General features: G+C 54.2%; 4 protein-coding genes across 6 annotated transcripts; 1 reads left to right on the top strand and 3 right to left on the bottom strand.

Annotated features, from left to right (window-relative positions):
* Positions 1–4,059: 4,059 nt before the first annotated feature.
* BTBD2 (BTB domain containing 2) lies at positions 4,060–27,892 on the top strand. The gene is made up of 9 exons (XM_050910434.1): positions 4,060–4,673; positions 10,929–11,048; positions 14,416–14,572; positions 18,385–18,490; positions 19,292–19,489; positions 22,411–22,603; positions 24,332–24,419; positions 25,468–25,614; positions 26,197–27,892. Exons 1-9 carry the CDS (start codon positions 4,060–4,062, stop codon positions 26,356–26,358), a joined length of 1,785 nt encoding a protein of 594 aa, XP_050766391.1. The 3' UTR covers positions 26,359–27,892.
* A 4,939-nt stretch (positions 27,893–32,831) lies between these two features.
* Positions 32,832–78,888, bottom strand: CSNK1G2 (casein kinase 1 gamma 2). Of its 2 annotated transcripts, XM_050910542.1 has the most exons (13): positions 78,753–78,888; positions 48,917–49,413; positions 40,913–40,953; positions 40,280–40,349; positions 39,712–39,860; positions 38,966–39,200; positions 38,653–38,738; positions 38,160–38,244; positions 37,905–38,053; positions 37,329–37,412; positions 35,439–35,543; positions 33,570–33,676; positions 32,832–32,987 (listed from the first exon to the last, which is right to left on the bottom strand). In XM_050910542.1, the coding sequence occupies exons 2-13, from the start codon at positions 49,101–49,103 to the stop codon at positions 32,933–32,935; spliced, it is 1,353 nt and encodes a 450-aa protein (XP_050766499.1). In that variant the 5' UTR covers positions 49,104–49,413; positions 78,753–78,888; the 3' UTR covers positions 32,832–32,932. The 2 variants fall into 2 exon arrangements, with proteins under 2 accessions (XP_050766499.1, XP_050766500.1); XM_050910543.1 differs by lacking the exon at positions 35,439–35,543.
* A 3,315-nt stretch (positions 78,889–82,203) lies between these two features.
* On the bottom strand, positions 82,204–104,023 carry SCAMP4 (secretory carrier membrane protein 4). 2 transcript variants are annotated; one of them, XM_050910658.1, is made up of 9 exons: positions 103,155–103,389; positions 102,932–103,012; positions 97,236–97,306; positions 96,740–96,795; positions 93,824–93,952; positions 90,543–90,699; positions 87,269–87,370; positions 86,136–86,253; positions 82,204–85,404 (listed from the first exon to the last, which is right to left on the bottom strand). In XM_050910658.1, the coding sequence occupies exons 4-9, from the start codon at positions 96,744–96,746 to the stop codon at positions 85,228–85,230; spliced, it is 690 nt and encodes a 229-aa protein (XP_050766615.1). In that variant the 5' UTR covers positions 96,747–96,795; positions 97,236–97,306; positions 102,932–103,012; positions 103,155–103,389; the 3' UTR covers positions 82,204–85,227. The 2 variants fall into 2 exon arrangements, with proteins under 2 accessions (XP_050766615.1, XP_050766616.1); XM_050910659.1 differs by lacking the exons at positions 102,932–103,012; positions 103,155–103,389 and adding an exon at positions 104,005–104,023.
* Positions 104,024–110,899: 6,876 nt separating this feature from the next.
* On the bottom strand, positions 110,900–115,816 carry LOC127025520 (nuclear receptor ROR-beta-like; the record flags this gene model as incomplete). The annotated part of the gene is made up of 9 exons (XM_050910555.1): positions 110,900–111,061; positions 111,467–111,579; positions 111,949–112,059; positions 112,453–112,560; positions 113,656–113,788; positions 114,123–114,244; positions 114,686–115,099; positions 115,467–115,608; positions 115,709–115,816. Coding segments are annotated over 9 exons (1,413 nt in total), but the record flags the coding sequence as incomplete, so codon positions are not given.
* Positions 115,817–124,914: the final 9,098 nt, after the last annotated feature.

Here is a 124,914-nt window from a genome sequence, read left to right on the forward strand (position 1 = left end):
AGGAACATGCATTCCCTCAGCCCCAGACTGGTCGCCTAAACAGTGAGCCCCAAAACCATGCTGGGCATGCGGAGAAGGCGGCGTGAAGGGCTGTTTTGGATCAAAAAACGGTTTCATTTCCTTTGTGCTTTTAAAATGTTTTATGGGACGGGGCAGGGAAGGAAAGAACCACTGTGCATTTTGCAATGAATCACCACTCCTGTCCAGGCAACCAAAACAAACCAATTTGTTTTTTGGTTTGATTTTTTTTTTTGGTAGAATGTGCCATTTTGGTGTCATTTTGTGGCTGGTGTGTAGGTGTGCAGTTTCTCCCTCTATAGCCGTCTCAGGGAGCGACGTGCACCCTGGCAGACCCCAGCGCGTGGGTCCGGCCCTGCCTGCGCTGCCTGCGGTCAGCTGCTGCACCTGAACGCCCTGCGGCAGGCTGGTCCCTCTGCACCACGACGAGCCTTGGTGGCACGAGCACAGCACAGCACGGCCGTCTCCTCCGCCGGCTGGAAAAAGCATTGGTCAGTCTTGTGTTTGTGGGCTCAGACGGTGAAGTGTGGCTTTTGGAGAGCCACGGGATGCAGGTTCGGCTTTCCCACAGGATTTCAGCTCTGGGTGGAATTGCACAGGCCTTGGGAGCTGCGGTCGGTCAGTGGGAGCAGAGCAGCGTCAGGTTTTCCCAAAGCCCAGGAGAGCATCTCCAGCTGTGCCCGTCGGAGACTCCGCTGCTGCCCATGGCTGGAGCGGGTCATGGGTCTTGTGAGTCATCTTCTCACCTGGTTGCAGGTTTAAATAAAGGCTTGTTGCTAAAGCACGGGGTTTGGCAAGTCCCACTTTAGCCCTCCTCTGGCTAACACCCAAGATGTCTCTGTCTTTGCCACGCAGTCCTCCTCGGAGCTTCGTTTCGTCTTAACGTAACTCCTTTGAGACGAGCTGCTCAGCCAGGTAAGAGCTACCTCTGCATTCCTAGCTTTTGCTTGGAATACATATTCCAAATGTATTTTGTTGCCTCTACAAGGTAAAGAAAGGCCAGGTGTCCTCTGCCATCGAACTCCGAGCACTCCGGTCCCACTGGTTTCATTCCAGCTGCTCGTAGTTTGCCCTTGTGCCACCGAGACCCTTTATTTCCAGACCTATATTTGGTCAGCCTTCATCTAACACCAACTGAATCACACCGACTCCCCCACCCAGAGTTATTGCTGCGGTTAGGCTTTTTATCATCTTGTGATTACCCCATCTAAAATAGTGCTGCCTTTTGCTGAGTGCCTCATTTGTGAAGAAATCTGTTGGCTATCAGATCCAGAAATAACAGCGCCGTGCCGTTTTTAGGAGCGTTTGTTCTCAGATTTATTTTTGGGATGTTAAAGTTTCCCATATGGCACTATTCTTTAACTGTATTTCTTTTGTCTAATACACTGCTGATCGCTGCTGTGTTGGTCCGGGGATGCTGTAGCAAACACCTTGCCCCATCCCACAGAGCCAAAGCAACAGTGTCCCACGCCGATTTCTGTGCTATCCGTATTATCCCTTCTTATTTCTGTAGGTGTGTTTCTTTACATTGGTTCTGAGTTGAGCCTCTGGCTACTGCCACAATACAAATCATCCTTGTTTATTCCATCACGTGCCGAATAAATAGGATCTGTCAAATGAGCCACAGCAGGGCCGGCACGGTAAGGCACAGAGAAGGGTGGTGGTGCTGGGGAGATCGGCGTCGAACATGGAGGGATTGCCAGCGCTGTACCACTCTGGTGGGCATCGAATCCCCTCCCCGCGTGATGGAGCACACATCCTCCCTGGCAGGCACACCAACCCCTCGGAGACACCGCTGTTTCTTGAGGATGGCCCAGGCGTGGATTTGCTGGGATTTGGGAGCAAAGAACGCTACGGTGGAAAGGCTTCAGCCTCCACCACCTCCATCCACCACCAGCATGGGCTGGGCTGGATGTTCCTGCACCTCCCGGGCAGGGCAGGGGCCTCTTGGTGACCCTCCCGGTAGCGCTCCTGGAGCTGAAGGGCTGCGGGACCAACCAGCCGGTGCCCACCTGCCCTGGGACGAGGCTCCAGGCCACCCCTGCCAGAAATCAGAAGTGTCCAGCCACCCAGTTGGGCACACGCAGCAGTCTTTAGCTCCCTCTAATGTTTATGGCCCAAATGAAGCATCCGAAAGCCGAACGGGACTGAGCAGGGACCGGGGAAGGCATCCAGATATCACGTTTGTGAGTAAAAAGTGTGACGCTGAAATGCATGGAAGCAGCTCGGCCAGCAAGGGAGTGTGTGTGATGTGCTAAGTAAGTGGCGTGAAAGACAAAAGGATGCAGTGTTTTTAAAAGAGAATACGTCTGTATTTAATGCTTGGTTATTATTAATACAAGAAAGATTTCACAGGAAAAAGAACTGTTCCTCTAAAGGCTCCTACTCATTCCTGCATGCACAGACTGCATGCCATAAGGGACTATTAAGATGGCCAGCTCTGAACCCCAGCATAGCTGTGGCTACAGGAGTTTCCCAAACTCATCCACGTGAAGTACAACACAGCTTTAAAAAATGCAGCAGAAACCTGCTGGCACGCAAGGCAGCAGAAATAGGTATTTGATAACATGATACAAAGCCAGGTCGGAAGCTCTAAATTAAAATTAGTGGTGTAACAATACTGCTGTGATGTGCCACAGCAGCATCTGGCCATAGTGGTTAATCAGTGAGATCCCTGAGCTATACAAGGGTCTGGAAGCTTTGAATCAATACAAATAGCACGTCTTCATGTATTACAGAAACTGTAATGCAAAGGCACAGAAAACAGAAGCGGCAGGCAGGACATCTCCTTGCTGAACATGTTGAATCAAGGACCACACATCTGCTCCCGAATGCATGTGCGTGCACCTCCAAGAGCTGAACACAGATCAGGGGACGGATAACAGAGAAAGGGGGAATGTAATTACCCCGTGAAGAATAAATCACTTTAACGGTTCAGTTACTGAGATCACAGCAAGGCAGTGGCACAGCCTCTTAATTAATCTTCTGCTTTTCAGATTGCTCCTGCCCGCCCCCCACGCCATTTTCCACCTCACGCTGGCTGGCAAGGAGATGGCCATCGGCGGGGACCCGCTGGCCAGCACGCCTTTCTGCCGAGCAGATCTCACAGGATCTCGGTGGCAGCAGGGCATGACCAGGTGAGGGATCAGGCCGCTGCGGATCAGGCTGTCCCCGAGGAGAGCTGCGGCTCCCTGGTATGTGCTGGGTAATACCCGCGGTGCTCCGGGTAAACGTGGTGCTCCAGGCCCAGTGTCAGCAGTGGTGGCCCATTAACTCCGAGCTAATTATTCTGAGGAATTGCCGAGCACAAAGGGGGTGTCTTGGGGACGGCGGAGGCTTGGGTCTCTGCTTTAGAGGAAAGGCTGGTTTATGAGAGTGGGAAGGGAGCGACCATTGCTCCCTCCACATCCCCCCTCCCCCTGCCTCCCCACCCAGGGCTGCCCCCCTTTGCCTCAACCCCCCACCGACTGCCCCTCTCCATGGCCCAAACCTCCCTCGCTCCTCACCCCACAGCACCGACCCCCTTCAGCCCCATAACTCCCAACCTCCGCTCCATTAACTGCCCCCACATTCCTCAGCCCTCCACAAATTGCTCTCTGGGCCCCCCCCCCCCCCCATGCTCCCCACAATGACCTCCCTCATGGGATGGCCCCCTCATCCCCCAAAACTGCCCCTCAGGGACTGCTCCCCTCAACCCTGACATTGCTCCGCAGGGGATTGCCCCCTTATCCCCCAAAACTGCCCCTCAGGGATCACCCCTCATCCTCAGGGATTGCCCCCTTAGGGATCAGCCCCTCACTCCCCCTCAGGGATCATCCCCTCATCCCCCAAACTGCCCCTCAGGGATCGCCCCCTCATGCTCCTCAGAGATGGCCCCTCTCGCCCCTCAGGGATCGCCCCGCTCCCCTCACGGCCCCGCACCACGGGCCTGCCCGGCCCGGCGCGGCCCCGCCCGCCGCCCCACGCCCTCTCCCCGCCCCGCCGCTGCCGCCGCCGCCGCTCCCCCCTGGCCCGGCCGGCGGCGGCGCCGCGCCGTGCCCCATGCGCCGCTGCTGCCCGGCTCTCTGCATCAGCACCAGCACCACCAGCAGCCGCCGCGGCGCCGCCGCCGCCCGCCCTGCCGCCGCCGCCGCTGCCATCGCCATCGCCGCCCCCCTCCCGCCCGCCGCCGTGTCCCGCCCGCCGCTCCTGGTGCTGGTGCTGCTGCAGCGCCGCCCCGCGCCGCCCGCTCCTGCGCCTCCGCCGCACAAGATGGCGGCCGGTGGGAGCGGCGGGGGCCCCGGGGGCCTCTCCTCCTCCTGCCCGCAGCCGCCACCGCCGCCGCCGGGCAACGGTGCCGCCGCCGCCGCCTGCACCAACGGCGCCCCCCCGTCGCCTCCCGGCCTCACCTACAACCAGTGCGGCGCTGCCAACCCGGCGGCGAGCGGCGGCGGCGCGGGGGGCCCGGCGGCGGCGGCGGCTGCGGGGGCGGCGGGGGCCGCCGGGGGGGCGGGCGGCCCCGGCGGGGCGCTGCAGCGGGAGCCGGTCTATAACTGGCAGGCGACGAAGCCGACGGTGCAGGAGCGCTTCGCCTTCCTCTTCAACAACGAGGTGCTCAGCGACGTGCACTTCCTGGTGGGGAAGGGCCGCGGCTCCCAGCGCATCCCGGCGCACAGGTGGGCCCCGCGGGGGGGGGGGGGGACGAGCGAGCGTGGGGTGCCCCCACGCGCGGGGACCCGGGCGTCCGAGGTGGGCTGCGGGGGACAGGCGGGCCGTGGGGGTGCCCCGGGCCCCGTGGCGGCCTGGACAGGCCGTGGGGGGTGGCCCGTAGGCCCTGCTGGGGGCCCTGCGAGGTGGTCGGGGGTCCCGGGCCTTGGGACAGGCCGTGGGCTGGGTGCGGGGTCTGCCGTGGGGTGTCTGGGGGTCCCCTGCAGCCTCTGGGGGGTGATGCGCCACCGGGGGGGTGGGTGCAGGGTTTGGGCTTCAGTGCCTCCCTCATGAAAGGAGAAAGGGGGGTCGGGTAACTTCACCCGCCGTCGGGAGCTGGTGAGCTCGGGGGGGACGCGCCAGCCTCAGGGAGGCCCAGCTCCGCTCCGGCCTCGGATGCCCCGGTGGGACAGAGGGAGCCGGGCAGCACCGGAGTCGAGCGTGGGTCCCCCCGGTTTGGTCTTCAGCGTGTTGGGAGGTGACTCTGCCCCTCGGCGTGGTCAGTCGCTGTCGCCTCAAATCTCTCCCAGCCCTCCGATCAATGTTGTGTTTCTTCTTATGGTTGGCAGCCCAGGTGACGGGGTCCAGCTTTCGGCTGAGAGTGTTTTCCCTGGAGGGTAGGTGCGACTGGGGCAGGCGCAGGGGGAAAAACCCCCAAATCGCTGGATCTCATTTGGAAGCAATCGTCATTTTTGTGGGTGGTGGGGGAGAGGAGGAATAGTCTCCAAGAGTGCCTGATCTCTGCCGACAGATAGAGGGATCGGTGAGAGCGTTGGGGATAGAAAGAGCAATGATTTGAGAAACCAAATTTCTGCCACAGCATTTTCTTTTAAAAATAACCTTTATTGAATCTTTTCTGAAGCCCTGTATTTTGGGGGGGTAATCCACCACTATAAAACAAACCCCACGATTCTGGAAGAGCTGTATTGAGAATGACCTGGGGGCATGAGGTTACCAGTCAAGGTTAACGTTTAAGGCTCAGCTGCCATTTAAGAGTGTGCAGCTCTGAGCTGCTGGCTTGCTGAGAAGCTGGGAATTGCCTCCACCTGGATAATGCAAAACCAGCGTGGCTGATTGATATTCGGCTGCTTGTTGGGGCAGCTCCGGTGAATCGATGCGTGCCACTCGCACCCCACCGCTCCGGGACGTGCCTCCTGGGCTGCTCAGCTGTACCGACAGCAAACGCAAGAGCCTTTTGCTCGAAGACGGGACCTGCTTTAATTGGGGGTGGGGGAAGGCTTATTGGTGTACTTCGAAGTGGTGCTTGGCACAGGGAGCCTTGTTCCAAACTAGTTCAAACTATCACTTTTGTCCTAAGTGCTCATGCTCCTGGAAGTTTCCCCCTTCAGATTTCCCATTTTGTCTCGCTTTCTGAACAAAACACACTTGTTCTAGGCTGGTTTGAGCATTTAGGGTGTCAGTTCTGCTCTTTTATAATTTGAAGCTTAATTAGTATTTGAGTAAGCTTGTGCCTGTCCTGAGAACTAGGCTTGCTGGGTGGGGAGGGGCAATGTTCAGCCCAGAAATAAATGGAAAATAAATGAAGCTTTAAAAAAAAAATAGCCCCAAAGTGAAATGCTGCTTAATTGCTCTGAAATCCATCTGGTGCTCTGGGTGGTAAAGATAGAATAGAGCGTGTCATGCCGTGACATCCCACTTACAGATTATATAGATTTTAGTAAAACTTGCCTGTATGATATTACAGTTGGGATATCCTGATGATTCATGAAGTACCATGGTTATTTCAGAAACAGAGAACTTAAAATAAAACCACCCAGACCCCTTCTGTGCTCAGTTCTCCCACAGCAGCCTGACAGTAGAAGATATTTTGCATAGGAATTGAGTCGCAAAGCAACCATGAATTTAATTTGAGAGGCACTGTATTGCTTCAGTGACCAAGGGCAGATGTTTGTGTCTGAAATAGTGCACAGTTAACAGGTAAGTACTTCTACAATCTGGTTTTATTGTGTTAATTTTCAGACCGGCCCAGGTATAAAGTGTGGCTGCAGTAGGAGCATATCCTAAATAGAGTTCTTGGACGGCAGCTAGTCGTGCCTTGAGGAGCGGTCTGCAATATCTTACTTGTCATCTTTGATATGGCTGCGTGGTGTGTCAGAAGTTGCCAGCTTTGGCAGCAAACTGGTTAGCACAAATAATCCGAGAGTCAGAGTCCTGCAGGAGCTGGAGGTGATAGTGGCACTGCTCCCTGGTCAGGCTCCTCCAGGAAGGAGCAGAGCAGAGGTGGCGTATTTGTAGGCTGAGGTGGTTAAATGGCATATGTGCCGAGCGATCGCAGGTGGTGATGTCCACACGTGGTGGTGGTGGTGCAGGGAGGAGGTTTCTGAGTGTGACATAGCTGTAGGTTCAGGTGCGTTTCTAAGAGAATCTGGCAAGTTCAGCAGTTCGTATAAAGCCGTAGAAGCAGACAATAGATATCTCACATAGCAACTAAGAGCACACATTCATTTTGTGTGTGAAAGCCCTGTTTGTAGATAAATGGCGTAAGTGGCTGTGCTGGGTTTGACTGAAGGTTCATCTGTCCAAGCATCTGTGCTGTGAAGCATCTGCAGCCCTGAGAAGATCAGACGTTTTCCACCTTCAGGAGGCTCCAGACCCTGCAGAAGTTGCTTGCCTACCCTGGAGCAAGCTCAATCTCTGCGCCGTGGGCTTGTTCCCTCTTGCTGCTGAATCAGCCATGAAGAAGATGGAACGGCCTTAAGGTTTTTTTTTTTTTATGTCAAGGCTGGACCGAGCAGGCTGCCTCGAAGCTTCACAATGCTAACATAGCCAAAGTCAAGGTGTTGATGAGGCCCAGCAGTAAGAGGGAAGGGTTTTTTTGTCTTTTTCCAGATCTGCTTCATCAAGCACAACATCAATGAGATTAGAAGCATCTAAAGCTCATCAGCCAGGAGCTGCATGGGTGTGATAATTAAGCTTGTTAATTGGCCAGAAAACATGGCCCAAAAGGGAACAGGGCAAGCATGTGGTGATGCACCCCTGTCTGTACTCCAGCCTGGGAGGTTTGCAGCTTGGGGACAGTCTGAGTAGGTTTTTGGCTGCTGTTTCCAGGTGTCTTTCTTCTGCGCTCATCGTGTCTTTTCTTGGATGCGTATTAACTGGCGGTACCTGCAGTGTCGGGTGCTGAGGTGTCCCACTGCTCAGCTCCTGGGGTTGCGTGTGAAGGGCTTCTCCTGGGGGTTTTTGAACCTGCCTCCTGCTTGTCTCACCTGGTGTCTCTAGTCCTTGTGCTAGAAGGATGCAGCCAGCAAACGATCATCGTTCATTAGCTTCTTGTCACCTATGGTTTCACCGAGCTCCAGCACATCACATGTTGTTCTGTTCCTGTGCCAGCTCTTCTGGAACAGATATTTTAAGGTTTCTCTGCAGTGGACCGGATGGAGGAGGGAGGTGGTATGCAGCGGTGGGGTAGTCGTGGTTCTCGAGTGGTTTATTTTATTATTGGTATTACCGTAGTGCCTTGAAGGGAGCAGGACTGTTGAGTATACAAATTAAACTGGGTGACAGGTGGAGATGCCAAGGTGAACAACGAAGCAGTGAAAATTGGTGGGTACGAAGCCATAAGTAGCAGAAAGAAAGACATTTTCTTGCAGGCCTTTGGAGTCAACTTTGGATCCTCGTGAAGACAAACCAAATTACTAACCTCGTGGAAGTTCCTGTGACTCTTATTGCTGAAAGTTTACTTCGATTCTTACACGTGCAGAGGGAATGACGAGAAATCAAGCGTTGCTTTCTTAGTTCTTTTGCTCTGCTTCTGATCATTTCTCTGCATCCTTTCAGTAGTCTACTTTGTTTTGGCCACCATGCCGTTGTTTAAAAATAACCCTCTCTTTGAATTCTTCCTCTGACAAAGGTGGATTGCTACACTGAGCTTAGGGTTCCTGCTTTTCCCTTTTGAGAGTTGCACGTTTGCATCGGGCAGTGCTCCTTGGGGTTAGGAGAGAGGCTTGCTGTGCGCTGGTCGCTACAGTGCTTTGGAAAATAGGAGGGGAAAACGAAGGTAAGCCCTATTGCTCTGCCAGTTTGGCTTAATAGTTGTGTTTCTCCCATCTGAAACAAACCCCGTCTCTTCCTTCTGCAGACCTGCGCGGTTGGGGAAAACTGTTGGACTGCGTAGGAGAAACGGTGCACATCCCTGCTTTTCCTGGAGTGTCTTTAGAATAGCTTTAAGTGTTCATTTTAGCAAGAGTAAGAAGACACCATAAAGAGAGGGGGATTTTCTTATGTTAATTGTGTTCCCTTAATGATTTAAGGGAACTTAAAATTTGGAGTCCTGTGTATCTCTCTGGCACCTACTGGCATCCCTCTAGGGCTCAGCAGTTTAAGAAAGTCAGACGGACTTGTCCCTGAGTGAAATGGAAGCAAAATTTTGAGGGTGTTTTTTTAAATGAATGCCCTTTTCAAATAGCTTCTGAAAGCTGTCCGCTCATTGAGGATGTATACTGTGCTGGCTGTGAGAATGAGAATTTTAGAGTGCAATTAATATATGTTAATTTTTAGTAGCAAATAATGCCTGCAGTTGTCTCGCCACCATCACTGCTTTTGTAGGAACGAGGATTTTTGTTTCATCTGGCAATTCTAGTATTGTGAACAAGGTTTTTTTATTTGTTCTTGACATTTTTCTTCAGAATTGTTTGATAGAAATATGCATGTGTGTGCTTTTTTTGTAACCACTGTGGTTTGTCCCTACCTCTCTTAACCAATCAGAAACAATACAACCCGGCTTGTCAGCCAAACAGTCCGTCACGGCAAACAAGCCTGGCACGTCCACGGCGCTTCACTCTATTGTGTCCGTGGAAGGCCTCCTCTGGATGGGAGGGGAGTGAAAAGCGAGAAAATGAAAAAAATTGTTTAAAAGGAAAAGAAAAAGGCTTCTGTGTCACTTCCTACTGCAGCAAAATCTAACTGAAATTCCCCTTTAGTGATGGCCTTTCCTTGGGGTCCAAGTACTGGAGGTTTCTGTCTTGTGCCTGCTTGTCCTGTACGGTTTTCTGCCTGCAGTTCTTGATGCTTCTCTGTCGAAGCGTGCATCAGACTCTGCAGCGAGAGCCCCTGAATTTTCCAGCTTCTGCAGCCGGGTCTCCTCTGCTTCCCCACGCTGCTGAGCTGTGACCTTTGTGGCCTGTGCTGTATTTAACTTCAGGGAGCTGCTTGATTGCAGACACCAGGAACAAGACTGCTTTCCTGGGAAAAACTTGGCTCTGCATTTTCAAACAATGAAAGTTCTCAAAATGGCTTTTCTAAGGCATAAGGCAGGTAGAGCAGCTTACATATACACAGGCCTCTCGGCAGCCCAGGTCTGTGCCTCCTCCTAAAATAGGAGTTGGTGTTTATCAGTGAGGGAAATCATCTTGTTTACATGGGAGTGCTGGAATATTATTTTTGGTCTCAAACCTGGTTTGTGGGAATTCTTGCTTCCTATTTCTTTAGGGCCGATTACATGCCTCTCGCTGTTAATTACCATGTAAACTCACAGCAGTGCAAAAAGGGTTTGTGTGTACCTAACGGTGCTAGTTTGCTTCGAGTGAGGTTTTCTCTGCCTTCTAGGCTAAGCCCGAAGCAGGTTTTGCATGGAAGGAGACAGCAGCCTGCCTGGGGAAGGCAGCTCCCGTGCTGGGTGCTGCAGGAGGTGCTGGTGTCCGCAGCTCCCGGTGATGCTGCCGGTGCAATTTGCATGTTTTGAGAGCTTGCTCTGCTGTCACCAAGGATGTCTTCCTGGCATCTGGGGAGAAGGGAGGAGGATGGGTAGTGTGTAGTGACAAGTTTTCCGTAAGTGTTTTCAGTATGTGACTGTGGGGAATTGCACCAAGGCTTGGGCTCTGTTTACTGGAAGAACTTGAATTCCTTAACTTCATTCTTAGCTTCTCAACCTCGTGAATGGTCCGTAGGCTCCTGCAAGGACTTTGCAAAGCAGCCGCGTGTATTCCGTTCCATGATGCACAAAACCTTGTCTTTGGGGAACCATTACTATGTTTTATACTGGGACAGGGCTGAAAATGAAGTTGCTTGCAACTTCGGTGTTTTTGCAGTAAACGAACAGAAAGCCTGACACTCCCTTCTGTTGCAAAACATTTTTGCTTTAATGCTAGGAACGATTTGCTTTCCCTGGGGGTGGCCTTGGGGAATAGCAACTAGCCTGGGATTTTTTTGGAGAGTGAATATGATTTAACATAAGGGTTTTTTTCTTGTTTGTTTTTTAATGTTAGGTTTGTGCTGGCTGTGGGCAGCGCAGTCTTCGATGCAATGTTTAATGGTGGAATGGCCACAACTTCTACAGAGATTGAGCTGCCTGATGTGGAGCCTGCTGCCTTCCTAGCTCTGCTGAAGTAAGCTTCTTCTAATGTACAGTATAACTGGAATGAACAGATTTATTTAGAGAAGGATATTTTTAATGAAAGCAGTGAACCATTTTGTAGAGTGGAGATCGTTAAGTTTCTAAATAAAATGCCTCTTTGTTGATCTGTTCAAGGGCATTTAAATGCTGGTGTTAAATCCCTCTTTTCCTGGGTAAAAGTCTAGTGTAGCTACTGCACAAAAATAACTGACTTGCTCTGTGCTTTGCTTTAGCAATAGTTAAATGAATATGCCCTCCTGCTGCTGATCTTCAGTATGGGCAAAACTAAACTGGATAGTTTATAATTTTGTAAATATGTAGTTACATATAGTTACAGCACTCAAATGCAGCAGTAGGGAGGTGTTCTGGTTAGCAGTTGGAATAAGTGCACGTGCTGGCCCTTGTAGTGAAGTTGATACTCACCTGTTCAGACATTGTCTCAAATTCTCATTCATGAATTGGTTTGATTTGATCCAAATGCTATTTGAGAGAAGTGGGGAAAAGTAATCCTCTTAAAGCTCTGTACGTTACAAATACTTGGACCTCATTTAGGTTATGGGCAAATGAGCAAGTTACAACAGGTAAGCAAGGGTGTGAAATCAGTGTCAGCTGTTCTGTATGGTATCTCCCCTTGTGTGTGTTTTATTCCTGTTTTGGAGAGCTGGTTTTGAATTTACGTTTACAGCATGCGTTGTAAGTCTGCATATGCTGGGAGAAGGAGGAGGAAGGGGCTGCAACATCCTATTCACCGATTTCTTTAAGCTTGGCTGGTGCTGTATAACATCCAGCAGCAATCCTGAATGTATGCTGAAAAGTCATTGTCCTGTTTCTATAGGATTTCTGTAACCTACTTCCAGGGGTTTCCAGTCCTGTGCTCTTGACATGTTCCCCGCTTGCTTCCTATTGGGAACAATGACTATATATAGCTTTGGCACACTTTTTGCTTTACCTTCAGAAAGTGCTTCGGTCACGACTGTGCTGTCTTAGAAGATTTTAAAATTGATCTTCGCTAGAATGAAAGGCCAGAAATAATAGGGAGCCGCTAGCCCCCTCCCCTTTGGCTCATTTTAAACCAGACACCAGCACATGGGGAATGCCTCTAAACGGCGTATGACTCTGTATCAGCCAGGTAGATCTCTCTGGAGTGCAGAGTTAGCATCTATCTTTAAAACTTCATGAGGCTAAAATATTGAGTGAGTTAGAGGCAAAGTCATGTTGTTTCCCTGCCAGTGCTGAGATTTCAGCACTTGTATAAACAATACGATCTTGGAAGAGAATCATCATCTGAAAAGACTGATGTGATGAGTTTAGGTGTTTATATTTTGCATAGGAGAAACTGTGTGGATTATTACAGTGCCTCTAAAGCTTGTGGTTATGCTACAGTAGCTGTGCACATGGTCCAGTGATATCTTAGATGCTTAAATCTAGAATCAAACTGTCACTTTTAAAATGCGCAGAGCTTAAATGTGCCAAAGGAAGTTTGGGTGCTGCTTTCCAGTAGGAAGCTTTCCAAGTACATGGTATGAACCTTCCTAGAGTAAAACCAGTCCCTCCAAACACGGGTCTGAAATGGCAGCTGATCCTTACATATGTCTCTGGACTTGGTCCAAGCCATGACCTAATGCTGTAGGATCAGGAGCTTATCAAGGGACAAAGCGCCCATCCTGAATGTTCAGCAGAAGGTCCCTTCTGGACACTAGATTGTGATTGTGGGCTAGTGGCCTTTAATAGGTCTGCTGTAATTGCGTAAGAGGTCCTTTTTTGTTATTATTATTATTTTCATGGTGACCCAAAGAACATTTTTGATTGTCTGGGGTAGTAATCTAAATCTTCTTTTAAATTGATACTATACTTTTTCACAGTTTGAGAGTCTCCTGTTATCCCTCTTAGCGCACACTGTTTGGACTATCGTAAAAATAAATGCTAACATAGTCGTTGCAGTAAATAGAACTAGTTGTTTTTACAGCAACTGTGTCCTTTTAATCTTGTAATAAAAAGGATTACTTAGTGAAAGTAGGACTGGTGAAGAGATGTGTGCAAAATACATTCATGAGCCTGTGGCTTGATGCTGTTATTAACAGATGCTGTAGAGCAGCACAAAAGCCTGCTTTCAACAGCAATGAGAGCACTTCCCATCCTCCGAATCCCCCTGTTTATGCTTCCCTGAATTGCATCCTGGCCCTCTCTAGCTAGAGGACCAGGAGCTCTGCTGCAGCTCTGCAGCAAGTCCCTCCAGACGGGGACACTGCCTGGCATCCCCCTAGAAGAGCCATGCTGCTACATGAAGCCTCCAGGAATAGCGGCCACGCGACGTGTTGCTGTGCCCCCTTCAGAGAAATGCAGGAGAAGAAATTGCTGGAGTTTCCAAAATATCCTGTGGAATAGGAATGCCAAGCACAGTTAACGCACTTAATGTTACGCCTCTGTGCTTCGTGCCTTTCAGATCCTGATTGGCAAATGCTCGACTGGTTAAAGGAAAAACAGTAAACAAAAACTCTGCATGGGATTAGGACTAACATCAAGTGTGTAACTGGTTTTACTGAACTCAGCCTGTCAGTTCCTGTTGTCTCTAATCAGCATGCTTGGGTATGAGGAGCCTCGGTCAGGCTTCCTATGAAGACCTTTGTTTTTCCATGCAGTATGAATGTACTTCCTTGTTTTGGCCTAACAGCGAAGACTGATGCTTTGCTAGCAGCGTGGCAGTCCTTGTTTTTCATTGCAATTAACTCTTGCTTTATGCTGAAGTTGTATTGTGTGCTGTACTTTAACATCTGTAGAATGAAATGAAACAGTTCAGTATATAAAGCGAAGAGATGAGGGGAGAGTGAGGTATGGATAAAACACCTCATCTGCAGTGGATGTATATGTTTGAGTGCTTCTGATCACTTGTGAATTAGTATGTAAAATGGAGCTTCTCTTCTGAAGTAGGCAGGCAGGATTGAGTTTTTGTCCTTGCTTAGTCTAACTGAACAGCCAAAACCATTAATTTTAAGGGGTACACTTGGCCAGAGACTGTTCTAGCCTAGCATAAGTGGCAGGCTAAACAGCTCACTGGTTGTAGGATGCTAGGCAGTTTGAGGTGCTTCAGCAGATATGCCAGCTATTTCATTCATTAAAAGTTATACTGTAGAGAGTGTGGGTTTTTTTTTTAAAAAAAAAAAAAAAAAAAAAGAAAAGAGCTTCTCCTTGGTAAACCAGAGTCATTGGAAAGGATGTGAAAACCCTTCCATCTCTCAAGTATAGGAAATGGGGCCAGGATGATTGGCAGAAGCACAAACATGTTTTTTATGAATTGCAAGGGTTTTTACCCTGTTATCTTATTGGCTTCACCAGAGCAATGTTTGTTTGCATGTTTTCAGATTTCTTTATTCAGACGAAGTTCAGATTGGACCAGAGACTGTTATGACAACACTTTACACAGCTAAAAAATATGCAGTTCCAGCCCTTGAAGCTCATTGTGTGGAGTTTCTTAAAAAAAACCTCCGAGCAGACAATGCATTCATGCTGTTAACACAGGTGAGTTTGCAATCGTTTGCATTAAGTCCCTTGAGCAAGGTCCATCACAATAGGAAAACAGAAGTTTTCCGAGTGTTACGGAGTTAATCATCCAAAATGGAGCAGTTCTGTGTCATTTTGAATTCTTCCTTACAGGAGTCTAGTGCTGATGAGCAGGTTCTTACAAAGAACAATAAAATACAGCAAATGTTGCTGCCTTTTCAGATCTGCTTTCTGTTTCGCTGTGGCAGGTGATTCATTCCAGAGTGTGAGCTGGGGAAGAAATTAACAGGGTGGAAGAATTTCATCTGCCAAGGAGAAAAGTGAAATGAGAGGATTTTCGTGTGTTCAGATTCAGGACTGGCGTAATAAACTTTCTCTGTGCAAAGCTTGCTGCATCTAACTGGCCAGACATTCTTCGAAGGGCTTTTTTGCAATAGTTTCCCTGAAATGGGGGTGAAAGACAGAAAATACAACTTTTTCATGAGTGCTTCGGTTTATTTTCCTAGGAGACGAACGAAGTGATCTCTTCCTCAGCCTGCTCCAGCTCCCCCTCCTGCTGTACTGAAGGCATGCAAAGCTGGAGTTTCAGTGCAGCTGTGTTTCTGGACTCTTTGTGAGGCCGGTTGCGCATCCTTGTGCCCCTCTGTCTGATCCGATCTGTGAGGGCTTGACTCCTCCGTCTTCCATATGACTCTTCTAAGCAGCAAACTAGAAGACAGTGTTTACAACTTCTGCTTATTTTGGAGAAGATCAGACTTTGCCTGCAGGTTGATTAAATTAGCATCACTATCCTTCCCATTTCGTAGCCCCATCTTTTGTTTCTGGTCCCTGCCACCCTCTCTGCTGACAGCTGATGACAGATCAGTGACTTCCACGGTGCTGTCACCTGTGTGTTGCAGTGTCTGCAGCATTGCCAGGAACACCCTGTTCTGGGTGGTGTAGGAACAAGAAACAAATAGGCATTGTGCGTGCGAGTTTCTTTCCTTTAGGGAATGGGCATACTTTTGACTAGCTCTGGAGGACTATTTCTGATCGGCCAGCTCAGGAAAGCTGCTGTGATTTCTGATGTTAAACAAACCTTGCAGAGGAGTTTTCACAGCTGCCCTGATTGGGAACGAGCGTGCTAAGGTGGTTTGGCTCTGAGGGGTTGTCCTGTCTGGCCCAGCCTATCTGTCTGCTGGCTTTTTTCCTCCTTGTCAGGAGTACAAGCGTCTTTCAGGCTCTGACTGTAGTTACTGCATCAGGGGCAGAGTCTGCACCAGCAGTTTTCACAGAGATTGAAGCAGTGTTGGGCTGAAGCAGTCGCTGCTGAGCTCTTTGCTTGTTTGCTGCGATTAGGCTGGGATTTTATTTGAGTTTAAATATTTGGATTAAGTTCTCCAAGTAGTTCCACGTTACATTGCTGTTGTAGACACTCTTCACTGCTAGGATTCAGCTACTGCTGCAAAATACGGTGTCCCTCTTTACACATCCTCTTTTTAACTTGGCCCTTTTCCACATGCCATAAACGGGCGAGGCAGCCTCTGAGACACGGGGGGAACCACGCTGCACTTCCCTGGGGAAGATTTGGGACTTAAAGATTCTTGCTGGGGTGATGGTAGCCAAATCTGTGCTCCCATCTGATGCGTGGTAGGACAATTGTAACTCTGGCTGCAGCTCTCCCGTTCTTTGAGTTCAGCAGCCTGCAATCTGAAAGATCAGGAGCTGTTATCTAAGAGCTGAGAAGAGATCTTTCCTGTAGGCTGCAAGTTTTGAAGAGGCATCTTACGCTAGCCATCACCTCATGAGGATTAGCGGTGTCAGCTTTTTGGTGGTGTTCTTTATGCAGAGATTTTTGTGGCATGCTAAGTCTCTGCAACCTGACTTCGCAGCTTTGGCAAGGTAACGTTTAGGTTCATGGTGACTTCCTTACGAGTCACAAAGGTCCTTCTTTGGCAAAAGAGGAAGGTGTCCTAGTTTTCCAGATACCAAAACCAAGATACTGCCTGGCACTCTGTCAGCTGCACTGAGGCAGCTGAAATGCCAGATGGAGACAGGCTTTCCTGGTTCCTTTTGTTTGTGTCTTATCCATTATGATTAAATATCAGTGGTGATTCGTATCTAGTTTGTGTTCACTATTGCAGTATATTAAGTCTCTAAAATGTTTGAGGCTGGTGTTCTTTGAGAAATGTATCTGTATCTCAATGACTGGCTACACGAGGCACCTCACTTAATGGATCTGTTCTCAAAATGCTCTCTGTTCTGGTCCTTCAGTGTGAAAATCGGCCCTGTTTTCTGCTTTTGCTGCAACAAATTGACAATTTGTACAATCAGTTACAGACCTGAGATGCATCTTGTACAAAACATTTCCCAAGAGGCTTAAGATTGTGGACCTAAGATCGTAGAGCCCCAAACCTCCTTTGCGTGTATCACTGCTGAATCCTGCTGGTCCGGCAACTGTGTCATTGACGACGTTTCAAGCAACTGCTAATCTCTGGCAGAAATACCAGTGGCAAATAGCTCTCCTAATTGATTGTGCCTCGTAGTGAACCGTGATCCTCTTTCATGCCAGACGTACATGCAAATGTCACTTTGATCAACAAGGAAATAATAGCTTGCCTAAAGCCACTGTGGGGGAGAACTCTGCAAATGTAATGTAAGTCCTTCATGTGTCAAAAGAGAGCCACTACAGTAGTAAAGTCTGAGTCAGTCACAGCTCTTGGATGCCAAGAGTGTAAGGCACTGGCAATCCTCCAGCCCCAGGAGCAGATGACGACTGCTGAAGCTTCCCTGGTCCCTGAGAAAACGGAGAGTTGTTTCAGCTCTCTGCACTTGAGGTCTCAGTGTCGAAAGTTGGCCTTGCTGAGCTCTACGGCCCATGAGCAAGGGTGAAGCAGAAGATGCTCGACAGTGCTAGCCTCAGCGAGTGACTGAATTCCCAGCCCAAAACACAATTTTTGAACCTTACCTGTGGCAGTGAGTTCAAGTCCCGGCGTACTCTTGCGCTGATGTCAAGTGTGATGTTAAGGCAGTTCCTTCCTAAATAGCAAAACCAAAGCATTGGAAATAAGAGGTTGTCTTAGTGGCTTTTGTGTGTTCCCACCTCATTTCTGCTTATGCTAGGCACAGGGTTGGTAACGTGTCTTGGCGGTCCAGGGGGATCTGAAGTGGTAGTGAAATTGTTACGAGACTGCACTTAAGTTGGGCAGAGAGATTCTGAGCAACTCTCCAAGCTGTGTGCAGGCTTTATTTGGAATAGTAACCTATTTTGGCAGGAATTCTTTAAGGTAACTGAATTAGAGTAGCTGTTTCTGTGCAAAACATGCAAATGCACTAAGCAGGCTGTGTACCCCGCAGGGTTTTGCACATCTCCCTGGGACGCAAGCAGTGTGCCTGCTAAGGCATTTTTGCTAATACATGAGATCAGTGTGACTATGTTCTTACAGAATAAGCTGTCTCCGCATATTCCTAGAGCGAGCAGGCCTGGAGTCATTGGGCAAAGCTTTCTTCTAAATATAAAAATGATGTAGTAAAAATTACCCATGCTCAGCTGACATGGTCAGTATGGCGCAGGAAAGCACTATAGCCGCGTTAACTGATGTGATGTTAAAACAAAGACGTGCCTGAAGACATGCACAGCTAAAACAGAACTGATGCCAAACGCAGATTTTTCTAGTGTTTGCCTTGTCATGCTTAACTGCTTGTGAAAGACTGCTGCAGCCCAGTGAATTCATGATGCAGTCAGGCATAGTATTGCTAACGAAGATGGGCTCTGGGAGAAAAGGGGGGGTCCTTACTTAGTGTAAACTTTAAAATACCTTCTGTGTTAACGACTGCTTCTTCATTACTAGGCAAGACTTTTTGATGAGCCTCAGCTGGCCAGCCTTTGCCTAGAGAACATAGACAAGAACACATCAGATGCCATCAATGCGGAGGGGTTTACAGACATTGATCTGGGTAAGCTTTTTTTCCCTCCTTACTCTACATGCTTTCATAACAAGCTAGCCTCTAAAGTTATTACAGGTTAATAGTTGGCCCTTCTCTTTTGTGGCTTTGCTGTTATGGAGCAATCTGTTGAACGAACAGTCTCTGGCACTAAGTGGCTAGAGACAAGGCATTTGCAAAAGAGCATGCTTGCTTGCAGAAGTATCCTGGAATCTGGTTACTTTGGTGCAACTTGAGTTTTCTGGGCACGATACAAAGCCCGTTTCCTCTGTTGATGTTGGCAGGTTTTGGGTGGGTGTAACTTGCCTTCTTTTGTAGAGTTGGCATCGTTCCCTGAGTCTTTGTCAGGTTTTGGAGTTAAAAAGGTGTTGCGTTTTTGGAAGCAAGGACTGGCTATTTTAATTATCGTATGCAGTTTCCAAACTTGCTGGGCACAGTTAAAAAACATTAAAATTCAGACTTTAACCTTATTCTAATGAGATGGACTATGGAGGTAAGGCACGGGTAACCTTCTGGCTTTCATGCTGCTTGCTTCATCCAAATCTGACATCAAGTAAGTTGCAATTCATTCTACTGCACTTCCATTAACAAGCCAATTAAATGGGCACTGTTTGCTGCTCCAGTGAGTTACTTGCTTATGGAATACGCAGATACATCTTCCTCAGAGGCTGCAGGCAGCACTTTTGGGAGATGCTGTTTTTTCAGTTGCTTCTCTTTTACTTACCTTGGCTTTACATAGGGTACTTCTGGCTAGCTAAAATCGGGTGATTTGGGTTAGTGCCTAAAGTTGTCACTATCTGTCCTGCCTTGCAGACACCCTGGTTGCGGTGCTGGAGAGGGATACCCTGGGGATCCGGGAGGTTCGTTTGTTTAATGCAGTGGTTCGCTGGTCGGAGGCTGAGTGTCAACGGCAGCAACTTCAGGTGATTCCAGAGAACAAGCGGAAAGTACTGGGCAAAGCGCTTTCTCTTATCCGCTTCCCATTGATGACTATTGAGGAGTTTGCAGCAGGTAACTGAACAAAGGCGTTTCTGGCAACCCTGGTCTTTGCTTTCTCTGAACTACAGAGGATCAAGTACATGAAAATGGATGTAGTAATTTAAATTTGAGATTATCTCCCATTCCGACTGGTCTACAAAATCTACTGTGTAAATGCTGTTTTCATCCGTGGTCATTCACTCTCGTTTTAAAGACTACGGTGCTCCCTCGGGTAGGAGCAAGTCGGATCATAGCTGACTGTTTGTACTCATAGTATGTTTAGATGGTTACTTTCTCATTCGGCTGAGAGCAAAGATCCAAACAGGGGTTCACATGCTTTCCTTTCTAACCATTCCAAGCGTTTAAACTACACAAAGCAGAGTAGTACACAAGTACGAGTAAAGTACACAAAGCACTATTTGGAATGGAGTTGCAAATAATTGGTGTTGGTTGTAGCCTGCTCCCAAAGAGAAATGAGGATGTTTCTCCCTGTCATCTGTTTGCTGCCGCCTGTAATTCAGTGGTGGTGGTGGCCATGTCTTGCTGATGCCATTCAGAGCAGAGCCCCATAACAGAAAAAACTTTAAAAATGTTCTTTGAGCTGAAGGGTTGGCGTTGTTTAGTCTGTATCTCAAAGCATTTTTCAAGTTTACATTAAGATCTTGATCTACAAAGATGTCTAAATCATTTCACAGTTTTGACTAAAGATTTTTTTGTTTTGTTTTCATTGCCTGTTGTCTTTGACTTCATACTCTGGTGATTCTCCAGGGATTGAAAACTGGCAATCGGCTTAAATAGTTTTCATGCTAAAAGACACCGTGGAGCCATTTTCAAAACTGAAACTTGTTTTGGCTGCAGTTATGTGTACAAAGAAGCAAAAAGGGTCACTGACACCACTTCCTTTGCAAATCACTTCTCAAGGCAGAGATCGCGTCAGCTTATTGACAGTTAATGTACATATTTCAAGATGAAGAAGGATATTAGTAAGAAGTAAATCTGTGCTTAAAACTTGGTACCCACTTTCTGTTTTGCCTGTGACAGCTGCGATGTGGTCTTAGGGATATGAATCTCTTCAGAAACAGCTTGGTCAGGGAGGCAGAGATTCGTTCATCCGAACTGGGTAACTTTCCTTTGTGTTGGCACCGGGTGAAAACACGGCACGCTCTGTTCCTCGGTGCGCATCGTGCCAAACAGCAGCTTTGCAGCAGATCACAGCTTGATGGGAGAGAGCATCTGCCTTCTGGATAGCGTTACAGCCGTCAGAGTAGTTCGTGTATACCAAGCTTTGCATTTTTCTGTAGATCCTGTTTCTTTCACCCCTTCCTTCAGATCTTGTATCCTTCTACCTCACTGGGAGGAATGTGTTAATTTTGGCGTATTTGGGTTGAAGCCTTTGAGCTGGGAATGTCAGTGCCCCTCCCCATGCTGTCTGTCACAACTGCCTGTTGTGAACTGGATCTTTGGTTAGTCTTCTCACTTTGAGAGAAACTCTTAAGTTTTCTCCATCCACTTTAACCTAAAAGATGAACAAAAGAAACCCCAAACCTGAGAGGCTGTGCTGGTCAGCTGTTCCTTAAACAAGGGACTACCTTGGAATTGCTTCAGCTTTGTCCTCTTTCTGAGTTTCTGAGTGACTCTGATTTCTTTGGTGATCACAGCAGAGGTAGGAGAGGGAAACCACTCCCCTCCGCCCCCTTCTCCCAAAAGCAAAAAAAAAAAAAAAAAAGGAATTTTTATAGGCAGTGGTTTCGCCAGTTTATTGTATAATCTGGTATCGAACATGGAGTTTTGCATGAAGATGTTTTAACTGGCAAATGTGTCACTCCCTTCCCTTAGAGCAAGTAATTTGAAACATTTGAGAATTGAATTGCAGCAACACAGGATAAGTTTAGACACGATCAATGACGGCTAATTTTTGCTGAGCAAAGTATCCATAAGCTCATTTATCTGTTAACAGTCGACTTCCTTAAATTCTTTCATCTCTACCTATTGGAGCCTTGCACCACGAAACATCAAACATCGGGCTGAGTTTAACCAACTACAAGTCGTTGTGGACCAACAAGTAGCTAGGCATTTGCTTCCCACATGAAAGAGCGCTTAATGCTATTGTTTCTCCAGTATGCAGTAGTCTTGTTTCTGCTAAAAGCCTCTTGCAAATAGAGGGGCAGAGCAGCTTTTGACTCTTATGCTAAAAGACTAACTTTTACCCGGTTCCACTTTTGAAAGTATTCGAAGTAGTTTCCAAAGCTTGAGATTACCATCACTTTGGAAAAAAGTTCTAGTTACTGGAGAAAAAATGAGAACGTGTTTCAACTCTCGCTAAAATCGCTAGTGTTTTTCCCTAGGTTCTACAATAAAGGTATTAAAAAAAACCTCAAACAAACCCAAAGCAGGGATTAAATGCCCAAGGGAAGGAGGGAGTCAAAGCAGGGCATGAGCTGAACCACCTTTGTCTTGACTGAAAAATACTCCTATACTTTCTGAGTTGATGGTAACCAGGTGACATTCCCTCCCACTACCCCTCATGGGCTTTCATGATGTCTTAACCGTAACGTTATAAAATACCAGTGTAGATGTATGAAAATCCCTGTCTCTTACCAGTATTATCATCTCTTGAGGGAGTAGGGGAAGGATTAGCTGCACGTTTTAGGTTTTTGAACCAGTCCTGTTAGCCAAATGCATTTCGGCTCCGCAGAGCTGTGCGCTTAATCGCCGTTTCACGTACGTGCTCCTTACGGAGGCTCTGCAGTCCGTGACTGGCGTGCAAATAAAAGGCAGGCAGCACGTTGCTGTCTGGGGTTTAACTTCCTGACACACCAGCGAGATCCCACGTGTGATGTGGGTTTGGCCCGCTCTTAGCTGCGAGTCAAGTTTGCCTCCCCACGTAAATCCCCAAAGAATCCCTTCTGATTTCTGAAGGCTGACGGCATCGTTGCTTTCGTGCTCCTCTGCAGGGCCTGCCCAGTCGGGAATCCTCACGGACCGGGAAGTGGTGAGCCTGTTCCTCCACTTCACGGTGAACCCCAAGCCGCGGGTGGAATTCATCGACAGACCGCGCTGCTGCCTGCGGGGGAAGGAGTGCAGCATCAGCCGTTTCCAGCAGGTGGAGAGCCGCTGGGGGTACAGTGGGACTAGTGACAGGATAAGGTCAGCTTCTCTGCTAATTCTGCTGCCGATAGATTCGTGTTTACTGAGCTTTGAGCCTGCTCTAGACCTAAACCCGCAAGGTTACGTGCTAGGCCCTCACTTCCACCGTATAAACCCGAGCGCGAACCCTGAAGGGAAAGTGTTTTGCTGGGCAAAAGCATCGCCTCGTGCATTAACCTGCGTGTGCAGCTGCAGGCTGCCACTTTGCTTCTGTATTGGCAAAGGTTTCCAGCAAATGTGGGCCTCCAGCACCGGCCTCTTGGGGGGTTATTTCTCTCCTTTTCAAGTGGCTTCCTGCAGCTGTACGGGCACGTAGCGGTTGGAGTCACCAGGCAGCTCGTGGCTTCCTCCTGTGCCTGGGTATGTCGGCTAACCAGTGCTCCAGCAGGTTGGTTCCCTGCTCTATTGTAAGTGTAAATGTGGCTTGTTGAAGCCCCTTAATCTTGCCTATCTGAGGGAGGGATTAGGATAAAATGCTTGCTGCTCCTGCTTTTCTGCTATTATCTAGTTTGTTTAGACCTAAGCTTGTAGAGAAACAGCAAAGCCCAGTCATGGTGACAGAGACGTGGAGGTGTGGTGTGGCAAATGGTCGTTTGCCAGCCTTGTGTGGCCAAGCAATTAGAGCAAGACAGGATGTAATCAGAAAGCCTTGATTATTTCCCGATTCGTCTTTGTCTTGGGTGGAAGGGGGACTCACGTTAATATAGTTCTTTAAAATTTTTAAGTGTTTTCATTGATGGTTCTCTTGCATATCGATAGAGCTGTCAGTTGGATCTTCTGGTCCATTCATCCCTTACAGGAGATTGTAATTGGAAGAGCTGCTAGCTCCAAACACTTACTGCTCTCAGATCTAATGTTCAGAGACCCTTTGGAGCTTGTGTTTGACTTTAAGTTCAACTGCTGGCAGCATCAGGGTCAGTCTTCAGCAGGGCTTGTGTGCGATTTCAACCCTGAATGTTTTATGCTGGTTGCAGAGCAGTGGCTTTTAGCCTGCCGCAGGTGTTTGTTCTTGAAACAGGCAGGGCTGAAAGAGTTGGTGGATGGGTGAAGAAATTATGTTGGCAGTTTGGCAGGCACCGAGGCTTTCTGCTGCCTGAGAAGATGGAGCTGTAGTGGGGCAGTGGGGTGAATATCCTTCCCCTTGCTGCCTTAGGCAGCAGGGATTCCTGCATTCGGGAACTATTGAATCTTATTTTCTGCTCTTGGGTAAATCTTGAGTGCAGCTATATCCAGCAAACGCTCAGAAGCGCATTAACAATTCTCCTCCAGCGCTCAGCAGTGAAATATGTAGTGACACTTTAAGTGGTCTTTGCTGTTACCTTGCTGGAAAGACTGCTGGTGCCGTGAGGGTGGGCACTATTCCACGCTCTGCAGGCTACCCTGCCTTTGCCTGGCTGGCGTTTTTGGATGCTGACATTGTACCGCAACCTCGAAACGCTTTCTGAGCCTGGACTCTGAAGTTCGGTGATGGGATTATGCAGCTTTGTATTTTACATGAGCAAACAAAATTATTGCCAGCCCATTAGGACAGTCAAAGGTATAAGCTTACAAATTATGGTTTCTGTAAAGGATTTCGGTTGTTAGTAAGAGTTGCACTTAAAACCGTAGTATGTTTGATTAAATCATAGGTATAAAATTAAAGTGAGTGAAGATATTTGTGTATCACCCTTGTACTAAAACAATATAGGAGTGGCAAGTTGTTCTGACTTTCCTGATCTGTTCCTGCAGGTTCTCAGTAAACAAAAGGATATTTGTAGTTGGGTTTGGATTATACGGATCCATACATGGGCCAACGGATTACCAAGTAAATATACAGGTAATTCTCTCCACTACGTTAAAAATATTTGCTGCTGTAGGGACTGACTTAAACATTTTAGTGAATATGCAACAGAATCTTAAGTTCGAAGGGACTGTGTTTGTATTCTAGGTAGGGTGGCTGGCAGATGTAGCGAGGGCCAGATGGGGCACTGGGGATAAGAGGGATTATTGCTCTCGATTTGATGCAACCTCCCGTTGCACGCGTCACTGCAGTATCTCACCAAGTCTGCTCGCAGCCTTTGAAAATACGTCTTGGAGAGTTGTCACGCAGTTTGAGAAGACGCTGTGCGTGTTTTCCCACACCGAGCAGGCCAGGCCACTTCTGCCCTGCGGGTGCTGCAGCAACAGTTGGGTGCTGCAGTAGTACTTGGACTGTCTTTTTCTCCGAGCTGTACAAATGCAGTGGAGCAGCAGCCACGATTCAACAAGGGAAGAGAAGAAAGCAATTGCTGTGTCTGTGCTGGGCCTGTGCAGTGCCGACGTGCGGCCTCACGTCGTCAGTGTCCCGTTTGAGATGACGAGTAGGACTGAGGGACGCTCGGTTGTCTGAAGTCCATCGTGATCTTGTTCAAAGACTGGGACGGCTTACGGAAATCTTGTGTGCCTTGTTGTGGATGCGCGTACGTAACCCCGGTCTGGATCACTTGAGAAGAACCGTCCCCAGGAAAGTTACCCCAACACAGCACGGCTGATGTGACGAGCGCAGTCCCTCGGCACTTCTTCCATAATTGTCGGGGTCTCCCTCTGGTGCCCCTGAGCTCTTGGAGGAGAAAGGCAAGTGAAGATCTAAGCGCAGAACATCGGCCTGCAGTCCTCTGCCAGGCTTCAGGGTAAGGAGGGGTTCTCTTGGGCTGTCTGAGACCCAAGCCCACAGTTGTTAGGTGGGATCGCAGCACTGAAGACGGACATAAGTGATGGGATAGTGCAGTCGTAACGGGGCTGTTCAGTCCTTCAGATTCAGTCCAGTTCAGGGGGGACAGGCCTGCACTGGTGCAGGGCAGCGTTCAACTAACTGTACAGATTAAAAGTTAACACGTGTCTTGCAGATCATCCACACAGACAGTAACACGGTCCTGGGGCAGAACGACACGGGGTTCAGCTGCGACGGATCATCAAACACTTTCCGGGTCATGTTCAAGGAGCCTGTCGAGATTTTACCCAATGTCAACTATACAGCCTGTGCTACTCTAAAGGTACCGTACTGGGGCGGCATGGGTAGAAGAGACAAGACAAAAATAGGTGAAAGCAGGCTTCTTTAGTCTCTTCAGTGCAACATGGTTCTTGCTCTGCGTTTTTCAAGGCTTATAGTATAATCTCGAAGGTCTGCTCTGTAGCCCTTCACCTGGTGCTGCAAGGAGCACGTTCACCACCAGCATTCAGAGTTGGTTTTTAACTTGTCTTGCAAGTGTGCAGTAATTAACAGGCTGCATTAATGATGAAGTGATGGGTTTGGGGTTTTTTTTTGGTGTATGCAGATAAGCTGTCAGTTCTGCAGGCGTGTAATCCAGAGCCTGCCTGCAGTGGCTTAAAAAAGTTGATATTTAACTGTTGAGATCTGGTTAAATGTAGTGTTAAGTTCTGCTAGAGACGAGGACTTTGCTCAAAATACCTGAGGTGCAAGAACCAGAAAGAAAAGGGAGGTGCTGAGATCTCCGAAGCTCATTGCTTTGGGCCAGGCTGTGAGGCCAAACCTCCCAGGGTGTGCCTGGGCAGCAGGGTCCGGCGGGGCTGCCGTCCCTGTCTTGATCTGTTCTTGTCTTCTGTGACCGTCGCAGGGTCCAGATTCCCACTATGGAACCAAAGGACTGCGCAAAGTGATCCATGAATCACCGACAACGGGAGCCAAAACCTGCTTTACGTTCTGTTACGCGGCTGGGAATAACAACGGCACTTCCGTGGAGGATGGACAAATCCCAGAGATCATCTTCTACACATAGTGCAGCTGCGGAGCTGGCTCTGGACTCCTCTGTTCTCTTCCCCGTGACCTTCCAAACTAAATTTCTGGCTGAGTTTGACCACACCAATTGGAGCCACACTAGCCAAAGGTCTCAGTAAAATCATTTCAAAGCTCATGTTTTGCCTTGTGCTAGTGATTCTGCTGCTATCACGTACCAGACTAACTGGTATACCAGTATCATTTGTAGGTTGTCTGTGGCTAGTCATTTTTCACTTTACTGATTAATCCTATCTAACAACATGCGTTTTTTTGACTGTAATGAATGTAGATGCTTTTCCACCAGTCAGAAGCATGGAAACGAGTGGCTCTGGTTGTGGTTAGACTTGCTGTGAGGAGATAATCCTGCAAAAAGACACAGTCAAGGGCTGCGTGGCCCATCCTCTTCTGCTCTAGCTCAGCAGTCGAGGCGAGACGGTTTGCCGCGCCTGCCCGGCAGCACCACTGCAACGGCGGGGCTTGGCCAGCCCGTGCCTGGCGCCTTCCCTCCCGCCAGCCACGGCACGTTGCGGCCGCCTTCAAAAAGTTACGGAACGTGGCCTTTTCCCTGAGGCTTCGCTGTTTCAGCACTACATGGTCTTGAGGGAGACCTCAAAACTAGAGCGCCTCTGGAGAGACTGTGGCGTTTTCATGCCGTTCTCACTAATTTGTGACAATCCTTTACCTTGGGCACTTGGCGACAGCGAACTGACCTCCCCTGCGGACGGCCCGTGGCCCTGCGGCGTCAGGAAGGGGCAGCGGCTCGGGCAGGGCAGGCTCTTTCCTCCCCTGTGTGCAGGTTGCCGCGCTGGGGCCTGGTGGTGCTTCTTTCAAACTCCGTAGCGCGTTTCAAACGATGGGTGATGATCCTCGGATAACCCCCGCGCAGCGTTCAGCAGCAGGGTACCCGTCCTGGCCGTTACTGCGCTCATCAATCCTTTGCAGATAGTGCCGGGGTTTGTCGGTTGAAGCGAGCAAGGGAACTTGCCTCACCTGGCCCCCCCGTTCCTGTGTATTGCTGCTGTTTTCATGCACGTTTCAATGCATTTTCTCTTTGTTTCGGTGCATTGCTAACCCAGCCCCGGGCCGCTTCAGAGCCTGCTGCGAAAAAGGAAGAGAGGCTTGATGTGCAACTGCCTGTTACCTAATCACGCAGCAGATGGATGAGGATTTATGAAACAGTTTAGGAAAACATTAAAAGATTCTCTGTTTGCCTCTCTGCGTTTGCACAGCCTGCCTGTTTGGACAGGCGCAGGAGGAAGATGCGGTATTTACAAATACCACCTGTCTTTGGGCCCTTGAGCTCAGCGATCTTGAAGACGCCCCCTTCTTACCTGTTCAGGGCCGGTTGCTTTTCCCCGTAAGCAGGTACGACTCTAGGTGAGCAGCGAAGGCGCTGTCCTGCCGGGGAGGAGGTGGGTGGCTTGGACTTGTGGCTGCCTGACCAGCCTCACGGTCGCTGCCCGCTGGTGAAGACTACGAGATTATTTCCTCCCCCTGCTCTGCAGAGGAAGCTGTAATTAAAGCGCTGCTTGGCAGCGCGGCCGGAGCCTTCCGAAGGCTGCGTGGGACTTGCTGGCAGGGCTGGTGCTGCCTCAGGGCTGAGGTTCCCCTTCGCAAACCTCCCCCCTCCGCTCCAGGCGCACGAAGCCGTTGTTGTAACTCGCCGGGCAGCAGTTGCCACCGTATTTAGCTGCTCGAAGTTGAAACCTGGTCCTCGTTCGCTGGTGCGGGTGGCTCAGTGCCTGCTCACTCACTGGGGAAATGACATCTCCTCCTCTTGCTCCCTCCGGTCGGGCTCTGCCCTCGGTCCGTGGCTGGCCGGGTATCTCCTCATCAGCCGTGCAGCAGTAATACTGTCAGGAACACCCTGCACCTCCTAACCAGTAGCTATTAGAGATGTCAATAGTGTGTTACGTTCTCTAGGAAGACGTTGTAAGATGTGTATATTGTAAGCCTGCTTCAAGGTAGGATGTTTTTAATATGGCCAGTACTAAAAAAAAGAAAAAAAAAAAAGAAAAAAGAAAAAAAAAGATGGGTCCATGACTTAGTTATTGAACCTGACTCTGTGCAATGCAAACAGTGTTGTGAGATGGATGAACAGACCGGGCACGCTCCTTCCCGCCAGGGAGGCGGCCGGTCGGGATGTACATAGCTGCGCCCGCTCTCGCCTCCCGCCTCTGCCCCTCTCCTCAAAGGTTGTGGGAACTTCGCTACTGGCACCCAAGAGCCGCGTCGGGGCCTGCGCCCTCCCCGGGGTAGGCTGTCCGCTGTGGATGCGGCACCTCGGGGCGTTTCTGTAGATAGGTGGCAATAGTGGAAAGAATTGGAATTTGAAAGAAGCAAAGCTGCGCGCTTGGCCATGGGAAGAGCGGGGCTCGGCGGCGGGCACTGCTCAGCCGCGGCAGGCGCCTCCTTCCTGGCTTTTCCCTGGAAGCATCTGGTTTTAGTACGATTTTGTTCCGCAGAGTCTCTTCCCAACTCCACCCTTCCTGCCGTCACCCCGCAAGGTAGGTCCGGTAGCTTGTCCTGCCGGGGAGGGAGAGGAGTCAAACTCCGAACTACACCTGAGCAACTTCTGTTCTTGCGGCTTTTATGCAGTTTGATGCAATTCGGGCTTTTGTAGATAGATGAATGTAATTCATTGTTGGACATGCCTGTTCCCAAAAGTATGAGACCTTCTGTTGTACCACGTCACCTTCCGAGCAGAGCTGGGACTGTCTCGACTCCAGTGCTATGTTGATGAATGTATCCGATGCTCTCGTTCAGTGTTCACACTCTGCTTTTGGCCAGCTTTGTGATTTGTAAATAGGAAATCAATAAAGACATTCAGGTTGTCTTTACGAAAGTTTCTTCATGATTTGAAGAGAGCTGACGGCCGCCGGTGTCAAAGGGAGGGCGGGGGGGGGGGGAACCTGTGCAGAGCCGGGTCCTGGCCCTTCTCCCCTGGCTGAGGGCGCGAGGTCCGCGGCTTCCCCCTCTGCAGTGCGCGGGACGCCCTGGGCTCCCCGGAGTCCTGAGAGGAAGGCAGGTCGCTGCTTGGGAAGCCCAGACCCTCTGGGAACGAGTCTGCTGTTTCTCAGGGGGAGGCGAGCAGGAGGATGCCGAGTGGGTGTGAGCCCCTCTGCCTGTGTGGCAGATTCGGCCTGTCATTTTATGACTGAATTTCTTTAACCTTGATTGAAGGTTTTTGACAATTAAACACACACTAAAAGCTGCCCCGGCCTTTGCAGGGGTCAGTCAGGGTCTTCGAAAGCAGGGACCTTGCGGTGAGCGAGGTGTGAAGGGCTGTTCCCCTGCCCTGTCTGCGCAGGCAGGGCTGGAAGGCTGTGCTGGGCACGGAGAGGCTGCAAGTGGCGGGTGGTGGAGCAGGGCGAGGGATGGGCTCTGCGGGCCCTTCTGCCCTGAGAGCAGCAGCTGCGCCCCAACACAGCACCTTTCAGCAGCTCCGGGGTGCGTTGCTCAACACCTTGGTGATGAGTCGGGGCTCTGCTCTTAGTGGCTGCCTGGAGGGAGCCCCCGGGCCGTGTCAGAGCGGCCTGGTGAGCATGATTCCCCTGGGCCAGGGGCTGCTGAGGAGGCTGCCCTGCGCCGGGCTGCCGGGAGCTTCCAGCCCTCGGCCAGCCTGTGCTGGAGCACTTTATTGGGGGCAGCGGGGACCTCAGCCTTGCCCCTCTGCTCTCACCCGCCACGTACACATCGGCGCTGTGCTCGAGGCGGCACAAGGTCCTGTGGCCGCGACTGGATCTTGCCTGGCTCAAGCACGATGCCCGTCCTGTCCTTCCTCCTCCTCAGCAGTGAGGCCGAGGGCTCCCCCAGCTCCCGCGCCACCAACTGCCCTCCCGCGCCACCAACTGCCCTCCCGCGCCACCAACTTCCCCACTCATGCCTTTTTACAGGAACATCCACTGGGAGCCCTGGGGAGAGTCCGGCTGGGCAGGGAGATGCCCGGAGCCATTAACCTCCCTGCTGCCTCCCTGACCTCCCCCAGCCTTTCCTCCTCCTGCTGCTTCACATGAAAAAGCGACGAGGGGACGGGTTTTTAGCTCCGTACCGTTCAGCAGCAGGAAAGGCCCGCGCGCAGCCTGCGGCTGGGGAGCCGGCCCTCTGCTAGGGGCGGCCACGGAGGGGCTGAGGCAGCTCCCACCTGGGGACAGGGAACCCGCTGCCGGTCGGACCTCAGATGAAAAGGGGGTGCTGGGCAGTGTCCCCACCCTCAGGGCCATGCAATCACGCGCAGAAGAATGCGTAGGGTTTTAAAGATTTTTTTTTATTTTATTTTTTAATTGTTTTTATTAAAAAAAAAAAAAAGCCCCTAAATTCTATGGCTTCCAGGAAGCATCAGAGAAATTTAAATGCCATTTCTGTACACTTTTGTTTTAAAGCAGTAACTAAACTCGCAATGGAACAAACACCCTCACGTACAATCTCACTATTTGGACTCCTCGCTGGAAGGACAGTAAGTCCGGGGGCCGGGCCGCCGTCCTCGGCTGCCCCCGCAGCCCCGCTCGCAGCTGCCGGCGGCAGAGGGTGCGCAGACGGAGCTGGGCAAATGCCCGCGGCCGCGTCCCTTCCCCTCCACGGCTCCTCTTCGGCCTCCGCTTGGGTTGGTCTGAGGCGATGCTCTCAGAAGGGTCTGCTTCCAGTGAAAATTTAAGGCGATTTTTAAAATTTTTTTTTGTTTGTTTGTTTGCCTCGTTGGGGAAACAAGGTCAAACGTTGCACATCACCCCTCGCCGCGGCCGGGGGACGCAGCAGCAGCCGGGGCTGCCCCGGCTGCCACGGCCTCTCCTGCCCCGCTGCAGCCCAGGAGAAGCCAAAGCCGGGGTCAATCCCGAGCTTCGGAAGAAGAGGGGCCATGGCGCAGTGCCCTCCCCAGGGGCCCCCATGTGCAGCCATGGGTGCCCAGGCAGGGCAGGGTGACCCCCCCACCCACCCTGGGCCGGCGCAGCCCCTCCCGTGATTCGGGGCCTCCAGCCTCCCCCCCCCGGAGACGGTCAGTTTGGACAAATGTTTTTTGGAGCAGTCACAGATGGTCCCATTCCCCCCCCCCCGCCCCCCCCCCCCAAAGCCTCAGCACAGCCTCAACCCCCCTCCTGGGGCAGAACAACAGGGTTTTGGTAAAGATAAGTGTGCCCCCCCCCAAACGTGTCATGCTCAATACACACAACAGCGCACAGGTTCAGTCACGTGGGAAAGCTGCAGTGCCCTGGGGGGTGAGGAACAGGGGGGTGTCTCTGGGTGCGGGGGTGTGGTGTGGGTGTCTCTCTCTGTGTCCGTGTGTTTGTGTGTAAGTTGCAAAAAGTCCAGTTTCCCCTGGCCCCAGGCTCAGGCCTGGCCCCAGGGCAGGCGGGAGGATGCCACGCCAGCAGCTCCGGCAACACCGGTCCACCCCGACGCCCTTCGCTGCCCGGCCGTGCTCACCGCGTGCCTCTGTGCCTGCTCGCAGTGCTGCCCGCCCAGGCCACGGCCCACCCTGCGCCCGCTGCCACCCCAGGGAGCAGCCCCGGGGCCCTCGGGGGCTCTGACACGTGGCAAACGGTCTGTAAAACCAAAGAGGCCGAAAAAACCACTGCCCCGTGGCGCTGCCCCTGCGCCGCTGCAAATACCTAAAGCTGTCGTGGAAACCCAGCCAGCCCTAAGACATCCCAGCGCCAGAGATGAGCCTGCTTTGCTTTTCCTCCGTGCTCTGCCACCTCCCTTCCCCGGTCCCTTTGGTCTCGGCCAGGCAGCCCTGGCAGTGGCCGGGGCAGTCCGGTGCCCGGCTCTCCCTGTCCCCACGTCCCCCCAGCCCCCCGGGAGTCACCGACCTGTTCCTGGCAGGCCCAAACATCGCCTGTATTGCTAGCAAAAGTGCATCGTAAAATGAACTGTAAACGCATTTCCTTCCCCCCCCCCCGGCCCCCGCATGCACCCCAGCACTTCTCACCGTACCGGAGATCGCACCGCTCGTCACCAAAGGCGTTAACGAAGTGGGGGGGGAACCCAACGGGGGACGTGGGGTGGGGGGCCTAAAGGAAGAGCAGAATTCAGTAACACTGAAGGTGACGGTCAAAGACTGACGACTCAGCACTCTGCACCGAGACTCACTTTAAATTAACTTAAGAGACAAAGAAGCAACAGAAAAAAAAAAAAAAAAAATTCCTCCTTAGCCCACTGCTCTCGAAATTGTCTTCTGCTTCTTCTGACAGCGACGGTTCAGAGTCTGTAGAGTTGATCCCCATTTTCAAACTAGTTAGAGACTCAAAAGCAAGTGACGCTGTGGATTTGTTTCGGTTTGTTTCTTTTTTCTTTTTTTTTTTTTTCTCTTTTTGACGGACGCAGGAACTTCAGCGAAGTCGGGCTTGGTTCGAGTAAACGGCCACGCGCTGGGCGAGTGGCGGAGGAAAGGACAAGCAGTTTGGGGAGGCCCCGCTCCCCGCCTGCGCGTGGGGCGCTGGGGGAGGCCGTCCGGCTCGGCCCCCCCCCGTCCCCGTCCAAACCGAGGGGCCGCCGCCGCCGGCTCCGCAGGTCAAGATCCAGCCACGGCCAGAGGGAGAGGAGCCATCGCACACGCCGCTCCACCCGGCCCCGCCAGCTCACTTGCGACGCTTGGTGGTTTTCCTCTTCCTTCTCTTGAAGAAACAGCAGCACCTGGGGACAGAGGGGACCCCGTCAGCGCCCGGGCCTGGACACGGACGGACTCAGCAGCCCCGTGGTCAGGGCAGAGCCGGTGGCGGGGATAGAAACCCCTTGGGATCTTGGTGCGCAGAGCTGTTCCGGGAAGTGTCCCCGGTACATGGCAGGGGCTGGAGCGGGAGCACCGCGATGGCCACGTCAAATGATACCTGCCACAGCAAGTGACACCGACCAGGGCAAGTGACGCTGGCCACGGCATGCAATGCCAGCCACGGCAAACGCCAGTGGCCAGAGCCGGGGCCAGGCAGGGTTTCCCAGAGAAGGAATGGCCCTGGACCCGTGCATGCCCCTCTGCGCTGGCTTTGGGGAGGACTCGTGAGCCTCGGGGCCGGGCAGGGTGAGGTGGGAAGGGGCCAGGGGTGGCGGTGACCCTGCAGGGACACCCCTCGTGGGGTGCCAGGGAAGAGCGGTAGTTACTCGCTCTAGAGCTGGGCTGTTCCTCCCCGGAGGGACTGGACAAGGCATCGCAGGGCAGCTGCCAAAACCCGCGTCCATCCCGGCCCCGGCGAGAGGGAGGCAGCGGGGCTGTGTCCTTACTTTGTATCGTCTGTCACCTCCACCTCGGTGGGGGCTGTGATGGGGGCGTTCGAATGTCCTGCCGTCGGGTCGTCCGTGTTCAGCTCTCCGTTGGTGGAGCTCATCACCTGGGGAGAGGCGAGCGTCAGCGCGGGGCAGCCCGCGGGGCACGGGCCGGTCCTGAGCCTCGTCCCCTGCCCCGCGGCAGCTGCATTCCGGAGAGGTGCGGCCCCAGGAGGCGGCACAGCCCCCCCGGCCCTGCGCAAGCCGGGAGCACCGGGGTCCCCACGCAGGGCAGCAGGACGGTGCCCTCGCCCAGACAGCGGTGCTCGGCCTCGGTGCTGAGCACTCCCAAGCAGCCCCATCGCACAGAGGGGTTTGATCCCCTCGGTGTCTCTGGGAGGATCCCGGCTCCTGGGAACCCCTGCACACCCCGCCGGGAGAGGGGCTTGCTGGCAGCCAGCTCCAACGTGCCCGGGAAACATGGCCCCACGAAGCTGTTTTAGCTCCAAGGAGACCCTGCCATGGCCGAGCAACTGGACACAGCTCTTGCTTCCCAGCCCCAACACCACTGGGCCCTGCGGGACTCAGCCCAGCACCCACCCTGTGGGCTCCCGCCGGCCTCGAGGTGCCCCTGAGCTCCCGCCCGCTCGCCGGGGCAGCGGGGCCGTGCGCGGTGCCAGGGCCGGGAGGAGATCCAAGTCACCAAAGCAAGGACGGGGTTGGCATAGGCAACTGGGACTTGCCTGAAACCCCCTCCTGCGCCCGCTGCCCCCAGGCAAAGCCAGGAGCTCCCTGGGGATGCACAGGCCAAAGGATTGCCAAGCTGCTCGTCCCCGGCGAGGAGTCTCGGCCTTACCCAGACTCGTGGAGGAGCTGCCATCCGACAGCCACAGTGCCCAGCTGGCAGGGCTACGTCAGGCTACAGCCCCCCGAAACAAGCCCGGAGACCCTTGTGCATCACCAACACCCCCCTGCAGTGCCGGGCGCAGGCAGAGGACGCGGGGAGAGGTTTGCAGAGCGAGAGCAGGGAGCAGCCGCCGTGGCAGGGAGAGGACGTGTACGGGAGGAGTGGGGCAGAGCGCAAGCTGGCCCCACGGTCTGCCATGGCCCTGCGACGGCAGCGGCGGGAGCCAGGCCCAAGCCTGGAGATTCACCGCGGAGCAGCAGGAATGAGCAGCAGCGGCGGGGAAAGAAGCAGAGACGGAGGAAGCAGCGCAGATCCAGCCGGGGGGGACACCCATCATGGATGCCCCACCATCCGCGCGGGCTGGACCCCACCAGCCCAAGAGGGGCCGAGCGGCAGAGGGCAGAAGGCTGCGAGGGCAGCGAGCACGGGGCCGACGGCGCAAGTGCAGGACCGAGGCGGGGAGACGAGGCCGAGGACTGCCGAGGGAAAGGGAGGAGAAGCAGGTCTCGAAGCCGTTGCTCCAGTCAAGGAGGCGCAGGGAAGTCCCCACATAGGATAAGGTCACGTTGTCCGGCACTGCTGGGACGAGCAGCACTGGGGGCAGAGCCCGATGCCCACCCGGTTGCTCGTGCCACTGCATGGCACAGAGCCAGCGCTTCATCCATCTCTAACCACCCTCCGAGTCCCACGGGCAGCACCAAGGGAGCCCGGCAGCCCCCGGGAAGCAGCGCCAGCCTCGTCTGCGAGCCGTGAGCATCACGCACCACAGGGACAGGGCAGCACGTGTTGCAGCCTAGGCAAGACCCTGGGCATGCGTGGCCCCGATGCCACCCCAGGGCGGGGGAGCGGGGCTGATCCCCTGGCAGGGCCGGCAGACACACGTCGGCCTGTGCCCGGCTGTGTGGGCAGGTCACGTTGGCGCAGGTTGGCTCTGCTCCCTCCCGCGCCCGCCCCTGCCCTCGGCGCGTGGTTGCATGTACCTGGACGGACCCCCCGAGCCTGCCGGCTGCCAGGTGAGCTCCCAAAGGCTCCTCGGCAGGCTGCCCACCGGCCTGAGGATCCCACAACTCCGTCCCCTCGGGCGGCTGCTCGCGACAGGCAGGAGGAACAGAATGAAAAGAAACAAAAGAAAAGAAAAGAGGAAGAATGGGGAAGAGAAGGGAGAGGTGGAGGGAAGGGGCAGGGAGAAGAGTGGCAAAGGGAGTCGAGAAAATAAGACATGCAAAAGCAAAAACATGACCGGAGCAGCTCGAGTTTGTGATTGCGGAGGGCACTCGCGCAGCACCGTCCTGGCGGCTCCCCACAGCGGTCCCTGCGGTGACACCGTGGGTCTGCATCCTCCCTGCCACGTACACGCACGCACGCACCCCCCAGCAATGGAGCTGGGCTCTGGGCATGTCCTCTCCGGGCAGCTGAGGGCACGCTGCCCTGTGGAGCACGGCCAGCCCCACGCAGGGCCAGCCGCTGCATTTCGGAGCGGGCTGGGACAGCAGTGCCGCTCACTGCATGGGGAGAGGCAGCCGGGCCAAGGCGACGCTGCCGGCCACTCTCCTGCGAGCGCAACGTTCCGAGGCCGACACAGATCTTTGCGGGGCGACTGCGAGGAAGCGAGCTGTGATACTCCTCGAGGGCACGGGCTCTTCAGCTATCCCACAGCGGGGGGAGCACCCCGCTGCCAAACCCTCACCACCGTAAGCATGGCACAGCCCCACAGCTGCATCCCCCGATTGGAAACTGCTCCCACGCTGTGAGAGTTTTGTGCTTTGCTTTTCCCACTGCTCTCGAGAAGGGATGTCAAACACGGTATTTCTCAGATGCTGGAGACAGAGAGCAGACCTTACTGGGAGCAAGTTCCCAGGAACAAGACAGAGGCGCTTTGAAGACATCGCCCTCTCCCTAAGGAAGCACTGCCCAGCCACCAGCCAGTGAGAGCCAGGGCTGTCCCTGGCTCGCCGTGCTCGGCCAGGAGCAGCAAGGGACACTGCTGGGCTGATACGTGGGTGAGGGAGGACAAGGTGCTGCACCCTCGGCTCCAGCCTTTTTGCAGGTGCTCTGCTCCCTGTCGAGGTTTAAGGCAAGAGGACGAGGGTCTGTACAGGACTGCTGAGGAAATGCGTGAGGTTCGCTCTTGATGGCAGCAGTCCCAAAGCCGTGTTTCCTGCACCAGGGTAGGGCAGACCACGGCACTGGAGAAGGGCCGGGCAGCCCAGCCCTTTCCCACAGCGACCCAGGCAGGGAGCTGCCTGCACAGCTCTGCCTGTTTCCCTGCCCCGGGCTGCTCCCAGCTCAGCTCCATGTGCCCTGCCGGTTCCCAGGGCGAAGCCAGCCCCTCTCTCCAGCACAGGGCCACAACACGCTGCCAAGCTGCCCCACGAATCCCCCGCCAAGGCCCAGGCAGTCCCCTCCCTTGTCCCGTGTCCCTGTCCCCCTGATGAAAGTGGCACCATGAACAGAGCAACAAGTTACCCCCGTGGGGACGCGGCACCGGGGACATCATCCTTAGCGCAAGGTGGCTCAGCCTGTACCGTACCCACACCCACCAGCCAGCACCAAACCCTGCAGCTTGCCGGCTGAAGCCCAGGCCTGGCGCTCGCCCGCCATGCTACAGCCTGCCACGGCTGCTTCCTCCCGCTTCTGCCAGGCTGCCTGGCCCCAGGGACACTGCCCTGGTCCCCTCGCTAGCCACAGACCCAGATCTGCAGGGAGGAAGCCCTCCCACAGACGGCACTGGGGGGGAAAAAAAGATGCTCCAGTCCCTGCCTCCATCCAGAGGCCCCGCTGGGCTCTGTGAGTCTGTGGAGCAGAAGCCTGAGCTGCGCACGACCACGACCGCAGTCCCGTGCCCCAGCCGGGGCAGCGCCGCCGCTCACCTGGTGTTTGGTGTGTGGCTGTGCTTTGTCTCTGTTCGGGGGCTGCACCTGCACCTCGCTGTGCATCGTGCCGATGGGGGTGGGCTAGGGACACGACAAGGACAACATCAGCCGCAGCACAGCAGCCCTCCCGCCGCCCCCACGCTCCCTGATCCAACCTCTGGCCAAACACGCAAAACACCCCAGCATCGGGGCCTGATCCCAGCCCGCACCCCCGCCCCAGCAGCACCACGCTTGGTGTGTGCCTGCAGCGAGCCCTGGAGGGTGCCCGTAGCAGAAAGCGAGGTGCCAACTCGACTGCTGGGTTCCTCTTAGCTCCAGGAGCCTCAAATTTCTGTGTCACAGCTTTAACTCATCAGCACGACAGCTCCAGCTTGGAGCTGGCTGCTGGTGTCTGGTGAGGACTGGTGGAGCTGATCTCTCGGGCACGGATGTGCGTGGCAGGGACAACTGCCAGCCTGCATCCTCCCTGGCTGCTGCCGCAGACCACGCTGACTCCCCACCACGCTGCCCACCGCCCCCCGGGCGCCCTGGGGCCCAGCACTCTCTGCCCGACCCCGCTCCCTCGCCACTCACCAGCGGTTTCCCTGCCCAGTCATATTCATAGTCGAACACGTAACCATTCCTCTCGAACAAGTCTGTGAAAAGCTTCCGCAGGTAGTCGTAGTCAGGCTTCTCAAAGAAATCCAGCCGCCGCACGTAGCGCAAGTATGTGGCCATCTCCTCTGCGGGGACAGAGTGGGCTCAGTTGGGGCAGGGGGACAAGATGCCAGGCCAGCGGGCTCTGGGGCCAGGCTGGGGCCAGGGACAGGCCATGCAGAGTGCCCTCACCTGGGAAGTTCTCACAGAGCACCTCCACTGGAGTGGCTCTTTTGGTGTCACCGATCTTCTGATACCTCTCCTTTAGCGTGTCAGCCTGGCAGAGACAAGGAGCAGGTCAGCATGAGGGTCAGGCACGTCCCCGGAGAGGGGAAGGCACTGGGTGCCGTCAGACCACGAACGGTTCCAGGTAACAGCAACAGCTCATTCCCAGGGAATCCCCTCACCCAGGGCAGGTCTGGAGGACGAACACCAGGGACTGCGGTTCCAGGACAGCCACTGTGAGAGCAGCTGGGATACCCACAAAGCAGGGAGACACAAAGAGGGGGACACCTACAGCTGCTCAGCACAGCAAGGGCCTGGCACAGAGCTCAGAGCAGGGTGCCAACCCTCCAGCATCCCGGGGGCCAAAGCTTCCCCCCTGCCTCCCTGATGCTGCCCATGCCAGGGCAGAGCCAGACCCACAGGGCAGCTGTGCCCAGGGACAGCGGGAGCAGGCAGTTACCTTGAGGCCTTGCCAAGGAAGGCTCCCACGGAGGAAGTACATAAACATGTGCCCTAATGCTTCCAGGTCGTCCCTGCGGCTTTGTTCTGCATGGAGAAGAAAAGACATGGGCACGTTCCCACTACAGCCACCGTCCCTGTCCCCGCCAGACCCTGCAGCACCCCAAGTCCCCTGCCAAATATCCCAGGCTGAAGAGCAGGAGAGGCAGTTTGTCCCCAGCCCCACCTCTGGTAGCGGGAAGCTCGCACCCTGCAGTCCACTTCCCTCTCCCTTTCAGCCAAGAGGAAGGGCCGGCCGCACGGTGCGCACACACCTTTCCCGAGGTGGGTGTTGATGCTCATGTAGCGTGCTGTCCCTGTCAGGCTCTTGTGCTCTCGGTAGGGGATGTGTTTTTTGGTCTCGGGGTCAATATACTCTTTGGCCAGGCCAAAATCGATGATGTGGATGGTGTGCTGCCGCTTGCTGCCCGGCCGCCCCACCAGAAAGTTCTCTGGCTTGACGTCTCTGTAGATCAGGCTTTTGGTGTGGACATACTCCATCCGTGTGATCTGGGGGCAGAAGGAGGTGTCAGCACCACGGCAGAGATGCATCGTGCGTCCCGCACGCCTCCCCGCACCCTCCTCCCCTGGGCCTGACTCTGTTCTGATTGCCTCGTCCCCAGCCAGCAACCCTGCTCCCCTCAGCCTGTACATCGCCCTGGGTCAAAAGGACGAGCACAACAGGTCCTCCAGCCCTGGGAGACAACCTCAGTCCGGCCGCATCTCGGACACACAGGGAGAGACGCTGGTTTGTGCTGCGTGGGCATGAGGGAGAGCCCTCCTACATCAGGGAGAGGGTGAGGTATGGAGGGAGGCGGTCTGGGATGTGCCAGCAGGCAGTGTCTCCTGCGGCCTGCCGGGCGCTTGCTCACCCCTCCTTCCCCTCTCCTTCCCTGCAGGGTCCCCACGCAGCCTGACTACCGTGCCCACGCATCACCCTGCTCCCCCGGGGCGGTCTGCGGCCAGGCGGGCCGGGGCGAGCCATGCGGAGCCGCAGGCGAGGCGGAGGTGCTGTGCTCACCAGCTGGATCGCGATCATCAGGACGGTTTTGAGCGTGAAGGTCCGATCACACAGATCAAAGAGATCTTCTAGGCTAGGTCCTAGCAGCTCCAACACCATGGCATTGTACTTCCCGCAGGGGCCAAAGTAGTAAACCTGAGGAATTCCTTCTGCAAGAGAGGGAGCAGGGGCTGTCAGGGGTTGCAACAGGGCTGAGCAGCACACGGCCATGCTGTCACGGCCGTGCCATTGCTGGAGTTGGGACAGGGGGCTGCAGATGGGGGGATGTCTCTGCATTGCCCTCCCTCTGCGCTGCAGACAGCCCGGCTCTGCTCTTGGCAGGAGGGCGAAGGAGGCAGCTCCATCTGCATCCCTGACTCTGCTGCGGGGGAGGTGGGGGGAAAGAACTAAATAAAAAGGGATCAAAGATTGGACGTGGCTCTGTGTAAAATCGGCCTCTCCCACCCGAGCAGATGGGGAGGAGTTGCTCAGGCCGGGGAGCGAAGTTGCAGAGTCACATTTATAGGAAGCCTCCCTTTCCTAGCAGTGTCGCCCGGGCAGCCCGCGACAGCTCAGCCTGGCCCCATACCTGCATTGCCGAGCTGTTTGTAGAACCGATACTCCAGGTGCAGCTGGGGGGCCCGGGATTTTATGGGTTCCTTGGAGGAGAGAAGGAGAACAGTTAAGGCTGTTGTAGGGAGCAGGATGTTAGGGAGGTCTGAGTGTCAGACACCTCCTTCACATGCTGGCAGCAGCTGGACTGAGAGCATTTGGGGTTGAGAAAAACTGGTATAAAATGGAGATGAAGCCTCAGGGGACGATGAGAGAAAACCAGCCCATATGGGAGCCAGATCCACCCCCTCCAGAGAGATCCGGGTGCTGGGTTAGACATTAACGGGAGCAGGTATCAGTGGGGACCACCCTCCCCCGCAGGTCTCTCTGCCACTGCCACCAGCTGAGCGCAGTACAGGCCACAGGGAGGTCCTGGAGAAGCAAAGACCCAGCTCTTCTCTCCCCGGGCCCAGATCACCCCACCTGCAATGACGCGCGTTGCTTTGCCTGCCCTCAATTCCTAGCAGTGAGCACAGCTCCCCTGCGCACCCACCCATCCATCACCTATCGCAACCCACTCGGCTTGACCCGCTCTAACAACCTGGGGAGGGTGAACAATCTCCTTCCCAGGTGGCCTGAACATCACCCCCCTGCCCACGGAGGGACTCACCAATTTGATAGCTACGTATTCGTTTGTGTAGAGGTTCTTTCCTGCAGGGAGAAACACAAAAAAGGCAATTGAAAGCAAGTAAGCCTTTGCATTAACCCTACATCACACCCGCCCGCAGTCCCTGAGGGCTCCTGGGCTGCAGAATGTCCAGAACAGGTTCGGCAGCTCCCACAACACATAAACAGGCCTCAAGGCGTGAGCGGGAGCAGGAACCCACAGTGGGAAGTTGCAACACGCCTGTTAATTACCCCCAGATGGGGTAAGTGGATTCCTCTGGGATGGGCAGGCTGCTGAGGGGCCGGAGCCAAGTCTGCTGGGAGGGGGCAGCGTCCCAGTCCAGGCCTGCAGAGATGTGACTGGCCAAGGCAGGAACAAGGCTGGGACTTGCTGTTTCTCCCAGCCACAGCCCTGCATGGAGAGGGGCCGCCCTGCTCTGGGAGGGCTGTCCAGAGTCGGGGGATGCTGCTTTGTGGGCAGCAGGACCACGCAGAGGGTGGCAGGGAGGAAGGACCCCCAAGAGCACTGGGGCAGCTTGAGGCACTGCAGCTGGCAGTGGTTTGAAGACACCGCAGGTAGGTGGAAATCCCTTCCTCAGGGCTGGGGTCACTCCTGGGGACGGCACGTGTGTGTGTATGTGTGTGCATGCACACACGTGCGGCTCAACCTCATCCTTTGGGATGCTCTCACCCACCCGAGGGTGCAGCGGAATCCAGGAGCAGACCCATGGCACAGCCCACGCTGTACGAGGAGCGGAAGGCACCGATGTGCTGCGAGAGGGCCAGACGACTGCCTCCAAGTGCCCAGGAGAGCTGAAAGGGCAGCCATGCCACCCCAAAACCCTGTAAATGACTTCCTAGAGAGCTCAGCACCTTCACGGGAGTTTTCACACCTGTAACTACAGAAAGGTTGAACTAACGGTGTCTGCACATCACCTTGCTCACCCCAGAGAGCCAGGAGGGCATGAGGAAGGTGTTAGGCCTGGGAAGCGTCAGTACAACCTCTGCCAAAGTCCATAAAGGCAAAGATTAAAGAAGTTTGCAGAAATATCTGGGTGCCCCTTCTGCCAGAGCCCCTCAGGACACTGGGGAGATGGGAGTTAACCGCAGCAGGTTCCCTTCCACAGCACGCAGAGCCAGTAGACACGCGATCCCACTGCCTGGCATGTGTGTATCTGATGGAGCTGCATCTGTCTCCTCGGATTTTCTCCAAGCAATTTGCTCAGGGAACAAGCTCCTCCTGGCATAAGATTTCATCTGCTTCGACTGCTGCTCTCCACCTGAAGCAGCAATAAATCCTCGCTGAGTGACATCAGAGCCAGCTGCTGAGCGCCAGAGTCAGCGGCAGGATTACGGGAAGAGGGATGAATGGGAGATATTAATGGAGCGGCTCCTCCCAGGGACGAGCTCTGCAGCCAAGGAGGGGCTCAGTCCTGCTGCCTCACTGACCCTCTCCCATCCCAGGGGACCTCTGCCAAGCCACTTTGTCTCCTGCCTCTGCAAAACCAAATCCCTTCACAGCGATTAGGAAGTAGGTGATTTGGGAGGGAGGAACGTCTGGCTAACAAGCCTATGCCAGACCCAGGGTTTTTGGCCACTCATGGACTGACATTTCCTGAGGAGGAGGTGGGACATCCCCCAGACCCCGTGCATGGCTCCAGAGAGCTCAAGGAAACCCTCAGTTCATTGGGAACTTGACTGAGGCAGGGAAGAACTGAAATCTCAATGGAACCCAGTGCAGCTCCCTCGCCCCCGCCATGAGCAGTTACCTCCCAATGACTTAACGGGGAGAGAAGGCAGCAAGCCGGCAGGGAGGAGAAGCGTGTGCAGGCAGCTTATCTTCCATGCACCAGGACCTCTGTGTTTTGCAAACAATTGCAAGGGAGAGCAAAACAGCCCCACGTGTCGGCTGGGATGCAGGGCAGGCAGAGCCCAGCCAGGCAGGCATGGCCCTGCCAGCGACAACAGCACAGGGTCCCCACGTGCTCCCTGGCGAAGGTGGACTCCGGCCTCAGGGCCGTACAGTTTAGTCCAAAAAAATCACTGCTGCCTTCAAGGCAGTAACATGCAATCAGAAAACTCACAGCTGGATTTACCCTGAGGTTAGGCTGGGTCTGAAGAGGGAAAAAAAAACCCACGGCAGGATACCTGCCACCCTGCCAGAGGGGCACTGCAAAACCGGCCCAGCACAGCAGGGAGGAAGAAAGGAAGGAGGCAGGAGCATCCCCAGCAGGACTGTGCTTGGAGAAGTCCACCCTGTCCCTGTTACGTGGCATCTGTCCTGTCCCCAGCACGCTGGCCCTCCCGTGGCTCGCTGGCACAGAAAGCTACCCGCAAAAATGCTCTGGGAGCTGGCAGCCCTCTCCCAGCCCAAGAAACGAGTCCAAATCATTTGATATCCCCATGGTTCATCCCTTCCTGTAATGCTTGGAGGGCTTGGACAAAGCTGATAGAAAAGATGGGGGAGCAGAGAAAGCACAGACCATTGCTGCTATCTAACCATCACCATCCTCTTCCCCTTCCCTGATAAAAAAAAGTGTGAAGAGCAGGCCTATCATAAGGGGAAAAAAAAGCAACAGGAAAGAAAAAGCGAAAGAGCAAGGAGGGCTGTGGGGTCCTTCCCCCAGCAGGGCCCAGCCCATGCCGGGGAACTCCCCGCTCCAGCTCCTGGAGCAGCTTGCACGGCAGCCCCCACGCTGCCCGCTCTGCCGAGTGCTCACTAACGATGATAACTTTAACACTTAAAACGTGCTGGAGTCCATGGACCGCCCCGGGGAGGACTCAAGCAGGCAGTGCTGCAGAATTCATAGAAGAAAAGGTGCTTTTGAAAGAAAAAAAAAAAAAAAGAGAAAAGCGGCAAGATGGGCAGCAGAAAGCAAATATTTGCGTTCGCAGAGAGGCCTTTGCCCTGCTCAGTGCTGGCGGCGCCTCTGAATCCAGCTGCCAGCACCTGCAAGATGCGGCATGTCCGATCAGAGCCGAGCCAATGCCACCCATCGGAGGCGGCGGCCAGACCCGGGGTCCGTATCATATTTAAAAGCCGGACACAGCTTTCTCCTAACCCTGTGCTAACACCCAAATCGTCCCCCTCCCGAAGGCAGGTTTGGCAGCAGCAGGGTCCGGCACCTGCTCCGGCACATCACGGCGGCCCGAGGAGGAGCCGGGCTCTGCGCCGGGCTCCCAACCGGGTCCCCATCCAAGTGGCTTCCCCCAGCGCTGCCCCTCGGTCATGGCACAGCACGGGCACAGCACTGCACTGACCACGCTGGGAGCCTCTGCGCTATGGCCCTGCCTGCAGCAGGAGCACGGAGTTGCGCCTGGGCGCTGGGACCGGCAATTTGGCTTCTCTGGTCCCCAGGCGATGCAGTCGAGGAGTGCAGGAGAAGGCAGTTCTGTGCGAAGGCAGCCGGGCACCGGCCCAGCACTGCAAGCACCGCAGCCCCAACAACACAAGCTGCATCAGTCCAAGCAATGACAGTTCCTTGGAGCACTGGGTTTTAATACCATCGGGGGGGAAAGAAAAAGTTATTTTAGAGTTTGACCTTCCTCTAGAGGAGGTTCTGAAAGACCAACAGGAAAAACAAGCAAGAGCCATTAGCAAGGGAGGCAAGAGGCACAGTTAGCAGGCAAGTGCGTGGGCTCTTCTCTCCCACAGCCTACTCCAAGGATGCCCGTGAGCTGCCTCCAGCGCGTGGTGGGTCTGCAGCTCCAACCAGCGAGCCGCCTTTTAGAGGTGGCTGAGCCCTTTGCCATACGTGCACATGTACGGAGGTCTCTGCAGAGCCAAAGACAGGAGGGTGTCACGTGCAGTGTGCTGACCCCAGCCCGCATTTTCTGAAGGTACCTGAGAAGTAACCCCCGCGAGTACCCGGGAGGCTGCAGGCCAGGGGTGAGAGCCACAGCTCAAGAGAGCTTGGGAATGTCCCCAGCACTCACACGTGACCATTCAGCTGGGACACGGCCCCAGCCCAGCAGTAGTAGTGACCCGCTGCTGGCTCATGCACTGCACAAGGACCCACCCGCCCGTTTTCTTCCCTCCAAAATGCTGGTTTTACTTTTTAAAAATAAGTTAATTTCCAGCCGCTGTGTTTCCAAGCTACCATTAGAAATGAATGCACCAGGTTGGGGCAGAGGGGTGAGCACAGGAAAGCTGCAAAAAGCACATTTGCAGAAGTTCATTGCAGGAAGAACAGAAGCAGCAGCCTCCGCCGGGTCCCAGTCGCTCCCTGCACCCCGCTCCCAGGCTGAGGCTGCCCCAGGGCAGCTCTGCGGCACAGCCTTACCAGAGCACTGGCCTTGGGCCAGGCTCAGGAGGGGGCCGTCAGGGAGCCCCCTGCCCGGGCAGCATGGCAGGACAAACAGCAGCTCCCAGCTCCAAAGCACGGCTCCGAAGCAGCCCAGCACCAGGCAGAGCTCACAGAAGGGGGCTTGCAAACTACCCAGGTGCTTTGGGCTCATTTTTGACCTTTCTGGTTAATGTTTGGGTTTTCCTCCTCTCCCCCTATCCCAGCCCACCCCAAAGCACCACCAAGGAGCTGCTAAGAGGGGCCTGCTCCAACAAACCCTCACTGCGAGCAGTATGTGCTGGCCTCGCTCCCGGGGCGCAGGGAGCTGGCAGAGGCAGTGGGCTGCAGGCTCCCGCCGCTCGGCCATAGCCTGGTGCCAGGGCACACGAGCCACCAGCCACGCTCCGGTCAGCCCTGCTGCCACCAGCTTCCTCCTGGCCTTGTGTTTCAGAGGGCAGCATCCAGCCCTGGCACAGAGGCAGGCTGGCTGCAGGCAGCAGATGGGCAGGGGAGCTGCCCAGCCAGGGCAGGGGGGAGCTCGGGGAGCTGCAGGCAGCGGGTACTGCCCAGGGCTGCCTTTGGAAAGCCCCAGGAGGAGCTGGGCTGGCGCTCGTCCACAGCTGCAGGCTGGCAGGAGGAAGAAGAAGCACTTTGGATGTGCTGGCCGGGGCAGGGTGCCCTGCCCAAGCCCAGGGTGAAGCACCAGGACAGGGTGACCAGGAGGTAACAGGACCCACCACCTGCACAACCTAAACCTGCCCCTCACTAACCCCCACTCAGCTCCCCCCAGACCCCATGCACCAGAGGGCTGGAACAGCCACCCCGCTCCAGCTCCCAGCCCAGCCTTCCAGTCATGCTTGTACAGCGAGGAACCGGCCAGCAGCACTGCCTGACTGGGACGGGGACTGGCACTACGTTGGTGTATCACCCAGGATGCCAAGGCCAGCATGAACACAGAGGGGCAGGATCCAAGCATGGCTCTGGCAGCCAGGAACTCCTGCCCAAGTCATTCCCCTTCTGGCTTCCCACAAATGCCTTATGCCAATTTTTTTAAAATTTTATTTTTAAACAAATCACTTTTGATTTTGGACACCTCCATACCTGGGAGGACACTTGTCTCGATCTGGGGCAGCTGAGCTGAGGCACCTGGAAGGACAGATCGTCACCTGCCTCTCGGCACAGTGGTGAAATTGGGCAAAGTGTTACCTGTTTCAGGAAGACAACTTCATCTTCCTCCATCCCCCACCTCTGGGAGCTGGAGGAGTCACCTCCTAGCATGTTTTTGCAAGATCTTCTGGCTTTTTTTATGAAAGGAAAAAGTCCAAAGAAGATTTGGGAGCTTTTAAACACTGAGCTACACTTTGGCCTCTGCAACCAGCCTGCCCTTGAGGATTGAATACTCCACTCCCAGGGGAAAACTGAGTGTCCAGCAACAGCTGGGGACCATCCCTGCTCATGCCACCGCTTCACAGTGGGATCCCTCTGGTCCCTTGCCATTCATCTGCAGTTGGAGGAATCCCTACTTTTTGTGAAGTCCTGAAAGCATTCCTGAGCCCTGACGCAGCTCAGAGGCACACCTAAGGAAGAGAGATGCGATTTTAGGAGAAAAGCCACATAGCTATGGCTTCCACTGCTGTGATGAGATCTTGTGCTCAGGCCTTTGTTATGGCTGGGCGCTACAGGGTGTGACAGGGCAGGAAAATCACGTGAAGGGACTAGAGGCTTCTCTTGCTGGTGGCAAGGACAAACTCTCGCAGTGAGAATCGACTGCTGTGGAGCCCCAGAGCAAGAGCTCACTGCTTGTCCCTTCAGCCACGAGCAAACTGAGCCCAACTGCTGCTCCCAGGTCCCTGCAGTGGCTCCCCTCTGAGCAACCTGGGCTGCCAGTTTCACAGACACTCCTCAGATCCGCACGAGACTCGTGTCCACCTCGGTGCTGTCCCCAAAAAGTGAGGGGGAGGCCAAGGCAGGGGGTCACACCGACCCTCAGCACTGAGCACGCCAGACAGAGCAACAGCCACAGCCCCAGTTGTTTCAGACTCCTGCCTAGAGCAGGATCTTGGAAGATAGCTCACCCAGAAACACGTTCCCACTGTGGGACGTTCACTGGCAAGCAGGGAAAAGAAGGTGGAAGGACACAGGTAGACCCTGCACAGCTCAGAGGCCTCCGTCCGCCCTCTCCCAGCCAGGGGTGCAGAGTCCCCAGGGGGTGTCCAGATCCACCTGGGTAGTGAAAGGAGCAGCTGGTGCGGCAAAATCCCTAAATACCTCTCCTTCCACAATACCTGGGTCTGGGAGGAAGGATCACAGCTCTTCATGACACCGGGAGAGACAGACCCTCCGCTGCTGAATGCGGGAACCACTTGGCTGGATTTTAAACAGAGCATTTTCCCAAGCTGTGCAATTAAGCGGCGATCCCATCGGGGAGTTCAGGAACAGGACGGTTTAGCCTGGCACCAGCCAGTCTGTCATGCTGGGAAGAGCTAACATTAACTCCCCACAGACAGAGGCGGCACGGCGAGGTGGGTAAACTCACCCCACCCTCCGTGCGGGTGCCGGAGCCGGGGCTGCCGGCGGCGCCTCCCGACAGCCTCCCACCTCCTGCTCCTTTTGCACGCAAACAGCCTGCCGAGACGACCACATTTACTGCAGGTTTAGCTCAAAGCTTGGTTTGAAAAGGCGCTGCTTAAAATATCACAGAGCAACAAGGCCTACGGCTGTCACAGGCTCCCAGCCTGCTCCGGGGACCAGCTTTCTTCCCTCTTCCTAGGGCACAAGCCCTTTCCCAAAGCACTCGCAGCCAAGGCCAATGCTCCACCTGGCAGAGACTCCATCAACACGTCCAACGCGCATTCCTGGAGACAGCCCGACTGCGCTGCTGGCACAGCGGTGCCTGGCACTGCCGGGCCTCTCCCAGCTGCCTGATGCCAACCGAAGAGTTAACAGCTTGCTGAAAGCCTTCTGGGGCATGTCGAGTCCTTGGGAGAGGAGCAACTGCCCACCCTCTAAACAGGAGTTTGCTTGAACTGTTTCCTGATAAACTTGGTTCAAAATGGAAAGTGACCATGGAAGGTGCTTGGGTTTTATTCAGCCCTTTCTCTCTCCCCTGCATAAAATTTTAGGAGAGTCTCTGAAACAACCAGTTTCAACAACCGGAGAATTTACCCAGGATAAAATACCGACTCTCTTCCCCAGATGTTTGCCCCAGCAAAGCTAACACCCCACAGGCCCCCACTCTCCTGAGGCATGTGGCGCAGCGGGAGGGCAGCACCCTGTGCACAAGTGGGGCGAGATCTGGTGAGCACACAGCAGCATCTTGTGAAACGTTACCCGCTAAGTGTTCCTGGACTGGGGGCGACACCCAGGCCTGCATCGGCCACCACCACTTCCAACAGACAGGACTGAACTATAACGCTCTCCCTGACAAACCCAAAGACCAATAAGTACGGGGAGGAGATGGGAAACACCTCTGCAATCAGTCCTTCGGGCTGTGATGGGCTTTGAAAGATCAAGCACCATGTGAAGGGGCTGAGGAAAAGGAAACTCTGCAAAGGAAGCAAGGGCTACCTGCAACATGCAATGCTTCAACACTGTACGGCCAGTCAACACCCTTGGTGCTGACAGTCACAGGCACGTGCCAGCTCCTCCTGCTGCAGGAGGTGGATGCCAGGGCAATCCCTGCACAAGCAGTTATAGTGAGGACAGAAGACGACCCTTCTCACCTAGACGGAGCTCCCCGAAATTGCCGCATCCAATCTTCTTGCCGACCCGGAAGTTGGGACCCACCATTAAGACTCCCGAGTTGGTTCCAGCACTCCGGCTTCCATGACTGCTCCTTCCTCCACCTGTCTTGGACATCCTTTTACCTTCCTCCAGCTCCCCTTTCCCTCCTCTCTTATCAAAATCCATAAGTTTGTGATACCCCGGCCTCTCCACGGTTACGCTGCTGCCATACAAATCCCAGAGCTGCCGAAAGTTGAGGGGTGAGGAGAAAAGAAGCAGGGCTCTTCTTGGTTAATACACCATCACGGTGAGCGATGGGAGGGCGGGGCGTGGAGAAGGAGGGATAAGCGGCCACCCACGGGTGCTGGGCTACTGAAATGTTAGTACTTTCCAAGTTCCCGCCGCGATTGTCATCGTCGCCTGTTACAGGGAGTTCTTTGGTGGAGAGAACATCGTGCGGAGAGGGTCCTCCCAGCGTGGCTCCTCGGACTCCCAGCTGCGGAAAGGAGAGGGAGAAAATTAGCATGAGGAAACGAGGAGAAAGAGGACAACAGGGGGTTGTGGGCTCCAGGCTCCTGACCCCAGCTCCGCAGAGCCGCTCCAACACCTTCCCTGTGTTACAGATAACTCCCACAACGACAGAGGGTGCTGCAACTGAGGGGTGGAGAAGCTGGGGTATCGGGACCATCACAGGGTGCTCCATGTCTAAGATGCTGGCATAAATAAATAAATAAAAGCCTGACCACAGCAGGAGGTGAAATGCTTGATGAGCATCTCCAGGTCGGAGCCAGCGGAGAGTCACGCGAGGAGAACAATGTCCCCAGAGGGAAGGGTGCTGGCAGCAGGGAGACCTTCGGAGGCACCAGCCAAGGCACTCGGGCCAGGCTGCCGCTGGTCAGACCTAAGAGTCCCCAGAGCGGAGGACACACGTAAACCACGCCAGGCGTGCAATTTCCTATGAAGTGAAAAGAGGATATTGTCCTCAGGCGGCTGGGAGGGTCCCTGCGGGTCCAGAGGCTGTGGCCAGCTGAGTCAGAGTGCTTGCCCCCAGCACCAACCTCCATTGCGGCTGGGCCGGGACCTTTGTGCCAGCGATCCTGCGCCAGGATGCATGGGAGAGGACACAGTTTCTAAGTGGCTGTGCGTGTGTGGGGAATGACCATGCTCAGGGCTGCCATGACAGCCCGCCCAGGCCTGCCAGGCTGGGGTAAAACAGACACTGGCAAACAGGAACCCACGACTTACTAACACCCTGCTCGCCTCCCCGGTGAGCTCCTGATTGCTGCCTCTTCCTCCGCTCTCACAAACAAAGCTTGATTTTAACTGCAAAGCTTGGAGCGAGGCATGGTGACCAATAGGGCTGCTGGCTGCAGCCCGGGCAAAAGCCACTGTGACACTCACTGAAGAGTAACTGATGGCCGTGGATGCTTGTTCGCTCAGTGGTCGTGCAGCACCTTGCCTATCTCACATGCGCAGCTCCCAGCACTTCCCAGTGAGGCTGCAGGAAGCCCTGTGCTGGTGGTGGGGTAACTGGGGTTCCCCTCGGCCCCTGCAAACAGGCAGGACTCAGCTCAGCCCCTCGAACCAGGGAGCTCCTTCCCATGTGCACACCTCTGCTCATTGCAGGGGGGTTGGACTAGACGACCTTTAAAGGTCCCTTCCAACCCAAACTATTCTATAATTCTATGACATTGACTCCGCACAAGCCCTCTCCATGCAGCTGACCATGTTCACACAGGTACAGCCCAACATCGAGGCCAAATCAGCCCCTCGCTCCCTTCCACAGGGGTGGGATGACAAGTACCATCAACCAGCTCTGTTCTCAGGGAACCAGGTTCCCAAGAGGGAGCCATGCTCTTCCTCCACCCAGGACTCCCACCGGAGCTGCCTGGAGGGAGGTCAGGCTCAGTCCCCTCCTTGCAGGGATGCCTGTGCGGGAGGCAGGCAGAGCGTGCCAGGAGCAGGACAACCAGGAAGCTAAATAGGGGCTGGAAAGTGCAAAGGGTCAAGCAGGAGCCGGGTGCACACTGGGAGGCCACATGAGAGACAGACAGACCGACACAGGCACACACGCCCTGCTTTCCCCCCCAGCATTCATCATCTCTGCTTTTGCTCCCAGCTCAGCCCTTGCTGCGTTTCGAGTGAGCCGAGCTGGGAGGCAGCCCCCCCCCACCCCCGCCTGCCCCCCCCCCCCGGCCCCACTCCCCCTCTCACCACCTTCCTCCGCTCCTTTCCGGGCTCCCGTGATGCCCACCAAGAGCCCTTGCTGCCGCGGCCTCATTACCTGCGGGTTAAACAAGCAAACCCACGCCCCTCCAGCGCTCAGACTCCAGGAAATGAGCACACTGCAAGTCCTGACGCTTGGCCAAACCCCGTAAAACTTTTTATTGGCTCTCAATGGCTATTAATAACAAAAAAAAAAGGCTTCTTGTGCTAAAGGGTCCATGGGGGGAAATGGGGGAGGGTCTAAGAGCAACAGAGGGAAAAAGACACCCAAGCCAGAGCTCAGCATGGGGGAAGGACCGGCCATGTAAGGGTCCGTGGGCAGGGGAGCTGCTCCCTGGGGCTGCCCCGCTCCCAGTCCTTGCCTGACACCGAATCCTCGCCAGGGCCCACCACACTCTGTCCACAGCATCCTGGCAAAATGCCGCTGCTCTCCACAAGGGACTGGAGCTGCAGGCACTGAAGGTGCAGGGTGCTGGCCCAGCTCTTCGGGGCTGTTGTGGGTGCACAACACCCATCTGTGGGACATGCCTGTTCAAGTCCTGGGGAACAAGGCTTTCATGTGGGATGAAAGCCCCCTCCTTCCCCCGCAGGCTCCATCCTCCAGGCCAACACCTCTGGAGCATCCCCAGGACACAGCAGCCCCAGCACAGAGCAGCCTGGCCCTCCAAGGCCACCCCCAGCAGGCCAACACCTGGGGACCATCCTGCTGCACCCAGCACACTTTGGCCAAGGGAAACTGAGGCACGCCGAGCCTTCCAGCTTCCCCAAAGGCGGGCAGCCACAGGCCGGCTCCTGCCCTGACGCTCCCTTCCCCCGGCAGCCAGCGGTCTCCATCCCGTGCCAGCAGGAAGCGGGGTGGGAGCGGCAGTGGAGCAGGGCTTCCCTGCGCTTTGTTCTCCCCCAGCCCCGAGCGCACACGGCCGACACGTGATATCCTGCTCATTCTTTGCTCCCCCAATAATTTCCGCTCCAGGTTCGGCGCATGGTGGTGCCCTCCCGCCCGTCTCACGCTTCTCCCATCTCCGCTGGCCTCGCGCAAGGACGCCAGGGAGCCATTTCCCCTGTGACCTCCTAGAGCAGGCGGCGCGGCACAGCTCTCCCCAGGCATTTCAGGAGCCACCTTCCCCAGACGTGGCTCCAGCCACACACTGGGGAAGGGGAGACAGCCAGCGATACACGGGCCATGCTGCTTCATACCCCGTTTTCGTTTTGAATCAGACCTTTATGTTCAGTCCCAGGGGATTTCAGTCCCAGACTGTTTGCACAGAGTCAGGCGGCCAACAACCAGAGCCGAGGGAGCTCCAGCCCCCACGCTTGGTTTTTATTTTTTTTTAAAGAGTTATGGGCCAGTCTTTGCAAGGGAATTTCAGACAATGGAGCGAGACAGAGCCCTAACAGAAGGGAAAAAATAAATCGTTTCCTGTGAGCACTGGGAGACTCTGCCGTCTTCCCCCAGCCCAGACAAACGCAGGCAGCAGTGTAGCACGACTCTCCAGCCCTGCCTGTGCAGCCAGCCCCAGCCTTGGGAGCAGCCCCCCTGGAAGAGCCCGGCTCCAAACCCCGATTTCAGGCAGCTGGGCCAGGGCAACGACCAGCGAGGCCATGGCACCAACCCCTGCGCCAGGGCTGCGTGCCAGCCGGCTGCCGCGCTGCAATTCCCCCTTTTCCAAAGCTGGGCGGTCAGAGCAGCAGGAAGTCACTGAACCGCGTTCGCGTGAGTCAGGCCAGGGCAAGTGATGCTCCTCCAAACTCTGCCCACCAGCCTCCCCCGTGGATGAGCCACGGGGAGCCGAGGGCTGGGAGGAATCTATTTTCGCATCCGAAGAGCGTCAAGGAGAGGCAACGGCTCGCTGTACCTCGGTACAAAAGCAGGACCCACCTCTCTGTGCGGTGTCAGTGACTGGTCAGGTTTTCCACCCTGTGCCATAAAGAGATCTCTGGCCTTTAAAATTGAGAACAACCTAATTAGAAACAGAAACCTTTGGTAAAATCCCAGGACTCCCACTGCTCTGGAGCGAACAGCCCTGCAAAACCTGCGTTTGTTAAAACACAGCAGCCTCTGGATGGGCAACAGGGACCCAGACCTGCCCCTTCCTCCCACCCCAGGGTAGCAGCACCATGGGGAAGATGCCCCTGATAGAACTGACACCACATTGTTGCATTTTGAACAGCAATCCTCACCCAGAAGGTAACATCAGGCAAGCAGCCTCAGAAAAGCACCTTCTAGGCTGGGTTTGTTGGCCTGGTATCAAATCTGATGCAAGATGAGACTAAGAAAACTTCTTTCTCTCTTTGGGGGGAAGGGGAGGGAGGGGGATGAATAAGAAAAAAAATAAATTGGCCTGAAGTTTGGTAGAAGAAATTCCAAAGCAAGCTGTGGTCTTAAAACAAATAAGCACTGCTCTGCAGTGTTTGCAATGCAAGTGCTCCAAGCCAGGGAACCTGAAAGTGAAATAAACTGCAGACAAGTGCAAGTGACTTCAGCACCTCCCCAAAACACAACCACAAAAACACTGAAAGTACCATAAAGGGGGCAAAAACACACTCAAGCAATCATCTGAAACCCAAAGAAGGGGTTCACGTTGTTTTTGTTGAAATACTGGGTTCTTTTTATTTGCCATCTGGTTTTGAGCATGCCAGGTCTGCTCCAGTCACATTTACAAGCCTTTCCCTGCAGTCATGAGGGTGAGAAAAAGGGATTGGGGGTGGGGGGGTCAGTGGTTGTTTTTTTAAAAAAAAAAAAAAGAAAAAGCTGCGATTCTAGTGCTCGCCCTTGTCTCCGAGACCTGTGACTTGGACTGAAATATCAAGGCTCGGGAAGTTCCTGGCCACATCTGCAAGTATAAAATGCTGAAAAGTTGTATTTTTAAAAATTTCTTTCCTGTATAGTGAAACCTCGTGGCTGCTGAGAAAGGACTTGTACAATACCATCTGGGGCACATTGTTCTAGGCCCTTTATACACACACAGTGTTCCTGCCCGAAAGAGGTTACAATTACACGGGGCAAGACAAAAGAGGGGAAGAAGAGGAAAAAATAGCGGCCCAGAGCAGGGAAGTGATTGGTGAAGGTCAGGGAGCAGGTCCATGGCAGTTCTCGGAACAGAGTCCAGGTGTCCTGGACCAGCCGGCACCCCCGGGCGGGTGTGATGCTGCTACCAGCCACGGAGGCTTGACTGGACTGAGCCCTGATCTCCGCAAGCCGTTGGGATGGTTACTTGAAGCCGGTTTCCCCATGTACTCTGTGCTTTGTGAGCGAAAGAGAAACACAGCTGCATCCAGATGAAAGAGAAAGGAAAGCTTCTTGAGAGCACAAAAAAGAAAAGCCCTTGACACTATGCAGCTCCAAGTACCGATCACTGCCAATTAAAAGCTAAAAATAATCACAAATACCCTATGTCCCAAAGGACAACGCATCAGCTGGCTCCCAATACAGAAATCCAGACCAAAAAGCAACTGGTGGCCGTACACAGCTGAAACCAAAACCCAACAAATTTTAAAAGTTTAAAAGGCAGATGAAGTCTTTGCTTACAAGGAGATCAAAAGTCTTAAAACAAAGCAAGATCCAACATCTTTAAAGCAAGCTGCAGACGGTCCCAGATGATGTCTACAAAGGTTTGTAGCTAAAAATGTATTCCAGTCCTCAGTGCCGGCAGCCAACCCCGCTCATGACGAAATGGGAAAAAGCTGTGCCATGACACAGAGGTTTCCCAAAATGCAGGGTCATGGAAAGCCTCACCAGGCTTCCCACAGGAGACCCCTGTAATGGGCACGGTCAAGCCGGAGGTGGGACAGGAGGTGCTGGAGGGACACGGGGCAGCTCCCTCCTCCTGCAGGAGGGCAGGAGAACCAGGGCATCCCGACGCAGGCACCCTCCAAGAGTTCAGCAAATGGAAAGGCAATGGGCTGCCAGAAGCCTCCAGCTTTTGAGCAGCCTGCAGACGCGTGAGCGCTACCTGAGTGCATGGAGACCAGCCTCCAGGCACCATTGCAGCACTGCTGGGGCCCTCTCCACCCACCCCACACCCTACATGAGGCCTCCAGAGACCCAAGACGAGCAGGACAACTCTTGGTACTCAGGCATGGCTCTGACTAGGGGCCTTCCAGGCTGAGCAGGCTCAGGAGGGGAACAACTCATCTGGGGTGTGAGCAGCTACAGAATGAGAAACAGATGCTGAAGGGGGGCAAAAAAAAAAAAAAAACAAACTCATTCCAACCTAATGCTGTGAACTGTAGTGGTACAACAGGTCCTCCTGGGATGGAGGTTTGGGCCCACGCCTGCATCCTCCACGGGGCCACTGTTCCCACGCACGCCTGTGGCAGAGGGGAGCAAAGGCCAACGCAGGCTCGAGGCATAAGACGGCAGCTTACGGACAAAGGCTGTTCCAGCTGCTCCAAAGGACAGGAACCGGCCATGAAGTCACCTTCTCCCACCAACTTTGCTCTGGACCAAGAGGAAAGGAAAAGCCTTCTGGAATGTTCCAGTGCAGCAGAAACCCGTCCCGCTGGGTCTGCAAAGTCCCGTGCTCTGCAGAGCTGGCTGAGGTCCTCCCTCTGGGCTGAAGCTCCTCACTTCTTGCTCTTTCAACAGCTGAAGGCTTCGAGGAAAAACCTGTCCACACAGCTACCACAAAAGGGAAATCCAGTGGATTTTCCAAGATGTAAAAATAATGCAGCTACTTCTCATATTCTGGAAATTTCGTGTTCAAACCACATTTGTACAAGCCCAATGCTAGCATCTCTTGCGGGACAGCCAACGTGACCAGTACAACCAGACAACCTGTACTGGAGCAACAGCAAGCACATACAGATGCGTAAAGATCCAGCTTGACCCAGTGTTATTTACTGAATGTTTAAGAACAAATACAAGCAAACTGGAACTAGGCCACCTTTACACTGACGTGGGAGCATTCACACACCTTTGGCATCAATTTAACTTCATGGGCTCAAAACCCCTCTCTTCCACAACCAACACAGAGCTGTAAAGCTGGGGGGTGACTCACTCCCAGCCCCACAGTAGTACCAGGAACCCGCTCCCCAGGCCGCTTTCCTTCCCTTTTCTCTCTGTGCACACACACACCAGTGCCGCAGGAGAAAGCCCGGTTTGAGACGGCCACGTCAGACACGGCAATAAGCCTGCTCCTGCCTCTACCTTGGAGAAGTGGCATTGTGCTCCAGAGCGTGCTGCCAAGCTCCCTGCGACTTAAGTCTTAACGTTTATGAGAAAAATCCATGCTGGGTGGATTTTTGAGGAAACAAGACAATTGGCAGGAGGGTTTTTTTTGTTGGTTTTTTTAAATGAAGAATCCTTCCAAGACTTGAACAGTTTACAGCGGCCTTTTGCTTGGGCAACAGGCAAGTCGTAAGCTGGAAGCGTAAGCTCCTCTCTCTGCCTTGTGCTGCTGGGCCCTGGCAATGCAACGGGCTCCAGAGGGATCTCCCGTGCTTCCTCTGCTCCCAGACACGCACCTCTCCCCTGAGCCGGACACAGCAGCTTGCCATCAACTCCTTCCCACAGCAGACATGCCAAAGAAGCTCAGACACAGGTCTGCGGGGTGAGCTGTCCCCAGCTGCATCAGCTGTTTCCCCAGGAGAACAAGGGAAACCTTGCTGTTTGGAGAAGACCTGTCCTGACCCCCACCCAGGGAAGTTTCCTCCGTGGGCTGGAGAGGCAGCGGGGTTGTGCAGCACTCAGAGCTCGCTCCATCTTACACCTCCGGTTACGGGAGACCCAAGCAAACCTACCAGGGCAGCAGAATATTCCTTATGGCAAAGGCAGATTGGCTTGTTCTGGCCCAATTTCCTCCCAATCCCTCAAGAAAAGAGGAGATTGAGTGCTTTGATTGAGGATCTCAAGGCACCCGGCAGAGAAGGGAGTTCTGGATGTGAACATCTCGCCTGCAACGGCACAGGAGAGTTGTGCCAACCCCGTCAGGACGGAGGACTGGCTGCGTCTCGCAGGGGACAGCCCCTGCGGAGGAGTTGGAGCAGCAGGGCAGGGGTGAAGGGGCCTTTATCTGTCCTGGGGAATCCCTTAAAAATCAGGAAGTCCTGAAAGCAGCCGCTTTCCCAGCAACGCATGATGCCTGCGCAGTTTCTGCTGATCGCAGCCACAAGAACATCATTCCGTGACCCCAGCAGGGTCAGGTCAAGCAGAGATGGCGTCCAGGCCTCCTTGCAATCTCCAACGCTTTTCCCAGCTTACAGCGAGGCGGGAGCCAGTACAGCTCTGTTTACTCCGTTTCCTCCTTTGTACGTTCATGTTGGTGTCAGCACAACAGGAAGCTCTTGTTAAATAGTTTGTTACTTAACTGCTGATGCAGAGCCACGGGGGAACCCAGGCATAACGTGCAGCACATTTCGAGAGGTGGGGGAGCCTCATAGCTCAAGTTCAGGGCTGGGATTTGAGAGGTCTCAGCTCTGCCACCGCCTCCCTGGTGATGTGGGCATGTATGAACTTCCTGGCCTTTCACATCCTGGCCATTACACTGGGATAACAACTCCCCTGCGTCTGCCTTGTCCATTTGAGGTCCCCAGGGAGATACTTGGCTCTTTCTCAGCTTTTGAAGAGTGCTGAGAGCTCAGCAACCTTCCCCCACCTCCTCCAAGGCATCCTTCAGGGAAAAGACAAGAGCCCAGTAACGGACTGAAGAAACTCCCCCACCGAACAGCAACACCATCCCGTGAAATCCACCTACCGTACCTGCACTCCTGCTGCCCACGCGCGAGGTCATCAGCCCACCGGTGGGGAATATCCAACAGTCACAAATCTACTTTTTGGATCCTCATGTCAAGCCCGCCAGCCTGCTCATCCCAAAGAACAGCCCTTGTCTGAAGCCCTACAGCCCATCTCCCCAGCTGCTTCCTTACAAGCCGTTGCATCCCTCATTGCACAAACACGGACACCGGTTCACGTCTGTATGGTGCTATCAGACTGAGTCATCGATTACACGGCAGACGCAGTCCTATCACCATGGTCACTGTACCAGAAGCGTTTGAAGCACAGTTTCCCCTTCAACACGGGAACAGTTGCGGCTGGTCTCCCCCTCCAGCGAACAGACACCACAGCATGGTTTTACTTTTGGCCCCACAATATTTACAATAAGGAAATTTGCAAGGGCAGGTTGTCCAAAACATGTTTTTTTTCCATCCAGGTTGTTTCTTGAAAAGAAAAACCAAAAGAATAAAGCCAAGGCTAATGTTTCTACCCGAATTTCTTCTAGTGTTCAGGGGGAAAAAAAAAACCCCAAAACCAACCCACAAAAACCCTAAACTGTGGCAGCAAAGCTTTTAATCCAACATGATCCGAGCATCCTTGTTCCAAACCTCCTCTCCCTTCCTGGCTTCCCAGCTCTTTACTGAGAACATGGTGTGTCCATGAGGAGAGAGGACTCCACCCGCACGCTTCACCCCAGCTCAGCCCCTGGAGCAGCAGGCACAGGGCGCTCCTGGCACCTTCAGCCTCGCCAGTGCCCTCCTGCCTCTGCCGCTCGCTGCGCCCCATGGCCGGGCTCTCGCCCTCCCTGTGCAGCGGAGGGGTCAGACACAGCTAATGCCGTTCTTAGCAGCATAATTTAAAAAACCCCAAAATCCACTAACAGAGCAAATAATCAGACACACCATCACCTCCAGCTATATAGTTAACACAGAACAAACAAAAAAAATGACTTCTAGCAAATGAAGCAGGAACGCGTTGAGCCTCTGTTAGAGATTAAAGCATTTACCACGCATAGCTGTACTGCTCCCAGCACAGACCATCAGCCAGCCCGAACATCTCAGTGTTTTACCCCAGTATCCATCCGTGGCTCTCTGCCACGTCCAAAAAAACATCCAAGCCACAAAAACACCAGGATTTAAAAAAAAAAAAAAAAAAAAAAAAAAAGGCAAGCATTTGTTTTTTCCCCAGAGTTGAGCTGTGCTGTGAAGATGGATTTTTTTTCTTTCTGGCTTCCTCTTCCAGCTATCATGTCTATTAAGCTTTTCTCTAAATTAGAAGTGTTCTCTTGTTACTGGCTGTTCCCTTCCCCAGGAGATTTTTTAGACACTGTGCACTCTGGTCAGCTCTTAACCTACAACAAATCAAGCTCCAAATCTCTTCAAAGTTATTTTCTCCCAGCTTCCAAACACAAATATGGCTTTTTAATGGCTTACTATGAATTTTCAATTTTTTTTTTTTTTTTTTTTTTTAAAAGGGTTTGTGCCTCATCGTTCCCTCCATAACGAGGAGAAGAGCAGAGTTTCAACATCACAGCAGAAAACTGCTTCTACTGAAGGGGAGTCCTGCTTCACAGCTTGGAGGCCTCACCAACGCTCAGCTACACCAAGTTCTCAACACAAAACCAGTAATGACTCACGCGTGATTTCATTGAGATCTTTAGAAGATACCAGCTCACATATTCAAAACCATCAGCCTGCTTTAAAAGCAAAATCTCAGCGGTTCCTCAAACTCCAGCACGACTAATGGTGCAGTTAGTGCTGGACAGCCCAACCATGCCGGACTGTTGCTGCCCAAGGAGCTGTATGTGCTCACAAACCTGGAGCGCGCACAGCATCCGCCTAATCCAACTCCAGCATCGCAACAGTCCCAAAAGAGAGTGGGAGCAAAACTGAAATCAGTTCTCTAAACATAATGAAATTAAATAAGTAGTAAAAAAGGGGGAAACCCACCAGTAGTAGTGCTTTTAGTTTCCAATGGAGCCCAGAGGGCAACACTCTGAAGAGTTGGTAGGAACTCACGTGAAGGTGTGAATTCCCTACGCTGTTGTGATTTTAAAACAATTGCCTCCTTTTTGAGAGGAGCATGGAAGAGCCGTACAAGCCACATGCCGGAGAACACCCCCGGACCAGCAGCTGGACAACTTCACCCTGAAGTCTCAACCACTCACACCACAGCTCAGCGCGGGCAAGGAAAATTTCCTGCCTGGCAGCGGGTGGGCAGGCAGGCAAGGATGCGTGTGCATAGCATCAGCTTTACTAAGAGTCAGCTTTCTGGCTACAGTTCAGTAGTAATTATTTTGCACCCAAAAATATCTAATGAGGAAACAGGCCCCTCTTTAACCAACAGGAGTGGGACCGTTTTGATGAATGTTTGCTCCTTGCTTGCATAAGCAGAAATGGAAATCAATGTGCTTTGGACAGTCCAAATTCAGAACAACCCAGATCCTCAACGTTTTTGAACACAAACAAGCTTGCAGAGTCAACAGCTCTTCTAAGGCAACTCCTAAATCTCTCAGTAAAAGCAGCCACAAAGAAAACTTCAACAAGCATCTCTCCACTGCTGCAAGCTGCTATGCAATTTGCTCCCAACTGAATGCAGGATTTCACTCTTTTCGTTGGATCCCCATCCAAAGCAGTTACACCTGGATGGAAAATATTAACTATGCTTTACCAAGGAACCGGAAATACCATGATGGAAATTTCAGCAGCAGCACAGGAACCAAGCAAAAAGCTAAAAATACTTCTCTAGGAAAAATAATAATAGTAAATATACACGTGCTAAAATAAGACCAGATCTGAAAACTAGACTGGAAAAGATCAAACACAGCACAAGTCAGACAAATCCATCCGAGAATCAAGTGCCTAAGAGAGTCTGTTCACCTTTTGGGGCTCATCAGCCACAAATTTAAACTTCCAACTACAGAATTCATAAAATCTACCAGAAAACACACTGAAGCTTTATTAGAGAGACTTGAAGGAAAACAGCTTTTTGATTGACTTGACAGACCCCACAAAAGGGGTCTGTACTATACGCCTTGATTTACCCCTTGTGTGACATGCGATTGTTCCCAACTAAGCCCCAGGGCAGGCACCTCCCAGTTCTCGAGCCACATCCATCTCACGAGCCATTCCCATGGTCCCCATGCCAGATCCACACCACATGGAAACACCGGCAATGCCAAACCACTGTGAGATGTCAGGAATGCAAAACCCCTGGTTGCAGGAGGCAGTCAGGTGGCAAGAGATACCTGCCCGCCTTCCCATTCAGCCCCGCCGTCACACCTCTGGGATGTTACCAGCATCTTCTACCTGCTCTCTACTCCAGTATCCCTTCTCCGAGACCAGCAACAGCCATCCTCGTAGCTGCTGGGCCAGGAGAGGTTCTGGTACACAGCTGGAAGATGGCGAGATGAGCAAATGACCCAGCTACAGCTCCAGCCCGCTGCCCCACTGCTTGTACTAGCGTTGCTTTGGTGTTCCTGCTCACAGATGGAGCAATTTCTGTCTGTGAAACTGCAACGTGCTTTGCTATTACCGTAAGAGGGACGTCATAGGTAACAGATGGGTAACCAGAGCAGTAAACCCGGTTCTGAAGAACAGAAAAGACATGGGCTCGCCTTCTGCCCCTGCGTGAAGTAAATTACCCAAGGCTGTAATTCCACAGAATCTATCACATCTTAACAGTTCAGCACAAAAAACCCAATTAGGATGTTGAAGTGGTTTCGGTTTTACTAACATAGAGTTCGTAGTACTGGAAGAAAGGAAGTTCCTTACAGACAAAGCAGAGTCTGGCTGGGAGACCTTAAAAGGACAGTAGTCAGAGTACAACTCCCAGTTCTTCATCGCTTCCCACAGCCCATATGCTCCAGCGGTTTCCACAGGACACACGCAGGCACCCCAGCCAAGACGCTGACGATGCCTTTCAAGCCCCTGCTCGGCACCGCAAGAGCTGGATTCAATAAGGCATTTCATACACCGAGTCACTTACTTGAACAAGTGGTCTCAGCCGTCAAGCCCCTCCGCATGCGCCGGGTTTTGCGGCTCTGCCAGTGGGTTTTCTATTTAAACCAGACAATACATCCACAACGCAGCAAGTTCCAGTTAGACACCGGATACTAATTAAATCCATGCCGCTGCTACAAGGCAGAGCTGCAAAGGAACCAGCTGCCTTCCGAAAGTCCACAGCAGTTGGCCAGCAAAAACCTGTTTACCAGTCCCATGTCTTCCCCTTCTCGTGCTCTCCCCTCCACGCGTTTACCGAGGTTGATGTAAGAGCAGAACTGCTTCTTTTCCAACCAGTCCCGTCCTGCCCAGTTCTTGCACTGATTTCATTGTCACAAGCATGCTCATCTTGGGAGAGATCCTGCAAAGGTTTTTTTTTTCTACAATCAAGATCCAATATTGCTATTTACTCCACTCATGCTCAGAGCATAAAGCCCAAGACTCAGCTGTACAGCCAACATTGATCCGAAGAAGCTTCAGAGCAGAACAATCCGGCCAGATCTGACTGACACACTGGGAAAGGTCAAGTCCCTAACGCTCACCTACTGCAAAACCTGAGGTTTGCTTTCATGCCTGGTACCTCCTTGCACACAGAGCCTATTTGGTGAGGAGTTATCCAAAGGATTGTCTGTATCCCAAACCACTGAGTCATGTTTGTGCCCTGGGAAACAGAAGCCCAAGAAGAGCTACTGCTCAAACAGCTACTGAGCACAGACTACCGAGCCAGAGCCCAAAGCACCTTCAGGGTGGACAGCCCTAGTCCATATTTCAACCTCTGCCACCAGACACAGATCCTTTTTAACCATTTTTGCTTAGCTGTGGGGAGAAACCACCTTGACAACTCAGCCACCCTTTTACTGCCCTGGCATGCAATACAGAAAGGGAGGCTGAACAAGGACAGATCCAGACGTGCTCCAAGCGACTGCCGGGCCTGCAGCACCGTTGGGATGCAGCCGAAGGGCAACTGACTCGCGAAAGCTGAGCGGTGCCTGCAGATGCAGAATGGGAGCTGCACAAGCATGTCTGTAACCGGCATCGCTGTGCCGTCTCCATCCTTCCCCCAGCACCACAGAAGTTTCGAGAGCAGGTTAAACTTCAGGTACTGATGCTGATTTAGCAGCAAGAGGCAGGCAGCAGCGGTGGGACCCAAGGTACCTGCAAAGCCTTTCTGTGAAAGGGATGATCCTACATTTGTCACAAACACACAAATTCACTGCCACCACAACCCAGATCATCAGCGTGGTTGTGATGGTACCTGTGCTGGGCCATGCTCCAAGAACAAGGCAGGAAAGCACTGCATTCAGATGTCAGGTTCCCGAGTAAGGCAAGTTCCCCTTCCACCTCCTTCCCTCCCATCTCCAGAACTCGCAGCCTGCTTCACAATCACCAGGTGTGGCCAAAAAAAAGGCTTCTAGACAAATAGATAATTTTCACCCAGCAGCTTGGAACAACCACTTCCATTTCGCATCTCACATCTGAGGCTAGAACACCTCCTCCTGTGCCGCCGCAGCCTGAAATAAGGTTAAGACCATCTCTACCAGCACACTACTTCCCCAGCCCTGTCCCTGAATACTCCCATGCCCTCAAAAGCTAACACTTTTCATAAAAACAAGATAAAGTGCTGCTCGCCTTTCTCTTGATAAGGGATCTTAGTGCACATCCGGCAGCATGCACAGGAATGGATGTGAAAGAAGAGTTGCCTTCGGTTTCACAGACAGAACAGAGGAAGGCTCTCTCCCCGCCTCCACTGCAGCCAGAGATGTGCTGCACCTTTGCTTTGCAGCAACAGCCACGGCAGCGGAGAGCTGCCCTGCCTCCTGCCAGGCCACCGGGCAGAGGTTGCAGAACCTGCCCAGCAAAAGGAAAAGGTTTAGGGACAACCTGCCACAAGAGGACTTTGTCAGCAAACCCAGAGGAACAGCACGTACAAAAGCGGGCAGCAGCAGGAGAGGGAACATCAGAGGAGCATGCCAATGGCCCAGGAAAGCAGAGAGGGGAAACACTGCAGCAGCTGCAAGGCCACGACGTGCCCACCCGAGAGCCGGTCCTGAGCCCACCTGCTCGTCGCCTTCTGGAGCCAGCAGCCACAGCGACCTGCAGAGAACGGCACACAGCCGGCACTGTTAACACACCTCACCAGAGCAGGAGAGCAGATGTTTTGGCAAGCAACCATCCATTTCCCACCCCACTGTGATGGGCTTATTTCCCAGCCCGGCATCAGGGCCACTTCGCACTGCTTGCTGTTAATAAACTTCGGGGTTTTCCCTCTCTCCCCCAAATGTGCAGTTGTGCACGAAAGCACACACATGTATTTAAACATCAGTGTGAAGTCAGATGGTTGAAACAGCAAACTCCCGCAGATCTCTGAATCCCAATCTGTGAAATCAGTTCTTCCCACCAAAGCAGGGATCCTGCTCTCCCAGCCCTGGGACAGCCCAACTGTCACCACAAGGCCAGTCCATCAATAAAGCCTCGTCACGCACACGATGCTGTGCATGGCACCATCACTTCTCTCCACTCCACTGAAGGGAGAGCAGGGTCCACAGCCTCCGCTACGGCCCACTGAGAAAGACCTACAGCAAGAACTTCCTCCCGTTTATGCAGCCACAGGCCCCTGAGGACAGAAAACGAGCCAGGACACGACAGCAGCAACCCTCACCACAATGTGAAAACCCCATATGACCGAGAACGGGCTACTGTGCCACCTTCACCCCTTGTCAACAAGCTGCAGAGCAACCCCCAGCCCATGGCAGGCAACCCCAGACCCACACCCATCAATGCAGCCGGTGGACGACACAACAGCTCCCCGCTTGCTGGTGACACAGCTCCTTTATCAATTCCCACGGATGGGGAGGTCAAGAGCAGCTCTCAACCAGGCACCAAGGAAGTGGGCACCCCTGCAGCCCCGAGTCACCCCGGGTTATGGACTGCTCTGTACGACAGCCTGGTGGAGACAAACGGGCTCCCTGGTGAAGCGCAGCGCAGCACAGCTTTCCCATGCTGCCAGCCCCTGCCTCTCATCCACCCTCCTCTTCTGCAGGAGCCACCATGCTGGTGTCGCGGGCATCATTCGAGGGAGATGCTGCCCACGGGATGATCCATGCCTCGTCACGGCAGGACGAGGCTCCAGAGAAAGCCCAGGCAGAGGTGTTTTGGTGTGCATGAGTCAGAGGGTCCGACCAGACGGTAGGGCGAGACCTCCCCCCACGCACCGTGGGAGAGCTCCTCACGGCTCTGCTTACAGAGCACAAACCACAGCTGCGTCCCACGGGCCAGGCAGCAGCAGAAGGGGAGCAGAGGACACGGGAAGACGCAGCCATCCAAGCACTGTCTCAGAGGGAGTGCTGTCAAGTGGTGGGAGACATTCAAGAGCAGAGGAAGAACGCGACCCTTTCGAGGATGTCCTCAGAGATCCCGCAGCCTTGAATCCCATATGTGCTTCCTTCCGGCACTGCAAGGGATCAGCTAGGACGAGGGACTCAACATCTGTTCTCCAAAGGATAAGGGATGTTTCCCAACCCCTTTCCTATAACAAAAGGGATGCGCGTGTCTCCCTTTCCTCCCCCAAGCCCAAGCTGGGTGACAGTCTCAAAACCTTTCATCCACCTGGAGGAGATTTCCTCCCTGCAGAGGAACTTGACTGAACACCAGCGCAGGCGAGCCAGGCGCTCTCCTCCCCAGGGAGCAGGACACCAGAGTGACACACTCAGCACTTTTTCCTCCCCACAGCCTTCGGACAGAATCCCAAATAACCTCAGGAGCAGGAGACTGGGAACAGACTGCTGCCCTCGGACACTCACACCATGGGTCTCCCCACAACACAAATAGCTTGAAACCGGCCAGAGCTGTCTCAGCATCACTGAACAACCCAGAGTATCCCCACTCGCTCCCAACTTCCAGGGAGCGGGAGACCAAAGTTTAGCAGAGCACTAGCTCTCAGCACTTCCATTTTCCTTCCCTGCAGCCCCGAAGCAGCCACAGAACAAGCAAAAGCACTCCCTCCGCTCACCATCTGCATGGCCTCCTCATGCACAAGGCACAGGGAGCAGGGGGTTCCTGGCACCCCACAGGGGCTGTGCCCCTGGAGCTGGCAGGGAAAAGGCTCCCGCGGAGCAGGGCAGACAAGGAGCCTGAGGATAGTCCTCAGCACATTGCACCAGCTTGACAATTTATGTGCCAGGGCACAAACCCGCTCTGACAGCAGGTGATGCTCACTCTTCTCCTGGAAGCCACCATCTCTGGAGGGCAGGACATCCCTGCTGCCCAAACTGGAGTCACACTGCAAGTCCACAGTAGACTTTCTTCTTTTCTCTCAACCACAGCTTTCCAAGCAGCCACGCACGAGAAAACCCCCTCTCTTGTCACCCCCTCTGTCCCACCAGAGTCCAGGCCACCAGGGAGCTCTAGATCATACCAGGTGTGGACACTGCCGTTTCAAAGTTTGTACTTGACACCCCTGACCACATCCGTCATGCCACGTGGGACACCCCAGAAGAGACCCATCCACTACCCTGCACTGGCATCCACACCATACGGCTCCAGGGGCTGGGCACACACCTCCTTCCCTCCCAGCAAGCTGGGCAAGAATCCAAGCAGCAGCATTAGCCATCTTATCTTCCTGATGCCCCTAGTGACAAGCTCCAGGGGCTTTCCAGACAGCTGATGCAAACGATAAATGCCCCTTGGCTCTTACACTACTCCTTGAAGCAGCTGGCTCCAAGTACTTCACCAAGGAAGCGTCATTGCAGAGGAGGGAACTGAGGCACATAACTGCCTAACATCGCACAGAAAGCAGTGGCAGAAGAGGGAGAAAAGCTCAGTCCCCGGAGGCTGCTGTGCCCTCTAAGGTCACCCGCGCAGAAGGTGGCCCTGACCAAGGGTACCTTCTCCAGGCCAGCGCAGTAACCCAGCCTCATGCAGCTCTGCCCGCTCGGTGCTAGGAGCAGGTCAGAGGCCTGGCCGCAGCGATTGCCAGATTGGTTTCAGATTTGTCTCCTGGTTCACATTTCCAGGAGGCAGGTGGAGCAGACACCTGCAGCCAGTGCCTCCCTCCTCCTCCTCCTCGCCAGTGCCACCCTGGGCAGCCACCACCTCTTAAGAGTCATTGACCTTCTGTCAGGGGATACAGAGAGACACTGGCGGGTGTTTATCTCCTGCTTCCTCCCTGGCTCTGCCACGCCAGGGCTCTCACCAGGTAGCAGTGAGGGAAAGGAGGGGCTCCCAGCCCTGACAACTGGGGAGGGAAGGTGAGCTGTGCTGTACTGCCCAGAAAACTCGGTGCAGAGCCAGGGCGGCACTGCGAATGCTCACAGGGGATCTGGAAGCTCAGCAGCGCAGCCTAAGCCAGGAGGAGAAGATGCTGGCCATCAGCCAGGCAGCTTGGGGCAGCCCCGCTGCCCCCATGAGGGACAGGGCCGGGAACTCTGTGCTGCAAAGCAACCAGCTCCTGCCAGGAGAGTGCAAAGCCCATCTGGGTGGCTTTGAAAAACGAGACAGTTTTTCCCAGTCACCTTCATCAACACTTCTTATGGGCAATTGCTGTAATACAGATTTGCCCGGTACCTCAAATAACAGGGCTTCTTCCCAAGCCTGCTTGGAGACCAGGGCTGGGGAGGAAGCGGCAGAGATGAAAGCCATGCAGCACTGGAGGAATGAAAACCACAGCCTGTTTCATCTCCCACCTCCAAGACTGGGGATAGTTACTCATCCCACAGGGAATGGGGGCAAATTGAGCACTCTGAGGCCTTCAGCTAGATTGGGTTTCCAGAAGGGGTTACTAACGAGCCACTCACATGCCAGCCACAGTTTAAAGGGGGGAACAGACCCACAAGGACTCTTAACTCAGCAGACTTGAAGCGTACATCCAGCCCAGCTGCCAAAGGCTTGTGCACCGCAACGGCGAGATGCGTGTGACAGCAGGGTTCCCCCGCTCCTCAGCCCATCTGGGGACTGTCACTCTGCACAGATCTGCTTGGCCTCCTGTCGTGTATCGCTACCAAACCCTTTTCTGTCAGCAGGATCTAGGTTGGCATAAGCACTTTTAATAGTAGGATAATTTTTTTTTTTTCCCCCTTAACCCATATCCTCTGACAGAACCAGGTTAGGAAGCAGCTGCACTGGCAGATCTGGGGTAGCCTTTCGCAAGACAAGGCAGGGGAAAAAGGGGTGCCTGGATCCAGTTACCTCTTCAATCACCAAACTACAGCTAATCGCAACTTCCCCAGCTCCCCTAGGGTCACATGGAAGCGGGGAACAATGTCAGCTCTGCTCTGTCCCAGCCCAGTCACTTCGCTCCAGAGCAGGCCCTTCGCCCTGGAGAGCCCCGGAGCAGGGTGGGCAGAGGGGGGTGTCATTCCCACTGGTGACAAGGGCTGTTCCCATTTCTGGGTTGCAGAGCGGCAGCTCTGCCAAGCCAAGCTGTCCCACATTCAAGCAAACACCATTTCCCCCTCTGCTTTCTTCCCCAGGCTGCTCAAAGCCCCACACGTTTCCTCTCAAATGACTGCCAAACTTTAAGAACTGGGGGGGAAAGAACAGGGAGAGGGAAGGGAAAGCTTCCAGGGGGGGTTCACAAGGAAACCTCTCCCCAAAGAGCTGTCAAACTCCTCGTGCTGAGATGCCAGAATCACTTCCCCACTGCAAAGTCACACGGGAGCTGGCTTGCTGCCGCCATAGCTTATGTACATTGCTCCCAGCTCTCCACCCCAACAGGGACAGCAACCCAACAGGGACAGCCTTCATGGACCACAAGCAGGACCCACAGCCCAGACCGTGGGGAGGAAAGAGTAGCACGGTGCAATTAATCTTTCCTGCAGAGTTACTGGGGCAGAGGGATGCTCTGTGGCATGACAATATCCATCAGCTTACACACAAGCGTCAGCAGCATCTTCAGAGAAGCAACGAGCAACCCATGAGGCATTTATCTTCCCACCCCCTCCATTACTAGACCAAGAAGCTCAATCCATTACACATTTTTCCTTGCAACCTCTCAAAGGTACAGAAGCGACCTGCTTATTTTACAGATGGGGAAGCGAAGTTTCCGTGATGTCAGAGGAGAAAAGGAGGGGTAGAGAAGGGCAATTCCCAACTAACTGGAGACTAACCGGGACAAATTCCTAAGACCTAGACAAATACCCCAGTCTGCTGGCTTGCAGGGAGGGATGAGCTTCAGAACAGAGGGGCCAGAGACCTACGTCCCATTCCTGGTCACGCCACAAACTGTTCAGGATCTTTTCACTCCTCCATTCCTCACGTAGAGGATCAGACTCACAACCCTTTATTAAGAACTGTGACAGCTTTGTGGATTAAGGACTCAGCCTGGCTTGCCACCAACCTCCACATCAGAAAGGCACGTTCCAAAGGTTGTTTCTCATCTTCCCTCGTTCCCCACCTGTGTGTATTTTGCACAGGATCAGAAGGCCAGGACTGAAACGGGACCACCACAGGAGTGGCTACAGCCAAAAAGGTGGCTACAGAGTTGCTGTGGACTGGGAAAGGAAACTTTTCAAAGTGTTAGTCCAAAAGACTACTCTCTCAAACAGGTAGATCTAAAGCTGGTTCCTCCCTTTACCTTATCTGCTCAAGACCTGCTTCTCTGGGCCCTACAGAAAGGGCTTAATTTATAAAGTCAGAGGGATCACCCACATGAAGGAACACGCAGGATACACCCCCCCAGGACGACTCATTTCATCTTGCTGCTATTAATACCTGGAACATTATTTGCACGAACCGACTGTCCCTTCTCCCTCATTTCTGGGCTCTCACTTCTCTGATTTGTCCCAGAAACCCCAGCCAACACACATTCATCCTTCTCTAGCACACACTTCCATCCAAAACCCAAACCTTTTCTTTTTTTGAGTTAATTACTCATGTTTGTAGTTCCCGTCACCTCTTCCAGTCCCTGCAGACAGAACACAGCTCCCCTGGCTCCCTCATTCATTATGCAGTCAATTTGTGGGCCTAAACCCATCAACACTCATTATGGAAGTGGACCAAGACTTCCCACAGCTGCACAGTGCTGTTGGGTGCCCACCCACAACCAACCTCATGGGTGCGTGCTCAGAGGGGCTGCCAGCCACGCTTTGGAACATGAGCCCCTCTACGGCCTTTCAAACTGGGAACGCAACCACAGAGGGGCTCTGGGCTGCGGTGCGGACACTGCCAGAACCCCTGGGTTGAACGGACACAGCTCAGTTATCACCACTGAGTTATCACCACCATCACAGATGGTACCAGGAGCCTGCAGAATACGCAAATGAGGGGGGGGAAGTCAGTTTGCCATCTTGTTACACAGCCCCCGATCCCCTCCGAACTCCAGCACCACGCCACCCTCTGAGATGGATGGGGCTCCGACTCGCTCTGACAAAAGCCTTTGCTTCTCCAGCACCAAACCTGTTACTAAAAGCCAGAGCCGTGCTCCGGCTGGACTTCGCTGTCCTTAGCATGGCTTCAGGCTGGGGCTGAGGGCTGCCTGCAAGCCCTTTGCTACACTGGAAGGAGGAAGTTCTCAACCTTTCAGAGCTGGGCTGAGCTCTGCACACAGGAGCCCAGGCAAAGCCTTCCCCTTGGGCTGGCTTGCAAACAGCCACGTGCCTTTGATTTTGCTTCAAGAGAAAACATGTTCTTTCTGTATCTAAGCGTAAAATAGTCAAGCATGGCCAAAAGCATCCAATCAAGAGCACAGAGCACGAGAAGTTGGGGCAGAGGGTTACCATGTAGCTAAGGTAGGCTAGACTTCACATCCAGACCCAGAATTACGAACCTGCCCTGCCTGCAGAGAGGGGCTGCCTGACCTGCCTAAGGCCACCTAAGGAGCTGGGAACAGAGGACCAGGCTCCTCTCCATCACCATGTCCTCACGCACCACAGCCAGCCCATACAGCCTGCAGAGATGCCAGCACAACCTGACCTGAATTTTGACGTACACCACCACCATCCCAGCACCGGGCTCCACACAGCCGCTCTCTGCCCAGAAACGTGGGACAAGCTCAACACTGACCAGCAGTGGCAAACACCCTCACAGGCTTACCAGAGGCCGTGCGATGGTGTTTGTGGCACACTGCAAGAAGGATCACACAGAAAGGTGAGAGAGGACAGGAGAAGCCACAAGCACCTCATCGAGCAGGTCCAGGGAATGGGAAATCCTGCCATTAGCAGGATCCACTGCAGAGGATTTCACAGCTAATGCACTCTCGCCACCAAAGACCGCAGAGAAAGGCAAAGCAGCAGAGCATTTCTTTTCCGATAAGCTGCTTTTATCGGGAAGTTTACGCACGCTTCAGCCCGGCTGCCCACACCAGCCCCAGCTGGAAAGCAGCTCCAAACCTGTGCCTTTAAATCCCCCTTGGCAGCGGGCGCGCAGGACTGGGGCCGTGCGAGCAGACACACCCTGCGCTGCCGCCTGCTCCAGCCGCCGGAGCACACAAACATTTCCTCCCAGCCGCTCCTGCGCTGCGGCTCAGCCAGAGCAGCCTCAGTACCTGCCAGAGCCGCACCAGAAGGGGAACACAGGCTGTTTTACACAGACCTGTAAATACGGAGACTTAAACTCATTTCCTGAAATCCCCCCTGCTTCCCCCCAGCAGTGGACGTTCTTCCCTCAAACTTCTTCCTTAAGGCAAGTATTTAGAGTCTAACAGGCATTCCTCATCACAGGCACAAGTTAAATATTGGCCCTAAAATAACAGCAAGTGCCTTTAAATGATTCTGGCTGGAGAAGCACCGCTCTGGACTTTGATTTCTGGCTCTGAACAAAAATAGGAGCAAAGCACCAAGCGTTACACTCTTCTCCCAGAAGAAGTCAGATTTCAGGCTCTGCACATCCCCTGCCAGGACCACAACCAGCAGCGGGACCTGTCCCCTGCTCGTGTATTATCACACCTCGAGTGTCTGCTGTCACCGAGCCAAGCCCGCTGCAGTGCATCCTCTGTGCTGTGCACAGGATTGAGTCTTGTTTCCAGGTCTGTGCTTATATACTCAGACATTAGAGAAGACCTGCTGGGAATCGTGGGTGCCATCCAGACTGCAGCGAGGGCATTTGCACACGTTGTCCTCCCCCCCTCTGGGTGCACCACCTCCATTCTCAAAGGTGCCCACCTTTCCATCCAGCCATGCCCGGCAAACTGATCTCTCCAGTGCAGAAGATGCTCTAGGCTGTTCCTGCTATGCAGGCAGCCCAGCTCCCTAACGGACGTGCTAGCTCTTGCAAGAAAATATCTCAGCAAGGTAGGAGCCCAAGAAGTCAGAGATGTCAGCACAATAAACGGGAGAGGGAAGGGTGAGGAGAAAAAAAAAATAAATATGCAGTGAGGTCAGTACACCTGAAGCATGGCTGCACCCAGGCTCTGGGACACTGTGGACATTTTCCACACAGAACAGGGGAGCAGAGCTCCCGTCGTGACTCTGCAGCCAGCCCCGAGCGGCCGGAGCCCCTGCAGAGCCGGCCTCACCTCACCCCAAAGCAGCCCTGCAACGCCCCGTCGCTGCCGAGCCAAGCCCATCGGCAGACGGGGCTGCTACATCACCATGCTGCTCACACACCTCCTGCTGAAGGCAGGCCTGCGTCTGCGCCTCACAGCCGAGGCAAAGGAGCCCCTGCCAAAAATCACCTGAAACCAGAGTTTGCTCCAATGCAAGGGGTCTGCCCACTGTTTCTCTGCGGCAAAATGCCACAACAGATTTACCCAGAGAGCTTTAGCTAGGGATAGGTTACTGCAACACAGCACAGGTGTGCCTGAACAGCATACCGCACAATAACTCACATTCACAGTGTTTATTCTCTATCCAGCTAAATTCAGCATGGTGTGTTAACTGAGCTTCCCTTTCACTCTCCTGAACTTGGTGCCTGCGGACCTGGTAAGCCTGAGGAGAGCCTTGCTCGGCTCCCCCTGCTCCAAGCAGCAGGCCTGGGAGGGAGAAGAGGGGCCTGAGCAGTGGAGAGCTGCTCCCTGGCAACATCCCCTGCTATTGCTTGAGATGGAGAGCCGTGACAGTCTGCTGCGCTGGAATTCTTCTCTTACTCCCTTCCCTGCACCGAAACACCTACTCCTTCAGGCTGGAGAATCTGACAATCTCTTCTCGGGATCCCCTCATCGGGCAGACACCCCTATGAAAATATCATGGGTTTAAAAACAGCTACAAGTTACCCTGGAGGAAATGTTAAAGCTCCATCCCTCCAAGCACTTCCTGTTCCTTCCCCAGCCGCGGAAGCCCACTGAGCCACAAGCTCCAGCAAGCAAGTTTGTGCAGGAATTCCCAAGGCTCAAGGCAGAGACTAGTCTGTACCTGTCAGCACCAACACCTCCGGTGCCTCGTCCCGTGGCACGCTGACCCCACACCCACCAGAGGCAACTGCTGCTCCTCAGCTACCGGCTGCGAGCAGTCCCTTCCAACATACAGACCATACCTCTGCTTCCAGAGGTCGTGTGCTTAATATTTTCTGTACTTGGGAACACAAAAGCCAGGCTTCAACTCAAACCTGCATCGCCTTCGGGATAAGAGGAATCGGCATAGTTGGAGGCGGGGGGATTCCAGGAGAGCCTTAGCCTGCCCCTCGCCCACACGTACAGCACAGAAGGTGCTGGAAAGCACCATCCTCTCCCTGCATCAAGCTGGGAAAACCAGGCAGACAGTATAAACTTCATCACTGCCAACAGTCCACGCTAAAAAAAAGGGAAAAGAAAAAGGGTTTCTTGCTTTGTTGTTTATACCTCAGTGTTATCTCAAAAGCAAAAAGCAGCGAGATTTTCTACCTGAAAACATCGGTCAACAACAGGAGTCTGTAAGAATGGAGCTTCCGAGTAGTACAAAACCATTACACCTCCGCTCTGGTTTTAAATCGGATTACCACTGACCTTTCAGAGCCCATCGTTCAGCCCCCAGCACCCAGGCAAGAGCCACTGTTAGCAAGACTTTCCAGCCTCCAGATCAGGAAGGGGAATGAATCCCCAGGGACGTGGCCATGCTCCCAGGGTACCCACGAACCCCTGCCAGCACCGCCCCTCCTGCGCAGGTCTGCTCAGCTGCAGACCAGCGGGGCTGCAGAGCTCTTCCAAAGGAAAACTTCACAAAATCCAAGTTCAAGACCAACCTTAACCCCTGTTTATTAACTTAAGAACTTCCCTCTCAGGCTGACAAAGCCTGCACATCACCTGCCAACCGTCTAATTCACTATTTGGAAAGCAAAAGCCAGGCCTCCCTCATTAAAAAACATTACATAACATTAAATAACAAAGAGCTACAGGACATTCTTTGGTTGGTGGACATGTAAAAATGAATGATTAAAAAAATTAACACTTCTTTCCTCCAGACTCTCAGTGTCTCAAACACCCTGAGAGCCCAACGAGCACCTTATTTCTGAGACTTGGCCGCAACAGTGTCTTGGCTCATCCCAACTACTGCTCTCGCGTTCAACTTACTGCCACCTCTGCCCCACAGACACTAAACAAAATGCAGCACTTCCCAGCTCATTTCAAAGCACCGTCCCCACCAGACAGCGGTGGGGCTGCATTCTGCTGCCTAACGTCTGACACTGGAGAGGAAGCCGAGATCTCAGCCTGCGGTGCAGGGAACCCTTCCCAGGCCTGAGGCTCAGCTCCTCCGGACCTCGCAGGACAGCACTCCTGGCTTCCCTCACATCACCATCTTAGTGCAAGTCTTTTTAGCAGACGAGATCATGAGAGCACTTGGTTTTACTGTCACAGGTGAACTAGCCTCAAGACGTTGAGACCTTAGTTCCTGCAAGTGAGAATGTTTATGCTGCAACATTTTAAGCAACACAGGTCTGACTGCAGTAGGAGAAGGCAGATGTCAGCAGGGTATTGCTTGGAAAATGAGACTGCCACCAACCTTCCAGCAGAAGAATACAGACTTCATGGGCACTGGGAAACATTCCTGGACACATGGTAAACTTCTGTCCATCATCTTTTTGGAACCAAAGAAGCCAATTTAAAGTTTCAAGAACTAACTGAATTCCTCTACTCCAGGAGCAAACTCTCCTTACTGTGAGCTGTGAAAGAAATCATCTTGCTCCATGTAGCATTTTAAAATGCCCTGAAAAGTCTTACCTACAAGTTTCAGCTTACCTGAAGAACCATTTCCTAAACTACACCGCGTAGGATCACCTCAGCGCTTATCGAGTGTGCCAATCTGCTGCAACATTACCATCGCAGCAAGCGGAAGACAGACAGACTTTTTGTGGTTTTACACACACTGCACTTGCACCCAGCACACGCTGTACCACCTTTCCCTCCCTATCACAGCAGGGCTGGTGGAAACCGTGAGCAGTGGGGATCACAGCTCTGAGCACCCTGAGTCGAGACGAGCCTTGAAAGAGCAGACCCGTGTTTCACCGTGGCTGCCAGAGAGCCACCGGCAGCTGATAGTGTAGTAAAGACAGGGCAGGAGGTATCCTGGAACATCTCAGCTCAATGCATGCTCTGCAATAACCTTTTTTTTAAGCCAGTTATTAGGAATAGTGCATCAACATAACATGCAAGAGGGGGGTGGCTGTCCAACAGGAAGGGCTGCAGGGCTGCAGCCTGTGCAGGGATTTAGGAGAATTCCCCAGGAGATGGAGGGCAGCTAGCGTGAATCTGGGAGCCAGACGGAGAGCCCGAATACTCTGCGTTCAGCTGCCCCAGCAGAAAGTCACCTTTACACTTTCCTCACAACTGAGTCCTGCTTCTTCTCTACTGCGCTGGACCTACCGGAGAAACGGACTGCCAGCAGGAAGCATAAACATCCATTCTAATAAAAACCCAAAAGTATTTATAAGCACACAGCTTTTCTAATGGGAAGATAACTTGTTCTCCGGCAGAATCCCAAAGTTGCTGAGAGACCTGCTCCCCCTCCTTCCCCTCCCAGTTCACAGGGTACAGCAGGACTGAAGCAGTCCCTAAGCCGTGCCACGGCTGGGCCTGAGGAAGGAGGCTTAGTTTCACAGCTTCTCACTGCGCCCAAGACAAGCCAAGTCTGCCTAGTCAAAGCCCAATTACAGGGCTGTGGGCAGAGCTGTTCCCACAAGCTCTGAGCAAAGAGCCATTGTAAGCACACGAAGGAAGCTCCTGCGTTGGCACCCAAGTCTCTCCCCTCTCAGCAGCACTACGAGGGAAGAGGGTTTGACTCCTGACGCAGCTGGAAGTCACAGGAGTAGCGCAAGGCAAACCAGGCCACTGCACGCTGGAACCAAATCCCACGTTAACCAGCCCTGCCGAGTGAAAGGAAGAGCGACTCTTCCACAGCTCTGAGGTCTGCACCTCTCCTGCACACCCCCAGGAAGGAGCCAAAGCACAGCAGGGCTTGCCGCTCACTCGAGGCTTCCTCACCACCTCAGATAAGCCTTTAGTGCCTGTAGTGCTGCAGTTCCTCTATCTGAAAAGCAGAGATAAACAGCTTCCGACCCAGACTGCCTCATGCGAGGACTGGTCCTTCTAGCAGGCTGTAATGCCCCCAGACTGGAGGCTAGGCACATACCTGGATGGACCAGCCAAAGCAAAGGATTGCTGTTCCAGCACAGCTCATCAGAGCTCCTCCTAGCTAGGAAAACCACAGGGGGGGGCACGGGGAGAAAGCTACAGAGCACAATCAGGCCTGAGTCCAGTCAAGATGTTTATTGGCAGTTGCTCTCGGACATCGTCTCTTCCAGCCCAGTGGGGCTGGAGGGAAAAATACTGATTGCCCATGAGCACAACCCTCATGTCATTCTCATTGATCCGCTGAGTCACTCCCGTATTAACAGTTTTGACAACACTCAGGCTGCACAGGAGCTCGGAAACAGAATACAAAACAAGAGGCGATGCGAAGCCTCTCTACGTACTGACACCAGTGGAGAGAAGCACTCACAGGGCAGAATCCAGAAACCTGCTGAACTGCAAGTGCCAACTTCCTCCTCTCCACTCGCTCTTCTGAAGAGTGCTGCAACAAGAAAACCAAACACAAACCACGCTGCAAGGGCAGCAACACAGAGCTCCATTCAGTGCGCCCAGAGAAACTGCCGGACAGAAAAACAGTCTCCCCTGCAAACCACCACCAACTGCACCCCAGTCGTTTTGATGCAAGTGCAAACCAGCTGTTTTCGCAAAGAAACTACAGAACTTATTTATAAGGCCTTACAGATTTGTAAGCTAACGAGGAGGAGATCAAATCCAGAGGCAGACTGACACAGGAGGGCAGTCGTCTTTACAAGCTAACGAGACAATCCCCCCCGGGGCAAACTGGGGGCTCCCCAAGCGTGCATACCATCACAGAACTGAGAGAAGCTGCCACCAGCCAGGCAGCAGATTGGGGTTAGACCATCCTCGTCTGCACCACAAGACTACAACCCACCCAGAGGCCCAAAAGGTGCTAAGCAGCGATAAAATCATCACCAAACAACGTTCCTGTCTGTAATGCACCGAATTAAAACAAAACCAACAAATCTTTGGCAAGTCCCTCACAGCAGTCAAGCCTACCCCGCCACAGAGAAGGCCTCTCCACAGGATCCCCATGGAGGCCTCCTGCCCTAATTTACAGCAATTCTTTTTCAGACGCACTGGCAAACACCAAACGTTTTCTCCAATCTGTTATATAAGGCCCAATTTTTAAACCTCTGTGCTGGCAGTGGGGAGATGGGGGCACACTGCGTGTGGCAGGCTGACAGGACAGTCCAGCTGGCAGATGAACTTACACACTCCTCAGAATTCATTTCCAGATATCCAACCACTTGTTGTACAAAAGGAAAACAAACGGATTAGTTAATGAGGCAACTTCCAAACACACTGCTGCAAGCCACTCGCATGCCTGCAGTGATTCTACACATGGTTTAACCCGGGTCCCAGTTACCTCTAGCTTGTTTAGAACGGACTGATTTCATGGCAACTTGAAAGAGGTTTAACAAACTTCGTTTTTTAACTTCAGATACACACCTAACACGGCAGGCCCCCATGCTGCCCAGACCACAAGCCATTCCTCAAAAGAAAAGACATGTTCCCAAACATCCCCACAACTTCACGTCATCTGCTCCCCTAGGTCCAAGAGCCTCACTCAATTCCCCTCTGCCAGCCACCAAACAGGAGCCACAGGCCTCAGGCAGCCCAGCTCCGCAGGAGAGCTGCTTCTCATCCGCAAACCTCTCTTCTTGGCTGCCTTAGGAACAGCTAAAGTCAGCTCCTCTCTGGTGGGGGCAGAAGGGGGAGGGTATTTTTCCCGTTTCTCACATTCATCCTCACCCACTTTGCTAAAGAAAAGAAAGCTATTTTAAATACCAGATTCAGCACAGTCCCTCTCCCCAAATAAACACTTCCCAACCCCTCTGGAGAGAGGGAAACCACACACAAAGGAGCCAACATCCTGCGAGGCTCCGGCTCCACCGGGCAGGCCAGGGCAGGGTGCAGGCCAGGGGGACACAAGCGGGGAAGGCACGACCCCATCCCTGCCACCGACCCGGCCTCAAAGGGGCCTTGGGAGGGGTCGCGATCTCGGGTGGACCTGGACCCCTTCCCCAGGGCCTCAAAACAGGCATCGCCAGGAGGAAACGGAGCGAGGTGGCCCTGGGCCCTCAGCCCAACCCGACCCCAACCTGAGCCCTGCAGCCCCTTCAGACCCCCAGGCCCCACCCGACCCCCCCTCAGCCCCACCAGCCCCCCGGCCCCCTCAGCCCCCCCAGGCCAAGCCTGGGCCTCCCCCCGGCACCTACCTTGCCCCGTGTCCCCCACGGCCCCTTCTACCCTCCGGGCCCTGCCCGGCCCCCACAGCCTCCCCAGCGCCCCGGGCCCGGCCCCCCGCCGCCCCCGCCTGAGGCGCCGCCCGGCCCGGCCCCGGCCCCCCCCCCCTCCCCGGCACTGCCCGGTCCCGGCCGGGGCGAACCGCAGCAACAGGGCACCCCGGCGCGGCCCCGGCGCCCCGCGGCGGCGGTTACCTCCGCGAGCCCTCAGCGGCGGGCCGCGCTGCCGCTGCCCCGCGGCCGCCTCCCCATGGCGGCGCCCCCGGCCCGGCTCTCCTCACGCCGCCTCTCGCCTCCCCTCAGCACTCCGCGGGCAGCGGCCAGCCAGCGACAACGCTACGCCGCCAGCGTAAGCTCCGCTCGCACCCATGCGCCCCCCGCCACGCCGCCGGCGCAAGCGCCCTTCCTGAATACCAACTCCGAAGCGGAGAGGCCCGGCGGAGCTCGGCGCAAGCGCAGCCGACGGGAGGGTGGTGGCGCAACGGCGTTGGCGTAAAGCGCGTTCGAGAATAGCAGACTTGAGGCGAGCGACGGGAGGGCGGCTTTGCGGCAGCGCCGGGCACTTTACGGCAGCGCCGCGCTTGGCAGCTACCGGCGGGGCCTCCTTTTAACTCCCTGCTGCCCGGCGGGCGGGACCGCGGCGCGGCCGGGCCCGGGGGGCTTGGTACGAGGCCCAGCTCCGCTGTAGGGACGGCCCCCGCCTTGCCTGCAGCCCCCTGTACGGCGCAGGCGCCGGTATAGGCCACAACTCCGCCATAGGAGCCAGGCCCCGCTATAGGGTACCCTAAAGGGGTACAGCCCCCTATAGGGGACGGGTCCCACTGCAGGATGTGGCCCCCGGTATGGGTTACAGCACCAGTGTAGCGACCAGGATCCCGTATAGGGCACCGTCCTCAGGGTGGGATACAGCCCCACCACAGGGCACAGGCCCCAGTATAGGGCACGGCCCCACTATAGGGGACAGGCCCCGGTATGGGGTATAGCGACCCAGTTATAGGGGACAGGCCCTAATATGTGGCTGAGCCCCCGACTAGAGTACAGCACCAGCATGGGGTACAGCCCCACACGACATACAGCCCCGCTATAGGGCCCAACCAGTGCTAGGGCCTGGCGGGGCACTCTCTGGGGAGAGGAGCTGGGTCTGGGGGTCCCGCAGAGGGGGTGCAGCCGTGGCACCGGGGGGCAAAGCCCCGCAGCCTCCTCCACCCCACCCCGTCCCATGGGAGCAGAGGGAAGCTGGGGGCCGGGATTTTACAGACATTGAAGCCTTTTTGGGGACCCCAGCCCCGAGCAAAGCCGCTGGCGCCGAGCGGGAGACGGAGCCGCCACCATTCCCGCTGCCTCGCAGGGGAGGTCAACGGGACGGAGCTCCAGGCTGGTGGGACCCGCTGGGACAGGAGCCGGGCGGGCACACAGCCCCCGGTGCCACCTCCAAAAGCCTTTCGCTTTCTTCAGTCTTGGAGTTATTCTGATCATTCAGCCATAAAAATTCTCTCCCTGCGCTCTCTCGGCAAAGGAGGGCGCAGCCGGAAGAATCGTTTCTTTCTCTCGGTGGCACAAGAGCCGTCCCCGTTTGAGCCTTTCAGGGTAACGGAGGGAGGAGGCACCCCTGTACGATCCCGCTGCTCTCATCTTCTTCACGGCGTGGGACAGAGTCACCCCAAAAAATATTTCCAGGCAATGGACAAATGAGTTTGTGTGGTTTTGGGGGAGAATCAGGTCTTCAGCCACCACCATCACCCCAAATACCCATTTCAGCATTTCCAGCCGCTTGAATTGATTCTCTCCCAGTTCCAGGGAAACGCTCTCCCCCCCAGCATTTGTCTGAAGTACTTTTTCCCTCATAGCTGTTGCTTCTAGAAGAAAACACTATGATTTTAGAGAATTAGGAAAATAAAATGAGCTACTCTGCATGTAAAGCCCAGATTTTGCCATCCCGTCCCCGTGCTGCGACACGGTGCTCCTCCTCCTCCTCCCGCTCCTGGCTCAGGAGGGCGGTGAGGGGCCATGACCCACGTCCCGCCGCTGGAGAGAATAAAATTGCCCCCGAAGTACCCGACGGCAGAGCCATCCTTCCCTTTTCTTTTTGCACCATCCCACCCCCCGACGCCGCAGAAAGAGGCGATTTCAAGCACTTCGAGAACACGCAAGTTGTTCAGACATTTGGCTTGAGAATTTAACCCATCCTCTGGAGCAGGAGGGGGAAAGCAAAGAGTTTTGATTTTATTTCAAGTCGAATCTCCAGCGGTGAACACGCGGTGTGCCAGGCGTGGTCTGCAGAGACCTGTACAGCTCATGCTACGGAACCGGCTCAGCACCGGCAAGTTAGTGAGAAAAGCCAGGGAATTTCTGTCGGGAAAGCATCCAGCTATGAACCCTGCCCTCCTCCCGTGGGCACGAGTTAATTAGGGCTAATTCATAAGCAGACAACACAAAACGAACCACTCTCGATCACGCACGGGAGAACGAGCTGCTCGGAGGTGGGTGGACGAAACCTTCCTGCCGTGAAACATTCGCGTTCAGGGCCTGGGAAACCGAAGAGCGACAAAAACACATCAAGAACCAGACAAAAGGAAAAGCCAGGCCCCTCGCAGTGTCCCGTCTGATGCACCCCCGGCTGAAGAGCCCCCACCTCGACGCCAGGGACCCTGAACCTTTTGGGGAGCTCCTCGGGGCGGGGGGCTGAGCTCAGCTGCACAACCACCCCCCGTCCCCGCGCTTTGGGAACGTTCCTGACGAACCTCGCCCCATCCTCCTGCCGAGCCCCGGCTCTTGCGCAGGGAGCGCGGCGGAGGCGAACAACTCATCGCTCCCAAGTGCCAAGGACCTGCCCGAGGAGCAGCTGAAGCAGGACCTTAAAGCTGTGCCTCGTGCTCAGATTTTAAGGGCCTGGAGCAAGAATTTGAGCAAAAGCCATTTCATCTTCGTGCTCGACACATCACTGGCACAGCAGTGAGCAGCTGTAGGAAACCACCGCCGGTGAAAGCGAGATGCTGATGGCCGGGCAGGGGGCATCTGGCACAAGGCTTGTGGGGACAGGAAGACACTGAGATTAGCAGATGTCGTATCGAGCAGCTGTGATGAAAACGGCTCTTGTAGGATTAAATATCTGCTATGGAGTGGAACTGGGGTATGAAGCCACAATATGGTAATTTGGGGCAATAAATTCAGCTACGTGCTAAATAGAGCGATTCAACTCACCTTTGCTGTCAAACAGCCCGTTTACTCCGGGGACAACGATCTCCTTCCGGGCAATAAACCGGAGAAGGCAGAAGCCAGCGCTGCAAGGGGCTGGCGCGAGTCTCTGCAGCGATAAGGAGAGGCCAGGAAAAAGAGCTCGACCCCAGCGCTCGGGAGATGAGACTTCCTCACCGCCACCCACACCTCTGCTCTCTGTTCCCTTTGTTAGAAAATAACGGCAGCACCTTTGGTAAATGCTTATCGGGCATCTGTAAGAGTACAAACCACAGCGTGCCACTCTCGCGCCGGTCCCCAGCACAGAGGATGAGCTTCATCCGTAAACGTGCTGTTCTTTTAAGGAAAAAACAACATGAGGTGGGAGACTTTGGAGGAAAAGAGAGATTTCGCCATTTCCCTCTGCCAGATAACTCCGGTTACCTAGGAACAGACACACTTCTCTAATGCGGCCAGTTCTTCTCATCGAGCACAGGATGAGCATTTATTGTCTTGTGATCAGGAGAAAAAACACAAACAAAAACCAGAGCTCCAGAAGTGACATGAAACATCGCACACATACACGCCACGTGATGCCGAACAAAACCAGGAGCCAGGTCCAGGTTAATGGTATTAAGAAGTCTTAGAAATCTAATGTAAACATTTAAAAACATACAGAGTTGTCCAAAAAAATAAGCCACGGTAGTTCAGGCAGCGTGTTGAGTCAACTTTCTGGAATTACGGTTTCTGGCATCAAAGAGGATGGAGGGGGGGATGAGATGGCAGATCCCATCCAGAGAGGTTTATTTAAGCTCTGGAGAGATCTCAGGCAGTGTGTGCTAATGGGGTGCGATTTTGGTGTCTGGCTCCAACCATTTTGGTGGGCAGGCTCCTAAGTACCCCCTCTCCTTGCATCAAGCATTTTCAATGTGACTGAAGGTGGGTGCTTCAAAACAGCCCCCCAGATTATCCAAGGAGGGGGGGGGGAAAGGAGAAGCAGGACGCGGAGTCCCCAGCAATGCTTCTCCTCTTGGTTCCTTTGAAATCTCCAACCTGACACACTAAAAAAGGACAGACACCAATCGCTTTTGAAAAATTTTGGCAAGAGGCTGAGGATGGCGAGGGGCAGGGCCGGAGGGAGCGTGGTACATGGGTGCACCATGTTCTGGCTTCCAAGTATCGCCAATCTCACGTTCGGCCCCGTTAACCTCCCCTCACTCCCCTGTAGTGCAATCGTATTTCCAGGGAGTTAATCGACAGTTATCCCTCTCTGATGGCAAGCGACAAAGAACACTTCAAATTACACTCGACACAAGACAAAGGCACCTAAAAGCTCGACAACACGATCAGGTCGTGTTCTGTTAAGAAGGCTTCAAGCGTTTGTACTTACAAGCACATTGCACACTCACAAGAAAAAACCCCTCGTGTTCGGAGCATGTTAAATATCCCAGACCCAGCAAAAGGCCGGTTCTGCAGCAGGGCGTCAGTGTTGCTTGTAAACTGAAATTCAGGGAGGCTCTGCCCTCTGATTCATGTTTGCTTTCGCTTTGGCCCTAGTAACAAAGGTGTCATGCAGACTCCAAGCCGTACTTCACTTAGTATTTACAGTATGACACAGGAAAAGTTAATAGAGCAAACGGGAAGTTCTGCAGGGGCGATGGGGAAGGAAGAGTTCTCCTTCATGAACTATTATTTTATTAGATAAGGCACATGTAGAGACAGTTTTCAAAAGATCACTTGCAAATCAATTCCACCTAGCTAGGACAACCTCCCTGTCCCTTTCCAGGAGCCAATTTTGTTCTCCCGGTTACTCAGTGTGAATCTGGAGTGACTCCACTTACACCATAACATCTCACCCAAGCCAGGCAGGCTCTGGGTCTGACCCACGGGGTGCCCAACACCGCCCAAGTCTCCGCAGCAGAACGCTCCGTCCTTCACCCGATCATTGGGCGAAACTTTCAGAGCCGAAGACTTTGAACGCTCACTCCCTATAAAAATATTAGGAACTGACCTCCCAGTTTTGATAGGTTTGAAAAAATTCACAGCAGGCTGCCGAGGGAGAAAGAAAAAACTGCAGCCTTTGCTGCTTGGATCGCTGTAGGACACAGGGGAATTGGATGGCTCAGGCTACAGGAGTCCTGATGTGCATGCACAGAATGGAGATGAATGATGAGACGGATGCTAGCTCTCAGGGAAAACGATCGCTCCCAACAGCTTTATCCTCTCTTTAGTCGATTCTTGGAGAAAGGCAAGAATCTCTCTCTCCCTGCTCGTACACGGAAGGAAAGTGCTGCTGCCTCCACAGACGCAGACCAGGTCTGCACAGCTAACATCAGTTACGAGGACTAACAAACTTTCCTTGGTCTACCAGACCCCACTGCATAATGTTTGGATTTCAACTACATCGGTAGAAGGCAGAATTAAAACTATTCATTTTAACAGAATTATTCCCAAACCACGCTGGGGCCCCAGCACTGAGATCAATAGTTATCTTGCATCCAGCTACTGGCTGGCAGCCCAGAAAAAAGGGTGTCCCAACAGGGGAAGGTGTGTCCCACAGAGCATTTCTTGGGTCAGCACAAAACCTGGATGCCACATAAGTGGAAGCTGGATGGCGTAGAGATCTCGTGCTGCCTACCTGTAACAGGGTGAACATCCCCCAGGTAGCCAGGTCCGAAGCCCAGTGTCAGCCAGCTTTTCAGTAGTTTCCAGTGGGCTTTGAATCAGGCTTTTAGCGAGCAATCATTAACCAAGTGAGATGAATCTGCACCTTTGAAGCACACAGATCCGGCAAAAACTTCTGGCAGCAGGGAAAGCAAGACTTCTAGCATAACAATAGCCCTAGCCAGGCAAATGAGGACTCTTGTGGACTTCACATCTGAAAAACACTCACCCACAGCAAGCACCGTTATCTAAAGGATTCTTCACCAGAGAGTGCAAGCAAATGAGGTTGTAGATTTTACAAATACCTTCGATATCACTAGTACCAAATAATTTAGGTGTTGCATTTCCCTTAGCGTGAAAAATTCCAGATTATTCATCCAGGAGAGTAAACACCAGTTGCTACTAATGCTCTGATTGCGTTTGTTACAGACAACTTGGCGGTGTGCTGCGCACGTGATGAAAACTAAGCAGGGAGGCAGGAGAAGGAGCAACTGTGGTAGTGTTCGCCGTTGGGAGGAAGTCAAGCCTTTTTCACATATGGTCATGAGAGGATTCCCTCAAGCAAGGGCAGTGAACGGTTGGTTCCTCAGTCTGCAACGAGGCAAATACTGGTAACTCAACGCAAATGAAAAACTTTCTGATAAGGCCGTGCAGTGCTCCGGAGGTGGCAAGGGCTGACAGCACATATCTTCTGCAGCGATGAGGAGACAAAAACCAAAAAAGTCCCCAAGATGACTGGGGTGCTTGGGGGGGAATGCAAATGATCTTTTCAAATAACAATAATAAAAAGACCAAAAAGAAGAGAATCCAGGCAGTTTGCAGCTGTTGCTGCTTAAGGCCATTGGTTTCCTGGGGGATAGTTGGGCACTGTGGGGTACTCTGGCAGGCTGTTCCCAGAAAAATTGCTGTACTGGGCCTCCCGGCTGGGAGGGTTCCTCCATGTGCCGCTGTTCCACTCGTCCTGAGCTTTCTGAAAGCTCCCACCAGCCCCTCGGTAGATTTTATGTACCTAATGGATGAAAGAGAGAAGAGGAGGAAAGTCAGCAACAGATACCCACACCTCTCCCTCAGAAGAGCTATAGTCACTTTGGTACTGTATCGTGTGTTTGTGTCTCTCTCTAAAGAGCTGTATTTCCAAGGAACAAAAGCACTAAAAATGCAATAATACAGTGAACAGAGGTGCAAATAGATAATATCAACCCAAGACTTGAACCCATTCCAGCCACGTGTCTGGGATTCAGGTTGGGGATCCCCACAGCAGGGCAGCCAACCCAGGCCAGTGGGCTGAAACCTCTGTAAAACTGACACTGCTGCTTCAGCAGGGCTTCTGTCTTCTCTCCTCCTCTGCCATCAGTCTACTCAAGCTTTCCAGGCAGTCCTAACTCCAAATCCTTCTTTCTGCAGGAAACCGAGGACCACTTCCCATCCTGCCACCCAGTCCCCACTGCAGGCCATCTCGAGATGCTTCACCTTTACCATCAATGACCATCCCAATGAGCAATGAAGCTTGCTTCGAGTGACGTAAAGGAACATCGCCACGTGAAATGGTGACGACGTCCAGCCCCAGCTCTCTTGTGTTATCTGGCTTTGTCCTCTAGACACTCTGAGGGACACCAACTGACTACACTATAAAACCTTTAAAAGCAGTGATGGCTTACAGTGGCTGCTAAGCTGCCTGTTCACATTACTGTGAGACAAAGTGCAGATACTCCAAATCAGAGAGCCATCTGAAGCACCTACCCTTAAAATGCAGATGAGCATTGCGACCGCTGACATTGTAAACATAATGGCAGGAAACAGCATGAACACAGCAGCTGCAACATTGGTGCTAAAGAAAGTAATGGCTGCCAACCATCCGCTGGGAGAAACAGAAAGGAAGAAACAATATCATTATAGCTCTCTTTTTTAAGTGTAGGTGTCCTTATTATCAGAAAAACTGTTTTCTCATACCCAGAAATTACAAGGCAGCTTTAAAGCTCTTGAAAATGAAAAGAACAATGAAGAAAATGGACAGAATTAAATGCAGCTCAGGCAGGTATTTCCCCAAGATCTCAAATCTCACTTGCCAGCATCCCTCGCTAATCCAGTCTCAGACCTTTAGGAGACAGCCAGCTGCACAGACTTCGGGAAGAGAAGACTTATTCCCAAGGTGCTTTTGGTTGTGCAGAGGTCCTGCATCTCTAGATGCAGAACTGGGATCTAGATCACCAGAACTGGGATCAGGGAACATGAGGGTCCTATGATTTACACTGCGTCTCTACTCCTGTGATGGCAATAACCAGGTAGGGCAACTGGAGAGCATCAGCAGTTAACAAACCAAAATGCTATACGGAGTGCTAGGACTTTCTATTATTTGTAGTTTCAGCAGGAATTGCTCTCAAGTCTCTAGAGACAGAAAGTTAAAATGCCAAACAATTATAACATAACCAGAGACAGACACTAAAATGCTCTCATTTATTTTAGGACAGCTCTCACAATACTTGCTCTATAGGCCAACAGTGAGTCATCATGCACTGCTCACCATGTGCTGCGAATACTTTGAGGGCAATGCTAAGAGGGGATCAGATGAATCTTGAAACTGGCTGGTTAAATGGTAAAAAGAAATGGACATTGTAGGAAGGTGCTAAAAAGAACAAGCAGGTGAAGATAATCTGACTTCTGCCAACACAGGAACTCTTGCAATAACCAGCAACGGAAACAAAATTGTGTACTCCATAATTATGCCACAGAGGAAAACAGAAAGCTTCTTCCACTCCACCCTGTACAGACTCCCACCAGTTTCTCAAAAGTTCATGGAAACAGCCCATAGCCTGAAACTCTCAGGCACGGGAGCTGAGTGCTCAGCTACAAAACTCTAGGAGCATCCTGCTTACCAAGCTCCCCATCCAGAGAAACCAATCGCCTGCAGGATCGTGAGAATAAACTGCGCGCCAAAGATGAAGAAAAAGGCCATGAAATTAAATGAGCTGTCCGACCTGTGAAGGAAGAGAGGAAGTTAGGGGGAGACTGGCACCTCGCGTTGCTTCACACTGGTGTTTGACCCCATCATGTACAAACCCTCAAAAGTGGTATCTCAGAAGAGATCCCTCTACAGCTATGTACTTTGACGGCTACTCCTCTTTCCCTGGCAGCGAAAGCACACAGATCCATGAATCATCAGCGCCTAATGTCTTCCAACAAGCCTGGCTCCTGCAATTGCTCTACCAAAGTAACGGCATGTATGATGACACATGAGGAGAGGCAGTCTCCTGCAGAACAGAGAGTGCCTGAATAATTTCTCTGCCCAAACATCTGAAGACAGCACAGCCTGACACCCGTGCAGCTCAGCCACTGGCAAGTAGGCCCAAGGGGGCCTGAACACCGGCAGGCAGAGTTTGCCCATACGCTAAAAGTGATCACTGAGCATGAGGATTCCAGGTGGGAATGTCTCAGTGGCTGCTCGTCATCATGCTTACACGCCCACAGTTAATAATCCAGCACTGGGACATAATAGGAGGAAAAACAGCCACAAGAGAAGCGGGTGGTACCCCGTCTGGGCAAATGCAGAAGCATGCTTTCACATCTTTGTGGGCTCCACATCTTCAGGATGTGAAGGTTGAGAGGGTCCCGAAGGTTCAGAGGGTCCCGAATATGTGAGGTCCTTTAATTTATGCAGGTATAATAGACAGCATGGATATGATCGCAAACAAGAAGGCTGACCAGATACATTCAGGGTCTCTCTGTCATGGGTGCACTGGGGCACAGCACTGTCTTGCCTGAGTTTTGGCTCTGCCACAGAACTGCAGCAGAACATCTTCATCTCATTAAACCAGCTACGACGATGAGCCAGCCTTTCACTGTAAGCCCAGGCACATCTAAAACTCCCCAAACTGTAATTTTTTATGATATAAATGATTCCTGTTCCCTCAGGAACTCAAATGGCCCATGATTTACAGAACAGATCTACAAAAAACACTTCAGTTGCTTATGAGGCAGCTTGGTGCAAGGGGAAGTTTACAAAAGAGCTCCAGTCATTCCCAGCTCCTGCTCAAACCCTGAAAGTGTTTAAATGTTTATTATTGGAATTATTATTATTTTAATGTTTACTAGTATTATAATTCTAGTCCCTAATGCCTAAAGAGGAGATGAGGGAGGCAGGACCCCAGGCTCTAGTCTGAGACAAGTGGAAAAGCCTCCAGCCAGACCCCTGCCACTCTGAGCCGCGTGCGCTGGTACGGTTACCTTCTGCCTTTCAAAACATGGCCACAGAGATGCTGTGAAAGAAATTTGTCATCCCTGAGTATCCTCATGATCCCGCCCTTCAAATATCACCTCAGAGTACAGCAATGTGAAAGAAATACCTTAAACATGGACTGTTCACAGTAGGGCCTATCATAATCCAATTAACAAGGATTAGGCTTGAAGCTGAGCCTTCAAACAGACTCTTGCAACTACGACCTGAAAGGGCTGGAGGAGTCTTCATTTGAAAGGATCTGTGGGAATTAGTGAGGATACACAGAAAAGGTGATTTCTGATCCAGCTTTCTGGCGCAGATTTGCAACAGCTTTGCCCTAGCGCCAAAGCTCTGCAGCTAATTTAATTTTGGATGCAGAAGTATGATGAAGGTTTTACGAAAGCATCCTCGCAGTACATGATGCCAATATTGAAGGGTTGCCTCCTCCCAGAACAGGCATAGCGAGTGGGTCTGACCTCGCTTTCTTGAATCACAACTAGCTGCGATCCCACAAGAAACAGTGCTGCCCCACTGCAGTATTTTTCAAGCCTCTTCTACAACTGATGTCAAAGTCAATGATCTCTGGGCTTGCCAGTCTGTCCCTAGGGCTTATTCTTTTTTTAACTGTAGAAGTCTTTACACAGAGTAACCTCAGGGACCTTTCAGTATTCAGTTGCATAAACACATACAAACAACATTAAAGAAATAATTAGAAACGGTCCTTGTGAAGCCCAGAGGAGGTCAATGGGGAGGAGTAATTTTTCCCAGACTTCAGAATGGAAACTGCTCTATGAAGAGAGCTCTAGCCGGCACTCAGAGGCCCTCAGGCTTCTGAACAAGGGATGGGGACAAAACCCCAGCTCCAGAGGGCAAGAGTTCATTCAGAGCTGGTATTTTCATGTCTTTTAAAACTTCCAGATGAATCCAACCCAGTGGCCTTCCGTTTCCATCAGAAGTAATCCTCCCCTGTACTCCATGATGTAGTCACTGATGTTCTAAGCCCCACCAGTGCATTAACTGCCCAGTGTTGTTAGTATACAAAGCGTAAATTCAGAAGAACATTTAAACAACTAATTTAGCCTGTGCTAGATAGGACCCCACCTGCCAACTCCCGTTTCTATCAGCTGCTTTTGCTGTTATCTGAACCAGCTCATCACAGAATCTGGTGAATAATCAAAATGCAGAGTATTCTGGTAACAGGGAACCAGAAAGAGCTTCGCCTTCAGAGTCCAAATCCCTGACTGGTGTGTGGGGTCTGCTGGTGACCTGCAGTGTGACACTGGCAGTCCCTCCCCGCCCTGCGTCAGGCTGGAAACTGCTCGGGATATTCACGGCTCCGACAAGCATTATGCATTAATGTCTGAATAATGCTTCGTGATCCACAGCAAGCACGAGGAAATGCAAATGATCATTAATTAAAGTGAAAATGTAGGATGGCTTTAAATATTTGTGGAGTTTCAGAAGGACTCGCTCCAGGGAACTGCTTTTATCTAAAAAGCAAAGCAGCCAAGCTCTCAAGTATCTAGAGACAGAAAACTGAAGAGTTCTCAAAAACTAATAACTTAATAGTCTTCCATCAAAATAAACCTCAATGAAGCTTTATACCAAATTAGTATCTATCTTAATGCTATACTGATATGAGGGTGCTGCTAAGCTTGAGATATTCAAGTAAAACATGAATTTCATCCTCATGGAAGTGGCAAACTACTTGCTGCTGCTCACCTCCGATCCTAGGCAGGTGACCCTCAGTCCTACATCTAGTATTTAAAAGTAGCCCCATTCTTCTTCATTTTGAAAGTAAACAAGACATTCAGACATCAAGTCCTTAATCTTTACCCCAGACAGAGAGATCTCCATAGGGGCACTCTCCAGTAACAACACATCTCTCTCCCAGAGGAAACCGAAACGAAACCGCCTCACGGGCTTCTACTTACCGAAAGGCTTTGTACGCAGGTCGGAACCAGCAGATGTAGCCGCAGGGACTGAAGAGGATAAGCCAGAGGATGGCCAAACCAAAATTGACCCCATAGCCTCCTCCGATCCACCACGCCAGGCATGCAATTATATTCACTACTAGCGTGATGCAGTAAACTGTAAAGAGGGCAGAGGAAAGAACGTGAGGTTGTGCAGTTTCATGTCTTCACGCAAAAAGGAAACAAACACCCGGTATTATAATAGGAAGGGTCCACGCTGCAGTGGGAAACTCAAGCCCAATAATGCAGCTGCTCCAAGCGAGTCGCAGGTTCCTGCGCGGCCCCAGGAGCCTGCAGCACAGACACATCCATCTCCAGAGGGAGGGAGTGCTGCGGCAGAGGGATGAGGAAACTCTTTTGGGACCTGCCAAAGGATGGAGAGCTGGGTAGCAACCAGTGCGACCACTACAAGACTCAGGCCAGTATTATTATGAATTACAAGCAAGGTTCAATTCCCATTTGCAGCAAAACCCCTTTACGAGAGGAGAGGGATGTAAAACCTGCACCCTGCACCCAGCCTCAATAGGGCTTTGGTCTCCGTGCTTGCTGAGGCTGCCTCAGGAGCTATTACAGAGCCAGCACAGTGCCTTGCGGGTGTTCTCTCTGTTTTCCTGGGCCTCTGAGGAAGCCTGGAAGTTAGCTTCAGGGCTTGTAAGTGCTGCCTTGAGCAAGGGGATGAGCAAACTCCAACCAGGCTGAGAACATGGGACCATAGGGGTGGCTGAAAGGCCTTTTCACACCTCTGTTCCTGCCACCTGGATAAAAAGGAACAGTGACAACGGCCCCCAGAGCACACCAGTGCTGCCGTAAGTAGATGTGCATGAAGTGACGCTGCTCCCCACTTTCCCTGAAGCTCAACATCACCGCAAAGGGGGGTTGCACACTTCCTAGCTTTCGCAGGCTGAGCTCAGTCCCCATGCCAGGGGCTCCCCGCTTTCCTCCACGCGCTCCCCTCAATACTCCAGGGACTCCCTGCAGCTGTCCCTGCATCCCCCCAGGCTCTGCCAGTGTTGAAGAGGCTTAGCCCAATTACAAGCTCCTGTTTTGGAAAACAGGTGGTAACTCTTAAAAAAACTTTGCGGTAACCTGTATCAATCAGCACAGATAAAGACAAATGAGAAGGCAGAGGGTCCAAACACAAAAGACCCTTCAGTACCGCCTGGTGATGAGCTCACAGTAACGCTTTGGACCCTGGCCTCATATATTCAGTCAAAATTAAATCCCTGAAGTGCGCTTCACCCATGGTAAGTGAACATGCCCTGTCTGTTCCTTGCTTCGCTACACGTGGTGGCTTTGCAGCATGCCTGCACATCACTGGCTTGGTCCTCTGACGCCCGACGCCAGCCTGGCCTCTCCTTCTGACTCTGCTCTTTCCTCCTCTTGGCACAGACCCACCTGCCTTCCCGCAGCCCGGGGGTGCTAAACAACTACAAAGTTGTGTGGTTGTAAAATAGTATTGACAACACAGTTGGGAGAATCTAGCGTGGAAAGCATCTGAACCCAGCTGCTGCTTCTGACACACAAATTACATGAGAGTTAAAATAAAACATTGTTTTACTACAAAGAAGATTTCTTCTGAGTAGCTAACAAGGTTTTATAAGCAACGGCTTGGATGTATCTTAATATTGGGGGGAAGAAAGAATTTTAATTATTTAAATTTCATTTATACAGTAATTAGCTGTACTTCTCCAAATTTTTATTTTCAGAAGCCATTTATTCTCCAAAAGTTACTTCATAAAAAAAAAAATCCACCAAGCCAAGAGCACCTATAAAGTTCTAAGGAACTTCTGGCTCTCCCTGTGCATCAGGTAGGAGTTTGTTCTCCAGTAGTGGGAGCTCTGGTACAGGTTTCCCCAAATCACCATCCACCTTAATAAAATGTTCGCATCCAATTAAAGTAATGAGCATTCAACCTTCTAGCAACGACTTTTGCATTTCTATTTTTAACACCGGCCTTTTCTTGTTTACCGCTTTCCCTCCATATGTGTCTCTCTCTCCATCCTATCCCATCCCATCCCAAAAAGTAGGGGAGACCCCAAAAGAAAGCGTGCTGCAGATGGAAATTTAAAACTCCTGGTGAAAATGCCGGGTCTCCTCAGCCATGTGTAGACTAGCTACCCAAATGGCTGGCACCTTTCCAGCCTGCCATTAACTTGAATGAGGGACGCTTTGTTTAGGGAGAGTCGCAGACAAAGGCAGCTTTACAGCGTGCAACATTTAACCAGTTAGTCTGAAGGGACAAGCAGTTTCTTCAGGCAAGAAAATTACAGAGCTCATTTCAGCATCTCTAAATAACGAAAGAACAATGGAGTGATAGATTATGCTATTATTTATGCACACAAATCTCTCTCATACACACATCCTATGCATCTGGAATAAAAGCCTTGCCACCAAATGCATATCTGACAGAAAACAAGCTTTCCTTCAGCGAGAAGGGTAAATAGGATGACAAGCATTTGGGGGAAAAAAGATAAGCAAGGCAAAAAGATTTTTAATCTTCCAAAGCATTCCCTCTGGTTCTCTAGGCCTGCCACACCATTTTTCATCCGATTTCATTCCTTGGAGAAGAATGGTCAATTTTCATTACTGGCTTTCGAATGGCTAAGCCAGACAACACAAGCCGAGAGCCAGGAGGTCTGTTCATACAGAATATCAGCAAATCACCAGCTGTGACCAAGAGGATCAGCGCCCTTCTCCAGCAGGACGGGGAACGTTCTGCGGGCTATGGATAGCTAAGGAAGAGACAGCGTATGGCTAGAAGGCACTGCTTCGATTGGGAAGGGAAATCTGTAGATGGCACAAACAAGGGGGAATTTTAGCCTTCCTATAGCAAGGTGGGGAGACAGGTAGCAAGCATACAGGCCACGTTTATTTTGTTGCCTAAAGTCATCTTAGTTTAGGTGAGTTGGGAATTACTTTAAGAGGGCTATTTTGGGGAGTAAAACATCACTTGACATTAATAAAGAAATCAAACGCAGTCTGCTTTTTTCCTCCTCAAATTTACTAATAGAATTTTCTAGCACTGACACTCTCTCCTTTCTTCAACAGCAGCTCTGCGGCAAAGATTCAAGGCACAGCAGCTTAAAATTTGGGCATAAAATTATATTACAGTATTCTAAGATGAATCATTGTTTCTCATCAACTAACTGCAGTCAAAACTTTAAAGCACATAAGTCATCGAGATCTATGTTTTTTCACTACACACGTACATTTTCCCAGCACAGGTTTCTTACTCAACTTACAGATCCATACGTGGTAGATTCTCTTCACCAGAGACTGATAATCGATGGGAATTTCATCAGCAAAATTCTGGTAGAAACACGGTTTCAGAGGGATAAACTTGGGGAGCGGTGGGAAGTTATTCACCTTTTCTACAACGCAGAACACAGATATTAGCTGAATGCAGAAACATTCTCATATGGCTGAGCAAGTGCAATACCCTCCATACATTCCCAATACACACCCGTGGACCCCTAGGTCGAGGGGACTCACAAGAACCAAAAGAGAAAACCATCGCCAGCTCTGGCCGTTCACGTTACTCACTGCAGCGCGTTCATCCTCACCCTGGACACCAAACATTTTGTTCTCGTTCCTCAGCAGGGAGACGCGACATTTAAACTAGCACATGCAAGGCTTAGAGCGAGGAATAGAAACGAGCTAATAAGCAACACGTGGATTTGATACCTTTACACATCAGTGTAAAGTTGTGCGAAAGGCGCTGCAAGACAAAAACCTTAAAATAAACTCCAGGATGAGGTTCCTCAGGAACGGGGGAGAGGCCAGCAACATCTGGGGGAAACAGGCTGCACAGAGGTTTTTAGTTAAAACCTCTCAGAAAACCAAAGCAAGAGGAAAGGCAGATTTACCTTCAGACACAAGCTCTGAGTAGGTGGGCTTGCTGGCGCATGGATCAGGCCTTAGGACCTGTAGTAGATATGTCCCTGTGACAGTAAGGAAGGGTGCCTTTGGAAAGCATCTCTCAAACTGCAATTTAGTACTCAGATATCATCCAGTTCAGGGAAGGCAAGTCAGATGTCAGGGATGATTTTGTTGTGACAAGACTCATGAACGTACCCTTTTTTCTTTAAAAGTCGAGTTTTTCCTGTAAGGTTAAGCCCCAGGAAAAAAAAAAAAAAATGAAGGAGAAAAAGGAAAAAAAGCTTTGCATTCAGATACAATAAATCAGCAAATGCTGACAAAAGCAATATGGTGAAGAACACCTTACCTTGGGAAGAAATTATGTTTTAAAATCAAGTAATTAAATGCCTAAATCCTCTGCATTTAAGCTGCTGTCAGCTGCTAGACAGACGCGCAGATTTGTCTGTGTATATGTGTGTGCCTGGATGTGCGTTTCTACATGTTTGGGAATGTTTGCTCTTGCCTTCCAGTGCTGATTAAAGTTTGATTCCAGGGCATTGTGACTAATTGTCTCTGGTCTACTTCAGCCCCAGTAAACAGAATTAAAAACAACCAGAGGAAGAGATGAAGAATGTCCTGGGAAAACCTCCAAATGGCACAGAAGATGAGAGGAAATGTCTGAACAAGAACTGTCAGCACAAGAGTTCCTCTTCTCTTGCCATTATCTCCGTGTGAGAAGACATTTTGCAGGAGCAGCTTCTTAGCTTCATTTGAAGGTTGGCAGGGAGGAGTCTAAAGCGGTAAGCCATGCTTTAGGAAAGAAAAGGCTTTACTTCATGCAAAGGAAAGGCATATTTTCACGCAGAAAATATGGCGAGGATAACGCCCACTGTGAGTACATTAGAATTACATATGGAATAATGTCTGAAGTCACCAGCCCAACTTGACTTTTCAGTAGACTTTTCCTTATAAAAACATTAAGTCTTCTGCGCCTCCTCACCCATCTCTGCTAAATGCATTTTACATTAATTCAGATGCCCTCTAAAGCTGGTATTAGTTACCGGCTAACACCTACTGCTGACCCCGAGACACATAGTGCTGATGTCCCACGGCTGCTTTCAAAGTCCATAGGAATTTGGACTTCTTAGCACTAATTTTTTTGTTTGCTATAAACACCCAATGGGCTTTCTCCTGGACAGTCTGTCTCAGCAGCCTACAAAAGGACATAACAATGCTGGATCAAAGGAAAGGAAGGGGGTACAGCTTTTAAAGCTAAAGAGACAGCTCTCTAGGGAAGTCCGTAAGACCACAGTAAAAGCAAATTCTCAATTTTTTTTTTTTTTTGAGGGATGAGGAAAATTTTGTTCTGTCCCTCTTCAACAGCTGAAGCTGCAGCTAGTTACTTTGGTCCTGCTCTCTTCCGTTTTCTCTTTCCTCCAGTACAGATCTGTCATGGGCAGTAGAGCTGCTGCCAGCCTCTAGTGCAGAAGTCCCCAAATGGTGGGGCCAAAACCAACTGGCCTGCTGGGCACCAGCCACTGCAGTTTGTCGCTGTTCAAGCTCACAAAATGCTCCAAATACTTCCACAATTGTTTGCTAGGTACACAAAGATCAGGATTACACCTCTTCTCTGGTGCTGCCCAGCTGCAAGCAGCTAGACGACCACTTTCTCCCATGCAGAGACCCCGTAGTTTTCAACTGTTTTGGGTTACTTCCAAGAATAAGACAAAAGAAATCAAATGAAAATATCCCCTTTCATGTCTGACTGCATAGCTTGGAGTGCTACAGCACTCCCATCAAGGCTAGGATCAACACGTTAGATTAGCAAGCACAACCCCTCCTTTCAAAAACCAAACTGTATTACCAATGAACAGCAGCTGTATGGAAGTCCTGGACTTTCTCTTATCTTAAAAAAGTTGGGAGGAATTTTGTTACTAATTTCACTACAAGTAAAATTAAGATGTATTAATATCAATAGTACAGCCAGGAATGCTGTGGAAAGCTGTTTAGCCTCTGCAAGGAAGGAATTCTTCTCATGTAATTTTTTGTGAATAAATTTCATCCTCATAAAACTTTCCAACAAGTCACACCTGAGCCTTTATCGCTAGAACAGTAACCTCAGCGGACAAATCTGCAGTGGATACAGCGTAAAAGTGAATGCCTGAAGAGCTTTAGGGATCACTAAGATCTCAGGAAGGGACACATGTCACACACCTGATGTGTTACAGCCATCACGGCATACTGAAAAACATTCTCTGAAACCGTTCTCCCTCCATTGCCATATTTTGAGGTGCTCTTACCTGCCATTTCTACTAGGAGCGTTCCCTGGTGAAGTTTCAGACAGACAGCAACAGATCTATTGGAGAAAGAAAATCAGGTCAGCACATGTCACTAACCAGCACCCAAAGAACCTCCTGGAATCGGGAGTATCTCTGGCAGAGTGTTTGACAGACTGCAAGCCCGGGGTTCCCACTACAAACTACTTGTCTCCAATTGCCCAAAGCAGGCATGCTGGAACCTTACAGAAAGGATCACGATTTCTCCTTGTTCATATGAAGCTCCACCTGGTAGCATCTCATTCAGCACAGCTCCACTGTCAACCACTTTTAAGGCTTGCATTATTCACCAGCAAACAAGTGTGCTCTTAGCGGTACCTGGCAAAGGCTGAGGATGCAGAGAGCCACTGCCAGAACACGTGTACCTTCCAGCTGCAGCCAGACAACAAGCTGAGACAGACAGGTCTGGGTGGGACCCTGCAAAGCACATACATCGGAAGAGAAATTCGTACGAGCTCACCAGACTTAATGCCTCATTTAGGTCTTGAGATGATTTGTTGGCTCCTGGCTCTCTGTGGACCTTCCCAACTGCTGAAACAAAGAGATAATCACTGTTAGCTGGGAAATAAACTGATGTTAAAAAAGGAATCGGCTGGTACACAAACCCCAACATCTCTCGTTATTCTGATAATTCTGCACAGCCCTTCTTAAAATGCGGATTCATTCTTCCTGTTACCACCACTGAACACGACCGTAATTCTGGAAGAATCAAATCCTGCAAAGTTTACTTGGCGTCAGCCGTGTTGCTGATTTTGGCAGTACCGATCACACAGATGAAAGCCGCAGAGAGGCCTGTGCTGAGCTTTGATTCTGCCCCTTCCTCATTAAGCATATAAAACACCGTGTGCCCCTACCTGCAAATCCCAGAATGGAAAACCAGAATACCACAAAACAACCCTCTAAACCAGCACTGCAGGGTCTGACAACAGTTATCAAGAATGAAGGAAGTCTAGACTAAAAACTGCCCCTACAAAAACACAACAAACACCACATGCTGCTGCCGGCACCGACAGCAACTGCAGCGCTGAGGTCAGAATAGCTGCGCTGTATCCAAAGCCCTCGGGATTTACAGCAACTCGTTTCCCTTTTCTGCACCTCTGTGTTGTCCTCCTGCGTGCCCTGTGTATGGTCTGGAGGCTGCAGAGTTTACACTGCTGCAATTATTTTGTTGGGGTTGCATTTACTTTCCTTTTTAATTGAGCTATCTAGCACAGTCCTTGGTGGAGACAACGGCACTCTGATAAGAAGTGGGACCTGTATAGGCAGCTTATTCTTCCTGCACATAGAGATGCAGTTATATACAAGCTTAACTATGTCTACATAAAGGAGAACACATTACTTTGCCTGTACCAGTCTAAGAAAGCAATGGTGTGGACAGGAAAGCTACGTCACTCGTGAGCTGCTCAGGGCTGGGACTCCCTGGTTAAAGGCTCACACACAGGGGCCCCGTCGCAGCTGAAGCCTCCGGGCTTTCCCACAATACAGACATTACCCAGTGTCTGACAGGCGTTTTATAACTTATGATTTAGAAATGGAAGCATTTTGCTTTGCCTTTTTTAAATGTGTGAATAGCAAATAAAGCATGAAGACAGTTAAGAATACAATTAAAACTTCACCCCACCCATTTGCAGCTGCTCCCAGTTGAGAACCGTAAATTTTGGGGGAAGAACAAATGACACACGAACACCAGTTATGCTAAAGCACTAAGAGAAAAGAATCTTTCACCGAAAGATGAGCAAATGAGTAAGGTCCACCTTCAGAAAAGGATTATTTAGTTCATGTACTTCAGTGCCAGTGTCTTACAGCTGCAGAGCGGTGGGAGGCGTCAGTCTGTCTGCTGGAAAAGGGACCAGAAGGAAAGACCAAGGGACACATTCCTGGCATGACAGGGGCATTGTGGCCAAACAGTAGCTCTTGGGTGCCCTCCCTTCTCAAGGAGACAACTGTGGTGCAGTTGAGTGGCTGTAACTCAAATAAATGAATCAAAAAACAGAGAACAGAGAAAGCAGCATTCTGGTGATCCACTCCCTTCTCGTCTTTCTCAGTTGTTCTCATTTACCTGCTGTCCTGGTTTCGGCTGGGACAGAGTTAACTTTCTTTTTAGTAGCTGGTACAGTGCTGTGTTTTGGATTTAGTGTGAGAATGATGTTGATAACACTCCGATGTTTTAGTTGTTGCTAAGTAGCACTTCTCTTAAGCCAAGGACTTTTCAGTTTCCCATGCTCTGCCAGCAAGCAGGTGTGCAAGAAGCTGGGAGGGAGCAGAGCCGGGGCAGCTGACCTGAACTAGCCAAAGGGCTATTCCATACCATGGAACGTCATGCCCAGTATATAAATCGGGGGGAGCTGGCCGGGTGGGGCGGATCGCGGCTCGGGAACTAACTGGGCATCAGTCAGCGGGTGGTGAGCAATTGCATTGTGCATCACTGGTGGGTTGGTTTTTTTTTTCCCTTCCTCCCCCTCCTTTTTTGTTATATTCCTTTTCATTACTATTATTATTATCATATTTCATTATTACTATTGTTAGTATTATATTTTACTTTAGTTATTAAACTGTTCTTATCTCAACCCACGAGTTTTACTTTTTTTTTTTTTCCCTCTTTCCTCCTCCTCACCCCACTGGGAAGGGGAAGGGGGAAGCGGCTGCACGGTGCTTAGTTGCTGACTGGGGTTAAACCACGACAGCCTTTTTGGCGCCCAATGTGGGCGTAAAGGGTTAGATAACAGATCTGACCAGAGCGTGTTAAAACGAATTTGTTATTTGTTGTATTGTATTAGTTTAGTAGTCGCCGGTCACAATGTTGGGTTATAGCTGGCCGGGAGGCGCAGATCAGCCAGCTCCCCCCTGTTTATATACTGGGCATGACGTTCCATGGTATGGAATACCCCTTTGGCTAGTTCAGGTCAGCTGCCCCGGCTCTGCTCCCTCCCAGCTCCTTGCACACCTGCTTGCTGGCAGAGCATGGGAAATTGAAAAGTCCTTGGCTTAAGAGAAGCGCTAACTTAGCAACAACTAAAACATCAGAGTGTTATCAACATCATTCTCACACTAAATCCAAAACACAGCACTGTACCAGCTACTAAAAAGAAAGTTAACTCTGTCCCAGCCGAAACCAGGACACCTGCTAATTTCGTAATAAACCTCAGCCACGGTTTAATGCTTTGAAGACAGAGATGATCCTTATGGGTCCCTTCCAACTTGAGATATTCTATGATTATCACGTAAAGAAGCTACAACCGAAACTACCAAATATTCCTCTCTTTGGCAACCTTTGCTTTTGTGAGTAACCTCGCAGAAGTTCCTGGGACAACAACTGCAATTTCCCTACAGAAAGATGTGTTTTGGAACCGCAAAGAGGCATTAAAAATATTTCCTTCTGCAAGGACAAGCTCATATGACCAAGTTTTACACTGAATAATCAGTTCCTGAAATGTGTTGACCTTCCATGGGTTCAGCTGCACTGAGACTCCAGCCTGGCTCCCGGTGAAGGGAAAGGGAGCTTTCCCCCACGGACACCTACGGCAGCAAGCTCAAACCTCCACGGGCATGAACTCAGGCTCCAGGATCCAACCCAATGATATTTTTGTTCAGTGCTCCAAGATATACTTGCACAGGAGTCGCTGTTTTCATACCTCCCCAGCTCACCACTTAATTTGGGCAGGATTTCTGCAAACTCTTAATTGCAGGGTCTCGGGATAACAGGCCTCAGATGTACAGCCAGGGAAAAATCCTGTGTCTAATAAGTGATGACGTTGCTCAGCTCGGACGGCCAGCAGCTAAAACTCCTTTAGGGGGAAAATTTCACTGTGCAGCCTAAACATCCTGAAGACAAGCTCCAGTTGTGAGATCCTGGCATAAGGAAATAGATTTGCAGCAAATACAGATAAACAGGTATCATCCAACCACACATGAATTTGTGCAAGATAACAACACATAAAAAAGCTCTCTATTCACCGGAACATTTTCAGTTTAATTGGGAATAGACAAAACCCAACATCCTGCACTCCACTGCAGATATTTCTTCCTATATAATCCACTATTTGCAGAGGGAGGGAAAAAACCACACACGCTAAGGAAACCATGGTGTGAAGTGAACTTCCTTTTTCCACTGTGCTCACCCGCAGTCAATGAATAACTCCAAAGTTCACAGTCCAACGCACATGACTCACAAGAGCCCACTGGAGACAGTCGGAGCTTTTTTGCACCAGCGTTTCAAAGACAAAAATGCCCTGTGTCATTTTAAGAGACAGCATTTTCCTTTTTAAACCAAGACACGTATGCAAGCAGCACTGTTTTTCTAGGTGGACAACAACATGATTACTTTGAATGTGACTTTAGCGTGAAACACGTTTCACCACCTCAGATTAGGGAAAATTTTGTGAAGGAATACCTGCGCCAACCTGCGTGAGGCACATTATATGACCACATGTATGTTACTATTTAGTCCTCTTGTTTATTCTGCCTATATTACAGTAAATACTTTTAAAAGTTTCAGTTATTTCTCACTAATTCTTTCTCCAAGAAGACAGAAGGGCAGTAGGGGAAATAAATAAAGGACAGGCCCAAAGAGGAGTGCTGACAGGGAGGTGGGAGAGCTGATCTCATTCCTGCTTTGCCATAAACCCACCTGGTGACCTGGGGCAAGTCCCCTAAGACCAGATTCACAGGACACCAGCTCCTCTCATGCCATCTGCACATGTCCCAGCCAAACCCAGAAGAGCCCGACATCCTAAGCTTTCCATCCAGCAAAATTCACCAGCTTCTGAAGTCTTGCTTCAGGATATTTTCTGTACTGCTTTTATATTTTCATTCTGATGTGATGACTGCAGCGAGGCTAAGAGCTTCTATGCAGATCTGTACTCAACGGTTTAATCTAGAGTACTTTGCCGAAAGCAAATCAAGGGGCAGGATCCACACATAACAGCAACGGCAGAAGAACTTGCCAACACTCCCTCGTAAGACAATGATTTAATGATTAGAGCACGAGCAGAACAAGAAGACCTGGGCACAACGCACATCTGAAGGTGGTTCAAGCTTACCCCTCTGGTGAGGGCTATCACCAGAGACCCGGCTTTCAGAAGTCACTTTACGCTGCAAGCCAGCAGACCCCAACATTTCGGAAGAGCAAATGGCCTAAAAGCAAGGGCACCCCGAAGGGATCTGGGAGACGTGGATTTGAAACCACCAGGCTCGGCAGGGAATCAACGCAGCCTCCAGCGACCCCGAGACAAGCGAATGCCTTGCTTGTATGCCTCTCCAGTTGCATTTAAAAAGAAAGTGGTGACTCTGCACCGGTTTTAAGAGAAAAGGCTGGTTTTGAGTCTCATTCAGATGCTCAAATCTTATCAGGAACTTCCCAGAGAGCTCAAGGCAGCAGAGGTCACTCTGCAAGGCACCAAAATGCTTGGCTCAGCTTTAGGAACCTAGACTTTGTATAGCTGATACAGTTTGTATTTGACAGTGTTTCCTCTCCCTGCCATGCGCTGCCAACTCTTGCGGAGTGGGACACTGCCCCTTCAGCGACACCAGCGCAATGCTTGCAGTGCCATGCTTCAAATTAGATGAGGCAACAAAACCAGCCAAAAAAGTAATTCCAAAAGCTGCCCAGGATGACATAAGAATGGGGAAACTGTTTATGGCAGCACTGTCGCTAAGAAAATGCCCAGGGAACAATAAAGTTAGCAGGGGTTAGCCTCCTCCCATGTCAGTCCGACAGACAGCTCCAAGTTACAGGAGCCTCTTGGGGACTCCTGGCTGCACAGGGTATTTTGCTGCCCCCTCTCCCCCCAGCGTGGAGCTGGTGAGAAAGCACAATCGGAAGCAATTCCCCTCAAGTATCTCCCAGCCTGTTTACACAGCCGTATCTACTGCCTCAGCAGATGGGCAGAAGCCTTAATTTAGGTACTACGGAACCCACAGCAGACAAATATTGACTTCGGTACGACCGCTTCCAGAAGCAAAGCTCGGCCACTCAGGGGCAGAAACGCAGAAGGCTCAAAAGGAAGACAGAAAGCGCAGAAACACACGAGTTCAGGGCACAAGCCTACTCCACCGCTTGTCACCTACTCAGACTGGCCTCACATAGAAGACCTGGGCTGCAGACAGTAGTTGGCCCAGAATAACACTAAAAAGCAGATAAATTAATCCATCAATTACCTGCTTAATTTCTAAATCACTGCTCTCTTCATCACAGGGTCAGATAAGAGTTTCTTCAGCTAGTTAATGCTCACAAAAAAACTAAGACCAGAGAGGGAGAAATAAAATTACCATGTCGGTGTTCTGTCTCTGTCAAGGGCAATACGTGAAAGAGCTGGTACCCAAACCATGCGTGTCAAAAAGCTTCACCCTCACTCCTCACAGTCCCTGGAGAATCACTTACATGAATTTCCCCAGCAGGAGCTGTGCAGCTGGCCTGCGCTCACTCTGCCCCGAGCACACCAGCCTCATCCCCTTGGCCTGCCCTGCGCTCCCCTGGGAGCCGCTGAGCACCGGCCCTGGCAGACGTGTCCCAGCCGGCTGGCCCCACACAGCCAAGGCAGAAAGCACCCGTGAGAGACAAATTCCCGAGCAAACCCCCGGGGAGAGGATGGAGAGCGCAGCCGGGGTGCTCGCAGTCCTCGAGGGGACAGGGCCAGCCTCGATACGCCTGCCACCGTGCTCCACGGGGGGCACGGGACCCCCTCGCCGCCCTCCGCCGGGGCTGTCTCCAGCACCACCCGCACACGCTGCCCCCGATTGCTGCTCCCACCGGAGCTGACCCCAATCCCTCCCCCCCCCGCCACGGCTGTCCCCGATTCCTCCCCACACATGCGCCATCCCCCCAGACCTGTCCCAAATACTTCCCCAAGCACAGGCTCCCCCGACACCCCCTCCCCTGCCGCCCCACCCCGCTGTCCCCATTACCCCCATCGCTGCTGCCCCCAGGGCTCTCCCCCTCACCTCCTCTCTGTCGTCCCCCTCCCCGGCCATTCCCCGCTGCCCCACCGCCAGCCCCCCGGCAGGCCCCCGTTACACCCCCAGGGCTGAGGCAGCTCTGCCGCCCCCCCCGCGCCCGACCCTCCTGGGGCGGGCCCGCTACACCGCGAGTCCCCGAGGCCACCCGCGCTCCCTCCCGACTCCCACCACCCCCCCATTCCTCCTCCGAGGCTGTCCCCGCCGTATCCCCCCACCCCCGGCCCGGCCTGTCCCCGTCCCCCAGCAGCCGCGGCCCCGCCGCTCACCGTGCTCACCTCAAGGCGCAGCGGCCGGAGCCCCGCTCCCCCGAGCCCGCCGCGGGGCGCGCTGGGAAAGAGAGTCCCTCCAATGGCCGCCGCCGCGGCGCTCCCGGGATCGTGGACTACACTTCCCAGCGTGACCCGCGGCACGCCTCTCTCCCCCCCCGTCACGTGAGGGGCCAGCCGGCCACGGGGCGTGTGCTGAGGCGCGGCTGACTCCGCTACGGGGGCCGAGAGGGACAGAATTGTGAGGGGGCGGGCGGCGGGGCCTCGGCTGGATCCCGGTCCCCGGTCCCCGGTCCCCGTCCCCGTCCCGTCCCCGCCGGGCAGGCTTTACCCCCCCGAGGGGGTGGGTTTATCACAGCCCGTTCACCAGACGGGTGCGTGGGCCGGGGCGGGGGTGCGTGGATGGCCCTTGCGGGGTGAGGGAACCTCGGCGGTGGCGCCAGGGCCGAGGAGAGGCCGCCACGGGTGGGGAGCTGCGGCCGGGCAAGACTCAGCCCTGTACGGGCCCGGGTCTCCATCGCCGTGACCCCTTCATAACTGTTACAAGCCCAGCACCGAGGGGCCCCGCACCCCTCAGCGTGAGGAGGTGCTGCCGGCCCGCGCAGGCCGCGGGCGTCGGTGTCGGTACCGTTTTCAGGTAAACGGAGCGGATTTGGGACAGGGGGTTCGTGCCGTGCCCCTCCTGGCAGCACCCTGCAGAGGACAGGCCAGCACCGGAGCTGCTTCGGAGGCATCCGCGGGCTCTGCCTCCAAAGAGCATTGGGGCATCCAGCTGCCAGCTCTCGCCAGGTTTTGGTTCCAGGGTTGGTTACAACAGTCGCTCGGTGATAGCTGGATTCGGGACCCAGGGCTGCGTGGTCATTGAGGAGACCGCTCTTTGTAACTTCTGCTCTTAAATGCTGGTTTCACTTCTGAATAAATCGGGTGAATCGTCATCGGCAACAACGGAGCTGGTGCCCGGCGCTTGTGTGACTTCCCTCCTCCTGCAGTTCAGCAAAACAGGGTGGTGATGGTTGAACAGACAAATCGCTCTGAAATCTTTGTGCTGACGCAGCCTGACAGCGGCGTCCTGGGAAGCCCCTACCCAGCCACACCGGCAGCCGGACTTACACACTTTCGGGATTTATACAATTCTGTTTGCTTCTATAGCTCCTTAACTCCTTATTTACACTGCATTAGACTCCTTAACATCGGTACCGATCCCTCTCCAAGGAACCAGCTCGATGTAAATGCTGTTAATTCAGCCGTGTGTAAACCCTACTCTACTTTAAAAACATTTACAAGCCCTGGGGCTGCGGTTTCTGTAAACACAGCGCTCCCGGCTCCAGGCTGTGTGAGTCAGACTCATCCCTCCAACGTTTCGCTGAGCAAACGCCGAGGTCTTCACACCCCTAGTCCGCAAAGTTTCCCCAAAGTCCAGGTCTCGGGGCTCATTGCTTGCCTTCGGCCCCTGCTCGAGGCAGGCTGCCCAGCTTTGCTGGGGATTGCTCCCCAGTCCCCGCAGGCAGTGCCACCGGCTGCAGTATTTGCCAGCTGGGCAGATATTTTTGGGGAGGGAAGGATCAGGCCTCCTGCCTCCATCGATCTAGAAGCATCACAGACATGCAGGGAATATTTTAGCTATAAACCAGTAGAGGTCACTCCGCCCCAGTAAATCCAGTGCTACTGGAGACGTTCGGCCACCAGTAAGAGAGAGGGAGCGCTTACTGGGGGAAGGCGCGATGGGCAGTGGGGTGGCAGAGCCCAGGGACGGGGACACCGGGCATCCAGGTCACCCTGGTACCGGCAGCTCCTGTCCTCGCTGTGCCCCGTGTGGGACAGACACGCTCGGTCCCGTCCTGCGGCCCCTTGCTGAGGGTGTTTGGGCAACCAGGGGTCCCTTTGCAGCCCGTCCTCCGCTGGCTCCCACCGACTGCGGATGTTAACGCTCCTCATGGCAATTCCCAGCATCTCCCCTGGAACCGAAAGGCCATTTTTCATAAACATGTTTGGTTTAAAGAGTAGCTCTTGCAAGGAATTTTTTAACGGATTTCCCATGCTTCCCCCCCCCCCCCCCCAAAAAAAAAAGAATATAATTTTTGTGGAAAAAGACATCTTTTTAAAAATGAAAACCAAATAAAAGTGCCAGCGTGCGGCAACTTGGCGGGGCCGGGGGCTGCTACACCCGCATCGCTGCCGCAGCTCCGGCTGGCCGCTGCGTGCTCCCGCAGTCCTGGCTGCCCCAGCTCCCGTCTCCAAACGGGATGATAACCCTTCCCCGTGTCTCCATGAGGCATGCGATGTTTCTGGCTGTTCCTGGCTCTCGGTAGCAGCCAGCTTTTATCCTGCAATATATAACCTCTGTGGGTGGGAACCGCGAAGGAGGCTGCGTGCTGCCTCCTGGGAATGGCAGAGCAGTAGCGGCTGGGGAGCCGGTGAGGCGAGACCCTGGGATTTACTGACCCTGCTGGTACAAGGATCCCTTCTCATTATTTTGCTCTGCTCCGCAGCTCCCGGACAGTTCAACTGCTGCTGCCGAGGGATACAACTGCTCTGGATTTGCAGAGGGAGCGGGGAGCAGGCACCCCGGTGAGATTTTCAGGGGAAGCAGAAGGGGGAAATGAGGAGGAGATCTGCACGCTTGATACCCAGTGATACCTTTAAACCGTCTGCATCCTGACGGAGAGGATTCCTTGCATCCGAGTCCTTGTATCCAGGGCAGGTATCTTCCTTCCTTCCCTCCTAGGACTGGGTACTGTTTGAAAACAAATCCGTGTACCCCCTGCCCCGCAGTGTGTCCCCAGTACTGCCAGGTACTGCGGTCACTGCCCTCACCTTGGTGGTGTTTGAACAGAGGTTTCCCAGATGAAGCCCCTTCCCGGATCTCGGGATCCTTCCCAGTGTGTGCCTAGCTTTAAGTGACCCAATAATACCGTACATCATCTAAAACCTAGCCTTGTGTCCAAATCCTGCGCTGGGTCGGGGCTTCTGGGACAGCTTGGTCCTCAGCCCGCTGCAGAAATGAAAGGCTTTTCCGTGACTTTGAGGGCTTTGCTAAAATTTGGAATCACAGTCACTATTTCCAACATTATGATTTTTTTTTTTTTACCTTGTAAAACAGACTTTATTTTTCTCCCTGTAAATTTTGTGCAATATACATCTCTATACCTATAGAATACACCTCAATAAAAAGTTTTTCGTCCATACATTATATTACTTTTTATTTAATGTCATGAAAAATTCAGACAACGCTTTTGTCCTTAAATAAACATTTCTCCCTCCCCTGCCCTCCCTTCCTAGCTGACTGGTCCGAAAGAGGAAATTTTATTTAGTTATTTTCTTTTCTTTAAAAAAATATAAATTACAATCTTACAAGACAGAACATTCAATGAGAACAGAAGCATGTTCCTAAATCTAAAAAGTAAAACATTTCCATAAAATCTGTCGGTATCTACAGGTAGGTGTGTGTGGAGGGTGGTAAATGGAAAAAAATGTTTTCCATTTCTTCCTTTCATTCATATAGATAAAAAATAACATAAAACCGACTGAAACTTTATATAATTTTTCTCTTTTGCACCAACATTCACAAGAATATATATTATATATATATATTTTATCCATTTTTATACACAGTGTGAGGGTTCTGGAGGTGGAAATGCACACTCAGCTAAACTGCCAGAGCAAACAAACAAACACAAAATGAATCGTCGTCTGGAAAAGAGCAATCCCTCGCGGCTGAGGGTGCCCCGCTCAAGGGAACCGCTGCCGAGGCCTGTTTGAAAATAAAGCGGCAAAACGTCTCGTGGCCGGTGGGATGCAAACGTCTCCGAGAGGCCGAGGACCGAGCATCAAAGCGAGTCGGGGGGGGGGGGTCGGGGCTCCCGTGCATCATCTCCGCCGGTCCACACGCAGCTCCGGCGCAGGGGAGAGCGGAAATCTCCCTTTTTCGGGCATTTCTACCCGGGCTTTTTCATTCGCCCTTTCCCTACAAGCTCGATGCCTGGCTCTGCCGAGCCGCTGCTCTTGGTGGCACGGAGGGAGCGCGAGGGACCTTGGCACTGCCACCGCTGCCCCGTGTATTCGGGCGAGCCGAAGGCAGAGGCTGCAGGCAGCAGGGGTGCCGCGGGGGGTTCGCCGGGCCCTTGCCGTCCCTTTCGATGCACGCCGCCCGTCCCAGGCAAGAAATCATTTAATCGACATTTAATCATTTATCCCCTCCCAAGAAATCATTTAATCGACAAGTAGGTTCCTTTAAAGAGAACTTAAAAGTGCATGTTCCCACAGTTTGGCAGGTTGAGTTACACGTGTTTAATACTTCCAGTCTTCCCTAGATTCCCACGGGGGCTTTTATTGCTCAGAATCCAAAATCTCTCCCATGAGATGGACGCTGTGTCATAAGCCGGAAAAACGCAACCGGTGGCGAGGGCTCAGCCTTTTCCCGATTTAAGGTGCTTTCTTGGTTTCTTTGCCGGATGAAAACGGTGACGTTGACCATCGGTGCACGTTGGCTGACAAATACCGAGGACATAAAGAAGGGTGTGTGCTTTTTTTTTTCCCCCCAAACATTTCAAAACACCCACAGCTGTTTCCTCCGAGAAAGGGAGTGCTGCTGTCCTGCAGAAACAGAGGGCGATCCGCGAAGCACATTCATTTTCTCGAGTGCTTTTCCCTGCAGAGAGGAGCCGGGAAGCGAGCGGTGCTGTCAGAAATGATTCTTCAAAAAAAAAAAAAAAACCAAAAAAAAAAGGCACAACCCTCTAGATGAAAAAGGCAGTACTGACTTCTCACTTCTCACAAGCTTTAGGATCCGAGAGGACAGGAAACAAGCACGGCGCATCCCCGCCCCGGCGAACGCTGCGCTGGAGAACGACGTATTGGCACTCGACATCGCGCGGGGCCGCTGGGAGGGTCGGCAGCCTTCACCAGAGACCTGGGCTCTAACGCCGTCGGGGAGAGAAACAAGGCTGACAAACTCCGCTATGCTCCGAGAAGCAGTTCAGACAGCAGTTAGCAAAACCAGAAAGCGCACGGCTGTACGTGGCGGATGGCAGCTGCCGGGGAATAGCACGGTCCCAAGTTTTTCTCTGCCTTACACCGAAGCAGAAATCCCATCGGCTTCCTGGTGAGTCTTCCCTGGTGGAGGTTAGTCCATGGTCTTCCCTAGGAGGTCTTTTAACCGAAAGCATGAATATCCCCTACCATCGCTAAGAAAGCTGCTCGTTTAGTTTAAGGGGTGCAGTTATGGAATTGCAGGTCTTGGGCTTACGCTCAGGGAAGATCCGAGCTGCCCAGAGGATGGGGTTGGACACACGAGAAATCAACACGAAGCGGGAAGGGGCTTGGGATTTTAGCCCTTTGTCAGCAGAAACCGGGGCTGCCTCGGAGCAGGTTTTTCCCTTGTAGCTTTTGACATTCGCTGCAGGAGGAGCAGGAACAGGGACGGAAAAACCATCTGCAGAGCCTGGCCGGAGGGTCCCTCGAGTGATCCCGCTGGCTGCGGGCTATCGCAGCATCACCCCACAAATCCATCCCTTCTTCGCCTTTTGAGCCTCCCAAGCTCAGAGCAGCAGGTCCCGACCACACCGTGACTTCCCGGGGAAGGAATAAGGACCTGTCGCTTCCCCTTGACCCCAACGGGCAGTTTCTCTCCCTAAAAAACTCCCAGGTCCTGCTAAATAGAGAACAAACCCCAAAATAACAGTTCTAAAGAGCTCCTTGGGGGGAAAAGGCCTGAGTCCAACTCAACCTGCAACAGCAGCCACGGCTGTGCTCCCGGTGGTCCCGGCGCGGGAAGGGGGGACTCGGCAGCGGGACCGGCTGTGGGCTGGGCGGAGGAAAGGCCACAAAACCTCCTCTGGGTGCTGAGCCACGGGATAGTTTTAACCGTCTCCAGAAGGAAACTACAGACGACGGTCAGCACCCAAAGAGCCACTGCCTACAACGGTGCGGGGGGACGGGCACCAAGCCCCGGCGCCTGCCCCAACGCCTGCGGCTGCCTCTGGGGTGGAGCAGCCAGGAGCTGGGGTTTGGCCGCAGTCGCAAGGGCAAAGCCCCTCTTCGAAAAGCGCTCGGGATGCGGAAAGGTGGCACGAGGTGGGCAGACCTGCCGAATCGGCTCCGAAAAGCCAGGAGGTCGGCCGGCTGGATGGGGAGTTGGCCAGGCATTTGGGAAAATGCTGTGACGGAGGGCACGGAGACTCCGAGAAGCTTTTCCCCCAACCCGCTGGGCATCCTTTCCCTCGAACCAGCCTCCTCCACGGGAAAATCCTGTGCTGAATAACCCCCCAGCCACAGCCGGGTCTTTCTTGGCCAAGCTCCTGAGGTCACCCCGTGCCCTGTGGGCTCGCTGCACCCGTGGGAGAAGGAATAAAGCAAAGGCTCTGCCTTCACCCTCTCCTTGGCTCCAGCCGGCAGCCCAAAGCTAGCCCCACCGGCCTGGCTCACCCCTCTCCGTCTGAGTCTGCATTGCCCCTTCTTTATCCCATGCCTTGTGTTTGGGTAAAAAAAATAAAATAAAAATAATAATTAAAAAAAAGTACAAATCAGAGATGGAGAGTGCAGCCAGGACGGCGGGAAGGGCCGTGCCGCGAGCGCAGCGGCGTGTGCGTGGCGTGCGCTCCCCTGGATCCGTGCACTGCGGGGAGGAGTTGGTCCCTTACCACAGCCAGGAGCATCTCCTCTCCCGAGCGGAGATTTCACATTCATTTCACTGGTATGGCAAAGTCCGTTTTGCTTTTTCCTTCAAGGTGCTTTACATTCAAGAGCTATTGCAATCCACAGCGAGGAAACGGGGCCGGGGAGATACCCCAGCCCCCTGGGTTCTCTTGAGTTTGATTATTTAATTTAAATAAACTGCCCCAAACCTCTGAAGTTTAGTTCGTCTCCAAATTTTGGGGAACTCGAAGGGGGCCGGCGGCTCCCAGCCTTAGCTTTCCCGTGGGTCGCTGTACTGAAGCTCCGAGTTGAAGACCTCCTTATAGAGGGGTGGGAAGTTCATGGCGGTCTCCGGGTGCAGGAGACGGAAAAATTCCAGCTTGTCCAAGTGCAGGTTGCAAATGGTCTTCATCAAGGGCAGCTTGGAAACCATCTGCAGGGAAAAAAGGAGCTGGTGACCACCGGGTTCCCGGCTAGCATCCCTCACGCCGCCGTTCCCCCTCCCTTGGGGACAAGCGAGTCCCCCAGTGCCCCCCGTCCCAGTCCCATCCTGCCCTAAGCGTTCCTGAAACAGCTCCTTTTGCCCCAAACACCCACTGCCCGATGCACTGCCAGGCTCAGCGGCACGGGGCTGCCTACGGCGCGGCTGCCTCCACCCGCACCACGACGGAGATGCACGGCCCTCGGAAAGAGAAATTCTCCTCCTTCTTCAACAGGTCCCAGGGCTTGCCCCCCAAAAAAACCCCCGTGCGTGGCTAATGAGCTCCGGCACAGCCGCAGTTCAGACATCTCCCCGTAGCACACATGCTGTGCCCCCGCACGCATGCGGCTCCGCTACCTTCGAGAGCCTGTCCTCGGCGGAGTGTTTCTTCTGGATCTCGTGCTGCAGGGCCACGTAGATCTTGTCCTGGAGCTTCTGCACCTTCTTGGACTCTGTCAGCCATGGGCGATCTATGGGAGACGGCCGGGTCAGTGCCACCACGGGGGTCTCCCCCAGCATGGTAGCCTCTTGCTCTTTTAACCCTTCCTGCTCTCTGGGATGTTTTTAGGGATGGTGACAGGGCCAGGCAGCCCCTCTCCGCTCCCCCCCCGCCGCAGGGAACGCGGCTCCTCCTCCCACCGAGGAATTTTGGCAGATTTGTGCATTTTTAGATGCAATTTTTCCCCCCAACCTCCTTTCCCGGGAATAACTTAAATCATCCACCGAGGAAGCAGCACTGAGATTTAGGGGTCAGCTCTCCCCAGCTTTGCCATGAGTCCCCCCCTGCCGCTCCCCAGCCGCTCCTGGCTGTGGTGTCCCCCCCACAGCCCCCTCCGTACCCGGGGAGAGCAGGACGGCGGCGGTGAAGAGGGCAAGCTCCTCGTCCGACAGCTGCAGGCGGCACAGGGTCCTCCCCAGCTCGAAGACGGTGCCGATGAGGTCGTCGCAGCCTGATGGGGGGGGGGGGGACAGCGGGGAAGAGGGGCACGTCACGGCTCCGCACTGCCCGGCGGCACCCCCACCTTCCCGCCGACCCCAGCGGCACCTGGGGCTCGGAAAGCTTTCGGGAGACGAGATGGGTGAAGGAGGGGGGGGTCCCCAGAAGAGGATGCCTGGCATCCAGGCTTTGGGTTGGGGCGAAAAGCAGGTCCCGACCATGGCGCACATCAACCCGATCCCAACGGGAGCGGGAGCAAACTCAGGGGGTCTCACCCCCTCCTGTCCCCCGGGGATTTAGCCCAGCCACAGGGATGCTGCATTTCACCCGGCTGCAAACCCCAGCCCCGTCCGGGCGTCGAAAGGAGAGGAGAGCCCCGAGAGAGGTGCGGCGAAGCGGCTCTTACCGAGCGACTTGAACATCTGCACGCCGCCGAACTTCCCCTCGAAGAGGACGGTGTTGTTCAAGGGGTTGAAGGCGCGGATCATGCGGATCAGGAGCACCTCGAGGCAACCTGACGTAGGCAGAGAGAGCGCAGACGAGGGCAGGGCAGGGCAGGGCAGGGCAGGGCAGTTTCCATGATCCCAGGACCAAATGTAAGAAAGAGGAAAGCCCCCAGTGCAAGTTTGAAGTCCAGATTGTTCATTCCCAAGCACAGAATGGTTATTCCAATAAATACAATTTGGGGTTTGGTTTTTTTGGTTTTTATTTTTTTTTCCAGGTTTCCAATTGTGGCCACAATATTTCACCAAAGGCAAATATTATCCAGGCATTTGCAGCCAGACACAGATCGATCGAGGTCATGGTGGAGCACCAGGAGAGAGGGTGAAAACAAAATAAATAAAAAGAAAATGGAAGGAAGAAATGAAAGAACGAGTTAAACTCCAGCATGTTGGGCACGGCCAGCTCTGGCTTCAGGGTACAGCACCCTGCCGGGACGCTGGCACACGTCCCCTGTGCTGGGTGAGGCTCTCAGCTCCCCAGCCCTGAAAGTTTAGAACCTGGGAGGCTTTTCCACCTTTTTTGGCATTTTGGGGCTTTTGCACATTCAGCTCCCTCGCCTGGGCACGGCGTCGCCGGCTCGGGCAGATGGACGGGTAGGGGACGCGGGTGTGCGCTGCCATTGTCCTCCTCTTCCCAGTCTCTTGCTGGGAGAAGAGGCCAATCCTTTCCTCTTCTCCCTCCCTGCTCCCCTTTGGGTTTGGCACCCCTTTTCCTGGGGGAAAACCCACTGTGCTCGTTTCCATCCTGGTTTCTGGGTGACGTTTGGTTGAGGGTGACCACGGAGAAAACCCTCTGCCCGGGGCAGCCACTCCCCATGTCCCTCTCTATACCATCGCCTTTAAACATGACCTTCAACTCCTTCCAGCCCAGTACCTGCTCCCCAAGCACCGAAGCCGAGCCCGGGGGCAACCAAGGCGGCGAGGGAGGGGAGATCCCAAAAGGAAAGCACTAGCCAAGAGAAAAGATGGGATATGCCTTCGGCACTGCGGCTGCCGCTTGGGAAAGGTGTTGGGGACGCAAGGGGGACGGTGGGGACGTGAGGGGGATGGCAGGGACACGAGGGGGGCAGGGACGTGAGGGGCGCAGCAGGGTGCCCCGCTCTTACCGGCTTTCAGGAGGATGATTTGGTCGTTCTGGCAGAGCTCCATGAAGCCGTCGATGCGCTTGGCGAACTCCACCACGTACTGGATGGCGTTGGAGATCTGCAGCGAGCACTGCTGCCACATGGCCTCGCAGCTCTGCCGGCACAGCGGGGACGTCCCTTAGGGCTCGCTGCCACCCCGTCACCCTGGCTCCGCTGTCCCCCCCCTGCCCCATTGCACAGGGAAGGGACCGCCATGCCATCCACAGGGGGTGGTGGCACTAGGACACCCGGGACGTGACCTGCCACCGCAACCCTCCCCCCCAATACTGGGCTTTTGCAGGTCCCAAAGCCCCGAAAGACCCTCCTCATCCTCCTCGCCTTCATCCCCGCCTTGGTGCAGCACCAGGGGACAGCGGTGGCCCTTGCCGAGGGCTGCTGCCGCTCTGGCCGTGGCGGGGAGCCGGGGGGGCCGCGGCAGCGGTGCTCACCTTGCTCTGCAAGGCGCGGATCTCCTCGGGGGAGTAGAGGGTCCACGCCAGGCGCTTGAGCTCCTCCGTCGTGTACTGGCACGTCTCCAGGTGCGACTTCACCACGTTCTGGGCCACCCGGTCTGCAAGGCGAGAGCAGCGGGCGGTGAGTCCCGGGGACCCCGCCGGCCCCCCCGTCCCCACACCCTGACGCCGTCCTCTCCTGGGTGTCCTGGGGGGCTGCTGGGGCTGGGGGCTAGAGAGGCAGAGGGGCTCATGCGCGGTGTCACGGGGATATGAGGACAGATGGGGCATCGGGGGCTGTCCCCCAGAGCGGGGGACACTCCGCATGACCTCAGGTGCGCCGAGCTCCATCAGTGCTCAGCCCGGAAGAGGGGATGGGCTTGGGGCTGCTCCGAGAGCCGAGGCTGGGTCAGTCCCTCACTGTGAGTGTGCCCGGTGCGGCGTGAGCACCCGGGCCTGGATGCGTCCTGCAAGGCACCCGAGGCTGCACCGAGCTCCATCCCTGGGGCCGCACACCCCATGAGTGCCTGGGATCGTGCCGGGACTGCGCCAACGCTCACCGATCTCAAGGACGGAGATGTCGGCAGCCAGCTGGCCGCCCTCCAGCGCGCCGTGTGCGAACAGGGCTGGCTCCAGCATCAGCTCGTAGATGGACTCCTGCTTGATGAGCGTGGCATCGGCCACGTCCAGGCTGGACTGGTCAGGCGAGGGCTGTGCCGAGGCGAGCAGGTCGAGGTTGTAGTAGGTGCTGCTGCCATCGGGGGTGAGGGGGAAGTCGAAGAGGAGCCCGTCCGACAGCGTGGAGATGTCGTCCAGGTCTGAGAGCCCGCTGCTGACGCTGGTGGTGTAGACACGGCTCAGGGGCTCGGGCTCATCCTTGGTGCCGCTGCTCTGCTCCTGGCTCTGCTGGTGCTTCTGCACCTCGGCATAGAGGCTGTCCCGCTGCTTCTTCGACATGCGGCCGAACTTCACCGCTGCCCGGGGAGGAGAGGGCGGCTGCATCAGGGCAGCTTCGCCCTACAGAGCAGCAGCCACGACCACCCGCCTGCCCTGGGAAGGGTCCTGCTCCCCGGGGGAGCTCGTGGTTTGGGGGTGTATGAGCCCTGAGCAGGGCAGGGGCCCCATCGGATGCACCCCCTGCCCCAGATCGACCCTGGGTCGAACGGAACAGAATCGATTTAAATTTGCCCGTGCAAAGCTTTAAATGCAAAAGCTTTTCTTGCTTCCCAAAAACCTCCTTTCCCCGGGCTGGCCCCACGGGGGAAGCAGCTTTAGCCCCGACAGCCCGACTCGTTCCAAGGAGGAGCGGACAGACCCCTGGGGACCCCGGGCACGACTCACCGTCGCGGGACATGCCCAGCGCCAGGCATTTCTGCAGGCGGCAGTGCTGGCAGCGGTTGCGGTTGGTGCGGTCGATCAGGCAGTTCCTCTGCCGGGAGCAGGAGTAGCTGGCGTTGTTCTGCTGGCTCCTCCGAAAAAAACCCTGTGTGGGATGGGGAGGTGTTGGGAAAGTGCCCGGCGGGATGCCAGCCCCCACGGCCGCCCGCCCGCCGGCACCCATCTCCAGGCATCCCTGGGCTCACCTTGCAGCCTTCGCAAGTGATAACACCGTAGTGGATCCCTGAGGACTTGTCTCCGCAGATCTTGCACGGGATCACTTCGATTTGGGCTGCGGCAGAGGGGAGTAAGGGGGAAAACCACGGTGGTTAATGATGGCTGCCGCTGAACCAAATGAGGGAGATGGCCCTCCCTCTGCGACAGCCGCAGCCCTGCTCGGCAGCTGGGGAAACTGAGGCACGAGATCTGGACCTGCCGGCAGCTCAGCCCTTCCCACAGACCCTGCAAGGATGCTTGTGCCTCAGAGAGGACCCCAAAAAGGCCCACGCAGGGCGCACGGTACCCCCATCCACTCCCCCATCCTCTCCAGGACCAAGAGACGGGTAGCAAAGTGCTTTGAGCTACGAGAGTACAGCACGTTTGTGCACCAGCCTGCCCGGGACCCCGTTTTGGAATCATTCCCCTTATTTTTCAGCTGGTGTGTGCATGCTGGGGGGGGGCACCACAGGCAGGGACATCCTCAGCACAGGGACCATCCCCGTCCCTGCAGCCACGGACGCTCTCCTGCTGGCGGTCTGGCCCAAGCAGAGGGTCTGGGGGGCCCCCGACCCCCCCCGACAGCTCCTTACAAAACCCAGGACCGATATAGCCATCAGTGGCTCAAGGTCCCGGCCCCCTTCCCCCTGCAAATCCGCTTCCCTCCCCGCTTCTGCTTCGCTGGCACTGAGCTGCTAATAGGCTTCATCCTCCTCATTTTCCAGCTGCCCCAGATCTGGGCTGGCTCTGCCCGCCCTGCGCACGCCGGGGAGGGGGGGGATGCGGGGCACCTCCGGGACTCGTACGTGCCTCCCGGCATCTCTGCACCCTCTAATCCCCACACCCCCCGGCCGGGCTCAGCCCGGCGTCGCTATCGAGGGTGCTGGGCAGCGGCTGCTGTGCCAAAATAACCCCCGCGGCCAGATTATGGTTATTTCAAATCTCCTGGGCCTGTGCAAATCTCCGGCTCGGGTAATTCCCTTCTGCCTCTGTTCTCCCATGGGAGCGACCGGTTCTGGTAGAGGGACGTGTTTTGTGAGTTGCTGCCGGCGGAGACCACCTCTGCGGGTGACAGCCCCGGTGCTCAGCCAGCGCCGCCTGCACCCGGCGGTGCCCCGGGGTCCCTCACTGCTTTGGGGGAGACTGGACTGGGTCAGCGCGAGCCTCGCCGTGCAGCAGCGCAGCAGGGCAGCCGGGCTGCTGTCGGTCCCCCGGGGCTGCCATCGGTCCCCCAGGGATGCTACCGGTCCCCCCTGCCCAGGGCAGATTTGCTCCCAGCCATACGGGGGAAGGACTCACCCCAAGCCCAGGTGCAAGCGGAGGGACGGATCCCTCCTCCATCCATTGACTCGCTGCTCAGCTCCTGCCCCAAACGCACCAGGCGATTTTGGGGTTCACCCCCCCTTCCCAGGGCTGCCGAGCTGGGCTTCTCCCAGGGCTGTGTTGTTGTCCCTCCCCGACCCAAGGGGGTCACATCCCACCCCTGCCCCTCCCCAAAGCCTCTGCCCGCATCTCTGCTGTACTTTTGGGCCTGGGGCAGCAGAGCTGCCTGCCCAGGGCTGGCAGGGAGCGGGCAGGGAGCGGGCAGGGATGGCCAGGGCATCCTCCCATTCTCCAGTCCCAGCCCCCCCTGACTCTGCACTGGCATCGCAGCCCTGGGGTCACCCCTTTGGCAGGGGACGGAGGCACCGGCAGGGCGACGTGCCAGCACCCCCATCTCGCCCGCGGGCTCCAACAACCAAGACACCCCCCAATTCCCCTGCTCCCACCGCCGCCTTCGCCCATGCCGCCGGAGAGGGGTGCAACCTGCAAACCGTGGGGGACCCCTCCCCGCCGCGACGCCCTGCCCCAAGCCCTGTCCCTGTCGCCTGGGGACGGGACGGAGGTGGTGGCACCGCGGGGGGGGGGCACAGGGAGGTGGTGCCACCCCCGGCAGGAAGCGGCGTCGGTTCGTTATGCAACGTAATTGCAGCCGCCGGGAGCGCTGGGGTGATGCATTGCTGGCGCACCGCGCCCTCACGCCCGCGGCCGATACTCCCGGCCCCCCACAATTACCGGCACCGGGTGCCCGGCAAAACAGCCGGGCTGAGCACAGCCCTCGCACTCGCTGGCACCCACCAAGCAGAGCCCGAGGGTGCTGCTCCGCTCGCCCCACGGGGCCCCGAAAGCCGTTTGCCGGCTCCCAACGATGGCGATGGCTTCGTGTGATGCCGATGGCCAAATCCTGCCACTGCGCTCCCAGGCCCAGGCGGAGGGGAGCCCCCCCAGAGACCCCTGCAGCCGGCGTGGGCAGAGCTAAGAGTACGTGGGGACGATGCTCTCCCGGCTCCTCCGGAGCCAACCATCACCCCTAGACACCACGAAGCTCCAACTGCTCGCCGTGTGCCTGCAGCCTCTTGGGGCTCTAATTAGCATCCTGCTAATTACACGGCCGTGCCCACTGCCGGCACCTGACCCGCTCGTAAGACGTTCGCCCCAAATAACTGACGTGGAGATATGGCCGTAACCCCGGCGTGATGGCAATTACAGCCCAGAACAGTGTTTAATTGCCGCTCTGTTTGTAAGCCCCGGCTGAATCACCGTGCTGGCTCCCTCGGCGTCCCCTCAGGCCGCGGCCACGTCCCCCCCGGGACCCCTGGGGCCAGACGTCCCCTGGGGCAAACCCAGCAGTACAGGGAGGGACGTGGGTGCTGGTGGGGTGGCTGCAGTGGCACCCTGCATCCCCCAAATCTCACCGCGATCGTGGGGCGAAACATCCCAGCAGACCCCACACCCCAGGCATGGCCCCCCCCGCCCCACTGTGCCTCAGTTTCCCCACCAGAGCGCTGGGCTCCTCCTCCTCCCACCACAACCCTGCGAGCATCGGCCACGCTGTGCAAAAAGGGGGTTTATTTAGGTCGAGGCGAACCCCTTCCCCCTGCCCAGGGAGGGGCAGGCAGTGAAACTCGTCCCCGAGGCTGGCAGGGCTAAAACAGGGGGCAGGGGGAAAAAAAAAAAAAAAGGTTTTTAAAAAAAAATAAATAACGATCTCCAGCCGGCAATTAAAATGTCCCGGCCGTGGTATTTGCTCTCCTCCCACTGTAAATACTGCTTGCCCAACTCCCAGCCCGCTGCCACCGGCCGGCCCTTATGTAAGCGGCACCGCGGCACCGTCCGGCTATGGGGCTCGGCCATGCCGGTGGCAGTTGGCCCCCGGTGCGGTGGCTGCGTGTGGCCCCGTGGCTGGAGCCATCCTGTCCCACTGACACACTTTCTGCCCGTGGCCCCACGCGCTTGTGTAACGCTGCGGCCGTTAACCCTTCCCACGGCTGCAGCCGCACCGGGACGGAGCCAGGGCTGCACCCCGACCTCCTGTCACTGGGGATGGGGCCTTTGGGGCATTTTGGGGTGATACCTCAAGTCGGGGACACCTCTTTGCCACCCTGAGCTGCAGCTCACCATGGGGGACATGTGTCCATCCCTCCACGGTGCCCAGGTCCCCTGTCACCCCGGGGACCCGGCCGTGTGCGTCCCCTCCAGCCCAGCTCTGCTTGCCCTGAACCGGGCAGACGGCTCTGATGGTTTCGGCAGAGCCAGAGCCGCCCTCCCCGGAGCAAGACTCGGCCTTCCTCCCGCACTGGCACACCCTCCTCTCCACCACCTCCGCCCCGAGAGCGAGCATCCCTCTTGCACCCCAAAACAAGGCAGGCCATGCAGGATCCGGCTACAGGGGTCTGGACCTTCCCTCTGTGGTGGGTGGCCCCATCCTCCTCCCTCCCCTCGGCCATACGATCTCGCTGCTGGCGGGGGAGATCACCCCAAAACCCTCAGCACCCCACTGAGCCCCGGGACGTGCCATGACTCCACTGCTGCTGGAGGCTTTTTGGAGCTGGGCCCCCTCCAGCCGGCTCCATGGGGACTGGGTGCCCCTGGCTGAGGGATGAGGACTCCTGGGGGGGTGGGGGGGTGTTTTGGGGGGCACTGGTAGGTCCCTGCAAAGCCCTCTGCGCAGACTCCCCCAGGGCAAGCCCGCACACCCTTCAACCTGTGGGGCTGGGGTCAGGATACGGCCACCCCCTCCCCTGGCTGGGCCACAGGAGCAAACCCACCCCTGGGCCCAGGGGGAGGGTGAGCAGCCCAGCTCCGGGTGTTTCGGAGGTGGCTCTGTGCCCCCATGACCATCTCTACCCCAAATACCCCCTCGGCTGCCGGGGCGAGAGCCGGGGCAGGCGGCTTCCCGGGTGCCCTGGCTCATTACCCGGCGAACCTGCTGGGAAAGTAGGTCTGTGTCCCATCCCGCTGCCGCGATCGATGCCGCAGGACGGGCACCTCTGGTAATTAGCAGCAGCCCCGCAGCCCTCCCTCACCTCCCCAGCCCCAGCCGGGACACGGGGATGCTCTGATGCTCTGCCGCCACCGTCCTCTCCGCTCCAGCTCAGCATCCCCCGGCACACCCAGAGGAGGGGGAGAAGGATGGGTCCAGGCTGCACAGAGACACGCAGGGACCCACGGGGACACGCAGCGACTTATGATGCCATCCCACCTCCCCATCCCTGCCCCAAAACCCAGCTCCGCTCCCTCGTCCCCTGCAGCAACCTCTGACTCCAGGGCCCGGCGCTGCTCCTGGCTGCACCCGCCTCCTCCGGGACCCACTGCGCTGCCCCACAGCAATTACTCGCTGTTGTATTTTGTGAAGGTGGCCGTGGGGTAGGGGTGGCAGAGGAGGAATAAATACGTCAATAAAGGGAATGATCACCCCTTTACCTCTACTGTTGGTTTTGCTTTTAAACAGGCTCCCACTCTGCAGTGCCCTGGGGTCCTCCAGCACCCCGGCATTTCGGCTAGCGCCGCCAGCAAATCCCATCCCCATCCATGCATCCCGTGGCTAACCCCAAACGGGCTATGGCCACGCAAGGCCGGGGCGGTTTGCAGCACGCGGCCGACACGGCCCCAGCGTGATGTTCAAAGCACTGGCTCCAGGCCGCAGGGGCACCAGCGGCAGCAAGGCCGGGGCCATGCGGGCAATAAGGAAAATTTAAATTACGCAACTCCAGCCCCGCGCCGGGCTGTGATGCTGGAGGTGGGAACCGGTTTCTTAATTGATTAGCAGAGAATTCCTGGAAACTTTGGGCCAGAACGGGGCTCAGCCGCTCTCCCCCTGCCCCGGGGCGACCCCTGGCCACCTTTGCTCGTCGCCACACGGCCGGTGGCTTCACAGCCACCCCGATCCGTGGCAAGATGCCATTTTTACCCTGTCTTGTGGTGCAGTGCGTGTCTCCGGCTTGGAAATCATAGCAAGCAGTTCACCCACAAGCAGTGGCAGGCGGGCGACGAGGCTCCCCCACAGCCACCCGGCTCCCACCCCGGCTGCTCTGGCTCACCAGCTCCTGTGCCGCGCGGCACCGCTCCAAGGCCAGCCCCGCCGTCGCGGGATGCAGCCCTTTGCACTTTGGCTGGCGCAGGAGGGTGGCAAAGGTGCGGCAGCGGGGAGGGGGACCTGCCACCGGCCCGGGGAGGGGAGAAACTGGGCTGCAGTGGGAGAACCCCTCCAGCCCGCAGCTAAATCAGGAGGGAATTATCTCCAGGGGGCTAAATAAAGGCAGTGAGAGCGGCTCCACTCACCACATCCAATAAACTGGGTGCGATTTAGACATTAGCAGCTCTTTAAATAGCTGCTGCCGAGTTCAAAGTTAAACCTGACGGGGAGGAGGGACAGGCAGGACGGGCAGGGGATGCTGCCAGCACAGCCCGGCCAGGCTGGGGGGTTAACCTGCTGCCACCCACGGGGACAGGGACCAACGTCTCCCCATCACTGTGCTTTCCCCCTCCAGGTGCTGCCGCTCCCCAGGATTATCGGGGTCGAGGATCCCAAATCCTGGCTGGATCCCTCAGGACCCCACGCTGCCGGTGGTCCACCTTTCTCCTCCAACCTTATTTTCAGGAGGCGAAGGGCACGGCCATCCCCATCCTGTGGTACCCGGGATGGGCACAGCCGTCGTGCGGGAGGGCCGATGGGTGCTGGCTGTCCTCGCCCGCGCCAGCGTGCACACGCTGCCTAAACGGGCAGGGAAGCTCCTCCTCCGCCCTCTCTGATTTTTCCAATGACAGATTTAGGTCACTAGGACAAGTCGAAAAGGCTGCGGAGCCACCGCACGCTCCTCGCCACGCCGCTTGCAAAACAAGCGAGCGGGAGGGCTGGAAACCCTATAGGATTATACAAGGCAAAGCCTCTTGCCCAGCCCCGGCGCAGCCGCGGCACAGGGAAGGACAGGAGCGAGGAGCTGCTGTGGTCCCTGGGGAACTGGGCAGAGCGGTGGCAGTTTTGGGGAAGAAAACAGAGATTGAATTGATTTGGCGTCGCCATGCGGCACTCGGGCTTTGGCGAGACATGGGGACCCTGCACCGGGCGGGACTGCAGGAAAAACGCCCAACGGGGAAAATGATGTGATATCAGGGGGGTTTGGCCCTTAATTAGGGCCAACGCACAGTAATTGGGGGGGGAAAGGAAAACAAAATTTAAAAAAAGGAAAAGTTCACCCGGCTGCTAATTAAGCCCGGTGCCGGCTGTGCAAGTGCTACGTAAGAGCCAGGCGATGTTATTAGGCAGGCATTAATGCTTCCCTCCATAGTAATAAAGGTGAAATCCTGGGATGTCACAGGGCGGGAAGGGGATGCGGGGGGCTCGCCTCGCCCTTGCCCAGCCGCGGCCCCACCATTACACAAGAGTGCGGCAGGCGGCAGAGCCGCAGCACCGCAGCACCGCGGCCGCACCGGGGAGGGAGGAAAACCGATTTGAGGAGCTCGAAGATGTATGTCCCCATACGTACGCCCAAAAATACACCTAAACAGATGCACCCAAAAAACACACCTAAAGACACGCACAAGCGAGTCCTGGCGGGGGTGAAGGGCTCGGGCACGGCAGGCGATGATGGAAAAACGCTTTAAAGGGGGATAAAAATCCCACCCCAGGGTGTCAGGTCCCAGCCACGCTCCCAGCAGCTCAGTTGGGAACAGGCACGGGGAGAGCTGGGTCCGGCCACCGCTGCGTCACCATCACCGGGCCCCGGTGGATCGTCCCGCCGGAGCCTTCCTCCCTCCATCCTCCTCCTCCCAACCGCCTGCTTTACAAAGCGGAGGGGTGAAAAGTCGGAATCGCCTTTAATAACGGAGAAAATCAGGCAGGCGCTGGCACGACTCACCCCCTTCCCTGGGTAAGGGGCACCCGAAATTGCGGCGGGTCCCTCGCTTGGCCCCGCAGGAGCTTCCCTCCGGCTGCACCGGCCCGGCCCCAAACCGCCCCCGGGGGCACCGCGGGAAGGGGGACAAGGGGGAAAAAACCACAGTAAATCCAGCCCCGGTGGGAGCAACATATTGGAGAGGAGATTAAGGGGTTTAGTGCGAGGAAAAGCTTAAGAGCGGGTCTAAGCCGGCGTCGGAAAGCGAAGCAAAATAAACAAGAATTTTATTCCTAATGAAGGGGGGAGCTGGAGGAGCCAGCCCGACCCCGGCGGGGCTGATGCGGGTCCCCCCCCGTGTCACCGGCGGGGCTGATGCGGGTGTCCCCCCACCCCGTGTCCCCTCCGGCGGGACCGATGCCGGGTCCCCCCCTCCGTGTCCCCGGCCAGGCTGGTGCGGGTCTCCCCCCGTCCCCCTCCGGCGGGGCTGGTGCGGGTCCCCCCGTGTCCCCGACCGGACTGATGCCGGGTCCCTCCCGTCCCCACCGGGGACAACTTTTGCCGCTGCCTGCCCGCAGCCGGACGGTCCCCCCGCTCCCCCCGAACCCCCCACCCCGGACTCACCTCGCATCGTGGCCGGCGGCGGTCAGGAGCGCGCCGGGGGGCGCATGGGGCGGCGCGGGGGTCCCTGCGGCGGAGCGCGGCGGGGCGGGGAGCGGCGGCACCGGGCGGCACCGGGCGGCTCTGGCACCTGCCCCTCCGCGGCGCCGCTGACCCACTTCTGCCCGAGCATGCGGCCGTTCACATGACGAGCCCGCCCCGCCCCCCCAAATCGGTTTCACTTCCAGCCCCACCTCCTCCTCCTCCTCCTCCTCCTCCTCCTCCACCACCACCTCCTCCACCTCCATCCCCGCCGCTCCCGCCGTGCCGGTGCTCGGCGCTGCACATGGGTGCTGCGCTGGGGCTGCCCGGCGCTGCACAGGGCGGAGGTGCCCGGCGCCTCCTCGGTGCTGGGGGCTGCTCGATCCCCGGGCTTGAGGATACACGGCTTTGGCAGCGGGGTGCTCGGCGCTGCACCCCCCGGGGTGCTGCCCGCCCATGGGAGGGCCGTGCCGGTGCCCGTCCTGTCCCGGCTCGCCCGGGCACGGGGCCGGCTGCGTGTCCCCGCTGAATCACCGCGCCTCCTTGCTTCACCCCGTTCCCCCGTGCGGCTCCGCTGTCCCCCCCCCCAAGGGTGCCCCGCTTGGCACAGGGACCCTGCACCCCCCCGGGGAGGGCAGGGCAGGGGGCCCTGGAGAAGGTGCAGACAGCCGGCACTGGGGGGATGCGGGAAGCGCGGGGACCCCTGAGCAGCCCCACTGTGCCCCCACACCGGGGTGCAGATGCTGAGGTCCGAGGGGACGTCCTGGCCAGGAGACCTGCGGTTCAGAAATCGCGCAGTGGAAGCAGTGGGAAGCTTTGGAGGTGGCAGGGAGCCATTCCCACCCCGTCCTTCATGCTGCGATGCACACAGAGGGCTTGGGGGCCCAGGGTTGTATCCGGGATAACGGGGCACTCCAACACGCTGCCGTAATAAATGCAAAGAAATTATGGCTCCGGACCACACAACGAGACCCCGTGGTGCAGTGCCAGAGGTGTCGGCACGGGGCAAAGCCCCATGGCTGGGGTTTGCGATGCGACTCTTGCACCCGGTCGCCAGAGTCCCCGTGGTGCCACATCACAGGGGTGGAGGCGGTTGGTCCGTGTCACGGACGGGCCAGGGCTCAGGGTGCGAGGGACGCAGTCGGTGCTCAGCAGCACCTAGGGATGCCTGGGTCCTGGGGACGGTGGCACTGGCCTGGAGACCTGCTGTGTGCAGAGAGGACATCTACCATGGGCATGAGCATGGCATCCACCATGGACGTGGATGTGACATCCACCACAGGCATGGATGTGGCATCTGCCATGGGCACAAGCAAGGCATCTGCCATGGCACAAGCAAGGCATCTGCCATGGTCACGGGCATGGCATGGCCATGGACACCACATCAGCCATGGGCATGG

The sequence above is a fragment of the Gymnogyps californianus genome, chromosome 24 (genome assembly GCF_018139145.2).
Source record: "Gymnogyps californianus isolate 813 chromosome 24, ASM1813914v2, whole genome shotgun sequence".
Taxonomy (NCBI): Eukaryota; Metazoa; Chordata; class Aves; order Accipitriformes; family Cathartidae; genus Gymnogyps; species Gymnogyps californianus.

Bases quoted from the DNA above. Each gene is read 5' to 3' on its own strand.
- BTBD2 (XM_050910434.1), top strand. From the start codon at position 4,060: ATGCGCCGCTGCTGCCCGGCTCTCTGCATCAGCACCAGCACCACCAGC. The intron at 4,674-10,928 runs GTGGGCCCCGCG...TTTTAATGTTAG, and splicing joins CAGCGCATCCCGGCGCACAG to GTTTGTGCTGGCTGTGGGCA. The intron at 19,490-22,410 runs GTAACTGAACAA...GCTCCTCTGCAG, and splicing joins TATTGAGGAGTTTGCAGCAG to GGCCTGCCCAGTCGGGAATC.
- CSNK1G2 (XM_050910542.1), bottom strand. From the start codon at position 49,103: ATGGATTTTGATAAGAGAGGAGGGAAAGGGGAGCTGGAGGAAGGTAAA. The intron at 40,350-40,912 runs GTGAGTCCCTCC...CTCTCCTCCAAG, and splicing joins AATACGTAGCTATCAAATTG to GAACCCATAAAATCCCGGGC. The intron at 38,054-38,159 runs GTGAGGGCACTC...CTGTCCCCGCAG, and splicing joins GCTCTGTGAGAACTTCCCAG to AGGAGATGGCCACATACTTG.
- SCAMP4 (XM_050910659.1), bottom strand. The intron at 90,700-93,823 runs GTAAGTTGAGTA...CCCTCTTTACAG, and splicing joins AATCTACCACGTATGGATCT to TTTACTGCATCACGCTAGTA. The intron at 87,371-90,542 runs GTAAGTAGAAGC...CTTCCTTCACAG, and splicing joins CCTGCGTACAAAGCCTTTCG to GTCGGACAGCTCATTTAATT.